Raw genomic sequence first — 144179 nt, forward strand, 5'->3', positions numbered from 1 at the left:
AAAATAATAAGCTTAGGATGAAACACCTTCTAGTTGTGTCTTCTTTAGGTTGGCGAGATCTATCGGGGAAATATATTCATGGATATTTATTATGATATGAGAAGTCATAACTAGTTGCATTGCTTGGTGAACATACATCTATCAACCCCTTTTACTTGATTTTATATGTGTTGTGTGTCTTATTTACTAGTTAACTTGTGTTAATGCACCTAAGTGAGACCCTACTGCTTTCATGAAATAGATTTTGAAAATTATAAATGTTGAACCAGTTTATAGTGAATATTGGACTTTCCTTATACATCTAAAAGAATCTTTATTGACATAAAGTTCCCATTAGTAACTTTGAAACACATGCTAAACTCAGTTTTAGAGAATATATAGAGTAACAAAACATTTCTTTTTGTTTGTTTCAGGCTATTTTGGCATTCTGCTGGATATATGTTCGTAAATATCAAAGTCAACGGGAAAGTGAAGTTGTTTCCACCATAACAGCAATTTTTTCTCTGGCAATTGCACTTATCACATCAGCACTTCTACCGGTGGATATATTTTTAGTTTCTTACATGAAAAATCAAAATGGTACATTTAAGGTAAGTGTTATCATATACTATGTGATTCAAATTCTTGACAATTGTGTTGAAGTTTAGTAGTTATTAAATGTTGTACTTTAGTTTTGTCTCTGGGAATTAACGACAATGGAAAAATAGCATAGAGCTTGAGAATGTGACATTGAACATGGAGACTAGAATTGTACTATTAGCTGTTATAAGAACTTTTTAACAGCCTTTCAAATATGAAAGATACCTTTTGTTAATCTCAATCGATATGACATAGTCATAGTTGGTTTTATTTTATGCCTCATCACACACTCTTGACGTTTGACTTGATATACAGTAATACAATAAATAAGTAACTTAGAAGGGCTTTTGTAATTGGCAGATCAGACTCTTAGTTTCTATTTATGTTGAGTAGTTTGAGTCAGTGTGGCATAGGGAAAAGACGCTAAGATGGAAATTTTAAGACCTGAGTTCTAGTGTTACTCTGAACTCTCATGGAGATTTGGCCAATCGGTAATTTTTCTGGACTTCAAGTTTCTTATCTTTAAATGAAGATTGTCGGACCTGAAGATTTCTGAGTTCCTGTTGAATTGTGTAAAATGCTTTCAAGTTTTTGTTAGCTTGAACTAATGTGTAAGGCAGGAAATATGTTGTCTCTCCAGTGTCCAGCACACAGTAGGTATTTAAATATTTGAATGATACACTATTTCAGTTGTCTCAGTAATGTGTGGTTCCAAAATAAGTTCCTGAATTGAGCTGTTTGGGCTTAAGTAATTTGAAGATATTTTTGTACTTAGGTTTACATATATTTGGCTGTTGTGAATGCTACAGTTTTTTTTTTTTTGAAGATTTATTTATTTTTTTTAATGCATACAAGAACTGGGGTGTAGGCCAGAGGTGTGGGGGGGAGGAGAGTGAGAGGATTCACCAGAGACAGAGTGGGGAGCAGAACGGCCTGACCTACTGAAATACACTGCTGAGGGGAGCAGTGGGTGAGATAGGAGAGGTCTGCTGTCCCATATGGGTTAGCTCCCTGGCCGGGGATCTAACTCACGCTGTAGTGGCTGCCTATAGCTTGATAGCACTGACTTTAACACCCTGCACCACCAGGGAGGCCCTACAGTTATTTACTCAGCAAGCTTTAATTGAAAATTTAGGGTTTGCTAAACTCTGTTTGAAGATAGCAACTATCACCCATTAACTACTACCTATCAGACCCTACCCTAAATGGTTTATATATATTAATTGTCTTTAATCTTCTAACAACCCATGAGGTATATAGTATTCTTGGCTTTTATGGGCAAGAAACAAAGATTCAGAGGGGTAAAGTAAGCTATCAAAGGTCACACAACTTGTAAATGTGGTAGCTGAGATTTGAAATTCTGTAGTCTGGCTTCAGACATCTTTATTCACTAGATTATATACTCAATGGTAGTATATAGAAAGAGATAGACATCTGATAAAAAAAGAGGTGGTGCTATGCCATGTTTAATTATTATTTAAATAGAACAGGTCTTAGTTTTGAATTTAGAATATTTGATTTGTTTAGATTTTGTGGAATGTATTTTCATCTTGAAATTTCTAAAGTAAGTATCATCATGAAGTTAAGAACTTTCTTTTAGATTATGCAGTTGTTCTGGCACCAACACGCACACAGTGAACTAATACTCTGCTATAAAAAGAAAGAGGAAATTTTATTATTGGGACAATGTAGATGAAACTGGAGGTGATTAAGTCAAATAAGTCAAAACAAGGAAGACAAATACCAGGTGGTTTCACTATGGGGAATATAAAGTAACAAAGTAAATGATCTAACAAACACAACAAAAGCATCTTTCAGACTTTGACCAAAACTGGTGATTACCAGAGGAAAAGGGGAAGGGAGATGGGAGGAAGTGGTAGAGGGGGTGATTTAAGTAATGGTGAATGATATAAATTTAAGGTTGGTGCAAAGATTTTATTAAGGAATTTTGCATCTATGTTCATTAGAGATATAGGTCTACAGTTTTCGTTTTTTGTGCTGGGTCTTGTCTGATTTTGGAATCAGGGAATGTTGGTCTCATAGTGAAATGAAAGATATTCTCTGCCTATGGATTGGAAGAATTACACTGTTAAAATGGCCATTTTACCTAATTCAATATGTACACTTAATGCAATCCCTAAAAAGTTCAATCCCCGGCCAGGGAGCTACCCACATGGCGCAGCAGACCTCTCCTGTCTCGCCTGCTGCTCCCCTCAGCAGTGTATTTCAGTTAATCTGCCTGTTCTGCTCCCCACTCTGTCTCTGGTGAATCCTCTCACACTGTGCACCACTGGCCTATACCCCAGTTCTTCTATGCTAAAATAAGTAAATAAATAAAATTTTTAAAAAAATGTTGACAAGGAGGTGAAGAAGCAGTGATAAGGGAATACTGGCAACTTTTCAAGTTTTGTCCTCCAGCAGAGTAGAAAGTGGGGTCAAGGGAGTTGTTTATATTTGTGGTGGTTGTGTGCCTTTGTTGATAAATGAAAGTTAACAAAATTTGTGTACTTTAAGTTTCAGTAGAGAGGGAGAGATGTGTTATTGCAAGTGCTATATCCTTGAGAAGGCAAAGAGGTTGGGAGTCTCAAAAGTAAAGAGGTTGGTTAGAAATAGGAGTATGGGCTGCCAGCAGTTAGGAAAGCCTAGAATTTGGATACAGATAAAAGTTTTAGATTTGGTAGTAAATTGAGTGAGCTATTTTTTGACTCAAATTATTTTAGAAACCTTTAGGTCAGTGTTTCCTAACCCATTGACATATTGTTCTGGATAATTCTTTGGGATGTTTGTGTGGGGGGTGGGGACTGGGAGTCTGTCCTGTGCATTTTAGATGTTCAGCAGATTCTTGCCTGTGTGTGTTAGATGACAACAGCATACCCATCCTCCCACCATATCCTGTATCTCCAGAAATTGCCAATTCCCAAGGGAACAAAATCACCCCTTGGTGAGAACCCCTGGTCTAAAAGGTGAGGCAATCAGGTTAAAGTGAGGTGAGTCATGTCTAGTTTTGGGTTGTATTGAGTTGTAAAAATTATTTTGCAGAATGGGAAAGGGAGTTTTATATATGTGATGAACTATGTCTCCGTCTATGGAATTTCTGTTCTTTCCCTTTTTTCTGACTTAGTATTCTTTTCTCAGCATTCGTTCTTGATTGTCTCACATTCCTTGGGGTCTGAAATGACTCCAAGGTTCTTTTTGGACTCTGCTTTGGGAGGCAATAGTTTATAAAACATGTCAAGGTCATTGTAGTTCTCAAAATGTAGAAGGGAAGTTTCATAAACTAAGCTTTCTTGACAGGACATCAGATAGCATGGAGGCAAGATAGTGTATAAAAGCCAAATATACTAATAGTACTTGAGTGATGTTGTATATTTTATACATATTTGTAGCTTTAAAATAGTAACAGTTATATTCTCTTATTGCCATAAGATTTGGTTAAACAAAAGAACCTTCCAGGAGAAAGGATACTGTTTCAATAAATATTTGGCTTTAATTATCGTCAGACTTTTACTTTTAATTTTTCCCAACTATTGAACTTTTGTTCAGTAATTTTAAAGGTTAACTTTTAGGTGATTGTCAATGGGAGCTTTAACACCTCCTGGGGATGACTTGGAAGTTGTTAGGCAGCTTGCATAGAGATAGTTATAAATTATCCTGTTTGAAATTTAAGTTTCTAAATTTTTTAAAAATTTGTTTTGATACCTAAACAATCATTAAAAAAAAAAACATTATTGTAAGGAGCTGAAACTTTAATTATGATCATATTCATTTGGATACTTGAATCATTGATGAAAAAAATTCCAATCATTGCATAGAATTCTCTCCAGTGTTTTCCTGTTCTCATGGGGTGAACACTTTTCTTTTTTCTATGAATGTTCACCTTTTATAATTTTTTAGACAAAGATTGTGTTAAAACTATTGTCTGCAACATTTTCTATTTTCTTCCACTAAAAAGTAGATATCCATCTGTACCAGTTTGTATAATTTGTTTGTTTTTTTTTTAAAGATTTATTTATGCATACAAGAACTGAGATGTAGGCCAGGGGTGGGGAGTGAGAGAATTCACCAGAGACAGAGTGGGGAGCAGAACAGGCAGATCCACTAAAATGCACTGCTGAGGGGAGCAGCCGGCAAGTCAGGAGAGGTCTGCTGCATCTTGTGGGTCAGCTCCCTGACTGGCTGGGGAATCAATTCGTGCTGCAGTGGCTGGTGATAGCTTAATAGCACTGTGTCTTAACCCCTGTGCCACCAGGCAGGCCCCCTGTTTCTTTATTTTTAATGTCTGTAGCATTCCATGTTATGAATGTATAATAACATCTTACTATTTTTCCCTGGGGGTTTAGATTATCGTTTTGGTTACTGTTTTCAAATATTTTAAATAACACTGTACCTGAGTATTGCTAGATAAAGGGCTCTTAGGTGAAAATCAGTAACCACTCCTTGGTATGGGCTGGAATTTATGGGAGTAATAAAATACACATGTTCTTACATATTTGACATTCTGCAAAAAGGTAAGCCTTCCAAAGTGCAAGTATCTCTACCTCCTTTTGTTCTCTCTTGTATAGGACAAGCATTTTATAGATGCTTATCAATGACTTGCAGGTTAAGGTAAACACAGTGGACTTGGCTGTTAAGTAGTATGACAGAGTTTAGGTCCAAAACTGTTCATCGGTCACTAGTACACTCCAGTTGCTAACAGCTGTAAACTTTGGGCCTCAGGGGTCCATTAATAACTGAGATTGAGGGCCTCCCTGATGGTACAAGGGGTTAAGTCTCAGCACTATCAAGCCATTGCCATTCACTTCTTCGTGAGTTCAATTCCAGGCCAGGGCGCTGACCCACATGGCACAGCAGACCTCTCCTGTCTAGCCCACTGCTCCTCTGAGCAGTGTATTTCAGTCAATCCACCTGTTCTGCTCCCCACTCTGTCTCTGGTGAATCCTCACACCCCCACACCTCTGTTCTACACCTCATCTTGTATGAATAAATAAATAAATGAAATCTTTAAAAAAAATAATTGAGATTGAATGCAATTGCTTTTTGTGGGGGAAGGAAGGCCCCTTTGGGCTAGATTGTAGCAGAGCAATCTGGTAAGAGGTTTTGAGGTCATTCAATGGAACTGCTTGTCTTTAAAACATGTATACATACTGTATACCTGTTCTGATTTATATGAATCTTTTTAGATAAACTCCAAGAAAGAAAGTGTAATCATGGACTATCTAAACTATTTCTATGTAGGAATGGTTTTAGCTCATATTTTGTTGCAAAGTAGAGACTAATATTTAAAATTTTGTATTTAAGTAAAAGTTTCTATAATAACAGATTTTTTCATGTTTTATTAAAGTTTGGTAATTGGGTAGATTTTATGATCTTTTTCAAAAAAATGCCCTTGCTCTTGCCTGTCTATTTTTCAGATAACTTAAAGTTGGCATGTAACAATCATCTACCTCCTAGATTTCTTTTTTGAAGTTTTATTTATTTATGCATACAAGAACTGGGGTATAGACCAGAGGTGTGGGGGGTCAGAGGATTCACCAGAGACAATGGGGAACAGAACAGGCAGATTGAAGTACACTGCTGAGGGGAGCAGCGGGCAAGTCAGGAGAGGTCTGCTGTGCTATATGGGTTGCTCCCTGGCCGGCCGGGGCTTGAACTTGTGCTGCAGTGGCTGCGGACAGCTTCATAGGTTGTGTCTTAATCCCTTGCACCACCTCGGAGGCCCTCCCTCTACCCCCTAGATTTTAAATTTGGAAGGATTTGGTACTTAGAATCTTTCCATGTGGAAACATGTAACTTTCTATTTATTTTAGATCTTTTTTATATCCTTTGTTTTCTGTATATTGACTTATTTTTTTATTTAGTTCATTTTAAGTATTTATACAGTCTTTATTGCTCTTGGAAAATATTATCTTTTTTTTGCATTGTATATCAAGGTTTTGCAATTGTGCAAAAAATTTTAGTTCTCCACATTTTTATTATTTTGGGCATTTGTAAGAAATTTATAGATGTTCACTTGTTTTTATAAGTGTTTATAAGTTTTGTAAGATGTGTTTATAAGTGAAACGGGGAAAAAAGAAGAGAAAAACTTAAATTATTAGAAGAATTATGTTGATAGCCTTCCTTAAGAACCCTTGTACTGGGATATAGATACTGACTTGAGCTCATAAACTGTTTATACAAAATAACTGACATAATTTAATTAGACCTTTACTTCATAATAGCAAATGATCAGTTACTTAGACTTTCCTTGGTTTAATTTTTCATGTGCATAAAATTTAGCTTATTCAACAAAAAGTCTTGCCTTTCTCTGTATCCTAGTTCTGATTCATTAGTGTGTAATGTTTTATTTGAAAAAATTAATGTGAATTATATATTCTAAGTTCAGTAAATTAATGAACATTAGGATGATGCAAAGGAATTTAGATCGACTATTCTTTCAGGTATTTTTAAAAATTAAATTATGTTCGAGCATCTTCTTTCTAAAATGCAAATCATATTTGTAATTTTGTGCATAAAAACTCATTATTTTCCGTTGCCCTTTGTACAACGTCCAGAATACTTAGCATGACTCACAAATTCCTCACTCTATCTGTTTTTTCTTACCTTTCTACAAGCCCTAGTGAGTCTATATTTAGCTTCTTGCAGTTTTTTCAAACCCTTCCTTTCTCTCTTCCCTCTTCCTACTATTTTTTCTCCTTTTTCCTTAAGATGACCTCTCTTTTTTCAGGCCTCAATTTAGGGTCTTTTGGGAAGCCATCCCTGATCTTAATTTTTAGTTATATGCCTCCTGGGTATGTGTTTTCCTCAAACTATGTTGTCATCTTATTTCAGTATCTCCCTATCAAAATCTGTTTACTTGTCCTCTCTGACTTCTTGAAGGCACAGACTGTACCCCTTAGAATTGATGATGCATTTGTAAGTAGTATTTAGTCATATTAAACTTTAATTATAATTGTTAAGCAAATAGCTATTTCATTAACATTTCTATTGTTTCCTTTTTATTATAGGACTGGGCTAATGCTAATGTCAGCAGACAGATTGAGGACACTGTGTTATATGGGTACTATAGTAAGTATTTCAGTTTTATTTCCTGTTTGAGCTGCTAATCAAAATGTAGAGTAAAGCTACGTTTAGTTTTGAGATCACTTTAGTTTTGATATCACTTTTGTGATAACTATTTTTGACACCTGGAATAATTAATATAGCATGCATTCTCATAATCCTATAAGTTTTTTAACCTACTTTGCTTCATTTCGGTCCACTTCTTTATGGAGGTTCATTCAAACTACTTTAAATCAGAGGTCTTGGGCCTCCCTGGTGGCTCAAGGAGTTAAGACGCAACCTATGAAGCTTTCCGCAGCTTCTGCAGCAAAGTTCGATCCCCGGCCTGCCAGGGAGCAACCCACATGGCGCAGCAGACTTCTCCTGACTTGCGCACTGCTCCCCTCAGCAGTGTATTTCAGTCAGTCTGCCTGTTCTGTTCCCCAGTCTGTCTCTGGTGAATCCTCTCACCTCTGACCTGTATGACAGTTCTTGTATGCATAAATAAATAAATCTTTAAAAAAAAAAAATCAGAGGACTTTTCCTTTGTTACCATTACCAATTTCCCACTTGCATCTTGATTTAAAAATCTCAATTTTTTAGGCATTTTTTCTGTTTTGACTATGTTCTCTGGGGAGATAATAGCCTTGTTTATTATACTGGACAGAGCCAGCTTAATTGAGGGGATTATGGTTGACTGGACCCTCTATCTCTTTCCTTCTCTCTGTTTTCTTTTGATGTTGGATTTATAATAGCCACATAAATGTTTCTAAAATTTCTCATTAAGTAAACATATGACGTCTTTTAAAAAACGTGTAAGTGCTGAGTTAGAAAAGGAACACCCTCTTTCAGCAATAAATCAGGATGTTGAATAAAATTTCAGTAAAACATTAAAATGGAAACTAAAAAAAAAATCTATAGAAATTTCTGTTGGTAGGACAATTTTCTCAAGGATTTTAATTTAGCTGCTTTGGCTCTCTTTTACCTTTTCTCCTTCTCTAAGATCTATAGGCCCTATGGAATTCTATCCCTTGTGTATAGATTTTAGAAATTTTTTATGGTGTTTTAATACAGAGTTTATTGTTTTTGATCAGTACATTAAGTAGATATTATAAAATAGATTTTGACTTATTCAGTTAAAACTTCTGCAATAGTGCTGTATTAAGCAGAATGTAGCCTTTTCAATACAACTTTATTCAATGGATATAAATCACTTCTTCCAAAGCAGTTTTGGGGGAAGTGCCTACCTCTCCTCTTGTGACACTGAATTGTGTTTATGCTGTAGAATACATGAGAGCCAACTTTTTTCTTAGTTCAGTCTAGGTCTAAGAATCATATCTTATCATTGAATCTAAAGATTACTAGATTAAACCATTACTGGACTAAGGCAATGTTAAGTCATGCAATTTTTCCAGTTGATTTCTTTGGGGAGAATTAAACAAGTAACACACATGACTTTAGCAAGTATTTTTCTCAATCGTTTCAAGGGTAGTGTGTCCCTAGTATCATTTTGAAGGCATGAGCGCGATAAGTTAATCATTACGAATAGTAGATGCCTTAGGGATCTATGGTTTGATTCTCAGTTGATTCCCATGCATTTGGAATTGCATGAATGTAGGGGTTGTAGAAAGGGGAAGAGCCATAAGCAAAATTATTCAAAACTATTTTGTTTGGCTTTTCTATAGTTGTTTTGTTCCTTTTCCCAGAGGTTCTTTTTTTTCCTCTTGACTAGATTCTTGGGCTGTCATTTTGTGTCGATATAAATTGATCAGACATATTCTTTTGTGTTTGACTTCATAAGTGCTCAGTATTTTATTTAAGATTCTTATATATAGTTGTGGGTTTATTGTAATTGCTGTATTGTTCCATAGTATTTCAGTATAGTATTGATGATCACTTGGGTTGCTTAGTTTTTAGCTATTTCAAATACTGTTGCTATAAGGATCTTGTATATGTGTATTTAAAAAGAAATTATTACATGTTTTCCATGGTGTGATGCTGCTCTAATTTAGTCAAACAATCCCAGATTATTAGGTATTAAGTTCTTACTTTTTGCTATTAAGTAACTATAGGGGAGAGCGCCTCAAAATATGTGTGTATTTACATAAGTTAAGATATGGAAAAATAAGTTGGACTAAGAAGCTTTCAAGCTCTTGTTTTTATGTCTGACTTTTTATAGCACCTGGAGAATTTTTAGAAAGTCTACTCACTCCCTGTTGGTTGATTGCTGAAAAATTGTACCTGGAGGGTACAGTGTAAACATAGGGTTTACAGTCTCTTAATGCCTAATTTGAATAGAATACCTTGCGACTTTTAAGTCATTGAACTTCTCTATAATTCTCCACTTGCCAAATGGCAATGAAGTGGTATCTGCTTCACATTATAAGGAGTGTGAGACCTGTGGTCAGTTCTAAATCAGTGTTACCTGATCTTGCTTTCATTCAAATCAGATAAGAGAGCTAGAGAAATACACCTAAGTGCAATGATACTGGGAATTATTGTTAAAAGAATTGATCTAGCATCTTATCAAATTTGCATCATTAGTATTTTGAAACCATTTCCAATATATTTCATCAGTTTTCAGGACAAAGATTTGGGGTAATTTTGGGGATTTGTCTTTTTGATTCAGGACTGCAAAATTCTTGTTGATGAAATATAGTTGTGTTTTATCGCCTGCTCTCTTTTCCACCTTCTAAAAGAATATGTTTTTAATCACTGGGAGAGTTTTTTGCTTGGTTGCTGGTTAGGTTTGCCGAAGAGATGCTCTGGATAAATGCTTCTGAGACTTAATAATATCATACTTAGCTTTTAAGTAGAAATATTAGAAAATAAATGCTTTTTTTTAAAGACTTGTACTTTCTATTTCTGCCTTGTACATTCTGTTGCTAAACAGACTGCTAATTTGTCACCTTAGTAACATAAACCTTTAATAGCATTACAGGAGTCAGAGAAATAGGTATACAAGCTCTTCATTTGCTTTCTTACATTCCTTGTGCCTTTTGTGTGACTTTGCTGGTTTTTTTCTTCTTGTTCCTGACCTCTTTAATGTTTATTTGCCCAAGGCTCAGTATTTGGACCTATTCTCTATCTAAGTTAATCCCTTACTTGACTCTAAATACCATAGCAGTGCCAAACTCCCAGATTCAAATCTTTGTGTAGATTTCTCTTGAACTGTGTCTAATTGTTAACATGATAATTTCTACTAAGATGTCAAAGGCATCTCAAATATAACATTTCTAAAACAAAACAACTGACCCTAAATATGAAGCCTCTAATTTTCCTTGTTTTAGTCAATAGTAACTGGCAGGATAGAGTTTCTCAGGCCAAAACCCTGTGTCATCCTTCACTCTAAATTTTTTCATTTTTTTTCTGTGAAACATTGCAAGGGATTCTCCTTCATTTGGTTTTTAAGTTTATAAAGAATCTGACTACTCACTACTCTCTTGATCAGTTTGGTGTCCTGTAACAAAAATGCATGGGTGTTTTAAACAACGGACAGTTTTTCTCACATTTCTGGTGACTGGGAAATTAAAGATCACTGTGCTGGTTCTTGGTGAGGGTCCTCTTCCTGGGGTGCAGAGGATCTCCTTCTTGCTGTGTCCTCACATAGAGGGGAGAGAATAAACACTGGTTTTTCTTCCTTCTATGGACCCTAATCACATCAAGTGGAACCCACTTATGACCTCCAAACCCAGTTACTTCCCAAAGACCTCACCTCCAAATACCATCATTTTGGCCATTAGGACTTAAACAAATTTGGGGAAGTGGGGACATAAGCATTTAGTTCATAACTGGCTATAGTATTTCGATATTGACACAGATATTGAGAAATTGAAATGTTCAAATCTGTTGTTGAGGTTGTAAGACTGCAGTTGCTTTTGAACATAGTTTGCAACTTCCTTAAAAAGTTAAAATTACTATTTGGTCCTTGCTTACTATAAGAATTCCATTTCAATACAAATATATGTCTGCAAATATTTATAACAGCTTTTTTTTTTTTTTTTTTTTGTAATAGCTTCAAACTGAAAGGAATCTAAATGTTCAGTACTGGTGAATGTTTAAATAAAATGTATGTTCATACAATGGATCACATATCCAGAGTCTAAATCAGGGATCAGCAAAAATTATGACATGTCCCAGGGCCTAATCTATATCTAGCCACACCTCTTTGTTTGCCTCTTGTCTATGACTAGTTTCATGCTATAACAGCAGAGTTAAGTAGTTGTGACAGAGACATATAGTCTGCAGAGCTAAAAATAGTTGTTATCTGACCCTTGGCAGAAAAAAATTTCCCAATTTCTGTGTTTAGTGAAAGGAACCAGAGGCAAAAGGCTGCATCTTGTTTAATTCTTTGTGTATGAAATGTCTAGAAAAGGCAACTGTGTGGAGACAGAAAGCAGATCAGTGGTTGCTTTTTATTGGGGACTGGGGAGGGGGGAATTAATTGCGTACTGGTATAAGGCAACTTATTAGGGTTATGGAAATGTTCTAAAACTGGATTATGGTAATAGCTACCAAATATATGGAATTGTCAGCCTACAATTTGTGCATTTCATGAAATGCTTGGAAAAATAGTGAATGAGCTAATTTAAGGAAGAGGTTTACACAGTGCTCCATATGTAGTAGTATGTGTAGTTGCTATTACTATGACATTTTAGGTGACTTGTGTTTTTATGATTTCTTTTTATTTTTTAGAGTTGGAATCTTACCTTGATTTATTGATTTAAAAAATGGGTGAGACTTTATGAAGTAGTAAGGTTTATAAATTGGAATGTGATTGTGCATCATATAACTTGACTTCCAAGAGTATTCAGTTTGTAATGTGATTTGGCTTATATCTTTTCTACTTACAGTTATTTCAACTAATGTTGCTTGTAGCATTGGAATCAATATTCTAGTCATCGCTGATAGCTACAGTTAGTGGGAATATGCCATAAATTGCTTAGCCTTTTCTCTGTGTAATTTAAAAATTTCTTATTACTAAATGGCATTGCAGTATAAACCTTGGGGTAATTAACATAGAAAGAGAAAACAACCATAGAAATCCTTAAGGGAAATGACTGTTTTCAGACTTCATATTCTAAGTTAAATAAAGCCTGTAAGTAGTTAATTTTCCAAGTTGTATATTGCCAGATCATGAACCAGAATGTTTGAATCATTTTTCTGTATTACCAGTGGTAGTAATTGTTGTATAACATATCACCCCAAATTTAAAAGTTTAAACATCAAGCGGGAATCTTGTGGGTGGGAAATACATGTGTAGCTTAACTGGGTCCTTAGCTCAGGTTTTCTTTAAGGCTGCAGTGGTAACTTTTGGGACTGCAGGTATCTCAACTCCACTATGGGAGAGTTGGCTCCCAAGCTCCCTCACATGACTTTTGGTGGAGGTGGGTCTCAGGTTGGTTGCCAGTTGGTTAGCTCTCGGTTGACAGTAAAGTCAGTTCCTTGGCAAAAGGATCTTCCCATAGCTCAGTTCACCACATGGATTGTGAAATGTCTCAGACCAAGCAAGGCAAAAACCAGAGTCATTTTGGTGACATCCCACCACTTTCTCATTTTTTTCATCAGGGATGAATCACTAGGGCTAGCACACACTCAAGTGAAGTGGATAACACAAGGGATGTAGGAGGCATGGGGATCATCAGGAACTATTTTGGGGCCTGGCCACCATTGCAGTCTTGAAAATATTTACAGCTTTGTGTTTATTCTCTCTCTCTATATATATATATAGTATTAAGCATACAAAATATGAATTTGTTACTGTGAAGTCCCTTTTGTATCTTTCCATCATGCCACTTCTTCCCGGCTCCTGGAAGTAACTGCTATTCTATATTTAGTCTGTGTTAATCCCTGCTTTGGTTTATAATTTTGCCATGCTGTAACCTTACTTAGTTTTACATTTTTGGGAGCTTTATATGAAATAACTTGCTTGTTTTCATTCATCCTTATGTTCCTGAGATTCATACATGTTATTGCATAAAATATAGTTTATTTTCATTGTCTATGAACAGTTTGGACACTGATATTTTTCACTATTAAAAATTGTTCAGTGAACATTTACACATTTCCCGTTGCAAATGTGCAAATACATACAGTTGATGGAGCATATGTTGTATCTATCTACAACATTTTAAATAGTGACAAATAATTTTTTATTAGAAGGATATAAATCTTCTCGATGTTCTGTATTTAAAATTTTTTGGTATTACCCTGTGTTTTTAGTTTTTGTCAGTCTGACAGTTCATTAATCTGTATTTCACTTATGAAAATGTAGTTGCAGATCTTTTTGAATTTATTGGCTTTTTCAGTTTTCTGCTTCAAGTGCTTTTTTTGGTGGGCTATTTCTCATTTTCTTACTGATAAAAGATTTTTTTTATGGACTCTGAGCAGGTCAAATAAAGATTCTAAATATTTTTTTCCCCACTAGAATTAAACCTAATAAGAGTTGGAACTTTACTTAGTTTTTTGGACTGCAGTTACGATCCCTAGAGGAAAACATGCTCACTAGATATTTGTAGAATTTACTTAACAGAAAGATTATCAAGTGAGTTTTTAATTTTTTTTTTTCCAAATGGTGTATATTACAAGGATAGTTTATTCTAAAACCAACTTTGTATTCTAGGGTAAACACAACTGGTCATGATGATGACTTTTTGGTTTAATTTTGTGATTAGATATGCTGCTATCTTGCTTAGGATCCTCAAAAATTGATTCAGAAGTGAAGAGTAGTCTGCATTTTTTAAAAAATTATTATTACCAGGTTTGAATATTAAGACTACCAGTTTCATAAACTGAATTGAGAAGTGCTATGTCTCTATTTTAGATTATGGACCAATAAACACTAGATAGTGTATTTCTCCCATAATCTGTATACATGTTAGTGGTAACTGGGGGATAGAAGTGAAGATGGCAGTTTGTACAATTATTCTTAATGAACTCCTCACAAAACTTTTGCCTCTTTCCTTTCAGCTGAGTTCTGTTGGTTTAGAATTGTTAATAGATAGAGAGTGCTTCCAGCAATGATAAAACGGTGATTTAATTGAATTAGAAGGTATGATTACTACATGGCAAATTTGGTCTCTCTATTCCTGAATAAACAGGCAATATAGTGACCATGTTAGCTTGAGTGATTGCTGCTGATTACTAGGGAAGTACAGTTGTTGCTGCACAGTGAAAGCAAAGAGAAGTGTATTATCAGTCCTGGGGATTCTTTGGTACCTCATAATGCTACCTTGTTCAGTGGCAAAAATTAATTGAAATCTGTTACACTCAGCCCTCACCATTAAGAATTCAGGATACTCAGGAATTAATGTTTGGGTTCCCCCATTTCTAGTACTAGGTTCTGTTTCTGGAATTATACCTGACTGCTATTAACAGATTGAAAATATACAACTTAAAATATCACAGTAGTTTTTCAGTCTCACTTGAATTCATTCTAGAGATAGGCTCCAAGGGGGGTGTGGCAGTGTTGGCATCGTTGTTTCTTTGCTTGCCATCCTTACATGTGATTTCCGTCCTAAGATCACTATAGAGTCCAAAGTGGTGACTAGGATTTCAACTGTCGTGTATCCGTTTCAGACTGGAAGCGGAAGGAAAGGGTTGAAAAGACCAAAAAAAAAAAAAAAAGAAAGAAAGAAAGAAAAGGTAAGGCGGTTGTCAGCTGAAAGGAAAATGGATATTGGATGAATAGCTAGCAATTTTGACCCCAGATTTCTTTTGTTGGGTAAATGGGATAATTTTATAGCAAAAGTTATAAAAGCTTTGTAATAACTAATCATGCTATCATAATTTTGACTACGTTTTTCTTTATCATAGTATTTCTACTTAAAAATGAGCTATTTTCCTTGGTAGTTAGAAGACTATCTAAAAATTCAAAAACCTGTTATATCCAAGTTAATTTTCATGTTATAATTTAATAAGTTATTTAAAAAGTAGATTTTTGTTTTTGCTTTGGATAAATTAAAGTCATAAAAATTACCTATTCTCTGCCGTAGTTGGTTTTTTATGCACTTGGTTTGCTTGTTCTCAATAGTTTGTTTAAAAAAAAACTTGCTTTGTAAGTTTAATTTTTGTGAACATAAAGTTTTTTTATTTTCCCCCTTTTTGGATGTTAGTGGGTCTTTTATGCTAAATAATCTGTGAAAAGATAGTATCAATCTTTTAATAAAACACAAGTGAAAACATACTTTGTAAAGATGTCAGAATATGAGTGTATCATCACTGTTGGAGTTAAAAATAATTTCTTTTGCAAATAGCATCAATTTGAAGTAGAACTTTAAAAAGAAGCTTTTTTTTCTGTTTCATGATAGTGGTAGCATTTTTTTATTTTTTTCATTTACAGATATATAAGCCCAACTTGATCTGAAACACATAAAAATGTTAATTCATCTTCACAGGTTAACATTTATGGGCTAAATAAAGAACTCTTTACTAAAGACACTGAGAAAGAACAGTCAGATTATGAGAGATGCCTTAGAATGTTGTAGAGTCAGGGAAACAGATTTAGAGCAGTTGTTCTAAACTGATTTTGAGTTACAGACTGGTGAGGCGATATTAGGGAATGTCTTCAAAATTGTGTCTGTTCCCTACTTCCTTCTAGGTATTGATTTCTTTTCTGGATATTCCTAGTAACTCTTCTTCTGGATATTCAGCAACCCAAGAGTTTGTGTTTCCATATGTCCTTGTATTTCTTTACAATTAGTAACAGTCCCGACCCCTCTTTTGAGTTGTCTCATAATGCATTAGTAGTGCCAGTTCTAGAATTTAAGTTCAGTCATAGAAAATGTCCTTTTGTGGGGCCTCCCCGGTGGCGCAGCGGTTGAGCGCTGGGTTGCAATGCTGCCCGTGGCCTCTGCGGCGCCAGTTCGATCCCCAGCTGCTCCCCGGCCACCGGAGGAGGATCCCACGTGGCGCGCAGACCTCTCCTGCCGCCCGCTGCTCCCCTCAGCAGTGTACTTCGGTCCTTCTGCCTGCTCTGCTCCCTGCTCTGGCTCTGGTGAATTCTCTCACCCTCCCGCGCTTCTGACTGTACCCAGTGCATGTATATAAACAAAAAACAAACAAAACAAATAAAAAAAAAAAAAAGAAAATGTCCTTTTGTGTCTGGGCTTATTTTATTCAGCATTAGGTGTGTGAGATTCATCTATGTCTCACAAACCATTGTTCGTTCTTTTTTATTGCTATCTTTTATATGAATTTATTGCTCAATTGGCTTATTTGTTCATCTGTTGAATATTTTGATCATTTCCAGGTTTTGATCTTTGTGAATAATGTTGCTGTGGACATTTTTATTGTGAAAGAGTTATGCAGCAGACCTGGTATTGTTTAACTCTCATATCTTGAGAGGGGCCTGCTTCTATGTCTGACTCTTGACCAGCTCCTGTGAACCTAGTTCTGGGGATGTTCACTAACAGATAAGAAGCTTTGCACAGCTAAGTGTAGAACCCTGCAGTACCAGCTTGCTGAGATTATGGAAACATATGATTTATGCTGAATACTTGCTTTTTTGGGGGGATAGATGTAGTTTTGGTAATCAAAGCTGGTCAGGCAGGCAAATGTATCAGTATTTCAAGTCTCCAGTAAAAATCCTGGATTCTGGAACTCAAGTAGGAACATTTGCATATGTTACTGTACTGTATTGCTAGAGTAATGGAATTGTCAAATGGTTCATATAAGTATAATGTGATAAACTACTAGCTTGCTTTCTACAATGTTATGTCGTTTGCATTCCTTCTTGGCAACATTTGGTATTACCATTTTCATTTTAGTCATTTTACTAAGCTATCTTAATTGTTTAGTTTGCATTTTCCTGATGATTAATGATAATCATCTTTTAAACTGTGCTCTTAGACATTTTGTGTTATCTCTTTGGTGAAGTTTCTGTTTAAGTCTTTTGTCCAATTTTATTATTATTTTTTAAAGATTTATTTATTTATTTATACAAGCACTGGGTGCAGTTAGAAACATGGGAGGGTGAGTGAATCCACCAGAGACAGAGCAGAGAGCAGAACAGGCAGAAAGACGAAGTACACTGCTGAGGGGAGTAGCGGGCGGCAGGAGAGGTCTGCGCGCCATGTGGGACCCTTGCTGGTGGCGGGGGATTGAACCAGCACTGCAGAGGCTGTGGGCAGCTTCGCAGCCAAGTACTCAACTGCTGCGCCACCGGGGAGGCCTCTTTTGTCCAATTTTAAAAACTGGGTTATTTGTATTTTATTAAGTTATAGGAATTAGTTTTATACCTTGTTGTGCTAATTGAACATGATTGTAATACAGGATCATTGATTGCACAATCTGGCTATCTCAAGGCCAAGACCACAAGAAGTACTATACGTAAGATACTGAGGTGGAAGCCAAAATTTATTGCATTTTCCAGTTTATCAAAGTTTTTGTCACATGACTCAGACTTAATAAACTTTGCTGTAGTAATTCAGGGTTTTTCCTATTCTATGCGAATTACTTAACTTTTTTAACCATAATATTGGTATGGTATTTGGAATGATTTACAGTCTTGTCCTTGTTATGTTTAATTTCTTCAAGCTTTTGTAGTTACTTTTTGAATATGAATTTATTTTCTTTAACTCTTAGATTTGTAGTGGAAATGTTAGTACTACTTATTCTCTGGTTTGTTATAGAAATGCCGAAATTCATTACCCCTAAAGATTTATTATTAGTTTCTCATAGTTTTAAAAGACTGCATGCATTTCATTAAATGTTTAAAGTGTCAAAAAAGTCAGTCATTTCCTGATTGCTCAATATAAGTTAACTCTGACCTTTCTGTTGGTTATATAGAACCCTGTTTGCCCAGAGGGTTTTTTTTTTTTTTTTTTTTTGAGCTATGTTGCATTTAGTGGGGCCTGTTTTACAAGTGGTCTCCAGATGAATGAAATAGTGCTAGCAATTATTTTTTTTTTTTAAGATTTATTTATTTATACAAGCACTGGGTACAGTCAGAAGAGTGGGAGGGTGAGAGAATTCACCAGAGCCAGAGCAGGGAACAGAACAGGCAGACTGACAAAATACACTGCTGAGGGGAGCAGCAGGCGTGGCAGGAGAGGTCTGCGCACCATGTGGGACCCTCGCCCGGTAGCCGGGGATCGAACCGGCACTTCAGAGGCTGTGGGCAGCTTCGCAGCCTAGCATTCAACCGCTGCGCCACCAGGGAAGGTCCAGTGCTAGCAGTTTTATTAAGATAATGTTTACAGATTCTATAACTCATAAATTGTTCCTTCCAACAGAATATGTAATCGAGGTTTTATTACGCATTACTAATGAATGCTTTCTTTTATAAGGGAGTATAAGGATTATCATTTGTGATTGTTTTATGTAATTATGTTGATATCATTTTCCATGCTTACGTATATGCAAATATAAATATACAGAAGATTTTAAAAGCACATTTCTTAGGTAGCTTTGTTAAGTCTCAGCAAGTTGTTTATGCTGTTTTTACTGTTGAATATACTTATCTTTTATTGTTCAAATTGTAATTTCTGTATTGAACTGAAGTATTTTAACTGACTACTATTTGATGGTATCTCAAATCTAACATTATGTTAAAGCAGTTCAATGGTAATTCCTATCACTTACCTTTCAGTCTAATTTTGTAGTTTTATTGTTCTTACCTTTATCTATCTTGATTTATAGATTAGTTTTATAACATTGCATATTCTAAACATAGACTGGGGAAGTTATTTGTGTGAAAAGGACAGTACAATTATAGCTTTTTTGTTTTTTTCTAACTTGCCAGGAAACTGTCAAGGATACTTGGTTTTAAGTTGGAATGAATACAAAAGTTAAAGTTCATTTAAATAAGATTGTTCACAGATATTTCTTAGTACTGTAGTGAGTATGTAAAAAGAGCTTAACCGATAACTGCCATAATCATCATGGGTGCAATTTTTTTCATTTTTATTACTAAAAATTGCCCATTGCTAACTTGAATTAAGATTTGTTATCTAATAGTACTGTTGGTTTTATTTGCAATGGAAAATAGGCTGATTTGGATACCACATATAAACATAGTTATTGGTATAAAGAATCAGATAGGGGAGCAAATTTGGTTTGTGGAATATGTATATCTAAATATCACTCCTCCATCTCACATGTATATATACACACATACACACACACACACATACATTTGAGATGTAGGTATACACGCATGTATATATATCTTAGTGATCAAGTTCATATATACTCAGAACTCACTCATGTATTTATTCCCACAGCTTTATATTCTGTTATATTATTCTGTGTTTTCTTCTGGATCCCTTTTGTCTACTTCTACTATGAAGAAAAAGATGATGATGATACTAGTAAATGCACTGTAAGTATCTTTACTTTAGAGGTCTCAAGGCAAAAAAATTTGGTTCTTCCTTTTTGACTCTGAATTTATTCTGAAGCAGTGTTGTTTAATGGAAAGAAATATAATGTGAGCCACATGTGAATTTTAAAACTTTCTACTAACCACATTAAAATAAGTAAAAAGAAACAGTTCAAACTACCATATTTCCAGTGCTCAATAGACACTTGTGAATTGTCATTATTGTTTTAGTGTAATTTTAGGGCAGGGATTAGCAAGCTAAAAGGCTAGAAGTAAATGTTTTAGTTTTTGTAGTGGTGTTATCTCTATTGCCAACTACTACACCCTGCTGTTATAGGGTGGAAGTAGCTAGAGACAAAACTTAAAGAGCAGGATGTGATCCACTAAAATAGGAAGTAGATCACAAGTAGCCCACAGGGCCTAGTTTGCTGACTTTTGTTCTAGAGAGTAAAGAAGGAACACTTGCAGATTGTTCTTATTAATCTAGGGTAACACTAATACAGAAACCTGATTAGCATACATGTATGTCCAAACTGTAGACAAATATTAGGTAAGTATTGGTATAAAAATTGTAACTAAATATTGGCAAATAGAATTTGCGGTATCTTAAAAATACATTAATATAGTATAACTGAGTTGGACCTATTTCTCGATTGTATGGGTAGTTTAGAATCAGCATATTTATTATATATAAATTTATATGTAAATTAATATATCAAAAGGAATATATTTTTTGTTTTTTATTGAGTTATAGGAGTTTGTTTTATACCTGTTGGTTTTTATTTTACTTAAATACAAAATTAAATATATCCACTCAAAAGCCAGCATTATGCTTTACCATGCAAACCTTAAAGCATTTAAATTAAAGTCAGGTGCTAGTACATCAACAATATTTTAAATGATTGCCAAAGTAGTAATATACATATTAATAATTTGCTAGAGAAGGGAAAAAAGGTATCTAAATATTAATAAAAATGTCAAAATTATTGTTTGCGAAAACCATATAACTTTGAAAATCCAAGATATGTAAGGAAAGGATGCTGATTACAAATTTGAAGTTAAAAAAACTCAGTGATATATATATGCTTGCTTTATCACTTCTTCTAAAGTGCATCTTCCCTCATCCTTTGGTTGAATTTAAGATTAACCTCCTTACCTTTACTTATAAGTTTTTTCCTAATGACTGTTTCACTCGTTTGTGAACAAATCTTTATCCTTGTGAAGCCTGGATTTTAAATTTTAAAAGGTGTTTTTCAGAGATTTTCTTTAGACTGAGAGGTCTACTTTTTTTTCTAAGTTTTTTTTTTTGAGATTAATTTTTTAATTTAAATTTAGAAATTCCAGCTTTGTGTTTTTCTTTACCCTTGGATTATGGCACCATGCAAAGCATGGATTTAAAGACCTGAATTCCTGGTTTCAAGTCCCTGTTTAATCTCTGAACACATTTCTCACTTAGGGCAAATTATTTAACCTCTTGGCCTCAGCTTCTTCATATGTGAAGTAGGAAAAGAGAATACCTATCTCAGGGTTGTTGAAAATGAAGTTAACATATGTAATATGTTTGAATACTTATATAAATATATGTTATATATAATGTAATAAAATTTTTGCAATTGTTATAACTCATTTTAGTGAATTGGGGTAGAGGACATTATTGTTCTCTGTTTTAGCGAATATTTTATTAAATAGTCTGATGATTTTACTAAAGATGTCAATGAGAATTAATTGTGCATTAGCTGTGCCACTTTTCACAAGGTCTTAACCATTGAAAAGACTTCAAAGTCTAGTGCAGTTTGCAGAATACCTAAGATGTGTCACATACATTTTTTTTTCTTAAGTTTTTTCAACAGTGAACCATCACACAGTTGAATATAAATGTATATTTGATGTGAAAGTGCTGTTACTTTGTAGCATGAGTATTTTATATTTTAAAGGACTTACTAAGTGGTATTTTTTCCCTTTGATATCCAGCAAATAAAAACGGCATTCAAGTATACTTTGGGATTTGCTGTGATTTGTGCACTACTTCTTTTAGTTGGGTAAGTCTTAATTTTTTTCCCCCTCTGAAAATGGAAACAGCATTATTTTAATAATCATAACAATAAAAACAGTCATTCATAAAGTTCTAGGAGAGAATAAAACAAAATGTAAAAGAAAGAAAAAATCAAGTCTCCTTTTGTAGCACCACAATTTACCTTCTTTTCTATGTCATTCTTTTGACTTTTTTTTATGCACACAAATATCTGCAGAATACCCCTCACCCTAAAAAAAAAAAAAAAAAAAAAACACTCTCCATGCTATAGTTTTTCACAAATTTGACTATATTTCATGCACTTTTTGCTAATCTACATGTTAACAAAATGTGGACATCTCTTCAGGATCGTAAACTGTATTGAAAAATGAATGAATGTTGTAGTTCAAAATGGCTGTTACTTTTTTTTTTTTTTTTTTTTTAAGATTTACTTATTTATGCATACAAGAATTGAGGTACAGGCCAGAGATGTGGGGGGGTAAGAGGATTCACCAAAGACAGAGAAGGAACAGAATAGGCAGATTTGAGTGAAATACACTGCTGAGGGAAGCAGTGGGTGAGACAGGAAAAGTCTGCTGTACCATGTGGGTAGCTCCCTGGCCCGAGGATTAAACTCGTGATGCAGTGGTTGCGGATAGCTTCATAGTTTGCATTGTAACCCCTTGCGCCACCAGGGAGGCCCTGTTACTTCTTGTTACTAGTGTATTTGCAACCAATGGTTTGTTTCACTTTTAATATACTTTTTTGTAAAGGAATGTCTGAACTACAACATTTATTCACTTTTCAAATATTTATTAAGTGTCTGTGCTGTTGGGTGATACATTCAGGAAAGGGGTTAGGAGGGTTAAGGCTGCCAAAATGAGTAGGGCATTGTAGACCATTCGTTGTAAGGACTTTGGCATTTATTCTGAGGGATATGGGAAGCCTTAAGCGGTGTTTTGATGTTGTTTTTAATTTAATCAGTGAGTGACAGGAGTGTTGGGCAACTATTGCAATAAACTGGGTTAAGACATTATGGTAACAGTAGTGATTTGATAGTGCCTATTTTTTGGAGAGAAAACCAGCAGGATTTTCTGATAGATCAGATACATAGAGTATGAGAGTATGGAAATTGAGGATGTACCTGGAGTTAATCAAACTGCAAAGTCTGAAGAATATCTCTCTCTCTTGGGATACCAACTGCAACTCTGGGAGGGTTCATAAGACCATCCTCAATTTGGAAATTCTTTAGATGGACTCACAGAACCCACTGGAAGCAATTATATTGATGGTTGCCATGATTATAAAGATACTTACTAAAGTCAAACAAAAAAAGAAATGCATAGGGTAGAATCTGAGAGGATTCCAAATGTGAAGCTTCAGTTGTTATCAAGACATGTTACTTTTCTGACATCAGTATTGGTGATATGCATGGAGTATTGCTGTGCAGGGGAGCTACGTCAACCTTAGTGCTCAGAGTTTTATTGAGACTCTGTTATGTAGGTGTGTCTGATTGATTACCCAATTGACTATTTAGCCTCCAAGTTACCTGACACTATATTAGTCAACTCGCCTCCCACCTACCCCTCTATACCCACCAAACACATGACTGGTCTTTCTGGTGTATCCAGCCCTGCCCTAAACAAAGATATTAATATCAGGTATGTAGATTACCTCCCAGAACCAGGGCAGAGTTCAGACCTCTTTTTGAACTAGGCCAATTTCTTTACCATATCAGAAGGGTGGAGTTGTCGTTGAGAGGAACAAATTGGAAGGAGAAATAGGTTTGGTAGGGGAATAGCAAAAGCTCACTTTGAGTCATGGTAACTTTACTAGGCACTCAGGAATTGAGTTAAGCAACTGGATCAGGCATTAGGAAATACAAGTATTAGTCTCTGTTCTTAATATAAGATAAGTTAAATGATTGCTAAATATTATTCCTTATGCTGCCTCCTGCCTTTCTCAGTATGAGAATTCTTTATAGTTGAATTAATGTCTGATACCAGGTGAGAAGGAATAGCACCTAAAGCACCCATGGAGGTGGATCACTTTGATTCAGGTAGAAGGGAATTGCCACAATTGCTATAAGAGGAATAAAAATAAAAAGAGGTGCAGGTAGGTTGATAGATTTGTTGGGCAAATGAAAGAGTTTCTTTGTTATTGCCTTCTATTTTTTCATTGATAAGGTGAAGTCATTAGCCAGGGTCACTAATACAGGGAAAATATGTGGACTCTTGGACTTCTCAAGTCTGGCTTTTTTGACTAAAAAAATGAGTATTGTTTTGATTGTCCTGGACAGTGTTCTTTTGTTACCTTGTGTAAATATTTGAACAAGCTGTATATTTAAATTATTGACTAAATTATTGAAATTTTCATGTAGATAACATGCTCTTAGTTTCTGTTAAAGTGATGTATTTTTGCTAATAAAATAGTAGATGATTTTGTGGCAGAAAAATGTGATCTAGGATTAACTAATCCATGCAACTTTGGAGCACACGTGTTGGGGTAGGTAGTGTACAAGGTCTTGGGGTTAGAGATATATAGAATCATGACCTCTGTCTTCAAAGTTCACATTGGGGATAGACACAAATAAATCATATGAACTACAATATTTAAGTGCTCTAATAAGTGGTATATGCCACATTTTAATGCTGGAGCAGCAAGTTCCTACTCTGTCTTATACAATCAGGAAGACCTAAGAGGAAGTAATATCTGAATTGAAATTTGAAGGATTGGAACTTGGTCATCAGAAGCTGAAGAAAAAAGACAAATAGCATGTATAGTCTGCTTAGGCCACCATAAACAACAGGTATTTAACTTTCTCACAGTTTTAGAGGTTAAAAGTTTGTCATCTAGCTGCTGGCAAGTTTGGTTTTTGATAAGAATGCTCTTCCTGACTTGTTGCCAATTGTCTTCTTGTAGTGTCCTCACATGATTTTCCTCTTTGCTCTTACTGGGGGAGAAAGTTGACTTCTAGTGTCTGTGCACAGCAATCCTGTTGGATAGGGTACCAACTTTATGAATTCATTTCACTTTAATTACCTCACTAAAGATCCCAAATGCAAATACTTTCACATTGGCAATTAGGGCTTCCATTTTGAGGTGACAAATTCTGTTCATAGCATCCTGCCCTCTGCACTCTCCCCAGATTCATGTCTTTCTCACAAACAAGATGAATTCACTCCATCTCAACAATCCCCATACTATTAACATAGCATCAGTTCTGAGTTCAATATCTGATCTAAATGTCATCTAAATCAGGCATGAGTAAGACCTGAAGTACAATTTATCTTGAGTCAAAATGTGTCTCTAGAGTGAACCTGGGACACCAGACAAGTTCTGAGTGTCCCATATCCAACGGAAGGACAGCCATGATAGACATTTCCATCCTAGAAGAGAGAAATCAGAAATAAATCAGTCCCAAGCAACCTTGAAACCTAGCAAGTAAGTTCCATTAGATCATGAGCTTCAGGAGTACTCATCTTTGGTTGGATGTTCTGCCTCCCAGGAGCACTGACGGGTAGATCACAGGGTCACCATTCTGGCCCCAGGAGCAGTCCTAGTTCTGACTAAAGGTCCTTCCCCTTTAGCTCTTTGCAGCATCTACTTGTCAGTTAAAACTGGGGAGAGGACTCCATCTTCTGAAACTGAGTTGGAAGCAGCCTTGTTAGATAGACCTGTGGTAGGAATGGCAGCCCATATGTTAACAATTATTTTTGGAGCTATTCTTCCATTTTTATAAAGGATAATGCCTACTTTCAGCTGAATAACTCTATCATTTGGTCCTGCAGAATCCCAGAAGTCTCATAACTTTCCTGTGTTTTGTCCATCTTTCTTCCCTTTTGTTCAAATCGGCAGTGTCTCTGCTGTATAATTCTATCTATTCCTGGCTTCTGCTGAGATAGCCGATTAAAGTTCATGGTTCCAACCCATGCTAATTTTATCAAATGCTTGTTCAACCACACTCTTAGTCTTTCTTCTTTTTTGCAATACTGTTAGGCTGGTTGTTAATTGCTTAACAATTCCTTCACTTTCTCTCCTGCTCACACTTACTATAAGTGGTAAGAAGAAATCGAGCTGCTCCTCCAACATTTTGCTTAGGAATCTCAGCAAAATATCGAGTTTCGTATCTTGCAAATTCTACCATCTATTAAGCACTAGAAAACAGTTCAATGAAGTTTTTTGTCACTTTATAACAAGGATCTCCTTTCTTCCAATTTCTAAAAACTCATTCATTGCTGCCACCTCACAGAGCGGCAGCGCTGAGTGGCGCAAAATGAGGTAAAGTTTATTCAGAGTCCAAGTGTGTTGGAACAATGAGAAGCCTAGAGGGGCTGCACAAGGCAGTAATATGCAGTCCATCTGAAGGCAGTCTAGTATTTATTTGAATCTAGTATAAAGGTGGGGCATGTAGGTAGGGAGTGTACATGTGTAGGGGATGTGCTATAGGGGATGTTTCCCTAGGGTAGAGTACCAGGGACTATTGCCTGGAGGGCTCCATTGTTCCTGCTAGTCAAGGCATATTGTAATATCTGGCTGTTTTCAGCAGACACTGGTTTTCCAGTTAGTTCTTCATACCAGTACTTTTGTCCTTGGCGAAATGCTTCCTACCTGACTGTATGCCTAGCTGATAAGCAAGAACGCTGGGTACCAAGACAATAGCCCTGAGAACAAAGAGAGCCCGGGATCCCACTCATTTCCATCTGAGCTCTCACCAGAATGACTTTCAATGTCCACATTTTTTCCTAAGATAAAGATTTTCTCTATAACTCTCCACTTTGCTTCTTTCCATCTGAGCTCTCACCAGAATTACTGTTAGCATCCATATTTTGATCAATAGTCTCTTGAAGCCAATTTAGCATGCACCTCTAAACTCTCCTGATCTTACTAATCACCCAGTCCAACGCCACATTTATAGGTATTTGTTATAGCAGAAGCCTACTTCATGGTACGAAAATCTGTATTCATCTACGTGGACTGCCATAACAAAATAGCATAAACTGAGTAGCTTAAATAGTGGACATTTACTTTCTCATAATTCTGGAGAAAATTTGGTTTCTGGAGAAGGTTTTTGATTTTAGATGGTTGCTTTTGCAGTGTCATATCATGGCCTTTCTCCTCTATGCTAGCAGAGAGACAGATAACTCTAATGTTCCTTCTTTTCTTTATTAAGACATCAGTATCCTCAGATTAGAACCTCACCCTTACTGCTTCATTTCATCTTGATTGTCATCACATTGGGGGTTAAGTCTTTTTTTTTCTTTAGATTTTAGATTTAGATTTTAGATTTATTTATTTAGTTATTTATATAGTTATTTATTTATTTATACAAGCACTGGGTACAGTCAGAAGCGCGGGAGGGTGAGAGAATTCACCAGAGCCAGAGCGGGGAGCAGAGCAGGCAGAAGGACCGAAGTACACTGCTGAGGGGAGCAGCAGGCGGCAGGAGAGGTCTGCGTGCCATGTGGGACCCTCCTCTGCCGCGGACCAGCACAGCGGTAGACTTGCAGGACTGTCTCAGGATTTGAGAAACTGTGAGGATGCTCAAGGAATCGGCGCATAAATGACAGACAGACACACTTCAAGAGTGAAGATCTGAATGTAATTTGCTCAAAATCATCATACACTTTTATACCTATTTTAACAATGGATGATTTCATACAATTTAATTCTTTCTCAGCATAAAATACTTTGTAAGGCATAAGACATTTACTTTATTATTCACGTGCATGTGATCGCTGTTCCATGACATGGCACAGTAAACAATCTCCAGGTACTGAATCTACACAATCACTTTTGCCTACACCGAACAGCATTCTTTAAGCTAGCTTTTCTTGATTCGTATCCCAAAACCACAATGATCAAAAGGCATTAATATTTACCTACTGGCACCTCCTACTTTTAGTAATCACGAGCAATATGTTCTCTACGTAAGCATTTTGATTGGTGTTGTCTCATGTGAGAAGTATTATGATTATTATAAAACTACCATTGCCACACACTATTTTCTTTATCATGCATTTCCTGAAACTGATTGTACACATGTAAGGAAAAGGCAAAGTAAGTGAAAAAGTAGTATGATTATAGACAGGTTGCTAGGTTGCTACTTATTCTGAAACAATGGCTATCTGACTAATGGTAAAACTGCTTTGTCGGTAATTCCATTAGGCTTGTTTGCAGGTGACGTTCTTAGCAGCCTTGTTTCCATCAAAGGAGGGGTTAATTACTGCGGGCTTGTTGCCTAAATTAGGCTTATAGGCATGTGGACCTTGTTTGATCTGAACGCCAAAGTTTATCATAATAAAGCCCCTCGGGGACTGCGCCTGTCTTAGGTTGTCAGGAGTCACAGACATGAGGCTGGCCAGTGCCTTCTTTAGTCTGCCCCTGATCTTACCCGTCATTGACTGTCCAGTCCAGCGCACAGGGGAAGGGGGTCTTACTCACTCTGATGTGTCTGAGTGAAAGCCTCCCACTTTCCAGTAAATTCACTGGCGTTCAGCGGCAGAGGCTGCCGCACTCCTCCGGTGGCCAGGGAGCAGCTGGGGATTGAACCTGCGCTGCTGAGGCTGCGGGCAGCCTCGCAACCCAGCACTCAACCGCTGCGCCACCGGGGAGGCCCTGGGGTTTAAGTCTTTGACATTTGAACTTGGAGGGTGTGGGGAGGGACATAGGTGGACCAATAACATAAAGTCATTGAGCTGAACTTAGCATGCAGTATTCCAAGAGTGACGTAAAATTATCATGTAAATTTAAACACTCCTCCTTCTTCGTACCAAAATAAAAAAGTAAGAATGATCTTTCAGGTGTATGTGTGGGCAAGTGGCAAGCCGTGACATTAGCCAGCTAGGTATACTGGGTCTTATGTACAATATTCAAGAAATTTTGAGTTTCATCCTCAAAATCCTCAAAATCCTCAAAATGAAAAACAGTGAAGAATATGTATTTGTGTGTGTGTGAATGTATGAGAGCAAACATGTATCGATTTGTTTTAATTTAAGAGTTACAGCACTCCCGAGGGCTTCATTGAAATGGACATTTGAGTGTTGGATTGGAATAGTGAATTGTAAGTGGTAGAATAAAATAGGTTACCATTGCAATAGTTCAGTTAAGAAATAAGGATCCATGGGGCCTCCATGGTGGCACAAGGGATTAAGTGTCAGCACTATGACGCTATCCACAGCCACTGCAGCATGAGTTCTATCCCTGGCCAGGAAGGTGACCCACATGGTGCAGCAGACCTCTCCTGTCTTGCCCTCTGCTCCCCTCAGCAGTGTATTTCAGTCAGTCTGCCTATTCTGCTCCCCACCCTGTCTCTGGTGAATCCTCTCACCCCCTGCATCTCTGACCTGTACCCCAGTTCTTGTGTGCATGAATCAATCTTTAAAAAAAAAAAAGAAATGAGGATCCGAACTAAAGCAGTTACATAGAAAAAAGAGAAGAAACAATTAAGCTATTTGAAAGATAAGTATGACTTGATTTGGTGATTAAAATCTAGGAAGTGAAAATCTAATTTTCAGTTCTGCTGATTTATTTCAATTTTGTATCTGTTGAAATTTGTTTGCCTTTCCTTTAATACATGGATAATCTGTATTAAGCTAATTCAGTGAGTCAGATTGGGTATAAGATGTCTTTACTAAACAATTTTACAGTTTTAATATTTTCAGAAGTGTTGAGGGAAAAATAATCTTACTGGACTCTCCCGTGCAGTTTTGTGTTTCTTTGGAGGCTGAGTTTCTCCTATTCAGGTTTTTTGTTTTTTTTTTTTAAGATTTATTTATTTTTGCATACAAGAGCTGGGGTACAGGCCAGAGGTGTGGGGGGTGAGAAGATTTACCAGAGATAGAGTGGGGAACAGAACAGGTGGACTGACTGAAATACACTGCTGAGGGGAGCAGTGGGCGAAGACAGGAGAGGCCTGCCGCCCCATGTGGGTTGCTCTCTGGCGGGCCGGGGATCGAACTCATGATGCAGAGACTGCAGATGGCTTCATAGTGTGGTGTTTACCCCTTTGCAGTGCTTAACCCTTTGCGCTACCAGGGAGGCCCCTGATTCAGTTTTTTGAGAGGAACTGAGATTAAGAAAATGTTAGTATCTTTCCATTACACATACCTCATTATCCATAACTCTTGGTTACTTTAGTGTCATCACCATGTAGTAAATGCTTAATAATTTTATTAACTGCTGCCTCCTCATAAAAACTGATTTATCTGTATTCTCAACTATAATTTCATTTATAGATCTTTGTCTACAAGCCTGATGGTTGGCCAGTGCATGTCGTTTCCTCCTTTTGGCTATTAAAAAGTTACAGTGCTTCTATGCCTGTCAGCTGCTGCTCTGCTTTTGAGTCTTCTTCCCTCATACCAGGTTCATTTGAAGGGTAACCCCTAGTTCACCAGGTCCCTCCAGAATTACAGCCAGGGGCTGTGCCAATTGATTTGTGCCTTTGCACATTGACTGCTATGAATATTACTGCTCAGGATCTGTAGATATATTAGTTATAGCTCTTGTGAGTTCTGTTTTTTATGGATGTTCCTCTTAGTTCATATAAAAATATTTTAGGTCTAATTCTTAGATTATAAAATCCCAGTGACAAAGGAGCTGTGGAATCTGCTTTTGTTATTAGTTCCTACCTAAAATAATAGTGCTAAAATGTTAACTCTGTTGTATAGCTTTAATATAAATATTTTCTTAAAGTCATTTTGACAATAGTTTGGGCTACTCAACCTTTAACAAATATTTTTGTTTTTCTTTGGACTTACAAAATTTCCTTTGGTGTTATTCTCATTAAATTTGAACTGCTAAGTAGTAACCCTGCTTTGAACATGAATATGTCATGAAGAGAAAGAGTTACTTATCTTCTACCACTGGGCAGTCCTCTGACTACCTAAAACTGATGTTGATATTGATATATTTTCAGATAGTTATAATCTGTATTTCTATTTAATTGATCATCTGCTCTATAGATGAAATTTTGTATAACAGTTTTTTTTCATTATTCACAGAGTTGCTGATTCCCAGCTGAGTACAAAAAATACTTTCTAGAAAATATTTTTGTTCAATTGCTAATTAGTTAATGTCGTTACAGAAGTCTAATATGCAAGTTTTTTATTCCATCATACTACTTTCATTATTTTTTATTACAAATGGAGCAACAAATGAGTTTTTTACATTTATTGCTCTATTTTTTCTTTTAAAATAGTGAGAATTTGCCAAGATACAGAAGAATGTAGTCAGCTGATGTGTGGAGATAGTTTGAAACTTAAATGACCTTATGACATGATTGGCCCATCTTTTTATATAAATGAAAAGCGTCAGTAATGCCAAGGAGTAAATGCTTTTAAAATTAAAAATAAGTAGAATTACTCTATTTTACTTACATGCATTATCAGAGCAGATACCCTGATATATTGCCAAACTTATTCAGTATTTCCTTTTTTTAAGAGGAAAGATCTTATTGATTTACTAACAGTTAATAGGGTAGAATGGAAATAGAATAAGCTGTTTCTGGCATTCATATTTGGTTCCCCATATATACAATTTAAGGGATACCCAGCCCATTACCTTAATCTCTTCATTGTCTTCTTTGTTTATTTGGGCTAGATAATAAAGTAACTATCTTATCTCTTGATATATCCATCATTCAACCCATCTGTCTTTCTATTTGTTTCTGTCTATCATCAATTCTGTCCTTTATTTTCTCCACTTTAAGCTCTTGGAGCAAGTTGTAGCAAGCTAGCTATCTCTGTTATTTCTAAGGTATGCCCTTCAACTGTGGATTGAAAAAAATAGAAACTACTTTTATTATGTCTGCTGCTTAGAACCTTGAAAGACAGAAAAATACTAAGAAGAATGTAAAAAACCATTTCTAATCGTAAACCAGATAGTAATTGTTTATTCTGATATATTTTCTTTCTGTTATTTCGTATGCATATTGAAATCATTCTTTCTGGTCTTTTCTATGCATATTGAAATCATTTTATAAATATTATGTATATGTACTTTATATGTATATTTTTACTCTGTTCTGATTTTATAGAGAGATTATTGATCTTTTTTTGTACAGTGGACCTTTTTCACCATCTCTGGCCTATGATTCCTCAAAACATTTTTTAAAGCAAAACCAAATAGGATTACAAAGCAAATTGATTACACTTAATAAAACTATTAAATCATATTTGTGTTTAGTGAACCCATAGGTGAGAAACTTCTCACATCCCTGCATACATGGTGCAGCTTTTATTTATTAATTCTTTATTTTCTCCTTTTTAGTGCTTTTGTTCCATTGAATGTTCCCAATAACAAAAATTCTACTGAGTGGGAAAAAGTGAAATTCCTCTTTGAAGAACTTGGAAGTAGTCGTAAGTGTTAAAACAGATCTATCCATAATAGTTCATATTTCATGAACCTTCCTTTGTAATTTTTCAAGGAGTCTTTTTTACTCTTAATAATTTAATCTCACAGTTGTTTAGGTTATGATTGAAAGTATGCTAGACAAATTAGGAATTGTGTTACATCTAGCAATATAACTACTATATAGCAAGTTTCTTGGTTTTCAGCATAAAATTATGTTGAAAGAAAAATTGATCTTCAAACTATTTTAACAGCAAAGACTTATAATTTCTGTGTATACTTTGATTCACTTAGAATAATGTAGAGTAATATGTTAAATATGCTAGATACATTGATTTTAATTTTTAACTAATGAGAGAACCTTACACTGGTGTTTGATTATGATTAGTCTTTGTGTGGAATATATAAATTGCAGTGTTCTCATGTGAATATAATCATTATTATTAACTTACTTACCTCACCAAAATATTTTGGAATTGCTTTTCCAGAAGTTATCTTTAATATAATCAAGGTTTAACTAAATCTAGGAAAAAATAATAGGCAATTTTAGGAGTTTAGGTTAAGAAAGTTGCTTATTAAAAAATGCCATTGACATTAGAAACTGATACCAAGTAAGAATTTGTACCTTACTACTCAGAATTTCATCAGAACATAGTAACTTTACTTTCAAAGAACCTATAACACTTCCTTATAAATATTATGCTAGACTTCTTAAAGCTTTTGTATTTATTCTTTTTAATAGTTACTGTACATTCTTTGATCAGCACTTTTTCTTTACTCAGATACAGTATTAAATGATGATAAATTAAATATTGGCCTCTTTGCTGTATAACTTCTTAATTTTCTTGCTTCCCACTTAAGATTTCATCTTGTAAATTGAGGCCCATTAATATCTTGCTGATACTATCAAGAATAAGGATAGTAGGTCTGGCATCTACAAACACTGGACTGGCAGGATTTATGTACCTGATCTTATTGCTGAGAAATAAATTGCTTCTTTTCTTGTAGTTATCTCCTTCCGGTCTATTAAGTATTCTATCCTAAACATGATTTTATAAATTATATTTATCTTTCAGTATTAGTAAACTTGAGTCAGTGCTTATATTGGTAGCATTTTTCTAATATCTGTAATCTTGTTCTCTTTGGTCTTAAAATTACTATTTTTTAAATCTCAAATCTTAAATACCATAACCTAGAGTACATTTCACTTATCACTATTAGTAATACTGACTTTTTGATTGGCCAAATAAATTAGCATAATACTCCATTTTATCAGTTCTAAGATGCAGCTTTTTAACAATTATTTTCTCATTTTGGATTGTATTTTATAAGAGGTAATACCTTAAAATTGCTGCCAGCCAAAGCCAGATCTTTCCTAGTTATATAAATATCTTCTGTTGATACTTCTAATAAGATCAAGCAAGAAACATCAAAATGTTTTTATTGATAAAATATAGTGATAATACTATATATTGATAAAATATAGTATAGTAGTTAAAACAAATTCAAGTTTAAAAATTTGTCGTGTGTGATTTGTGAATTTGCTAATGATAGTCTCTATGTGTTATATAAAACAGACGTGTGTTTTAAGTATATCATTCTTACTATTATTCATGAAAAGATTAATATTGATAGATTAATAAAAAAAATTTGGTCATATAGGACCTGCATTTAAGCTAAATTAGGTAGTAAATCCTATTGGTCCCATATTAAAAACTAGAAAAATTTGTATTACATTTAAGAATGTTTAGATTTTATGTAGTATTGCATGGCATAATCTGGCATATTTATTTGAAAGTTATTCCTGCCCTTCACTAATTGGCCTGCCATTAAGTAGTTTTCTAAATCTAGCTTGTTTATATATGGTATTATTGTTATTTTCTGCCAACTGGGCAAGAAATCCCACTGATTTTAATTTCAGACCATGTATTAAAAGATTATTTGAGGGCCTCCCCTGGTGGCTTAGCGGTTGAGTGCTGGGCTACGAGGCCAGTTCGTTCCCCGGCTGCTGGGGATGGTCCCACCAAAAAATAAATAAATAAATAAAAATAAATAAAAAGATTATTTGAAAATTAAGAACAGAGAAACTGGGAGTATCAAGATAGAGGAGAGAGGAAGAAAGAGTTAAACTCAGTGGCTTTCCTATGTAATATTATTTCTCAAGGTTTGACAATGAGAAAGTCTAGGAATTTTTTTGGTCACCTTTTAAACATCTGATATTTTGCTGATTTCTTTTTCGACTCAATAGTGAGGTAGTATATTCTGCTTTGATTTTAAGAGGTGAAGAGAAGAAATCTTAATCGAAAAGATCTTTTATAAATCAGTTTGTGAAGAGCCCTTTAAAAACTTTTCTCCATTTGGAGTTAGCATTTCATGGATGACTTAATACATGTTGAGTTTATTTTTTTGGAATGTATAAGAAGCCCAAATTTTATATTTTTAAATTGATTTGTTGAATATAAACATTGGGATAATACATGTATAATATACATATACCCTTTTACAGCATTTTTCTTCCTTTGCAGATGGTTTAGCTGCATTATCATTTTCCATTAGTTCTTTGACCTTGATTGGAATGTTGGCAGCTATAACTTACACAGTAAGTGTAATGGTGATAATTGACCTAAAATTAAAGATTTACTCTATGAAGCATTTTAATATTTAAATCTTAGATATTCAATTTAATTCTGTTTTCCTCTTTAGTATTTTGGTGTTTTCTTCATTTTTCTTGAGTTTTGTTTACTTAAAAGGAGAGTTAAATTTCAAGTACTTAGTAACATTTTATCTATATTTGTGAAGTTTAGTATTTAGAAACAAAAATTGTAACTTGTGAATCTTGAAGGTGGTTCTTCACTATGCAGTAGTAGATTTAATGATTTATAAGAATAGTAGAACTTGGAACCATAGATAAATATTTGTTAATGATTGAGCAGATTTATCTTACTTGGGGATGTATGGTTTTTAAAATCAGTTATTTTACATAACTTAGTATTTCTCTATTATCTGTAATCTAATATTATACTGTATATAATCCAGTTTCATACTTTCAGAGACTGATTTATTTTTAATCTTTCTGGAAATGGTAAGATAGGAATTGTAATAAAACTTGTGTACAAACTGCCCTTGTGCTTAAATTATAGAAGAGAAACCAGTAATAAATGTTTCTTGCCTCCCTCCTAAAAGAGAGTTAATACAGGAAACTTTAAATTATCTGGAACCTTTGAAATTAATGTAGTTTAAATTAAAGCATCTTGATTCTTGCAAAGATGGATTATCATGAAAACCTCTTTGAATATTGCTCCAATATATCTTCAATATAAAAGAAATTGGCTATTAGTGTGGTAGCAGAGTCTAATTTTGTTACATAATTATTCAAGGATCATAATATATAATAAAAGAAGTCTAAATTGTTTGCATTTTGATAGCTTTCAGGTGCTTCCTTGGATACTCTTTTATTCATTGCCATTTTGGTTTTTTTCATGTATTAGTATAGAAGGACTTTGTTATGTGATATCAATATTACTGGGTAAGTATCCTTCCATATGTGTATTATATATAAGTTGTTTGTTTTTTAAGAGGCCATCACAAGTTAACAAAGTAAGAGTTAGACCTAAATTCTAATTGCTATTTTGGGGTCTGATTTGTTATGTTAATCTTGGGTTTGTCTTTTAACTTTCCTGTATCAGTGTTTTCCCATTAAATTAGAATTAAAAAATGCCTTTTAGGGATTTTTGAGGTCGTGCTTTCAAGATTATAAGGAAATGAGACTACAGAAGTTGATGAAAGATCAGTCAGGAGAAAGACATGAAAAGGAGAAAGCCAATATGTAAAGGCAACGTCAAGAAACTCAAAGGGTCTGAGGAATTAGCCTACTTGCAATCTGCTATAGTTTCATGGATGTTGGCTGAAGATGCAAGACTTCTTGGTCAGAAACAAGGAACTTTTTTATTATTTATAGCAATGCTAGTAGCTATCGGATCAGCATTTTCTCCGAGTTCCAATTTCCAGTGGCAATGTGAAGAGTACCAGATAAGACTTTCATATAAAAGAGGAACCTTGCACTTAGGGAAGCTGAATCTTTTATAATGGACAGTAAACATGCCTGCTTTTTGCTTCTAATTTTTGTCCTTCAAAGTTATTTTATACAGATGTCCTTGAAAAAATTGCACAAAAATGGGCAGTCAGTGCTTGACTTTGCAAAATATACAGAAATGAGGGACTCATAGAGAATTGTTTTTCAATGGTCAAATAGTAGATGCTATGAAGAAAAATAAGGCAAGTAAGGCAATAGAGGAAATTGATTTTTTTCTTAAAGCTCAGGAGTGGATTCTTTCACATTTGCAAAAAGATTTGAGTGAAGTGAAAGCCAGTCTTGAGAGAAGAAGTAAAATTCCTGAGATAGGGACCCACAGGCTGTATTCAAAGAGGCAAAGTCATTGTAACTTCAGCACAGTTAATAAGGGGAGAGAATGGCAGACGTTTAGAAATAGTTAGAGGCCATGTTATGTGGAGCCTTATACATCATTATTTGGATTTTAGATTTTATTCTAATTGAGTTTGGAGGTCATTGAAGGGTTTTAAGTGGAAACAGGGACTAACATTTTAACAGTATTACTCTGATGACTGAATTAAATAAGCTGTGTGGGTGTGGAATAAAGGGGATGGGAAAAAGAAAAATCTGAAATTATGAAACTCTTTGAAGAAGACAGAGTTTCCCTATTGGAACGGTATTTACAATATGTAAAAAATATTTTGAATGATTACCATATCTTCTATTTTTCAAATTGAAACTGAAAATTATTTTGCAATCAGTTAAACGAAATATCATAATTATGCCTGTGATTGTTGTGTTTGGTTTTATAGTGAAGCTCTTTTACTTTAAATCAAACACAATAATCATTCTAGAATGCAGAGGGCTGGGTTGAAGAGAGGATCTTCTGATTGTGGTCAGGCTGTGAACCAGAAACGTGAAGACATGGTGACTAGATAGAGGGGTACCACTTCCGCTAGGACCAGCGGAGAGTGTCTAATATAACAATATGTTAAGAGTAGAGTATTAACACTAACTTTATGTATTTTCTTATCACCTTACTGGAGGGGCTTAAATGTGAATCTCTTATGAGTCTAAGGGTTCTTTGAACTACTTAACTAAGTTTCGTTATCTCTAAAATTAGAATAATACTTAATGAAGTTGTGAGAATTTAATTAAACAATTCAAATTGTTTTAGCATCTATCAGCTACTCAACAAATAGTTACTAGTAGCTCAAGTCATTTGAATAGTCATGGTTTCATATGGTTTGGACTATAGTTCCCACCTCTTTTCTCCAGCTGTTAAAGTAAACCAGATGCTGAAGGTAGTTGTATCATGATCAGTGAGAATGTGGATTATGAAAAGATGAGTGAGTCAGAAGCATTCACAGTACATGGTGATTACTTTTAGGGTGTGTGAATAGACAAATAGCATTTAAATAGTATTACAGACAAATCAAATCTCATTGGTTAATAGTACTGATTATCTGTTTGCAGATGCAAGCTTTCTATATTATTACTAAAAAGCTTAAGAATTGAATTTTTCATCTATTGAGGGCATGGAAGGGCTATAGTATATATTCTTGGGACATAGAAGAGGTTTAATTTAAACTAAAGTTATGGAAAGTTGATACTTTATATAGTACTTTAAAGATAATATCATGTCTGTTACAGAATCTGTAACTGTTCGTATTGACAGTTTTTACAATGTATGTGTCCATCAATTGTGAATTTCTTGGATATGCATTATTTAGTTTAGAAACTAGATGATTATTTAAACTTTATCAAGATTATCTACTGAATCATATACAAAGAAATAGCCAAATAATCAGTTAGTCAATTTTAGGAGAAAGCTGTCAAACAGTTTATTAATTTGCCTTTCATTTTCAATTTAAAATGAAAAGAAATCTGATGCTTTTTAAGTTTAAAATAATGAAGCCTCTACAGACAAATATTTATGTAGATGTTTTAATTTTTTGGTGCCACCAAGTGGGGGAATGTTGAATAATTATGTTTTCATATAAAATGTTTCATATGCACCACTGAAGCACCTATAGAAAGCAGTGACTAGTCACTTTTATTATATATACTCATTGTTGAAAAACTGAATGTCTTCTAGTATGTTTATGAATTTTATGTGCATGCTGTTATGCTAATCTATATGTATATTTGAGATTATGAAAGAAAATAAAATTGAAAAAGATTCAAAATTTATTAAAAATCAGTTTTAATAATCTTTGAGAATAGAAGTCACCTTCAAAGATCAACTTTCTTGGCCTTCAATGTGATGCTATATTTCTTTGAATTTGTGTCACTGATTTTAAGATGCACTGTTATTTTATATACCACTGTAAGAAAAATATTCATGCCCATGCTCTCTTACAATTTTTATTTCATATTTAGTGAGAGAAATTTCTTAGATTTATGTAAATACTTCAAAAATTATATCCGTGGCTATGTGCATAATAAGGAAAATATGAGTAAAATAAGTTGGAGAGGTGTTCCTGAACTCAACATTTTGAGTATGACTCTTCTGAATTAGTTTTTGAATTGGTTATTCATGACCATGTTTTACTATACAGTATCTTTTATGCTGTGAGAGAATTGATTGATGGTGCAGCTTTTCCTGAGTGCTCTTCTCTTTAAGTTGTGCTAACATATCCATTGTGTACAAATTTAAGCTGTTGTTTTGTTCTTGTTTTTTATCTTGCCATGTAAAAGACAATCTTTTTGTGTTTATCTCAGTGAAAATGGTTTCTATTTTGACTAACTTCCTTTCTTAAGCTCAGAAAGTACTTCACTGTTGCTTTGCAAGAAAATAACAATAATGCTTATTATTCCAATGAACCTTTTTTCTTTTTCTCCTTACATGTTTTTGTTTCATAATCAAATCATAATGCTATCTTATAAGACATTTTAAATTATAGTTAAACTCATTCATTGTGCCTAGAATGCATGTACCTAAGTGAAGAAGTAACTATACTGTATCCAGCTATGACCAAATCAGTTAATAGGCTGGTAATGACAACTATGTCGTGATTTATACCTAGCCAGTGATTTATAAGATGTATTCAAATATCACTGATGTTAAATGTGAGAAAATACTGTATGTGTTTCAGAATCAGTGAATACTTAAGAGATATCTTAATTGAACACGTTATAAATTATTTCACTAGTTATAGCAGCATATTTGTGTTTGAGTAATAGGTGTCACAGATATGTACAGCACATGTATTCATTCTAGGCAGTTCTTGGTATTGACTCTTTGCTGTAATCCAAGGTTCATATGATGCAAATCATCATGCTAGTTAAAGGTGATATGTAGGGAAAAGGGCAGCATAAAAAGGAATTAGAAATGTTTGTAGTTTATGTGTACTCTTTCAAAACATTTTGTGAATATAGATGGTAACTTATAATTGGAAATAAAATTAGAGTCAATTATGACTGACCTAGAAGGAAGTAACCTCTTTAGTCTTGTTGATTTTCTGCTAATTCACTAGAGGGCAGTAGTAAGCAATAAAAGTTTTGTATTTCTGAAAATGGATAGTCTTTTACAATGTTTCCGAACAAGTCAGATGAGTGTATAAAGATCATAAAGTTGTAATGATTAATTTTTGGTATAATGTGTCACATCAGGTTTATTATAATCTAAGTATTACAGTTCAATATTCTGATAAACAATGAAACTTAAAAATGCAATCCCAAAATTAAATAAATAAATAAATAAAAATGCAATCCAAATATAAGCTAAAAGCTAGGTAACCAGACAGTGCACTTGTTTCTGTGCTTCCTTCAAAATTAAAAATTCACAAAAAAGTTGTTGTAGTCTTTTTTTAAAAAAAAGATTTATTTATTTATGTAAGAACCAGGGTACAGGCCAAATGTGGAGGAGGATGAGAAGATTCACCAGAGACAGAGCAGGGAACAGAACAGGCAGATTGACCGAGGTACACTGCTGAGGGGAGCAGCATGCAAGATAGGATTGGTCTGCTGTGCCATGTGGGCTCCTCCCCAGCTGGCCAGGATCAAACCCGCGCTGCGGAGGCTGCAGACAGCCTCACAGAGCTGCGCTCAACCGCCTGCTCCAACAGGGAGGCCAAAGTTGTTACATTCTTGTCCCATTTTACCATGAAATGTTCTCAGGATCCAGGCCACATATTTTTATTTTCTAAAATGTTTTAAGCCATTTAGGAATTCTAATAAATACATGAATTTTAAATAAGGAGTAAGTTCATATGAATAAAGAGCTCTTTCTTTGATTAAATATTATCTTAGAGGAATTTTCTTATCAATTTTAATAAGTGTTTGTACTTGCAATAAAGATAGGAGGAAAACGAATTAAGACCTAGTTCAAGGTCAGTATCAAGTAGTCTACCACAGTGGCTGATGAATCTGTTATTTTCTGGGTGAATCTGATTAGCCAAGTTCAGCAGATCTAGTGATAAAACAATTATGTGCAGACCAGTAGTGTTAATGTACAATGTTCCGTTCTATAATTGACTTATTAGTAAGGTACATTTACAGGTCAAGAAAGGCTTCTCAGATGTGGTGTAATTAAGCTGAGACCTGAAAGGCACTGAAATTTGCTAATGAAGTCCAGTAAGATGATAGGCATTCTAGATGAGGGCACTGCGTGTACCAAGGTACATCCATAGTATGGATGCTTAGAAAGCTTGAAGTAGTGTAAAAGTGGAGTGTTTCAAGAACAGCAAACAATTCAAAGGCATGAGATATGATTGGTAGGGATCAGGTTGTGAAAGCTGTGTATGCCAGGATTAGATAATTAGAGTCTGCTTATAAGACAGTAATTTTGGGACTGACTCTGCTCAATTCTGCTTTCTTCCTTACCTAGTGCTTCCTGGTCAGCCAACATGGCTAATGTGGCCTAACCCAAGCTATTCAGTGTCCTAAGTCCTGCCTGCATCAGCATGAATGAGCTGAAGAAAGCATATAGAAAGTTAGTCAAGGAATATCATCCTGATATGATAAATTCAACGAAATAAGCTTTGCCTATTAAGTACTATCAAATCCTGAGAAGTGTGAGTTATGACAAATATGGAGATGAAGGGCTTCAGGAAGGCAGTGGTGGAGGTGGTGGCATGGATGATGTGTTCACACATTTTTGGTGTAAGATTGTTTGACTTCATGGGCATTCAGCGTAGAAGTCAAAATGGCAGAAGAGATTAAACAATTTATAGAAATTAATGGGACAAGAATATAACAAGTCATGAAGCATGGACAGAGATTGTATTCACTGGGGAGGAGACCAGGCCCAAGGAATGGAAACCGTATGCATTGTTCTTCTGCAATAAGAGAAAGAACAGGAGGTGTTACAGAGAAATGGGAATGATTTGTACATGGGGTATAACATAGGACTTGTTGAAACTCTTTGTGGACTTCGGTTCACATTTTAATGTTTTGAGGATGTAAAAATTAATGTTAAATACATAAAAATTTTTAAACCTGATTATCTTCTTTTTATATTACAAATGCAAATTTGACAAGAACTGAGTTAATTAAAGGAAAATCATTAGTCAAAATTACATTTTCTTCTACTATAAAGAGAACTTTCCCTACCTCTTTTTTTCAGATAGGGAATTTATGATAACAATAACGTACACTTTAGAAGTATTTAAAATGCAAGTTTTTAGGTATATCTTCTTCAGTAAATACAAGGATTTGCCTACTGGGTAATAATTTCAGGTCATAATCACCTAAACATAACATGCGATAGGACTAATTGATTTATATGTTTCCTTTTACTCATCTTCTCTATTCATATTCTCCCTAATTTTTTTTTAAAACTTCATTTATCAGAATTTATGCTTTGCTTTTGATTTGTGAATTAATCAGTTTATTTTATCATTATTTGTGGTACTCACAGAAGAATATTAAATTAATTTAAATTGACACGAAAGATATTTGAGGTCATCCTGGGATTTGATATCAAGATAACAGAAAACATGAAAGTAAACATACAGGATCACCCAGAATATATTTGAGTATGGAGTTAAGCCCAAGAAATAACATTTATCACTTCTTTCTATGGTCATTGTCCTGAACTCAATCCTGTGATCATACCTAACTTAAGGGAAACCTGACATAGTTTGGCTGTATACTCAGGAGGAAAATGAAAACAATTCACATAATAATATTTATCTGCTTTAGCACATGTTGCTGCAAGCAAGAAGTGGTAGTTGTGAATTTTGCTTCTAATGTTTTCAGGTAATGATGATTTTGAACAATGGTCACATGCAATTGCCATTGAGTGTTTTTAATGGTTATAATAAATGTCATCACTTGTGACTGGCTAATGCAGAATTGTGTAACATGAAATAGTATGTTTATTTTTAATGCTGATTAATTTACTTTTAGGAAAATATTTAAAAAAATACTTAGTAAGGGGCCTCTCTGGTGGCACAGGGAGCTAGCCCACATAGCACAGCAGACCTCTTCTGTCTCGCCCACTGCTCCCCTCAGCAGTGTATTTCAGTAGATCCAACTGTTCTGCTCTCCACTCTGTGATGAATCCTCTCATTCCCTGCACCTCTGGCCTAGACTCCAGTTCCTGTATAAATAAAATAAATCTTTCAAATAAAATAAAACATTTAGTAAAAAAAATTATTGAGAACTTGTATGAACTGTATAGATAATAGGTATGCTAATTAAATAATGTGTATTACAATACTTATGTTTTACTAAGGGTTTATTATATATACTTGGAGAAAATTGTTTTTTTCCCCATAGAAAATAATTTTGTAAATTGATTTTACTTATTCATGTATCTTCTTAACCACTGATTAGCCTGAAGTTGTCACTTATTACTTTGGTAAGATATTATATTTACATTAATTTTGCAACTTGCCCTTTGAGGAATTGCTATTTTCTATTCTGGGAATAGTTAGTATTGCAAATATAAAGAAGTATGAAACAGTATTATCATAATTTATTCATATGTACCACCCTTTCACAACTACTTACTCTTTTTGTAGTTACTTCAGAGGATAGTTTTACCTGAAAGTTGTATATAAGATGTTTAAAGTAGTATTACTAAAGCAAAGTTTTGTTTCTTTTAGGCATATGGCATGTCAGCATTACCTTTAAATCTAATAAAAGGCACTAGAAGTGCTGCTTATGAACGTTTAGAAAACACTGAAGACATTGAAGAAGTGGAGCAACATATTCAAGCAATCAAGTCAAAAGTGAGTTGGTGTTTTCTTTAATTTGGAAGCATAAAAGTGCTTTGTCTTTAAGCTACTTTCTTTTTTTTTTTTAATTAATTTATTTATATTTATACAAGCACTGGGTACAGTCAGAAGCATGGAAAGATGAGAGAATTCACCAGAGCCAGAGCGGGAAAAGTAAAGGCAGACTGACAATACACTGCTGAGGGTAGCAGCAGGCGGCAGGAGAGTTCTGTGCACCATGTGGGACCCTCACCCAGCGGCTAGGGATTGAACCAGCACTGCAGAGGCTGCAGGCAGCTTCGCAACCCAGCTCTCAACCGCTGCGCCACTGGGGAGGCCCTAAGCTATTTTCTAATGTGACTTACACATTGTTGGCAAACCTATTGTCTTGTGTGAAATGTAGGACACAGGTAGTTTGAGAAGTCCTATTGTGTTCTGACTACTAAAAACAAAAGTTCTGCTTATGTATGATCAAAAACTGGATAGTTCCCAGGTATGCTGATTCTATGTGTAATGTCGGATTTTACTTTACCGCTGATGTTCACATCTATGGACTTTGAATAAACTAAAGATTATATGTGGGCCTCCCCAGTGGCACAGCGGTTGAGTGCTGGGTTGCGAAGCTGCCTGCGGCCTCTGCAGTGCCAGTTCAATCCCCGGCTACTCCCGGGCCACCGGAGGAGGGTCCCATATGGCGCGCAGACCTCTCCTGCCGCCACTGCTCCCCTCAGCAGTGTACTTCGGTCCTTCTGCCTGCTCTGCTCCCCACTCTGGCTCTGGTGAATTCTCTCACCCTCCTGCGCTTCTGACTGTACCCAGTGCTTGTATAAATAAATAAATAAATAAATATTTTAAAAAAAATTATATAAAGAAAAGATTATATGTAACCCCTTACCAATTAAATGTACTTTTAAGAAATATGATAATAGTATTTATTATTTCATTACCTTCAAATAACAGATACATCTTATCTATAGAAAATGGAGAAAAATGTAAAGTTCTCTAAATTCTATTAAACTAGTGTAATTCTGATATGAAACCAGGAAATAATAACACACAAAAAGAAAGCAGTATAGTCTTCCTCATGAAAATATAGGCAAATATTTTAATATAAATAAAAGCATTAGCAATTGAAAGCCTCTGCTGTAAGAGAATATTTAATAATTATCAGATTAGGTTTATCACTGAAATGCAAAGATGATACTTTACAAGATATATTGAATAGCTCAATATATTGAGAATAAACGATGTGCTACTTTTGGAGAGTGGGGATTTGAGATATAATGGACATATAACATTTTCTTAATTTCAGGTGATAAACATCTCAATAGATGCCAAAGGGTATTTGGCAAAAATTAACTTGTAGTTAACGGGTTTTTCTAAAAAAAAAAAGTCATCAAATTAGAAGAAGAGAAGAAAATTCTTAACAGAGGAAGTCTATAAAGAACATCATACTTACTGGTGGAAGAATAGAAACCTTTGCAGTAAAGTCAGGTATAGGATAGTGAGATCAGGACCTCTCCGGTGGCGCAGCGGGTTGAGCACAGCGCTGTGAAGCTGTCTGCAGCTTCTGCAGTGCGAGTTCTATCCCGGCCGGCCAACGAGAATCCTACATGGCGTGGCAGACCTCCGGCAGACATCTCCTGTCTCGCCTGCAGCAGTGTATTTCAGTCGTCTGCTTATTCTGGTCCCTACTCTGTCTCTGGTGAATCCTCGCACCCTCCTGCACCTCTGGCCTGTACCCCAGCTCTTGTATAAAAATAAATAAATCTTTTTTTTTTTTTTTTGTGGGACCCTCGACAGCGGCCAGGGAATGAACTGGGCTGCAGCCCAGCGCTCAACCACTGCGCCCCCAGGGGAGGCCCATAAATAAATCTTTTTAAAAAAATATTTATAGGGCCTCCCCTAGTGGCGCAGGTGGTTGAGCGCCACGCTGTGAAGCAGTCTGCAGCCTCTGCAGCGTGGGTTCAGTCCCGGCCAGCCGGCTGGTGAGGGTCCCACATGGCGAGGGCAGACCTCTCCTGTCTCGCTCGCTGCTCCCCTCAGCAGTGTATTTCGTCAGTCTGCCTGTTCTGCTCCCTGCTCTGTCTCTGGTGAATCCTCTCACCCTCCCTCGCATCTGGCCTGTACCCCAGTTCTTGTATAAAATAAATAAATGTCTTTTAAAATAATTATTTATAAAAAATAAATTAAAAATTTTTAAAAAAGCATAGTGATATCAGTATCATTGTTGCTCTTTAGCATATTACTGGGTTTCCTAGTCAGATAAGAAAGAACTTAAGTGTGAATGTTGGAGGGGAATATGAAAAAAGGAAAATAACTTTTATTATTTACATATGTCTATCAAGAAAATCCAAAAGAATTGACAAACTAATAGTATGAGTTATAGTTCATCAAGGGGCCTGGATACAAACATAAAATATTAGCCAGTTGGATCACTGATGTCATAGACAATGATCTTGTTCACAATAGCTACATACTATAAAATTGTAAGAAATGTCAGAATCTTCCTGGCAGAAATTATATAATTTACTGAAATACTTAGTAGAACTCTGAAGTAAATGGAAAATTCCATCAGTTTCTAATTGGGAAGATTCAGTATTGTGGAGATGACAGTTTTGTTTAAATTTAGGTGGAAATTCAGTTAATATATACCAAAAAAATGAAATTTGCATAAGCTTCCTGTCATCTATCAAAATGGATCCTGAATTTGAGTGAAACATAACATTTGTTTGGAGTTGGTTGATGAAGTAGCCCAGTTTGTGTTCTATAAAATTTACAAGTTTTATAGAAAAAGAGACTTTCTGTAGGATACCTAGCTGTAGTGCCACCAAGGCAGAGCAGGTTCTCTATGGATCTGGGTAGATGGCTAAAGGAGGAGTCCTGGAGCCCTCAGTGGCTTTTTCAGGCTTTTAATGATCATTCTACACCATTTGTAGTGAGGAAACTAGGTGCAGGGCAGGCAGGGAGGCCTGGGCCAGGAGGCTGGCAGGCCTCTCAACCTCTGGAGAATCTTTACTCTCTTTGGCATTCTCTCTGGTCTCTTTGCTGGTCTCTCTTGCACCCTGCTGCTTGGTCCTCTTGCCTCCTGCTGTCATCTGCTGCTGCACACCTCTGTTCTCTGCTGCATGCTCCTCTGTTTCGCTGCGCTTATATATGCTTCATCTCTCAGCTCAGCTGTGCCCACTCATGCATGCCCACAACACACTGCAGGTGCCGCAGTCAGGCACATGTGTAAGACCACAGGTATCGATCTTCGATGTTCATAGTAGGAGGGAGAAAAAACCTGATAACTTCTTTTACCCTATACCAGCCCTCCTTATTCTCCCTGATATTGACTTGGTGACCAGAGTCTGCTTGTCAGCTAGGTGTAGGGTCATGCAGGGGGCCTCTCACCAGGGCAGAAAAAGTCCTGGTATGAGGAACATACTGGTTAAACCAGTATCTACTGAAAACAGCAGGTTGATATTAGAATAGAGATAATATGCTTCACTGGTAGGACTAATAGAGCCCCCAGGCATTAGCCCCTGGTCACTCCACCCTAGCTTACCTTCATCACCAGTACCATCCCCCATGCATTTATACTCCCTACATACTTGCCCCATCTTTGTATCTGATTCCAGTAGATCCAAGACTGCCTTTGCATGGGGGTGACACATTACTTCTGGTATAGCTTCTCATTGCTTCACATGGACTTTGAATAATTTCTCTCATCCCACACCACTCCCAACACCGCCATCCTTTCAAGGCGATAGCCTTCAATGCTAGAATCAGAATGGTTGGTCATGTTTGTAATCAGAGATGTAATAATTCGAACAACTCAGTATTATTAATTATTTATAAATCTTTAAAAATTTTACTTTTGTCAGGTGTTGATGAGAATTTGGTGGGTAGGTGTACTCTGGGAATTATATAATATATAATTTTTAAAGAAAATTGAATCTTGTGACATGTACCTATAACACAAATACATACCTTTTAATAATTAAAGCTTAATCCATTAATTTATATGTAGGAATGTGAATTATATACACACTTATACCCAAGTGAACAAGGATATATTACACATTGTTAATGCTTCCCATCCCCGGAAAAAATAAATGTTCAAAAATAAGGTATTTGTTAAATTAAGACATCATGATATCAGTGTGCTTTGCCGTTTTGAAAAGGAATGAAGTAAATTTACTGAGCTTGAGGGATATATCTTAGAAAGTCAGATTTTCTCAATTCAAAATCTAGCTTTACTAAATATATACTTGCTATCTGAATACCTTATTTTGATTATCTAATAAATGGGTTTTATATGGCTACCCACTTCAAAGTTATTCTGAAGATTTCAGGAGATTACATATAAAACAGCGGTTCAGCTTTAGGTATAAAAATATGCTCAGAAATGTTAGCTATTATGTATTGCATATAAGCACATGTAAGCACATGTGTAAATATATGAGACATATACAGAAGGAATATTGGTTTGCTTAACAGTTATAACCATAGAAAAGAGAAGTGTGTTTGGGGACACTGTAAAGGGAAGCTTTCACATTTTACTTTATTTTTTAAAAAAATTAACATGTATTTAACTACTTTATGAAATTTTCCCCCCAAAAGAGATAGTTTGTCAACAACCGCTTTTCTCTCTAGTGTTGAGTTTCTGTGACTAAAATTATTCTTGTTTGTTTAGTCAGTTGGCAAAGCAGAGTGGACATCCATTCCTTACTGCACTGAAGCACTCACCAGATAGACAGATAACTTGAGTTTGATTTTTGTGGACCCTTAAATGAGTCTACTATTTTTTTTCCCTGAAATAGTAAAAGCCAGCAGTGAAATAAAATTACCTCTTTGTTGTTACCCTTTTATTGTTAGAATGGCAGTTTTGAGAAGTGCTCAAGAATTATAAAGTGCTGAACCCTTCTCATAACACATACTTGAAATGTTATTGCCTAAATTTATCTTTTATAAGTGTTTGTTTGTTTATTCCTCTGCCCTTCAGAAATACCTCTCTGAAAGTTGCCTTTTTGGGAATACAAATTGATAACACCCAATGTACTTGACTTTCAGGAAAGGAAAGTAATTAACTACAACCTACTGTAAATGGTCTCCTGACCAATAGCATCAGCTTCTCCTGGGAATTTGGTAGAATTGCCACTGAAGACCAACTAAATCATATTCTTTTGGGGTAGGGTCTAGAAATCCATTTTTAACAAACCTCCCTGGTTGTTATGGATAATAAAATCCGAGGAGCATGTTAGACAAGATCTGGAAGAGGATGGTGACTCCTCTTAGAGGACTATGATAGTGCCAGTATGTAAAGGGATTAGTATAAGTGTTAACTCTTATTAAAGGGTATTTGAGTATTTTCTTCATTATAGCTATCATTTCAATTTGAGACTGCACAAGGTTAAGCAATATATTGTTTATCTGCTGAGGACATATTTAAACCTTAATGGGGATATTAACATTATAATATCTAATGTCTTTACAGTAAACTTTCAAAATATAGTTCCTACTAAATAATTTTCTTGTTACTTTCAGTAATAAATTAATAGCAGTTTACATTTCACCTTTTTATATTTAATGCTTGTCATCTTATTGGAGTTTATTATTGTACCCAATTGAAGACATTTAGGGGAAGGGGAGTTCTTGAGAAACTTAATGTGTGAGACATCATAAGAAAGGTGTAATACTTAGGGTTCAATAAGCAGCATATAAAAATAGAAGGGAAGGGGGGGAATAAAAAAAAGGGAATTTTTGCCAGTAACATTGGCCAAAGAAAACATGACTTATTTGCAAACATTCTTGGAGAATAAAAAAGTAGCAGTTCTTAGCAATTATAAAAACCTCTGTATAGCATACACTGGTATTATATCACTTTGCTAGTGTTTGAATTAGGTGATGAAAAATAAAAGTTCAAATATACTTTATCATAGTTGCTTGACCAAAGGGAAAGTTATAGGGTCAAATATATTAAGATAAGGGCTAGAAGGGGGATTTGGAGGTAAGGAAGAATAATTGGCAAAATGCATAAATTACTCCACAAAAAGATGTTTTTAAAAATATGTGGCTCTAGGGTCCTCCCTGGTAGTGTACGGGTTAAGTCTCAGCGCTATCACTCCGTGGCCTGAGTTCTGTCCAGGCCAGGGAGCTAACTCACATGGCATTGCAGACTTCTCCTGTCTCACCCGCTGCTCCCCTCAGCAGTGTATTTCAGTAGATCTGGCTGTTATGCTGCCTACTCTGTCTCTGATAAATCCTCTTCCCCGCACCTCTGACCTAAACCCCAGTTCTTGTATGCATAAATAAATAAATAAATCTTTAAAAAAGTGTGTATATCTTTCCACATACCTTTTACACATACTTGGAAAACAGAATAAGAGAACCTACAGTATTAATGGATACACATCCACATTTTGATGCTGACCTTAGGTCTGAGATGTGCATTGACACATAAAAGTTGTCATTTTTTTTTTTTTCAATTTGTAAATTTGACTGAAGAGTGGCCACCTAAAAGTTTTTGTTGTCTGTCTTAAATCTGATAGGTACTTATTTAAGACCTTCTTGGTTAAATTAAAAAAAAAAATCTTTTATTTTGTCTCATTATTTGCAGAGCAAAGATGGTCGACCTTTGCCAGCAAGGGATAAACGAGCCTTAAAACAATTTGAGGAAAGGTTACGAACACTTAGGAAAAGAGAGAGGCATTTAGAATTCATTGAGAACAGCTGTTGGACAAAATTTTGTGGCGCTCTGCGTCCTCTGAAGGTAAGTGGAGTTTTAAAAAATTACAATGTCATGGTTCTCCCAAGTATGTATTAGTACCTCTCAGAGATTAAGTTTTCCTTTTGAGCATGACAGCATATTTAAGAGCATCAATTTTGGAGTTAGAATATTCTGATTTTGAATCATAGCTCTGTCATTTCATACTTTGGGCAACAAATATAACCTTTTTGAGCTTTATTTATTCATGCAAGTTGGGAAATTTAAATAAAAACATAGATAAGTGAAATAGTATGCTGTAAGCATATTTTGCAACTTTGTGCTTTTGTACAAATAGGAGATCTGGGACCCATATTAGAACTCAGGAGCCCTCACTGAAAGTAATAGAATTTGTTCTTTTGTTAGATGTTTCTGGGAATATGAATAAAAGTACTATTTGATATGGAAAACCATTACTTTTTTTTTATCTTTTTTGGGAAATCATTGCTGCCAACCTTTTATTGGCCCTGTGTTACTTAAACAGTACCTAGATTAAATTATTGCCGTTATAATATGATGCTGAGACTAAAAAAGCAATTCATATTGTTGGCTACAGACTTCCATATTGTACCCATCCTGTATCTGCCAATTTAAATACCCGATCTTTGTATATAATAGTAATCAAATTGTAATTCAGAAAGTGCAGTGAATAGACCTGGGAAAGTTAGGCAAGATGAATCTTGAAAAGTGGGGGATTTGGCTTAATTTAAAATAAGTGTCATAGAGAGTCCTATCAAAGATCTGTCAAATTAGGCTCATCTTCATTTAATTAGATAGGAAATCAGGAAATACATTAAATATTCACACTCAAAACTCTTCTTTTGAAAGAGTTAAAAAATATACCATAATCATTTCTCCTAGGTATTAATTTTTGAACTTGTGTTGTAATAAAGTTTTTGTATAGCCCCAGTTCTTTTTTTCCAAGTGGTTTGTTTTTATAGCCCTAAATGTCTGATGAAAAAACCCTCCTCAAACTTCTCTTACTTCTTTTATAGCTTTTTATAACTTGACCTCTAATGTTAACTACCTTGTTTTCAACCTGTTCTGCCCCATTTCATTGAACATATGTTTGGAGAGATTCTTAAGTCAACTTCCTTAAGCATACGGGTTGATTTTGCCAATGACAGATACATTAGATATAGAACATCCTCATCACCTCAATTAACTATGTTATGTCTTTTTTTCTGCCTTCTTGCACTTAGATGCCACACAATCACTAGTGTCCTTCTGTCCTTATAGTTTAATTGTATGTATTCTGTAATTTCATAGGAATGTAGTCATAGAGTAATTACATAGATGGCTTCAAGTCAGCAAAATGTTTTTGAGACCCAACAGTAATGCAGTTATTTTCATGGGTTAATTCTGTTTTGTTGTAAGAAGTATTCCAGTGTGTATCTATATCACAATTCGTTTATCCAGTTACCTTTTAGTGGACATGTTTCCAGTTTGAGGCTCTTATACTGATGTGAACTGAAGCGATCTTAATACTGATGGGAGCATTTGTGTATAAATCTTTGAAGTTGTTTTCATTTCATTTATTTCTCCTGGGTAAATACCGAGAAGTAAACTTGCTAGATATGATGTTTACTATACATTCAACTTTATAAGAAACTATCAAAGTATCTTCCAAAGTGGTTGCACCATTTTGTATTCCCACGGCAATACGAGATTTCCAATTGATTGCTTCATGTCCTTGTCAGTTTTTATATTGTGTTTGTAATATTTTTTCTCATAGATATATAATTGTACCTCATCATAGTTTTTATTTACGTTTCCCTGGTGACTAATGGCATTGAACATCCGTCTGTTACTGGCCATTTGTATAGATTCTCTAAAATGTGTATTTATAATTTTTTAAATTAGGTTTTTGTTTCATAAGTGAATTGCAAGAAATTTTTAGTATGTTCTGGGTAAAGTACTTTGTCAAATATATGTACTGTGAATGTTGTCTTTTAGTTTATGGCTGGCTTTTGTTATTTTTTAACAAATTATCTTTCGAAAATGTTTCTTAATTTTCTACAGCAAATGTTTTCTTCTATAAGTTTTTATGGTTTAAGCTCTTAAATTTAGGTTTGTGGTCCATCTTAAGTTAATTTTGTAAGGTGATATGACTTAAGGATCAAGGTTTATTTTATTTTCCATATGGATGTTCAGTTGTTTAAGTATGATTTTTTTTTTTTTTTTTGTCAACACTGTCCTTTGCTCATTGAATTTCCTTGCACTTTGCCTAATCAATTGATTATATATGTGTGTGGGTCTCTTTCCAGATTTTCTCTTCTGTTCCATTGATCTATTTGTCTTTATGCTAATAATTACTGGAACTTTGTATTCAGTCATGAAATCAAGTAGTATAAGTTCTTCAGTTTTGTTTTCCTCTTACAAAGTTGTTTTGGCATTGAATTTCCATGCAAATTTTAAAATCAGTTCACAGTTCCATAAAATACCCACTGAAATTTCTATTGGTATTACTTTGAATCTACCGGTAAATTTAGGGGCAGTTAACATTGAATAGTTAATCTTTCAATCCACAAGTAAAGGGTTATTTTAAATTTCTGTCAGCTGTGTTTTATAGTATTCAGGATAGCAGTCTTACAGATATCTTGAATGATTTATCTGTAAGTATTTATTATTGCAAGTAATTTTTTTTAATTTCAGTTCTCAATTTTTTTCTTGCTAGTATGTAGAAATTTCTTCGGTACATTCACCTTGCCTTAAGCACCTGGATAAATTATTAGCTTTAAAGTAAATTACTAGCTTATTGTATAGATTTCTAAGGAATTTTTATGTTCACGGGCATTTTTAGTTTATTTCTAAGGAATTTATTTAGTTTGTTTATTTAGTTTAGTTTATTTTAGTTTATTGTTTAGTTTATTTCTAAAGAATTTTTATGTTAAAGAACAGTTTTACTTCTTCCTTTCAAATAGAAGATTTCTAATTGCTTTTTTCTTCCCTATTCATTAACTAAAACCTCCAGTATGATCAGTTTACCATTTATTTCCTTTGGTATATAAATATGTCATTCCTAAATAATGTTCTGATTTTTTACCTATCTTCCCATTGTCTGGTCCTAAGTTAGGGGAATAATATTAGTAATAGGCCTGCCAGAAGGAAAGCTTGTGGATACAAATTTATTATTAGGTAATTTACAATTTAGTAGGAATGAGAAGGCTAACCACTTTTTGTGCTCAAATGAAATGTGAAAATTTTTATTCATCAGGTTTTTCCAAGTAGTTATAATTTAGAAATAGGAAATCGCATGCTATTAATGCTTCTTAAACACTTGTATCACAGTTGTCCTAGTGTAAGAAACCAAGTCCGCTTATACTCTCTGCACTTCTCAAGTCTGTGCTAAAAGTGAATTTCTTTGAGGTGATATTCTGTCTCAAAATTTTGTGATAGTATTGCCTTTTACTTTATGCTATAATCCATGCTTTTTTTAATTATAAAGAAAAGTAAACAAAGTTTTACAAATATAAAAGTTTAAGATTCTACAGTTTTTTACAAGAAAATTCTACAATTTTTCTTCATAAAAGTAGGTCACCATGAAGATGACTATTGATTTTGTGATTTCACACGGCTCTGCATAGTCTAGGATATGCACACCTCATTTCAGAAGCGTGAGGGTTCAGATTGTTAACTTAATTCTTACATACACATATATATATATATGGTTTTTGAGTAATCCTATGGTTTTTAAGTAATCTTTACCAGCTATATAATGTTTTGTTACCTTACCTTTCTAAACCTCAATTTTCTAATCCTTTCAATGGAGTTACATACTTATTTTTTATGGGAATTAAATGATTTAATGAAGAACAGTACCTTTTGATATAAACATCTGCTATTGGTATAGATCTATATGTAGGAGTTTTCAACTTTTTAAATACCATTATGAAACTCAAGGGAGAATATCAGTTTTGTGTTGAAGACACTTATAAAAATAAGCATCTAATTAGAATAAGTTAATGACGTCTTCAAATAGCATTTATATAGAACAAAGGACAAAGTCCTAAACATACCATGTAATGTTCATTAAATACTTGATTAAACTCTCCCTTGATGGAAGGCGAGTTTGAGCTTGTGCAACCAATTGACCTGGGTAACCTCTGTCCATTAGGTTTTAGTTATAACTTGAAATTTTAGTATATATCCACCTCATATTGTGTATAACTCCTGTGTTTACATAAAAGTTACAAGTTTATGTCTGTAATTATATCAAATATTTTTTCAGACTTTTTTTTATTGTGAAAACACATAACTTAAAATTTGCCATTTTAACTATTTGAAAGGGCATATTCAGTGGTATTAGGCACAATCACAATGTTGTGTAATGATTGTGCAATCATCACCACTATCTATTTGAGACCTTTTTCATCATTCCAAACAGAAAATATTGCCCCTATTAAAAAATATCTCTCAGGGCCTCCCCGGTGGCACAGCGGGTTGAGTGCAGCAATGTGAAGCTGTGCGCAGCCTCTGCAATGTGGGTTTGATTCCTTGCCAGCCAGGGAGATTCCCACATGGCACGGCAGACCTCTCCTGTCTCTCCCGCTGCTCCTCTCAGCAGTGTATTTTGTTCCATCTGTCTGTTCTACTTCCCACTCTGTCTCTGGTGAATCCATTCTCACCCTCCCATGCCTCAGACCTGTACCCCAGTTTTTTTTTTTTTGGTGGGACCCTCGCCGGCGGCTAGGGAATGAACCGGCTCTGCAGAGGCTGCGGGCATTCTCACAGCCCAGTGCTCATCTGCTGCGCCACCAGGGGAGCCACCCCCCCCAGTTCTTGTATAAAAATTTAAAAAATAATAAAATAAATATCTCCCTATTCTCACATACTTAGAACTTATATAAACGGTATAGTTGGTATGCTAATCAAATAGCAAAAGGCACAGAATTTCAGTTATGAAAATGAGTAAGTTCCATGAATAGAAAACCCAGAAATAAACCCACAGATTTATGGTCAACTAATCTTTGACAAAGGAGCAAAGAATATGCACTGGAGCAAAGAAAGTTTGTTCAATAAATGGTGCTGGGAAAACTGGGTCGCTACATGCAAAAGAATGAAACTTGACTACTACCTTACACCATGCACAAAAACCAACTCAAAATGGATTAAAAAACTAGACATAAGACCTGAAAATATATAGAAAGAAATATAGGTGAAACACTATATGACATGCACCTCAAAGACATCTTTACAGACACATCACCCAAAGCAGTGATAGTGAAGGCAAAGATAAACATCTGGGACTACATCAAATTAAAGAGCTTCTGCACAGCAAAAGAGACAATAACCAAAAACAAAGAGAAACCCCACTGACTGGGAGAACATTTTTGCACCCAACACTAATGATAAAGGACTGATCACAAAAATCTACAAAGAACTGATGAGACTCAACAAAAACAAAGAAAATAATCCAGTCAAAAAATGGGCACAAGAGCTAAAAAGAAACTTCTCCAAAGAGGAAATACAAGTGGCCAATAGGAATATGAAAAAAATGCTCAACATCACTTGCAATCAGGGAAATGCAATCAAAACTACAATGAGATAACATCTCACACCAGTGAGAATGGCACATATTAAAAATCTAGCAACAACAAATGTTGGCGAGGATGTGGAGAAAAAGGAACTCTCCTGCACTGCTGGTGGGAGTGCAAACTGGTCCAACCACTATGGAAAGCTGTGTGGAGATTCCTCAACCTACTAAAGATAGAGCTTCCATATGATCCAGCAATTCCACTCCTAGTATTTACCCAACGGACACAGAAACATCAATTCCAAGAGCACCTGCACCCCTATGTTTATAGCAGCACTATTTACAATAGCTAAGCTTTGGAAACAACCCAAATGCCCAAAAATAATGACTGGATCAAGAAGATGTGGTGCATATATACCATGGAATATTACTCAGCATTCAAAAAAAGATAAACACATGCAATTTGCAGCAACATGGATGGAGCTGGAAGGGATCATGCTCAGCGAAATAAGCCAGAAAGAAAAAGAAAAATACTGGATGGTCTCACTCATAGCAGGAATCTAGAAAACTTAAATAAGGGACCAGGAAAAAGAATAACTATAAGAAAGAAAGAATCAAAATCAAGAAAGAACTATGAACCAGAGACACACTATGGGGGGTGGGGGGTGGGGAAAGGAGGGCTTGGGGTCAAAATAAGGGGGTTGCAATTGTATGGGGAATATAAAAATAAAATAAAAAAAAATAATAATAAAAAAGTGGGGAAAAAAAAAAAAGAAAATGAGTAAGGTCCAGAAAGCTAAGGTACAACAATTTGACAATAGCTTATGTATATAAAGCATATTTACTTTATATATGTATACCTGTGTATATTTGAAACCTGTTTTGAGTCTGTATCTTAAGTGTTCTAGCACATACACACACACACAGAAAGAAAAAACTGTGTGAGGTGATGGATATGTTAATTATCTTGGTTGTAATGATTATGTCACAGTTTATATGTGCATCAAAGTATCAAGTTGTACACCTTGAACATAGAGTTTTTATTTTTTTATTTTATGCTTAATTTTTGTCAATTATACCTTAGTAAAACTGGAAAAATAAAAACTAAAATAAGGGGCTAATTTAAAGACCCTTAATTCAAACACTCCCCCTCCAAAAAAAATTAATAACAAGCATTAAAGAAAGATAGGAATGCAACTAAGAGAAAGAAAACAAGATGTAGTAAAAAGGATCAAAAGTGTTGAAATGGAAGAAAAAGAAAAATTACTTATGTGTAATTGATATCCATATAATATTTACAGCCTTGATTTCCCCCAAATCACTGAGAAATAAATAAATGTGACTATTAATTCTTATAGTTAATGAATTTAAATGAATAAAAATAGTATTTATGAAACATCCTCCTTAACATCTACACTATATTTTGTTAAGTCTAACTTTGGGTCATTAATATCAACAGACTGGGAAGATAGTAATGGATTTTTTTTTCTTTTTCCTTCCCCAAATTGGAAATAAGGAAAGGGAACCTGCAATTTCTATTTCTATGTCATGTTCCTCTACTACTTACTAATTTATATCTGACAGTTTTACTGCCTGTTGCAACAAGCTATTTCTTATTAACAGGCTATTGCAAAATAAAGTTTTACTTGTGAATCTTTGGTTATAAGGATGTTGTCTTCCACTTGACCTAGGTATCAAACCTAGGTGCTCAAATCTGGTAGAAAAACAATTGTATAAGCTCCTTATACCCTGTACTTATGAATATTTATGACTTTAAAGGAGTCATTTCAAACAAACTTAGCACAAAACCTTTGTTTAATAATTGAATTCTCCTGTGAATGCTCAGTATGCAAAATGGATACATGCAGTGTTTTCTATTTCAAGTAAATGACTATGGCCTTTTTGGTCTTTTTGGACTATTTGCCTTTTGGAACCATCTCCTTCCAGGTGTGTTGCAAAGATATTTTCTCAAAGCTGAAAAATTCCGTAGAACACATTTATTTTAAAATTGATCTACCATATGACCCAGCAATTCCACTCCTAGGAATTTACCCGAAGAACACAAAATGTAATTCAAAATGATGTAAAATAAAAAATAAATAAAATTCATTCTAAATTTTATTTTAAAATTCATTTCATTATCTGAGTAAGATAATGTACTTATTTTACTTCTTTTATCCTCAGAATTCTTAAATATACTTTGGCAATCATTTGATTTTTCCATAACATTTTTGGCATTATCCATTTCTATTCATCCTGGTCAAAGGAGAAGCTGAAAACACTTAACTTTGCCTAACAGGAATCTTCTTTTTGGACTTTGTAGACTCTTCACCTTGATTGTCCCTGGAACTTAGGCAAGAAAAAAGGAGCCTATGTTATTGCTAACATAAATTTCACCCTTTTCTTATTCTAAAATTTTATTTTTTAGCAACCCAGTTTCAGTAATAATTTTTTGCTCATTTTCTATCATCTGTGATAGAGTTTATACAGTATAAGGAAATATTTTCCACCAGTTAAAATGCTTAACATGTTTCGCCACAGAATTGTTTTACATGACAGTTTCTTAAGTGCTTTTAGTACTCTATTGTAGGAATATTATCAGTTATATAAACTTTTCTATACTGTGATGTAATTTTTATATGTTTACGTATATAATGCTGAAATTCATCAAGCTACTTTAGTCTATTCTACATTGTGCATTAACACTTCTATAGGAAAATGTTCCAAGTTCCCTATTTTAACAATAGATTGATGTAACCTGGTAAGGTTTTTCATTTTGATTTCTCTGTGTGCATTTATGTTAAGTATTTTTCAGATAACTTTGAAGCTTATATTGAGGGTAACTGAATATAAATCTTTTATTTGACATTACTATTTGAAAAGAGGTTCATTTGTTTACTTACTATTGGAGACTTTCAAATGCTTTGTCTTTTTCTGTTTATGTTCTTAATTAAGTAAGTCTCATAATGAGAATTTAGATGACAAATGTCTAGGATTATATATTAAATTAAAATGTATGTTGGATTGTTTTAATTAGATCATTGTTGCATGCTCCAACTTATAATAAGCATGATGATTTTATGCCTTTAGCATCAACTTTTAGAACTATATTTAATTTTTTTTTTTTTTTTTTTTTGCTTTTAGATCATTTGGGGAATATTTTTCATCTTAGTTGCATTGTTGTTTGTAATTTCTCTCTTCCTGTCAAAGTAAGTATAGTATAATAGACATATTTTCTGAAGCACTTATACAAATCCTGTGATGTTACACATTTCCATGCTGAATACTATTAATGTACCCTGTTTATCTTCAGTTGCTGTTTTATTTCAAGTGAAGTATTAACTCAAAGAATGACTCTAAAGATCCAGAAATAGAAAGTATATATTTATTCTATATTCATTGAACAATATCTATAAGCTATTTCAGTGCAGTGTAAATTGTTAGCCATGGTTTTCTTTGAATTGAATTTGTATGCTTATGTTATCGTAACATTCTTTAAGTTAATTGAAAATGTGTTAGTGTAATACATAAATTCACTCTATAATTTTTTTTCTTTTAGTTTGGATAAAGCTCTTCATTCAGCTGGAATAGATTCTGGTTTCATAATTTTTGGAGCTAACCTGACTAATCCACTGAATATGCTTTTACCTCTACTACAGACAGTAAGTAAAACATCAGTCATTTTAGACTTTTAGCTATTTCAGACTCTAACAAACATTTTCACACTTTTAAATCATGATGTTGATAAACTATTAATACTTGGCAATATATGCTGTGTCCTCCACTGATTTGATTTGTCAGTTATATATAACATCTATATTGAACTGTTATTTTAAAGATTATTGATATATTACTGAACTACATTATATACTTAAATTGATTCGGCATACATTATAAAACTGTAAGTGACATTTTCTAAGAAGTCCTGTGTATTATTTTTAATGAATTTTTTAAGTCCACATGTAAATGTAATTTTTAGTTGTTATAGAATTTTTCTTAGAATAATAGTAGTAAGCAATTTGGTAAATTTGGTAATCATTTTTTGGAGGGTTTTTTTTTTTTTTTTTTTTGGTATCATAATAACCTGATCCCCATTGGGGTTTGTATTTTAACATTTGCCAAATGTGAGAAATAAAATTTCTCTTAATGTTATGATTTCTAGAACTCTCATGGTTGTGTATTAAATTAAATTTTATCTTTTTTTAGGTTTTTCCTCTTGATTATATTCTTATAACAATTATTATTATGTACTTTATTTTTACTTCAATGGCGGGCATTCGAAATATTGGCATATGGTTCTTTTGGATTAGAGTGAGTATATATTACAATTTTTTATCAGTTTGTGCATATTCTCTGTTATTATAAATTATCTTGGATTTACAATACAGAAGTTGTAAGTACTAAAGTGATGAAAATGTTAACTTTTCCATTTCATGTTGATATAAAAGTTCTTACTGTCTAGGTAAAGGTTCTTAAGGGCAACATTGCCCACAGCTACTTTGGAACGTATGGAGACATTTTCATTTGTTCCAAGTAGCAGGTACTACTGTCATCATAGATTCTGAGGGTTCAGATAAATATCCTACTTCACAGGGTACCTACCTATAACAAAGATTTAATCCAGCCCAAATGTCAGTGGTGCCAGTGTTTTTGAGAAACCCTGGTGTAAAAGTTATATTATTTCTCTTAGTGTTTGGCTGCATGGAAGCACATTGAAGCACAAATGGATAACTGCAGCTGAAAATATGGCTGTTGTTAGTAGGAGTTAAATATTACTCATTGAAGAAACAGGTTTATTTTCCTTCTTTTTTAAAAATTGAGCTGTAATTGACATACAAGATACTGTTTGCTTATACTTATTTTGAGATAAATTTAGAATTTTAAAATGAGGCTGCATCAGGTAGAGACTACTTTTAGCTGTGAGTAAAAGGAAATCCGATTAAATTCTGGCTTGATCTAATGAAAGACTTCTTGCTATGGTCAATTTTTAAGTGTAGCCTTGCTTCAATAGCTCAAAATGTCAAACCAATATCTTTATAATCCTCTTAGCTTTTCCTTCATGATTGTAATATGACTGTTAAAGTTCCTTTTATCCTGTACATGTTCCATAAGGATATAGGTAGATAGGAGGAATGGATGACACCTATATCAATAAAACAAGACTTTCCCAGCAATCTCTAGCAGACTTCGGATTTCCTTTCAGTGTTTAAAATTATATCACAGTTACCTTCTATTAGTGGTAAGGGAAGCTGAGAAATGCCATATGGAATTAGTTCTGTTACTCTATACTATACTAAATAATCTAGTAATAAAACAGGAAGGTGATATGTTAGTTGCTAAAATAAAAGTGTGCTCTGCCATTGATATAAAATAGCAAGTCACCTGGTTCCTTGTAGTTGTAACCATATTTTTGAGTTTCTTCCTAGTGTGGATAAGACAGGAAATATCTATCTTATAGATAAGATAGGAAATTATCTGTAGTCATATTATCACACATTATTACAAACTAAATTTTATATCAGTGTCTATAAAGATGTCATGAGTTTTTAATAGAAATGACTTTGGTTTTTTTTTTTTTTCCCCCAAAGATTTATTTATATATTTATACAAGCACTGGGTACGGTCAGAAGCACGGGGCGGGGGTGAGAGAATTCACCAGAGACAGAGCGGGGAACAGAACAGGCAGACTGACAAAGAAATACACTGCTGAGGGGAGCAGTGGACACAGCAGGAGAGGTCTGTCGCACCAGGTGGGACCCTCGCCCATGGCCGGGGATCAAACCGGCGCTGCATAGGCTGCGGGCAGCTTTGCAGTCCAGCGCTCAACCGCTGCGCCACCAAGGGAGGCCCAGAAATGAGTTTTTATAAGCATGTGCCATGTCTGTTCTTGTGCTGTAATTTTATAGAAACCCACCAATATATTACTAATACTACAGTTTAATAACTCATTCTCCTCATCTTTAGATAGAATCAAAAGTAGTTCATAGTTCTAAGCTTTGTGAACTTCTAAGAGATGCTGTTACTTGTTAAGTTTAGAAAATCTGCCTGGGTACAGACCATGTGAATGCTAATATGTTCTCTAAGTTCTGTGATTTTAGTGGATCATTTATCACATCCTTTGGAAATAGATGCTTTACCTTGATGTTCAAGTAAATATAATTCTAAATCTAAAAGCTTTATGGGGAAATTACTATGTTTATTGCTCAATTATTTGAGATGATAAAAAATTTTTAGTATTTATTTTGTAATAAAGAAATGGTTGATGGAATAGTGATTCCCCTAGTACATAAGCAGGATTTAGACTCTTACAAATAAAACATATCTGAAATATTCTTACTCTTTTTCTTTTTTTTCCAGTTATATAAAATCAGAAGAGGTAGAACCAGGCCACAGGCACTCTTATTTCTCTGCATGATACTTCTGCTTATTGTCCTTCATACTAGCTATATGATCTATAGCCTTGCTCCCCAATATGTTATGTATGGAAGCCAAAATTACTTAATAGAGGTAAGTCTGAAATTTAAAATTTGATTTTTCTGATATTTTAAAGATAGTGATATTTTAAATAAATAATTTGTGAAGACTGACATAGGTATTAATTCTCAGAGCCATACCTCTTGTCTTGTAACAATTCTTTTTGTAAGAGAAAGCCTCTTTCTTCAAAGAACTTTTATGAAGCTTTTATGAAGAAAAGTTTGATGCACCCATTCAACTACATTTTTTTTCTTCTAGTATATTTCTATATTAGGAAGTAGGTAGAAACCATAAGGTGGAAACTAAATGTCTTACATGGTAGCATAAGTGTTTCATTCAATTACTATTAATACTTTTAGAACCCAAGACTAGGACCATTTGTGAAGACAAATGGTTATTTCACAAAAATGTCTGAGATAGTTTCTCTGATGGTTGGCAGTGGACCTTAGATGGAATAAAATTGTTTCTGTTCACCCATATTGAGACCAAGTCCACTTCCTGAAAGGCAAAAGCAAAAGAATATTTCATTCCACCCTATAATTTTTCTTACGTAGAATACGAGAGCAATAAGTAGTAATGACTCATGAAGAGGATAAGAGAGGAAGTAGACTGAGATCTCTTATTTTATATCCTGCTATTTATTAACCATTAGAAAGATTGTTTTTAAGTCTACAGTTTTGAATTTAGCATGCAACGTCATGTTTTGGAAACTAAAGAGAGTTCCCTAATGGCTGTGGTGACCTTCAGGGCAATTTTGGTATTATCGATCTAATTTATTGATGAGAATTTGTGAAAACAAGGCAAGATTTTAAATTTGATTTCTGTACTTTTCTTTAAAAATTCCCTAATGTTATCCACAATACTTTTCTGCATTTCTGTTCTTACATTTCCATTACAAATTCATTTTTTTCCCATTAAGAAACTTAGTTTGAGAACTCTGAATCTTTCAATAAGCAATCATAGAGTTTTCCAGTTCAGTAGAGAGTTGGACAGTCAATAAGCATTCTTTATAGACTACTGGAAAATCCAAAGTGGTTTTCTGTACTAATACAATGAAGAAAAGACTCAATACACATTAGTAGTTTTCAGCTAAGTCTTGGATCTCTTGAAGCCAGAATTCTAGGAGGGATAGGCCATAGCCTTTGAGGTTTGTTTTGTTACAGTGTATCTTTCAATATGTACTGACATTTTCTAACAATTGGTGGATGTTCAGTCTACCCTAGTGCATCACCATCTTATATCTTACATGGTAGACTATTTTTGAGGTGGTGTTAGTGTGAAAACTGAGGGGCACCCCCAAACCCCCAAATTTACACATAGGGGTTCTGCCACCAGCCACATAAAGACAAAGCATATTCTTAATGTGTAAGAACTTTATAGAACTAGTGTGCATAGAAAGAAAGAGAAGAAAGAATAATACTTTCCAAGTGAAATACCCAAAATTACCTATCCCCTCATAAGTAAATACCCAGCCAAACAGGGTCAGCCCAAAATGGGCCCACTGAGTTCCAAAAGCTTGCCACACGTTTCAACATTGGAACCATAGGAAAGGGGCAGAAGGAGCCAGGTAAATCTGTAGGAAAGGAACAAAATCAAGTCCAAGTCAAAATAATAGTTGCCGTTGTCAGCTTCCCCACAGGTCTCTCACCCATGTCTCTTTCAGGTGTTTCCTTCCATGTTCCCCATTACCCTGGGGCAAGTCCAAGGCTAAAAAGAATGGGTGGCTTCTTTAGATGTGTCTCTGCTCCATATGCGTCCTCTAAATTTTCTCCCAAGTCCTTTTTAAGTTCCTCTAGCTACTCAGCTCCACCCTTCATTAGGTGGGGCAAGGAACATGGAACCTCCCTTTTGAGATTACGCTGTTAGAATTCTGCATCTTAGCAATTCAAATCAAGCCCATGTTTCAGGGCCTCTTAAATGTATAAAGCCTTGCTTTATTTAATGGAATCTTTCATTATTAATTTAGTCTGCCCAGATCACCCTGTTTTTATCATTTACTGCCTCCATTCTTTCTTTACCCTAACGTGTAATTAGGAACAAAAGAAAATCTAACAAGCACATCAAATACATTGAAAGATATTAATAAGGCACAATCCTTATCATAATGGAGGTACACAGATGACTTGAGTATGGGAAACATAGTATTAAAAGAATACCTGAATCATATTTCTTACTTCTTGTATCTTTTTGTTCTCTTCTTGCTCCTCCCTTGTATTTAATTCAGTAGGTCAGACTTATAAACATTCTTTTGTAAATGAATAAAGATCATGCTTTTGTGCAGACAGATTATCCTTTCTTGTTCCAAAGTGGAAAAATAGTAGACTACTTCTATGGGAAGAAGCTCTTCAATAGAGGACGTTGATATTGTAAAAAGTGCTAATGTTAAATTTACCATAAATCTTTTTCTTCTAATTGCAATTCTGCACAAATTTCACCTTTTAGTATATTAGTTAGGTAGAGTTTAATGGGAAACAAAATGTAAAGTTCAAATATGACTTTTTAATCTAAATATATTTATTAATATAATATTGACATTTTAACTGAATTCTCATCTTTTAGAGCAATATAACTGTTGACCATAAAGGCAATTCAACCCTTCCCATGCCAAAGAGATGTGATGCAGATGCCCCTGAAGGTAAAGCTGTTTTTTTCAACTATTTTAGAATTTATAGCTCTATAAGAAAAAATATCCTTGATTTTGCTTTGTTAATCACTTGATGATTTATTTTTGATATGTGGTAACAAAAGAACTTCTAGCAATAAGAAATTGCTAAGTCTCTTCAATAGAATTTCTTGATGATATGATTTCCACTAGGGTACAGACAATTATATAAATTAGTTACTAACATGATAGTTATTATTTCCCAAGTTTAACCTAATAAGAATTAACTTTTAAATGACTTTTTTTTAATTCTTGAAAAAGACAGGAGTTTTGATGGAATCTGTATTTCTTAGGATTGAAAACAAAAGTACCTATGACCTAGACTAACTTTTAATCCACCCAAGTCTAGTGACTTCAGTTAATAATAGTCGCAGTTGTGTTCCTGACTCTGTACTAAATAAGCATTTTATGTGTATTCTAACAAAAACTGTGACTCTTGCTTTCAATCTCTGTGTTATTTTACAAAGTCATTTTTTTTTTTTTAATTTTCTGTACACTTATCCTTTGGATATTACAGCATTTTATCCTTTGGATATTACAGCATTCTGCCCTGAGCAAGGATTTCAGATTCATTCTTCCATAATTTGCAATTTTACCCTACTTTTGCCTTCATTAAGTGCTTTTATTTTCAGGGTAATGTTCTATGTCAGATATAGTATCTTTCTTCATAAATCATGCCTGAGTACCATTATGAAGATGATAAAATTCTGAGTTTTTGAAGCAGGATCAACTGTATAATGTAATTACATTATAGAAATAGGTACAGTATAATCTGGAGAAAGGAGAAATTAACTTTATCTGGAGGAGATGATGGTGGAGTGGTAATCAAAAGAAGTGTTTGTCAGGTTACACTTCAAAGTAACAGAAAAATTTAACTAGTATGCGCATCAGAGAAAGTCTGTTCTAGACAGGGGAACCAAATGCATTAGAAAAATTATCTTAAGCCACATGGGTATACATTTAATGAACTTAAAGCTTTATTAATGTTACTGTTTTTTGTTTGTTTTTTTATGAGGTCAAGGATTTGGAGGGAGGGAAGAAATGAGATTGTAAAGTTAGGAGTTGGATCACAAAAGGTCTTAGAAGGTGACTGAAAAGTTATTGAAAAGTTTAAATAAGAAAGTAGAAGTGTTGGGCCTCCCTGGTGGCGCAGGCAGTTGAATGCCACACTGTGAAGCTGTCCGCAGCCTCTGCAGCATAGGTTTCATCCTGGCCGGCCAGGGAGAAACCCACATGGCGCAGCAGACCTCTCCTGTATTGCCTGCTGCTCCCCTCAGCAGTGTATTTTGTCAGTCTGCCTGTTCTGTTCCCCGCTCTGTCTCTGGTGAATCCTCTCACCCCCTTACATCTGGCCTGTACCCTGGTTCTTATATAAATAAAACTTTAAAAAAAAAATCATTAAAAAAAAAAAAGTGTGATCTGTCATTTTCAATAAATTTATTATGATAGCTATATAGACAATAGATTTGAGAAATTGAGACCAGAGCGTGGAAATCAGTTTGGAGGATTTAGCAGGGGACCTATTTATAGTAGTCCAAGGCAGATGGTAAAAGTTTGAACTAACTGGTTACGAGTACATGAAGAAAAAGATTTAGGGGTGAATGGAGAGGATTTTTGATTGATTGGCTTTAGAGCTGTGGTGAAAGGAACAGCAGTTTCTAGAATGATCCTCCAGTTAATTTGGTAAATTTTGTTATCTACAAGGTGAGATTAAAATTTATATTAAGGTGAGAGAAAATTATAATATGATTATTTGACATGTCTCAGTGGTACTCACATCGAGATTTCATGGCAGCTGGAAATATATACAAGGAACTCAGGGTAGAGATAAGAAGAACATGGAGACTAGAACTCTGCCATTAACTAAGGGCAAACAGGTAAGGAAGGTACAGAGGAGACAGAAAAGAAGTGTGAAAAATATTAATGATGGAGATAAAATTGAATTTCATGAATCAAAAGGAATATAAAGCAGTGACTTAATTTACATTAGTCATCATGGACGTTCTTAATAGTGATTGAGAGAAATTGCATAGAAACTAGAGAAAGTGTGTAGCTTCAAAGAATTTTTTCCCATTGAGTGGGAGAAACTTCAGGGATGATGGGACTATGGGAGCAGAAGAGGCTGAGAGAAAATACCAGAAAATATGAATAATGGGCCAATGTCATTTAGTTTTGGATAAGATGGTGTTAAGAACATCACAGATAGAATATTTATATTTAGAAAGGGAGATACTATTTCTTCTAGTAGGGAAGAACGCGTAATATGGACCCAGATCATAATTTCTTGGTGAGGGTGAGCACGCAGTTTGCATGTCTGTATAATTGTCTATTTCCTGTGAAGTATAAGTTCAGATCATCTGCTAATAATTTAGTGTGCCATGGGGCATAAAATTGAAGAAAGTGGTAACAGTTTTCAATAGGACATGAAAGTAAATAGAAGAGGGATTTCACTGAAAAAGATAGTGACGATAACAAAAAATGTATTGGGTAGAGGCAAAATTATCAGTTTGCATTTTTGTTGAACAAATTTGTGCAGTTGGTATGATAACTCTCCAACAGGTCTTGGGTGGTCTGGTTAAGGTGCATTGAAGGATTGAAACAGGATGGAAAGTAAAAGTCAAGCTGAGAATTAGAAGATAAAGGATCAACCACGTCCATGATACATAGGGAAACAAGGGAGGAAACTTAAACTGGGAGAAAAGAACAAAATCAAGAGATAAGTTGAGAAAACAAATATGATAATGATAACTATTTTTTACTGAGGAAATAATAGTAAAATGATGTTATTATAAATAAATGTAATTTTCCAGTTCTACTTTTGTAATGATTTTAGTCTCAGAATTCTTACTTTGAAATGTACACACACACACACACCATAAATAGGTTGATAGTTGAAATGCTTTGGATTATCATTTTTAGGTAGGTGAAAATAGAATAAAAAATTGCTGTTGAATTCGTTTGTGACTTACTCTTAAGCTAAGTGGGCAGTTACTCCATTTCTCAGAGTAGTATTATTCCGTTTATTAGAGTAGTATTAAAACCTGAGCAGAAAACCAAAACACAGCAAGATTTCAGAATTATGTTGCATTGGTAAAGGAAGTTTTAAAATGCATTCCTAGAAGTTCTTGTCCCAAGATTGTCTGCCTGTGTCTGAGCAGGCATCCCTTTCAATAAACCTGCCCCTTTCAAAAGCTGTTCTCTGCCCACCTGTGTCTATGCAGGTGCCTCTTTTGTTTTCGTTTCTCATTTTCCTAGTATACCTCCCTCTTTAAAATGCAAAAATAAAATGACAGTAGATTTTTTTAAAGAGAAATGCTTTAAATAAAAATAATGCCAGCAAAAGATGGAACAGAATAGGGCTTGGGATTCAACACACAGGGGTAGAGATGGGGTGGGATGTTTGATGACAGGTTGATATAGCAGTATCCATTTAAACACAAACTAGGAAGTCTTAGCATGCAGAGGAAAAAAAATCACCACATTGTGACATTTTAGTGGGAACACTTGACTAGAATAGATGGTCCTGTACTAGAAGTACCTCACAAGGTACTTGGTGGCACCTTTGTCATATGTTTGTTGCAAGTGACAGTATTTTGAGATTAGGGTACAAAATTAATTTGCAGTGTTACTTATAAAATTGTTTCCGAGGAAATATAAACTCCCTGGAAAGATGTTGAAGCAGCAGTTTATAGAAATACATAATTCTCTTATCAATAATAACTACATTGTAGAGATTTATTTTCTTAAAGTTTTGTTTATATATGGTCTGGTCTGGCATTTATTAAACATATAAAAATATTACTAGCTTAAGTGTTATAATGTTTAGGATTCAGAAGAGTCATTCATCTAAAAATAGCTTAGATACATTGTTTTTAAAATTGTCTCTTATAGAATGATTTAGCTCTAATTTTGTAAGAATGTCTCTCATACTATTTATGTTCTCTTAAAATCACAATATTACTTAATTTATCCTGACAGGCCATGCCTAGTTTATGTGTTTATTGTAACATTGTGAGAAGAGTACTAGGATACCTTAAAAAGCAAACAGCCTACTGGAACTAGATATGAAAATAAGTAATTATAATAGAAGGAAAAATTAATAGCAAGCAATAGCAAAATGCTATGGGAAGGTAAAAGGGAATAATGATTTTATTCTGCCCAGGGGACAATGTAACATTTCAGCTGGGTTCTACAGCAGAAATTAAATCTAGATTCATAAACAAACAAAAAAAAACTAGGATATTTCAAGCAAAGAAAGGAATGTGCATTAACAGTGTATAAAGACATATTTAATTGACATGTTATAGTAACAAATTTTGGCAGGAGCATTAACTGTTTGGAGAATACAGTAGACATGAAATAAGATGTTTCCAAAGTATCATTTTTAAAAATTCATGAGCCAAAAGTCTTACTTCTGTTGTCGTATTTAATTCTTTCATATTGGACATAATGAAAATGGAAATGATCTGAATAAATAAAAATTGACTTTTGGGGGCTATTCTTACAAATTATATTTGTTAACATAACTTATAGCTTTAAATTTTAGCTTGAGTTTATAATTTTACCAGGACAAATGGTTAAGATGACTCAAGTTAACAGATGATGCTAAAATAGAAACTGATGTGTTAAACTACACGAATTACAAAATACTTAGCAGACTTAAAATTGAAAACTGAAGAAGAGTTATAAAATATATAGGAAGTACAAAGGGGAAAAGAGAATTATTTTGAATAATGAAAGATTTTAGAGAAAATTAATGAAATTCAAATGTGTATGATGCTTTAGAAGGGAGTTGAACGTTAAGTTCTGGAGTAAACTATCCCATCATCAAGAAATGAATCCAAATGCATTGTCTGTAAATAAAACTTGTTTACCAAGCTGTTTTGTTTTTACCATTAAATAAACAGATTGGCCTATTTTTACAGAACCATAGGTACCTATTCTTGTGAAAACATTTCCCTAACATGTTTGGGATAACATGTTGGTTAGGATAAAGAATCTGTTTCACTCCTCATTTTGTGTTAATTATAGGAATGGAAATAAAAGCCAGAAGGACACAAAGTTGTAAATAATTTTTAAAATTATAAACTGGAATGTTAAAGGAAAACATTAAAAATATAACAGGACCATCTAACTAGTTTAAACCCACCTTTCCCCCCACACTTTTTTTGTAGAAGCAGGAACTAAGTACACAAAAGACAAGTTTAAAGATAAACTGTTCAAAACTTGTGAATTTAATTCAAATGTCTGGATTCCACATCTCTCTTTTTCTATAGTTAGCATTTTTGTGTTTTGCCTGTATCATCTGTCCTTTAAATTAAAAAAAGATTGGCATTACTACTTTTAAAAAATATAATCTAGAATCTTTGAGAATGCAGTTTAGTAGGGTAGTATGGGCTGAAGTACTAAAGACCTAGTTGAAAAAAATTCACAGTGGAAAAAAGTACTCATCTTTATAGGCTTGGTTTGGGATTTTTACCATACTTTCTAAATAGCCTTTAAAAAAAATCCCACCTATTGAATGATGTATGAACTAATAAGACCATGTGGATATTTCTGAAAGTTATATATAAATATAATTTTTAATATGAGATCATACTAAAATATATTAAGAGTTTACTGTTTGTCTGATTTTTGAGTTTTATGTAAAATGAATGTATTCTTGATATCTTGGTGCCTTCATTCATTAATTGAGGGAGAGCAGGTGTTTCTGTGCATAAACAAAATCTAAAAGTCTAGCTGTACTCAGAAAATTGAAATTTGGAATAAACTCTAGAAGTAAATACTACTCTTATTGTCTAATACAACTCTTATTCTGTAATTAAAGTGAAAGCCTTTTTAAGGGTGAAGACAATGAGAAACAAGGTAGTGGCATGCAGCTAAGTAGACATCAATTTTAGAGAGCCTTTATTGCCTTCTTATTTGTTAAAAAGTGAAAAGGATAGTTATTGAGATTTTGAAAAACTTAAGTTCTTAAATTCTTGGTATCATCTTTTTCTTAGAATATGGAGTGTTTTTTAATACTTGAACTTCTGAGGTTCCAGGAAATTTATTTAGAAGTCTAGGTAACTAAGCAGTATTTCTGAAGCATTTACGTCATCATTAACAATGGATTCAGGAGGTTGTGTTTTTTTGTTATTTTTTTTAATCCACTAACTCATAATTTGGCCTAAAAGGAAAATGAGTTTTGAGTCAAGGTTTACTTCTGCTTCAAAGCAATGTTATTAAAGGAGTTACTAGTTGATGGTTGGTGTTTGACTTGATTTATATAGTCAGAGATAAAATGCTCATTTTAAGGCATACCAGTTTTAATAGACTGAAAATGTAATTGGTTAAGGGGTTTCGTTAGAAACTAAACCTTGGGGGCCTCCCCGGTGGTGCAGCGGTTGAGCACTGGGTTGCGAAGCTGCCTGCAGCCTCGGATCCCCGGCTGCTCCCCAGCCACCGGAGGAGGGTCCCACATGGCGCACAGACCTCTCCTGCCGCCCGCTGCTCCCCTCAGCAGTGTACTTCGGTCCTTCTGCCTGCTCTGCTCCCTGCTCTGGCTCTGGTGTATTCTCTCACCCTCCCGTGCTTCTGACTGTACCCAGTGCGTGTATAAATAAATAAATAAATCTTTAAAAAAAGAAAAGAAAAGAAAAGAAACTAAACCTTGAGGGCTGGAGTTGAAATAGGACACTGATACTTTGTGTGATGGCATATTTGTTGTCTTCCTGTAGTGCTGTGTGTCCAATTGGATGATCCATAAATATAATTTGAAATGAAAATGGTATCAGACTCTTATTATTTTGATGGAAAAGGCAGGTTTGAATGTGGACTACCAATTTAATACCTCCTACTCCATAGTAAGTGAAACTAATTTAGCTTAACTTTCTGGAATTTTGTAACAAGTAATTCTCATTTAGGAGAATATTTTGTCATTCTGTTTCTCAGACGCCTCAAATACACAAGGCAGTGGCCTTTAAAAAAAATTGTATGGCCTTCTTGTTTTATGGTCTATAAATCTGAAACCAAACAACTTTAAGGATGGGAGGAACAAACAACTATCTGGACAAGGGCATTCCACACTATAGTAAAAGCAAGTCCCGTGTTGGGATTATGCTGGCGGAGATAGAATAACAGCAAGCAAACAAGTTTTAGGACTTTGACTAACTTTCACATGAAAGTATCTGGAAGATTGTAAGCAAAATGGCATCATTGATGTTCTCAGATAATCACACTGACCACTGTGTTGCACACAGACTAGGATTTGGCAAAATTTTTTATAAAGTACCAGACAGCAAGTATTTTCATCTTCATGGGATTTACAGTAGTCTTTTACATTGTTCAGCTCTGCCATTGCAGCAGAAAAGCTGCACAGACAATACATTGAAAGTGTAGCCCTGATCTAGTACAAATACAAGTGGTAAGCTAAATTTGTCCTCTGGTTTATAGTTTGCTAGCTCCTAACATAGACCCTAGTGAACCAAGGTAAAAAGCATGTCGTCAACTACGAGGTCTCTGCAGTCATTCAAGGGAGAGTTTAGGGTGGTGGTGGAAATAGCAAGAAGTGATATGATTCTGGATATATTTGACTATAGTACCATATGATTTGCTGAGCAGCTTCTCTAGAGTATGAGAGAGAATAGTCAGGTGTGTTGCCTATGATTTTTTAGAATTTAAATTAGAAAATATTTGCTTAATATTTCATATTCTACTTTTAATGTAAGAATATTTATCATTAAAATCTATTTGCACCTATTAAGATTATGCTGCTTGAGTTTGCTTGGGCCTGTGTAACTGTTTTGTTCTTGGTTTTCCTTCTTAAGTCGAGTTCTAATAGGATAATTTAACTTCTGAGTTCCACAGTTGATCATTGCACATTTTCTTACTAGGTTTCTCTGTGGCTGAAAGCATATATGTAGTGGTAATGTGGTTTAGGGCATTAATTCACCGTCAAGGGAGAAAGCAAAAGATGTTATCCTGTTAATTTCCACTCCATCCTCCCTGTTGCATTTGCTTGTTTAGAAGCACTTACCAACTTCCTTTACTTATATGGAGACTTGTTTTCTAATTCTGCTGCTAAGGTAGACTCATATTGGACTTCTCATGAATTGTAAATCATATCCTCTTTTTTTCTGGATTTCCTTTCCCAAACTCCTGGTTTTGCAAGGATTAAAAAAAAAGTAGAGGACCTCCCCTGGTGGCGCAGCGGTTGAGCGCTGGGCCGCGAGACTGCGCGCAGCCTCTGCAGCGCCGGTTCGATGACCGGCCACCGAGGAGGGTCCCACATGGCGCGACAGACCTCTCCTGCCCTCACCTGCTGCTCCCCTCAACAGTGTATTTCGTCCGTCTGCCTGTTCTGTTCCCCACTCTGGCTCTGGTGAATTCTCTCACCCTCCCGTGCTTCTGACTGTACCCAGTGCTTGCATAAATAAATAAATCTTTCAAAAAAAAAAAAAAGTGGAAAATAAACACATGTAAAAAGTCTTTGTATATCTGAAGTGTTTTGTCCTCACAGTTAATACAATTGATAGCTAGTTTAATTGTGCATAGAAATCTACATTAAAAAAACATTTCTTTTAGAATTTTAAAGGCATGTGTCATCTATTGTTCATTTATAACTGATGAGAAATCTAATGTCTGAATTTCTTTTGAAGCTAACTTGATAGTTCTCTTTTCGCCATTTTCACTTTTGAGAGCTCTTGTTCATCAGTTGCTGGATATCTTCATTTGGCCATCTGTCTCATATTTCATATTTTCTGTTACTGTTTTGATCTAAATTCTTGGTTATGTATTCAGTTTTAACTTCAAACTTTATCCTGAATTTTGTTACAGATAACAAATTCTTTCTTTCCTCAAGTACCTTATTGTTCTGATTGTTCTTTTTCACCTGTCCTTGTTTTATGGATTTATTTTCTTCTTGAATTTCTAAAGATACTAAACATTTTTCTTGAAGGTTTCCTTTAAGTAAAATTACAGTTCTGGTTTCCTTTAAGTAAAATTACAGTTATTGTGATCTTTTTTCTTTATGTTGATAGTTTTCTGTGTATATCTTATGGTCCATTCATGTTTATGTTAATTTGTAGTTAAATTTCAAAAGCTAAGAAACCTCATTATTGGGAACTCTTGTGACTGGAATTTCTTTGTCTGCAAATTATATTTTAAAATAAATGAGAGATAAATCATATGTTTTATTAAAAACATTTTATTTTATCTCAATTTTTTAATGTTTCTTCTGGCATTTACACAGAACATGCTCACTCCTACTGGATAACTTATTCTTTGCACGGTTGCTATGGTGGAGGGAGCCATAAATAGGATAAAGATAACAGATTTCCTGAACCAAGATTTGCTTTATTTTTTAAATATTATCTTGGTCATTCTGTCTTATTTCATTTATTGAAGCTATTTTGCATTATAAATTATGTGTCCAGGTGTGTATCATTAACAGGCATCGTGTGTATATACTACATCAAGTTTACTGCAAAAGTCCAGTTTCATCCCTAAGGATCTTTTATATATGGCTTTCCAGCTTCCAGATTATGTTGCATTATCACATACTTGAATTCCTTTCTCCCATTCATCTTGCTGTTAAAAGGTTTCTCCTCTCTTTATTCCTTTACTATACTATACCTTAGGAAGGATATAAAGTTTTAGAAAGAATAAGAAACAAATATGCCTAGACTATCATCTTGAACCAGGAACCTTTTTTTTTCCCCAATAAATTGTTGTTCATGATTAAGTACTACAAATGTATATTCTTTTAGTTGACAAATAAGTTTGTGTTGATAGCTTTATTTAACTTAATTCTATCCAACAGCTAATTATCTAAGAGTGCTTATATACCTTTCTCTCCAGCATCTGTTTTTGGCTTCATAAGAGAAAAGAGACTAATATATTAGCTAATTGGAAGCTGTTAAAACACTACATTTATTTGTTTTTATTGAGTTTAATTGATATATAACATTTAAGTTTCAGGTATAGAATGTAATAATTCAGTATTTGTATATATTGTGAAATGGTTACCACAATAAGTCTAGTTAACACCTATCGCCGTACATGGTTCTAAAAAAATTTCCTTTTTTTTTTTGTGGTGAGAACTTTTATGATCTACTCTTAGTAACTTATATACAGTACAGTATTAACTTACTCACCATGCTGTACATTATATCCCCTGACATTTCATAATGGAAAGCTTGTACCTTTTCACCTCCTTTACCATTTTGCCTGCCATCACTCCCTAGCACAACTACTAGTATGTTCTCTGTTTCTGTGAGTTTATGTTTAAGACTCTTCATAAGTGATATAGAACAATTTCTCTTTTTCTGACTTTTTTAACTTAGTATAATGTCTCTAGAGTCAGTTTGTTAATTTATCATACAAAGTATAACTATTAAACACTAGAGGTCAAAGTTAGTGAATTCTCATCAGAGAGAAGAAATATGTATAGAAAACCAAATTTATAGTCACACATTTTTTAGGTAGGCATAGAGCTAAAAAGAGGGCTGCATTGATCTTATTGGTTGGTATCATCTGGCTGAGATAACCTGATATATTGTGTCTATCGTCAAGTGAGGTTTCCATGCAGACCAGAAAATTAAGTATTGATTAGGACATTATTTTTCTTGGGTTTAACTTGAGATCCAGAAAATCTTTCTTGATGTTGAAGTTCTTTTTGTAGGTGACATTTTGATTGTGTTGATAAAAGTTCAAGTAAGATAGTATAGTGAATTAATTAGTTACGAGTTTTCTAAGTTCTCTGGAGTCCCACCAAAGCCAACCTAAATAATTTTGTGAAACTTTTCAGCCACTTGTTGACAGATTCTCAAGTTTGCTAATACTACACTGCACATCAGTCTTCTCTCATTTTTAATCACATCTAGATTTCTTTCTAAATTTAATCCTCAAAACTACCACATCGCTACCATCACAAGCAGATATTATCTTAGCATCACTTTCAAGAAACTGATACTTAGAAGCTAATTGACACATCCCACAGTATATAAGTAGCAAACTCTAAAGCTAAGTTTTGATTTTTAGTCTCTAATATTTTAACATATACCTAAAACAACTTTTGTTGTATGAAAAGATAAAGAAGTACTAAACTCTTGTTTCTTATTTGACTGTCCTTGAACAAATTAAGACTAATGAACAGTAAATATGTTAATTTAGGTTTCTCTGGTATACTTTGATTTTTTTTTTCTCCCGCTTATATGCTAATGTCTAATTTTTAAATCCCTTTAATAAGTTTTATTTGGCCAATTAGTAGTACAAGTGAAATTAGGAAAATTCTTTCTGAAAGGAACAATACACATGTTAGCACCTTGGAAATGCCTTAAACGTAATTGTAATCAGAGCTGAATACAAATTATAATGATTATTTTTAAAAGTCTGTAAAATTCATATTTTAGTACAAAGCATCACCTCAGTACTCTCTTTATTGGCCTGGTACAGTTTTTTTATTCATAAAATATAATAAAACTATTTCCTTTAGAAATTCTAAGATTTTTGATGTTCACAGTATTTTTTTCTCTTCAATTCAGCTCATGCTATAAAATTTAACAAAACATTGATTTAGCTGTATTCCATTTGTTAAATTTTATTATAAATACATAGATTTGGTTGTTACTACACATTTTAATGCCCTCCTTTTCTTATTTGAATGTATGTTGCTAATTTCTCAAATCTTTGTGTGTGTGTGTATTATTTTGTATGATATAAATCCATTTAACAGTAAAATAGTGGTTAACTGGAATTTTATTTCTAAAACTTATGTCATATCATCCAGACTTCTTTTCCATCATCACAACTTGTTTTCTCTTGGATGGTCTCCTGACTTGGTGAACCTTTCTCCCCTCTGCCAATCTATACTCCACTCATGTTATCCCCTTTCTTAAAACCATTTGATAAATAATTCCTAATAATGTCACAATAAACTTAAAGCTCCTTAGCGTGTATACAGTTAATATTTATATGTCTATTATAAATATTCCATATAGTAGACGCTAATCAGAAACCAAAGTAGTGGGCCTCCCCGGAGGCACAGTGGGTCGAACGCAGCACTGTGAAGCTGTCCGCAGCCTCTGCAGCGCAGGTTCCATCCTGGACAGCGAGAATCCCACATGGCTCAGCAGATTTCTCCTATCTTGCCCACTGCTCTCCTCCCCAGTGTATTTGGTCCATCTGCCTGTTCTACTCCCCGCTCTGTCTCTAGTGAATCCTCACACCCATTTGCGCCTCTGGCCTGCAGCCCAGCTATTGTATAAATAAAATAAATCTTTAAAAAAAAAGAAACCAAAGTTGCATAATCGGGCAATCATGAGCTATGAAGTGGCATTTTAAATAGTACAATCTTCTGCCAGATTTTTACCCCTAGTCAAACAAAATATTTGCTCTAAAATTTTTTCTTTATAGTATGTGAATTTTTTAAAATGGCTCTTTATATATGCCATTTTATAAATACAGAGTATAATTAATTGTAAGTGGATTTCAAGTGTGAAGCTGTAGCATGATGATGGTTAATTGTGATTTAAGCCAACACTAGATTTTTAAAATACATATATAAAGGATAAGGTGCTATTTACTATAGTCAATAAGTAACTAAAGTTATTGTAGTGGTAATAAACATGGATTAAATATAACATACTATGCAGTGTAAAAGAAAACAAAAAATGTATGTAATTTATAAGGTTATATGTTTGTTATTACATGAAGGCAACAATTTATTTATACATTCTGTTATTTTCTTGTTTGATGATAAGTGAGAAGAGATGGAGGAATGGTGGTGGTAGCAAGATTTAAAAGTCTTGATTTTATTCATATATTCCAGATTCCCTTTCTTGGCTTCTTAAATTTTGATTTTTTTGGATATAACTAGTATGTCATCAGGAAAATAAAATTATCTGAATAATTTTTACTTTTTGATTGTTAACATGTAATCTTTAATTTAATTGAAACTTTTACATGTCCTTTTGAGGAACAACAGAAGTCTCTTGACCCCTTCAGATTTTCAGACACAATTCCTAAGCAAACTATCCAGTAATTTAAATTTCTTGAAGACCAAACTAACCTTAAAATACTTATAAATTTTAAGTTAGATAGTTTTAGAAAGATATCTATAGAGCTTCTAAATATCTGTGATTCAAATGAGCAGCTGGAAAACTGCGGATGGTGAGGAGAGAAGCCTCCCTCCCTTTATTCAGTGTGGAATCATCACTTAAGTATGAAATATATCCATAAGGTTTATTAACCAGAATTCTCCTGTGGACTATGCCACTTTATATAACTATAATAATGTATGCATATAAGGAACTATTACTTATTCAGTATATGTGTGCATTTGCAGGCTGATGTCATTTTTCAAACAAAGCACTGCCTTTTGTTTGATTTTTACTTTTATTTTAGAAGACTTGTGTCAAAGTCTAGAAACTTTGAAAATAGTGATCATGTAAAATAATGTGATAGGAAAAATATTTAAAATATTTTTATATCTTAAACCAATTTAGACTACCTCTGAATGCATTGTTCAACCTCTAGGGGAAATTGTTTGATTTAACTTGCTTTTGTCAATTTATCCTCAGTCTTATGATCTGTTCGGGCCCTGAATTGTCTAATTCAGTCAAGTTCTGACTCTTAAAATATCTTTAGGTATGGGAATAAGTAGTAGAACTTTTTTTTTTTTTAAGTTGAGAACATTAATAATATTGGAGTTTGAGTGATATTTTTCAAACAGCTAAGTACTTGTATATGTTCATGTAATACACTATGGAAGATACTGTTCATGTTTGTGAAATAATTGTAAAGAGGCATTTTTTGCTTAAATCCTGGTGTTTCTGTCTCTGAATTTTTTAAAGATTCAAGTTGGCTTTTTTTAAAAAAAAAATATATTACTATTTAGCAATATGTGCTGTTATTGAATTATCTGTTTTGACTATAGAAACGGAAGTATAATGAATATGTACTGAGTAGTCATGATACTAATGCTTAAGCTTTTCTTACTACTTTTGGACTTAAGCTTCTAAAACCTTAGGATTAATTGCTTTTCTTGCCACCATTTAAGAGACCCTTGAAAACTGTTTTGTTTTGTTTTTTGTCACGGATGCAGTTATACTTTGAAGAGGGAAAAAGAAGAAAATTAATGCTAATTTTCATATAATTTGTTTGGTCTTTTGAACAACTCTGTGAAGAAATATAGTGATATATCCCCATTTTACAAACACAGACTCTCCAGGTTCAGATTTGCATGGCAAGGAAGTAGTCAAATGATAATTTGACAATTGTTTATTAGAGTCCAGAGTATGGTCTCTTTCTTCACCATGCTGAAGATTTTAAATACACTGTTATTTTCAAATATTTTGTTTGGCCATCCTTAGAATCTTGTCATGCTTTAGAGGAAAAAAAAAATTTAGAAAATGTGTTATTGAACAATATGATTTTTAAATAAAGTACCTCTTCTAAAAATTTTTAGTTTATTTTAGCAATCATATTGAATATGAATGCCAAGTAATATGATGGTACTTTGGAATACTCAGATTTACCTAATGGAAAAAGTAACAGATTGAATATTTTTGTTATTGTGAAGCAAGTTCTATAAGGAGAGCAAGAATAAATATGGGAGCACAAAGTAAATGACTTAGAAATTTCCTGACTTGGAGTCTTCCTCTGCAAGACTGTAACTCCCAGTACCTAGTGTAAAGCTGTAATCTTGGGTGCTAGTAACTGCAGGAGGGAAGAGAAACCTTTGTTAGACCTTCCCTGCTTGAACTCTGTTTGGTTTTCTTAGGAAACTTTGAATATTCCTTCTAGATTTTTCTAAAAGCAAGCAAGAGGAGGTCTTTGGGGATCAGTAGATCACCATTAGATTAGTGATCCTTGCTTGTGAAAGGAGGAGGTTGCTTCTCTGTAAAACTGCATGTTTGTAGACTGAAGAGGAGACTGCTTTGTTCAGTTTGATATGAGCAATTGAAAAGTTAATGTTGAAGTGCAATGAAAGGGATTAGAATAGATAAGATTTGGGATATCTGAATACTTTTATCTAAATCTTTATATAATAGGTCTTGGGTTCAGATAAAATATAATTGACAGACAAAAAAAAGTATATTAGATCCCTTATATAATAAACTGGACTATAGAATTCCCTGCTTTATTTTATGTTTTAAGGAAATATAGCACTTGATTTATTAAAGCTAAGAAGAGAGTTCATAAAATTAGAAATCAGCAGTGTATATTCCTAATCAACAATAGGAGGTGATGTTGGTCACCTAATTGCCTGTAGATTTTTTTCCCATTGTACATTTTTTGGTAAAAATATAGAGATTATTATTTCCTTTGTGATTAATAGACTGAAAAATTGCCTTGTAAGATATTTTTCTTCTGTAACAAGTAAATATATAATGCATTTATTATTAACTAGTCATCATGCTATATCTCCATTTCTTATCTATTTAATAACTAGAAGTTTGTACCTTTTAAATCCCTTCTCCCATTTTACCTACTTTCCAACCCAGCCCCTGGCTGTTGTTTATATTTGTTCTTTGTATTTGTGAGTTTGTTTTCTTTAGGGCCCTTTTGAATTTCTTTTTAATATTCCACATGTAAGTGAGATTATTGATTTTTTTTCTCTGATTTACTTCATTTAGCATGATGCATTCGAGGTCCACCTATGTTATCACAATCGCAAGATATCATTCTTTTTTTTCCAGTGGCTGAATAATATTCCATTATATACATATACCACATTTTCTTTATCCATTCATCTATCAACAATTTAATTTGCTTCCATATCTTTGTTAATGTAAATAATGCTGCAGTGAACATGAGGATGTATTTTTCTTTTTCAAGTTTGTGTTTTGTTTCCTTGGATAAATACCCAAAAATAACAATTACTGGATCATATAATTCTATTTTTGATTTTTTTTTTAATATTTATTTATGAACTGGGGTTCTTCTACATCATGAGGAGGGGTGAGAGAGTGTTGAGAGGATTCACCAGAGACAGAGTGGAGCAGAACAGGCAGATGTGCTGACATACACTGCTGAGGAGAGCAGGGGTGAGTCAGGCCCGGGATTGAATTCAAGTCAAGCAGTGACAGTGCTGAGACTTAATCCCCCAAGGCCACCGGGGAGACCTCTATTTTTAATTTCTTGAGTAATCTCCACACTGTTTTCCATAGTGACTGCACCAGTTTACATAGCCAACTATGGTGCAGTGCATTAGAGTTCCCTTTTCTCCACATCTTCACCAACACTTATTATTTCTGAGCTTATTGATAGTAGCCATTCTATCAAATGAGGTGATTTATCATTTATCATTGATTTGCATTTCCCTGATAATTTGTGATGTTGAGTGCCTTTTCGTGTACCTGTTGGCCATCTCTGTGTCTTTGGAAAAATACTATTCATCTGCCCAATATTTAATGGGTATATTTATTTATTTATTTATTTTTAAGAGATTTATTTATTTATGCATACGAGAGCCAGTGTACAGGCCAGAGGTGCAGGGGGTGAGAGGATTCACCAGAGACTGAGTGGGGAACAGAACAGGCAGATTGACCGAAGTACACTGCTTGAGGGGAGCAGTGGGAGAGTTAGGAGGGGTCTGCTGTGCCATGGGGGTTGCTCTCTGGCCGGCTGGGGGATCAAACTGGAGCTACAGTGGCTGCAGACAGCTTCATAGGTAGCGTTTTAACCCCTTGAGCCACCAGGGAGGCCCTAATGGGTTTATTTATCTGTTTGCTATTGAGTTGCATGAATTCCTTGTGGTTTTTTTTTGGTTTATTTTTTAATATTAACCCCATGTCAGAGACATGACTTGCAAAAATTTTCTCTCATTCCATATGCTTCCTTTTTATTTGTTAATGATTTCTTTTGCAGTAGCTTTTTAGTTTGACGTAGTTTCCTACTTGTCTATTTTTGCTTTTGTTGCAGTTGCTTTTAGTGTCAAATCCCAAAATCATCACCAAGAAGCACTTGACACTTATGTTTTCCTGTGGAAGTTTTATGCTTTCAGAATGAGGTCTTTAGTCCTTTTCAGTTAAGGTTTTTTTGGGGGGAAGGGTAGTAAGGAAATAGTTTAGTTTTATTCTTGTGCATGTGGCTGCCCAGTTTATCTCAGCACCATTTATTCAAGAGTCTGTCGTTTTTCTGTGATTTAGTTTTAATTCAAACCATAGTGCTATCTGATGTTCAAACAGGAAGTTTGTAAATAATGATTTTTGCATTATTTTCAGTAGCATTCTTAAAATGAAAAATACCTCTCAGGTTGTTGCTATCCTGAAAATTGTATTCTTAGAAAAGTACAGCTTAATTCTCACCACGTGATGACTTTTTTTTTAAATGTTCGTCAGCAAACTTTATCCTTGTTTTAGGACATATTTGGCACTATGGATTCAAATTCAACTTTTAATAACTTGAATTAACCTTGTGATTTTTTTTTTATGCTTAAGAGCCAAGATTATGTTGCTGGCATCCATTTTTTAAATGAATATGTCATATTTTGTTGGTTATGAAGGTGATTAAAAGAGTGGACTTTAGTGATAGAACCAGATTTCAATCTCATCTCCAATACTAGCTCCATGACCTTGGCCACTAGTTTTGGTTCAATTCCTTTTAGATAAAGTATTTGTGGTCCATTTTAAGAGAGAAACTATCTCACCATAATCCTTAATTTGCTTTTATAGATCAATGCACTGTTACCCGGACATACCTGTTTCTTCACAAGTTCTGGTTCTTCAGTGCTGCATACTATTTTGGTAACTGGGCCTTTCTGGGGGTAAGTACAGGTGTCCCACCTTTGACTTGACTCTTAGTGGTCCATTTGTATTATAGCAATACCATTGAAATTTAAATGCATTGCAGATAATTTCAGATTTGAGAAGTGACATATGGCTTATTTAAATTTATAGGTATTCTTAATTGGATTGATTGTGTCCTGTTGTAAAGGGAAGAAATCAGTGATTGAAGGAGTGGATGAAGATGACTCAGACATCAGTGATGATGAGCCCTCTGTCTATGCTGTGTGACAGCCTCCCTGAAGGTTTTTAAAATATGACTGAATATCTGTTAGACATTTTTAAAGTGTTAAATTCGGACGAACCAACTAGCTTTCATCAGAAATGGGAGCATGGCTATTAAAAAAACTATATTTTTTATCTATGTTTTCTGAAGTAACATTATTGTATCATAGATTAACATTTAAAATTGCTAAAATAATACAATGTAAATATAAACTACCGGCTTTGTGAAGAAATGTTGGTGAATTTTTTTTTTCTCTAATGTATAATAGTGTTGAATTGATTAAAAATATTCTAGAATTAATATTCCATTTGTCACTTTTTAAAAACATAAATCACTTGTATCTGTGCCTTTGAGTCTCTAGAGTAATGTGGAATTCTACTGTGTCTGTATCTGATTATCTAAAAATAGCATTCACAATGTAGCTGATAAATAAATGTTATTCCCATATGCAACTTGTTTTCTATTTTCTACATAAAATCCTTAGTGCCATTCAAATAGATTTTATAAACATATGTCAAATTATTTGATGCCCTGAGACCATGGCATTTCAAGACGCATTATGTTGTTCCGAAATTAATCCATTGAGTAATCTTTAGCACCTCTGCAGTATTAAAGGCATAGGTATTATTGTAGGTGGCTAACCTCAAAATTTTTATTACAACATATATGGGGTTATTTTAAGAATAATTAATCCTAAAATATATTAGTTTGATACATGACTTCATATTTAGCTTTAGAGATCTTTTCATTCTAAAGATTTGGAATTTGCAAAATGCATATGCAAAGCTGTATAACATCAATAGGATATTTTGAATACATTCTGAATAGTGAGCAGTCATCATAAATGATACCCTAGTTTACTGACATAAGGAAATTAGAACTCATAAAAAGCATATCCTGTGATCCTTGAAATAAACTACCATTAAGTTTCTGAAAAAGAATTAGGAATTAACAACCATCTCCCACTTAATTCCTCTTTGATTTTTGTGCCACTCTACTCTCTTCTGATTCTCTGGCTCTATAGCTGTGCCTTCACAGCCTTTATGTTTGACTTCTGCATATACCTTTTAATGTTATTCATGAGGATTTCATTCCCTTTTGTTTTTATTTTACATTTTCTTTCTGGTCAATCTCACATACCCTTGACTTCCAGCTACTAAACTCCAAACTTTTACTTACCTACTAACTGGAAATTGCCTTGTCAGTTGCAACATGAAAATTGAATTTCTCATTTTACTGGGCATACCAAAATTTCTTCTGTATTTTTTTTTTTTCACAGATGGTACCAGCACATAGCTGGTTACCTAAACCAAAAATGTACCGACCTTGATTTTTCTCTGTGTATACTTGACTCAACGACTAATTAAGTCATATTTATTTCTGCTTCCTAACTATGCTTCATCTCTCCTTTCTTAAGGCCATTAACTATGCCCCCTCCAAATTCTTAGGTTGAAGCCCTAACCGCCCCCATATCTGAGAATATGACTGCATTTCGATATAGGGTCTTTAAAAAACTGATTAGGTAAAATGAGGCCATTAGGGGTGAGGCACCAATCCAATATAACTGGTATCTTTTTTTTTTTAAACATGTATTTATTCATACATACAAGAACCGGGATACAGGTCAGACGCGCAGGAGGGTGAGAGAATTCACCAGAGACAGAGCAGGGAACAGAACAGGCAGACTGATGAAATACACTGCTGAGGGGAGCAGTGACCAGATAGGAGAGGTCTGCTGGGCCATGTAGGTTGTTTCTCCCTGGCCAGCTGGGATTGAACCCGTGCTGCAGAGGCTGTGGACAACTTCACAGCGCTGCACTCAACCACCTGTGCCACCGGGGGAGGCCCTAAAACTGGTATCTTTACAAAAAGAGGAAAAGACTTGAAGAATATGTGCTCACAGAGAAAAAGGGTTTTTTAAGGACGCAATGAGAAGGAAATATCTGTTATCTGAGAAGGGCCTTTAGAAAAATCCAACCCTGCTGGTAGCTTGATTTTGAACTTCTAGCTCCAAAACTGAGAAAATAAATTTCTGTTGTTTAAACTACCCAGTCTATGTTATTTTGTTATGGCATTTTGTTTTATACTAATACACATGAATTTTGAACTTCCTAACTGAACTTTCTGCCAAGTTCCATCTTTCAACCTTTCCTGGGTAATTTAAATACAAGTCAAATTATTTCATTTCTTTGCTGTGAAAAGCTTTCAGTTATTTTAGAATGAGATCCATAAGCTGTCATATAACATTAAAATCTTCCTGGTGTGCTTCTTACCTGATTGTCTACGTTCCTCTGCCATCTTCATGCCATTTGTATGAGCCAAGTGAACAAATACTCGCCATTATCCAAATGGTTCTGATTTCTCACATCCTCAATCTGTTGAATTCTTGCTTCTATGACACCCCCCCTTTCCTTTTGTCTTCTAAGAAAATCCTTATCTTCCAAATCTCCGCTTTAACATTACCTCCTCTGCTTTCCCTCCCTAGGTTTCCCAGGGTAAGTTAAGTGCTGGTTTTTCCCTACTCACATAATATCCTCTACAGTATGTTATGATTTACTGATTTCATGCCTGACTCCTACAGACTGCAAGATCTTGAACATACATCTGGTTTTTCAGTTTTATCCCTATTTTCTAGAATAGTTCCTTGCATATGGAAGGCACTCAATAGACAGGTAAATTTGCTAGTTATTAAGTCTTTATGTGTGGTTTAAACCTATATAAACTGCGTTTTGATTAAGGGATATGCTTTATATTTAAATATGCACATACATAGTCTGTTTCTGAGTTTTGTTACTAAAAGTTTAGAAGCACTGTCCTATTTGTAGTGACTATAACCTGTATTTTATTACTTCTAAGGGTGGTGTATTTTGTTTTAGACCAACCTCAGTTTTTTATTTTACTAGTCATTTTTTAAACAATTTTTTTTCTTCTTAGATTCTAAAACTTTGCTTTTGCCTATTTAGAAATTTACTTTTATTCTAAGTTGTTGGTTTTCCTTCCCTCCAGGTCATGTGGAATGACTTTATATTTCTGAGGCTCTTTTAAGTGTTGTCATTTCCACTAATGAAGAACATGTTTCTTTTAATATTTCCTCAAAAATGCCTAATTCAGAAATCATCCAGAATGATGACTTTGTAAAAGGTGAACGCCCTCATTACATGCAGACTGCGTACAGGTGATTAATTTGTTCAGCATGTAGCAAAGTACTAGTAAAACAAGGGCCTGGAACTGACTTCTTTCTCAATGCTGCTATACCAAAGTAAAGGAAAACACATTGTATTTTTTTTAAAAAAAGGCGCTGCAGGAAAATAAATCTTAAAAATATACTACTAAGCTCCTCAGTGAATGCTTTGTACAGTAACACAGTTTTAGAATTAGACCAAAGAACAAAATAGATTTATTAAAGCACTGAATGTAAATATCAACCATAACAATGCAAAGCAACAATTGATTAAAAATGAAAGTTTGAGGAAGAGTGGTAGAAGAGCGACCTAAGGGAAAAAGGTACTGATATCCTTAATACTTCCTGCTTTATGGAGGATATGTGAGGGAGGATAGGAGAAGGAAAACAAGACTGTCTCTGTAGAGGGAACAAGGAAAAAATGTACGAGTGTATTAAAGTTAGTAAAAGTAACAAGTACATTACACTAGTAATATTGAAAAAAGGAGGGAGCTAGGAGGAAGTCAGTAGATATTTGAAATTTATATATTTTTTAAGTAGCAACATGTTTAAATGTAATAGACATTAATGATAAAAATAGATCAGGTATAATTTAAAGGAGAAATTCTGTAAAGTGAAAAGTCATGGCAATTATATATAAATACAACTTCTAATTTCCTGGCAGCTAAGAGAAAAAGGAGACTGATGGATGATGAAGTTTTTATATTTGATGAAAGGAAGCACTCTAATTTTCCCTGATACAATTTTTCTGGCACTAAAATTTAAATGGAAGTACATTGTGAATTTTTATATATAGAATGTTAACAATGAACAAATGTCTTTACTAAAATTTAAATAGAAAGATATATGCAATGAAAAAGAATATGGGATATTCAGGGAAAATCTGGTTGACTACTAAGAAGTCTCAAAGTTAATTAACTTTGTGTGTACATCATTTACTCATTCTACCCAGCAAATATCCACCTCCTGCATATTTCAGGCATTGACAACTACTGGTCGAGTTTTGAAGAAGTTAGGTCCCATCCTTTCAGAACTTTTGGTCTAGGAATTTGTAGCCTGTTGGCCCTTCACAATAACTGAATATTAACAACTCCATATTTCCCCCCTTAGTATTTTCTTGGGAAACACTTCTAAAACCACCGTAACGTTCAGCTGCAATTCACAGGGATTGTGACGACTTTATTTTTAGAATAAAGTCAATAATAAGTCACAGTTTAGAGAGAACACTTCGTTGGAGAACTAAACTGTTATGGTCAGGTATATAGCTTTCTGTGTGATTCTACATAGATTCATACCTGTTTCCCATCAACATTGAAGCTGTTGGATAGTATTCAAATCAAGGTTGAGCTCTGACAATGTGTATAAAGCAATGTTTTCTGTTCATAAAAGTACATTTTTGGTTGCAGGTGAGCAGGCAACGAAGTTAATACTGGAAAAAATAAAGAGGCACTTAGAGCTGCTTAATTTCTCCATCAATGAGCTTATATAAAGTATGTCAAGTGATTTTTTTTAATTTAGACAAAGTTCATTCCATGACTACCCAACTGTTGTCTCTACCATGCACCAGAAACTGTTCTTGATCCTATTCTAATACTATCAAATGTCCACATTAATGTCAGTTCCATTTTATATGTTTATTTTGAAGACTCCAAATATGTGTGTGTGTAAATATATGCACACATCAACAAGATCTCAGTTGATGAAAGGGAAGACCATTCTGCCCAGTAAAAGAATAAGGGAAAGGTAAGTTTATGCCTGATGTATTCAATAATTCAAATGGTGGCAAACTATAATTGTCTGAAAACCTGTAATGAGAGATTTAGTACTTTGTCAAATTGAACAAATATCTGTTTAGTATATATTAAAAACTGCTATGAATTAGAGATGCATAAATGAAAAATGGTGCTTATTCTCAAAAGGTATTTAGAAACCAGGAAGCAAGTAAATTAAAAAATATAACTTTTTTTTTTTTGCAACAAATGCAATAAAAGCTGTTAAAGAATGCAGTGAAGTTAAGAGTTACATTTTGTTAAGGTTTAGAAAGGCCTAAGACTCTTGTGATAAGCAAATACTAATCTAATTATGGGCAATAAATTGTCCAAGCAGAAAGAAATGGGTTTCCATTTAGTCCGTAACAACTTTAGTGGCAAGGAGGTAACTGTACGGAGATCCTGCCGTGGCTTTGTGACTGGGGAGCAGCACTGCAGGAGAAGTGAGTGGAGGGCCTCCCCTGGTGGTGCAGGCAATTGAGCGCCACGCTGTGAAGCTGTCCCCAGCCTCTGCAGCGCTGGCTCGATCCCGGCCCTTGAGCTAGCAAGGGTCCCACATGGCGTGGCAGACCTCTCCTGTTGCCCCCGCTGCTCCCCTCAGCAGTGTATTTCATGAGTCTGCCTGTTCCCCGCTCTGTCTCTGGTGAATCCTCTCACCCTCCCACGCATCTGACCTATACTCCGGTTCTTGTATAAATATATAAATAAATCTTTAAAAAAAAAAAAAAAGAGTGGAACTGGTAACCAGGAGCAGCCTTGCCAACATCTAGTTCTCTAACCCTAAATCCCACTCAAAATTAAGTTCAACCCTGGGATAAAGAAGGGAACCTCAAATTGACATCAACTTTCATTTCCCCAAGTAGAATGAGAAATTGTTATAAATTCTATTTCTTACAAACTTTAATTTGTAAAACATTTTCACTTGCCAAAGCTACACTTTGTTGCAACACCAGTAAACATTTTGATTAGACTTGCCACCTAATTGTTCTGTAAATAAGTTACTCCATTAGCAGAATGTGGAAAGCAATCTGATATTTACAAGTGAGACCTTGAAATTGTACCCTACATTTCAGAATGGTAACTATCCCAGAGGGCTGGTGGTAAATATTACAAAGGGCCAGATGGTAAATATTTTATGTTTCACAAGGCTGCATAAGGACTCTGTCATATACGAATATTTACTTTTTTACAGTCCTTAAAAATTAATTCACTTGCATTAAAATTAGCTTGGATGTGGCCTCCTAGCTACCAATCCCTGTATGACTCCACAATCATTTTGCTTAAAGTAGTTTACTAAACAAAGAAGTTAACTAATTTTATAGAAAACATAAAATCACAAGAAATTATATGAAAATCAATTTTTTCCAAATGCTTTTAGCATGCTTCGTAGTTTTTAATGATAAAACATAACTTTTATTCTAAGTTTGAAAGTGATATGACTTGTAAAGGAATTTAAACAATATAGACGTAGTAAGTCACCAAGAGAAATAATAGAATGTGCAGTGATCTCTAACTTTATTTGATCCATTTGCTCCATATCTTCTCATAAGAAGCCCAGTTGGAGAAATGACGGACAATGTGAACTCTAAGCAAACTTCTGCTGCTAATATTGTGTCGTATTTCTCTTTTTCGGTCAAAGAGAATTTTAAGTGACTCCGAGCTTGAAAATTGTAAGTACTAGTGATTTTTCTGTGTTACAGTTCCCTCATTGTAAAATTGGGATAATAGTACTGTTCTCTTTATGGAATTATTGGAGGCACTGAATTAGTATAAAGTGCAAAGTATAGTATAAAGTACAAAGTATAGGTGGTAGAACTCAATATTTGTAGCTATCATAGTTGTTTCTAAGATGCTTTCCTTTACTTCATGATGTTCTTTAGCCATCAGGACTCCAAGCACTCACTATATATAAGAAATGTTCCTGTTCCTTAACCTTTGGATTAAATAACAATTGATTCCAAAACAAGCATTTAACTGCATGAAGAGCATAAGACACTTTAAAGAGTAAATATTGTTTTTTAAGATTTATTTATTTATGCACACAAGAACTGGGGTATAGGCCAGAGATGCAGGGGGTGAGAGGACTCACCAGAGACAGAACAGGCAGACTTACTGAAATACACTGCTGAGGGGAGCAGCGGGTGAGTCAGGAGAGGTCTGCTGCGCCATGTGGGTTGCTCCCTGGCCAGCTGGGGATCAAACTCATATTGCAGAGTCTGTGGATTGCTTCACATTGTTGTTCTTAGCCACTTGTGCCACCAGGGAGGTCCCGAGAGTAAATAATTTTGAGACTTAAAAAAAAAAAAACTTTTGTAATGTAAATCATCACTATATATATTTTTTTTTTTTTTTGCTTCGAGATCTTATTTTCTTTGAATTGTACTTCATTAAACACTAAATCATGAAATTTAGGGGAAAAAATCCCAATTATTTCAAGTATAGAAGCAGTCGCTTGTATTTAGAACATTTAATTACAAAGCACAAGTCATTGTGTTCTACCTTTTTCATACTGCTTTCTTGCTGGGTCACTTTGAAAAAAAGTTAGTCTTTGTCTTGTAGGTTTTATTTTTCTGTTTACTTTAATGTACAGGGTAAAAGGTTTTTTTCTATGGTTCTTCATGGGAGCATTCGAGTTAAAAACACTTGTAAAGCTTTTCTTTAGGAGTGAATAAAAATTGTACATTACTGTCATTGCAGAGTACAAAAAGTAAAATTAAAATTAAATTTGCTGTCACTTTAGACTGGAATTTGCAGTTAAATTCATAAGCTTCTTTTTCCTCATACACTTCAAACAAGCTTGCTTCAATTTTTACTTGGTAAAAATAGAGAAGACAGACCTGGATCAAAAAAAAAGCAACGTAAATTTAGGAAATTTACTTCTATAAATCTATTTTTTCATCTGTAAATTGAAGAAATACATTTATATTAACCCAAATAACATTTGCTAACTCCCAACTTAACATTGAATTAATCTATTAATAGAGCAGCAGGACTTGTTTTCTTTTCATAAGCATAATCAAAATGAATGATCATTGAAAGTTAACAACAAAATAAACTCAATCTAATGATCAACATACTGTGTTATCATCCAAAGGATTTACAGCACCCAGAATGTAGTAATCACTCAGCCAACATCAACAAATAGCTTTCTTCAAATTAGAACCTTAAAAAGACACAGGGTTTTGAATATAAAGTGAATTTGAATCTTTGGTAAAATACATTTTCCCCAGTTAGATACCCTTCCAACCCAGTTGTGTCACACATTAGCAAATACCTGCTTCAAGAATCCTTTTGAGTTTGACCTCAGGCCCTTGGTTTGCTCTTTCAAGTTCTAATAGATAAGCTTCCCGAAGGAGTAGTTTAACTCAAAAATAGAGGTTTCTTTCCCCATTCATTTCATATTTCCTATGGACTTTCTGTGAACAGAAGTAGAGAGTTAAAAAGATGTATGAAGATAGCTAGCCCCTGCCTAAGGAAATTTTCCATTCAATGGTATTTTTTTCCCTGAAAGTTTTAATTAAAATTATACAGTATAATAGGAACAGGACAAGTAAGTGTGGCAAAATTTAAAGACTGGAAAATAGTAAAATCAATTGACTCCATTTTCTCTTACTGTTAACTCTTCTCATCCTTACTCCTTTCCTTTCTCCTAAAGCTTTAAAAACTGAAACACTAATTTTTCATCAATGCTGCTGCTGTGTAAAATTACAGTTTCACACTATCAATGATGAAAAACCCTCAGGAGCCTTTTTCAACATGGTAGCTGTCTGTTATCTCAAACTCTCCCCATTTAGTTGTTGAAGTAATTTCCTCAGAGGATTTTGTGATTCTCTCTTTCAAAACTATCTTTCTTTTACCTTTGGTTTGACAGAAAAAGAAGAAATTTCAACAATGGAGGCTCCACACTTCCCAGCATGTCTATTTTTCTACTCAATAAAAGCTATTTCTCACCTTTTCCGAGTCGTAATTGACTCTCTTTTTCTCCTGTATGTCTTTATGACTATATTACAAATTTTTGCCTTTAACTGAGCTGTTCTTAAGTGCAAAGGGCCATGGACTTTCCCTCCAATATATATAAAAACTATATTGAAAAAGTGCATCCGAACAACACATTTTACACCTGGATATGAATTAGTACCCCTATCCTAAGTTTTTAGGTGAAGAAATCAAAAATTTCCCCAAAATAGTTTCTTTTCATTACATAAAAATCACGGTAACTTCAAAGTTACACTTTCTGTTCTGACCGTTGTTTTGAAATAGAGATATAAATATATATAAGCACTTTTAGGATCATTAAAGAAAAGAAAAATAACTGAAATCTCCAGAAATTTCCAGAAAGGCTTGTTGGTACCAGATCATTACCTGACTTGTGCCAAAATAGCATATTGCTTATTTTGAGTTAAACAGTCATGAATGAATGATCTCCTAATCTCCCTCACAACTAAGAGCAGATATTTTCTTTGACCTTCCTCTTCTCTGTTCCGCCATGAAAGCAGGGGAAATATCTCCACGTGAAAAAAAGAAAAGTACTCTTTTTTCACAGAGATAGAGAGATACCCTTGTCATAGGGACCTGAAGGTATGTAAACAAGTACTGCTTAGCTCATTAAATGAGTTGTCCAAACCAAAACTTTAATAATTTCTTTGTTTCCAGATTCTTCACAGATTTCCCAGTTGTCTAAAAACTAAACAAACTTGGCTGTTGTAGACATCCACGAGGTTCCATTTTTGTGGGCCTCCATGTGTGCAAAATTAAATTTGTCTTTTCTCGCTAATTTCTCTCATGGTCAACTTTTTTGGGGTCCAAAGGAAGTAAGGGGGAGATCCCCTCAAAATTTATTTAAACCACAAAGGAGTGATGGGAGCTCCTGAAAATTTCTTTATACCACAAAGGAGAGACTGGGACCATGGTGCATGCTTTGGCTATAAGGTCAGGTATTATACTGAGGCTTTTCAGTTCTAAGGTAGCCAGTTCTAAGGTAGCCAGTTCTAAGGTAGCTTGTCTAATTTTTGACAAGAATAAATAACCAAACCTTGTCAGTCTCACATCTCTCCATCTCAATTCCATTTTTCTCATTTCCCACCCATTCTCAGCATCTTACTCCCATCTTCTATTTGCTGCTTCTCTCAACTTTGCTTGATCCTCCTGGGCAGTCTCTGCAGAAACCCACTGACCTGGAAGCATGTGAACAGCATTTTGACAGACCCTGCATTTGTATTTGACTAAGTGGCTTATTAGCTCTGTGATGTGGGCAGATTACTCTGAGATTTGTCAATAGTATTTGTAAAGTACCTGACTTTCAGTAAAAGGTAGCTGCTATTATCTTACACCCTGGTGTTTCAACCATCTGTCTTAGTAGTTGAAATAATGGTCTGCTAATTGATTTCATCCATCCACATTCTCCCAACCCCCCTAAATAAGAATGATGACTGTTGAGAATACTTAAGCATTTAGGCATTGCAGATGTTTTCTGTAAAAAGAAACTTTTGCAGTTATTTCAAGAGTTCTACAATTTTTGAGACTTAGCCAGTCTTTCATTCAACCTTTGATTAACAAATACTGAGAAGGTAATTTAGCTGTGGCTATGTTAACATTTCAAGATAAATCTTTACATTTATAACAGTGCTCCTATGATATTATTTGCCTGAGAGCAGCAATTTTTATTATAAAGAGTTGTGATCACCTACCAATGCAAAGCTCTTTCAATTGGAAAAATGTTGATCTGAGACTGCAAGGACAAATACAACCGACAAGACAGAATCCTTTCACATCTTCGAGGAAGTCACACTTCATAACTGGGCTTACTCATGAGCTCTCAAAAAAGCACAGATTTGATGACTAAATGACAGAGTGTGTGATGCTGATAATATAAACAGAACCTCATCAGCAAGGCTCTTGTCCACTTTTGGCTGAAGTCTATAGACATTGTTTACAAAATCCTGTAGCATTTTTGTCACAAATAATTTGTGACCTATGCTATGAAGAATTTCTTCATCTGATTGTGAGCCTCTTGATCTGTTATGGCATTTTCCAGCAATCAACAGACATTCTAGAATCTACCTTGTGAAAGAAGTGCATAGCTCTGCTTAAATTCTTAACTGTACCCAAGAAGCTGGCAATCAGTTCTCCTGATCAATTTTTTCTGGCCTGAATACCAACTGTGACTGTTTATTCCACCTCACTGGTAATCAAGCATGAAAGACGTCAGGATTTTTACAAATAAAGGTGAGGATCCTTTTAAATACAAAAAAGCCTTAGGTAAACATCCTGTCAAAAGTTAAGGATTAGGGAATATTAACACTGGGCTTTGATTTATGATGTTGGAGTTTAAAAAAATACATATTAAATGACAAAAATAGATTTTTTTCACACCAGAGGGAGCATACTGCTCCATTCACATACTATAGAAATTATAAGCAACTATGTGACCTCTGTGTCCCCCTCTCCTGTTTCTCAAACCCTATGGCTTTGTGATTTAAGTTCTACGTAGTTTATACTTTATTATAAACAGTGCTAAAAATATTAATGGAATCTACTTTCAAACACGTACTTTGAAGTATTCAATCTTTTATTCTGTTTTTCTTATGCCTAGGAGTCAACATTTTTTTTCAAAACAAAAATAACCAGTATCAAATCATTTATGATAAATATACTTATTTTATACATGAGATCTTAGACCCCGTAACATGACAACATATTGTAAATCTTCAAGTGACACAGAGCTCTGTATGTGGTTGGTATGCAGCAAATGTGCTGAATGACCAAAGGAACCAAGGCTGTAATGTTTCATGAAATGCAGTGCAGGGATGTGCCTTTTTTATGTCAAGAAAGACATGATTTAAAAAAATAGTTTAATTTAATTTAATTTTTAAATATTAAAAAAATTGCCTACCACTATATGTTTCAGGTGTGCATCATTGAGAATCAACATGTGTATAAACTACATTAAGTTTACCACTAAAAATCCAGTTCTTTCATTCTACCAGATAGTATTTATTTACACTTCATCTATGTGAAGGATTTGTTGAGTGCCATGGTGAATACAAAAATTAATACCTGGGCTAAGTGAAGCACAGTCTTTGGGGAGGAAAAAGTACATACAGTGAAATAATGAATCATTGGTTCATGTTCACAGGCATTTGCACAATGGCTTCAGCTTTGGGGATAATGCTACTTTTATTTATTTTTAATTGAGGTATAATTGACATGTAGCATTATATTAGTTTCAGCTGTACAAGATAATAATTTGATATTTGTATATAGATTATATGCTTTCTATATAATATATGTAGCTGGTATTTATGTTACAAAATCACAAATCTAGGAGGAATCAACATTTTAATTTATTTTTAATAATTGCTTATTGAAATAACATTGCATTATAACATTATATGTTTCAGCTGTGCATCAGTATAAATCAACATATGCATATTCTATCCATTTCTATCCTTAACCACATAATTGATTCTTCTTACTCAATTTAACTACCCTCTTTCTCTTTTTGTCTGATAACCAACTATCACTTTGGTCTTGCAATTTGAAAGTCAATTTGTTTTATTTAATTCAGTTGTTTGTTTGGTTTTTTAATGTATCACACGGGAGAGAAATCATACGGTGTTTCTCTTTTCCTCCTGACCTATTTCACTAAGCCAAATCCCTCTGGGTCCATTCATGTTATTACATGTATACTGTGTATATATAAATACATATTCACACCTAACTAGTGTTTTATTTTATGTTTGTATTGATCATTGTATGTACATTTCATTCATATATATTTTTTCATTATCCATTTGTCAGTTGGTGGGCACTCAGGTTGTTTTTAGTTCTGAACTATTAAAATTAATGCTTCATAGGAGTAATAAACATGGGTGTGCCTCAGCTCTTTAAATGACCAATTTTATATTTTTTTGTCTTAAAAACCCAGAAGTGTCTTAACAGGATGATGTGTGTTATGGAATTTCTATTTTTAATTTTTTGAGGAATCTCTTTACTGCTTTCCATAATGCCTGCACCAATCTGAATTCCCATCAACTGTGTACAAGTGTTCCCTTCTCTCGACATCCTCTCTGACGCTTGTTTCTTGCCTTTTGGATGATAGCCATTCTCACCGATGTGAGGTGATAACTATTTGTTGTTTTGATCCATATTTCCTTAATAATAAGAGATGATGATCATCTCTCTTGTGCCTGTTGTTAACCCGTATGTCCTCTTGGGAGAATTGTCTGGTGTACACTTCGGCTTCAGGTTTATACTATTGATTTTAAAAGTAATAGAATCTTGCCAGCTTGGATGATAGTATTTCATGTCAAATTTCTTATACTGTGTCCTCACTTTTGGAAAAAATATAAAGATTGGTTGGTATCGAGAAATCTGCTATTTCTATTTTTCTCACTTTAACTATCTTAAAATTTTTACTTTTGGTATGTGGAGGTTTTTTAATGAAGTTTCCATTAGTGAAAACTAAGTCCTAAAAGTCAATCTTGGTGTTAACTTTTCCAGTACTCTCTCTCCTCTTACTTTGATGTTTTCCAATGCTTGGTTCTTAGACTAGAAGTTTCAGCATAAATGTCAAGAAAACTGATGAGAGAAGGAAACTAAAGGAGAGGGCTTATCCAGATAGCATACTGAAGTGTCCCACATGTCCCAAATTTCCACAGCAGTTTTCCTCCAGTCCATTCTGCTCCCTTTAGCTCATTGTGTTTTTGCTTTGTTTTGGGGGCTATTTTACAGTTTCAAGATGTTAAACCTGTTCTCAACTGTGACATCTTATTTTTCAGTTTGTCTATTAAAATGTTTATTACATGTTATATAATAGTTATATGTTTTAATGTAATGATTATAAAAATTTAATGACCTTATGGTAAATATTTTACATTTAATTAACTTACCAGTAGATATTTTTTCTGAAAGTCTATTTTTGTGCTCTAATGTCATCTCTTTAAAAACTTTTTAAATTCTTTTTTTGCTTACACTTCTTCCTCTAAGAGAATGCCTTGTTCTGTATGATCAGATTGACGTTTTATGGGGTTTACACGGTCCCCTTACGTATATTTTGATGTTGCTTTGGTGGCTTCCTTGCTCATGTTATGTTCCTTCAATATTCAGATTGTTTTCAACCTTTTATCGCTGCTAGCAATGAGTGTCTATTCTTTTGGGCCAGTGTGATGGAGATGTCACCCATTGCCACCTTGGGAAAAGAGGAATTCTCTGCCAATGGACAGGAAAAGGGACAAATTAGCCCACCGTGCATTTCCTGCCTTCAGTGTCCCCTCAATGAGGCTATTAAGATGTGCAAGTCCCCATAAAACCAAAGAAAGCAAGCAGGAAAGTTTAGCCCACACTGCATCCTATGTCCTTTCAGAGAAGCACAGGAAAAACAACATGCCTGAATCATAGGAAAAAAATAGGATTTCTGAGTCGCTTCTGGTATACTAGCTGCCCATGACAACAAATCCTTTACCTCCTCCCCTACTGGGGTCATGCCACCTTAGTTGTACCTGCTACGCTCTTACCAGTTTGCCCTGCTTGTTCAAACCCACCACAGAGGTAAAGGAAGGGAGATATGGTCAAGGCCCCAGAAAATATATATATATTAGTTGACTTGACTCATTCTAATAGTTCTTTTTAACAGATTGATTCATATTATGTATGCAAAATATAATCTACATGTAATCATGTAACAATATTTTTTCCTTTTTATGAAAAAAGCCTGAGTTATCATGTTATGACTTTTCTAAAATAACTTGTTATTGGTTCTGTATATTTTAAGTTGAACCCAATCTTGGATCCAACTTAACCATTATGAAGAAAATAGAGACACTGCATTGCACTTCTATATAGACACCAAATTTAGACCTAAGGATAAGAAAGGTTTAAGATATGTCCAATTCAGAGACAAATAAAATCTTAAATACCTCATTGTTAGGTAAGAAATAAGTACTTGCCACTAGGAGTCTCTCCCCACTAAGAATTGATTGGATTGCTTTATTATGGAAATAATAACCCTTATTTTATTTTTTTTCTAGTTGTCTTTAAAGTGTTATTTTTACAAATGCACAATCAGATGAAATACTGCTGTGTTATATAACCATTCGTGTGAAATATTCTTTCTTTGGGTTGTGCATTATAGCAGTCCCACCCAGTATAACATTACATAATCTATACATTTGACCATACACACATACTGATCACAATTCAGTGAGTTCTCTTTTTCTCTCTCTCTCTCTCTCTCTATATATATATATAATACACACACATATATATACATTATATATTTATGTATGTCCTTTATATGCTCTATATCTATCTATATAATATATATCCTTAATCCTATTTATTGTCTGCCTGTTATCTATCATCTCAGTTGAGTTTCCCCTCCCCCTTTATCTCCTTTTTTTAAAGTTTTCTGTACATCTGTAAACCATAATACATGCTGATCTACCAGTCACAAACCTGGGGATCCAGGTTTATATTTTTCTTTGTCTACTTAGCCCACGTTTATAACATATTTAAATAACTGTATGTAATCTATAGGTTTTTTAGATCTTTTGTTACAGGACATATTATGTATCTATTTCTGGGTCTTGCTTTCCCATTGCCTTACTTCACAAATCTTTTTTTTAAGATTTATTTATTTATTTATACAAACACTGGGTACAGTCAGAAGCACGGGAAGGTGAGAGAATTCACCAGAGCCAGAGCGGGGAGCAGAACAGACAGACGAAGTACACTGCTGAGGGGAGCAGCAGGCGGCAGGAGAGGTCTGTCGTGCCACGTGGGACCCTCACCAGGGGCGGTGGATCGAACTGGCACTGCAAAGGCCACGGGCAGCTTCGCAGCCCAGCGCTCAACCGCTGTGCCACCCGGGAGGCCCGGACTTATTTACTTTTTTAAAAAACTTATCCTAAGGTTTATGACCATTTTTAAAATAAAACTTTCTCTCTTTTTAAAGATTATTTATGCATATAAGAGCTGGGGTGCCGGCCAGAGGTGTGGGAGGGAGAAGGTGAGAGGATTCACCAGAGACAGAGTGGGGAACAGAAGAGGCAGGTTGACTGAAATACACTGCTGAGGGGAGCAGTGGGCAAGACAGGAGAGGTCTGCTGTGCCATGTGGGTGCTGTTGTGGCTGCTGAATACTTCAAAGTGCTGACACTTAACCCCTTGCACCATCCGTGAGGCCCTAAAATAAAACTTTAATTTATGAAATGCACAGATCTTTAGTGAATGATTTAATAAAGCTTTGATAAATATGTAACCAAGACCCCAACATGCCCATATCTTGGAAAGTTCCTGAATGATGCCTTCAAGTCCAGTTTTTGACTATCACTATGAAGATTCCTAGGAACATTTGTGTACAAGTCTTTGTGTGGGTAAATGCTTCATTTGTCTTCAAAAAATATATTCATTTCATTCAACTCCGTCTTGCAGCAGGATGGCAGGGACATGCGTTTACCTTTTATTTAAGAAGCAAATTGTTTGCTGAAGTGGTTGCACCATTTTCATTCCCATCAGTAGCACGTAAGAGTTCTGTGCTAATTCTCACCAATACTTGGTGTGGCCATTCTTTTACTTTTAATTGTCCTAATACTGGTGTGGTGCTTTTCCTAATACTGGTGTGGTTTCTTTCCTTAATAACTAATGGTGATGCAGTATTTCATATGTATATATATATATATATATATATATATATATATATATATATATACTTATATATATATATATATATATACTTACTATCTGAGAATATACAGTCCAGATACAAATTATGTAATTGCCAAATATATTCTACTAGTCTGTGACTCAAATTTTCTTATCAAATGTCCTTTTAAATAGCGATACTTAACTTTGATGAATCTCATTTACAGATGCTATTTTATGCTTTAAGTGTCATAGCTAAATTTTTATGTGCAAATATTTTTCAAAGATTCCCTGTGCTTTCTTATAAAATTTTACAAATTTAGATTTTTACATTCAGGTTTATGATCCATTTAAATTCATTTTTATATATAGTACAAAGTGTGAACTGAGGTACATTATATTGCATATCTATATTTTGTTGTTCCAGAACCATTTGTTGAAAATACTATTCTTTGGCCTTTGCACCTTAGCAGAAAATCAGTTGTCCTTTGCATTTCTGGGCTTCATTCTTTTCTAAGAGACTATCTTTATGCCAATACTGTACTGTCTAAATTAATTTATAATAATTCCTAAAGAAAGATATGCTAAATTTTCTACTCATCCTCTTTTTCAAGGTGTTATATACTTTGTTGTTTCATAAACATTTTAGAATCAGCCTGTCAATTTCTTTTTTCTTTTTTTTTTTTTTTAAAGATTTATATTTATTTATTTATTTATTTATACAAGCACTGGGTACAGTCAGAAGCACGGGAGGGTGAGAGAATTCACCAGAGCCAGAGCGGGGAGCAGAGCAGGCAGAAGGACCGAAGTACACTGCTGAGGGGAGCAGCGGGCGGCAGGAGAGGTCTGCGCGCCATGCGGGACCCTCCTCTGGTGGCCGGGGAGCAGCGGGCATCAAACCGGCACTGTAGAGGCTGCGGGCAGCTTCGCAACCCAGCGCTCAACCACTGCTCAACCACTGTGCCACTGGGGAGGCCCCTGGCCTGTCAATTTCTATAGAAATATTTGCTGGGATTTTGATGAGATTACACTGGATCTATAGATTAATTTGGAGACAACTGACATTTTAAAAATTTGAGTCTTGTAACCCCTGGAGACAGTACTCTCTCCATTTAAATCTTTAGTTTTTTTTTCAGCAATGTTTTGCAGTTTTCAGAATACAAGTATTCTACATCTTTTGACACATTTATCCTGAAGTATTTTGTATTTTTAATGCTATTGTAAGTGATAATTTTTGCTTCATTTCAGTTTTTGACTTCATTACGTATCACTGATATTTTATACTGACCTTGGGTTGTTCAACCTTATTTAACCCAGTTAATTGTTTCAACATATTTTTATGTAGATTCCACCTGCAAAGACAGTTTTATTTCTTCTTTTCCAATCTGATGCCTTTAATTTCTTTTTATTGCCTTTGGAGTCTCTCCTTTAAACTGCAATTTAAAGGTCAACCAATGATTTTAAGGCTTTTTCCCCTCACAGATTTTGGGGGGTTTCTCAATGAATGACTCCTTACTTTTCAAGATTTTCTTTCTTAGTTTCCAAACACTCTGGCAGCCCTAAATTCTGTCTATTGTCACCTCAAGCCAATAATATGTTTATGCTTGATTTTTAGAGGCTCTGTTCCAGTGAAATGAAGAGGGCCCATGTACTTCATTCTTTCAAGGCTTGACTCATTCCAATTTTTGCTTGTGGTCACTTTCCATTGCCTTTAAATGGTGCATATTAGTGTTCACATTTTGTACAGAATTTATAATTACTACATATGGCAAGGGGTGGAGGGCAGTCTCCACTGTGTCTCCTCACAACTAAGACAGCATTTGTCATAATCTCTAGAGGGATGTTTGATTAGAAAAATCCTTAAAAAAATGGAAGTGTGGTGCCATAAGTAAAAGTCCTATGTTTTTAAACTCAGTCTTTTTCTTCTGCCCAAATCTATAAAATTGTTAGCTTGCAAGCAGAGTAAAACCTCAGATTCCCCACAATCCTTGATAGAAGACTAGTCCAGTACCTATGACTCCTCTATGCTCAGAAACTAAACCAGTTTCATATTTATACACTGCATGATATTTCAGGATTTGTAAATATTTTATTCAATCATTCTCATGTTGATGTGAACAATTTTTTCCTCTCTAGCCCTCTGCTACTACAAATAATGTAACAATAAAATATACTCTTGTTAAAAAATCCATTCTGTTCTGGCATGTTTTTTTTTTTTTCAATTGAATAGATTGCCAAGAATATGACTTTGTCCTTATTCCACTTTTGTTGTTTGTCTATTGACTATGTTTATAATCTCTTTAGCCACACAAAGCATTTAAAGTTTCTGTAGTCAATTAAATCTATCTGTGCCAGTTGTTAAAACAATTTTTTTAGCTCTAAAGTCATTCCAAATGCTAGAGCTCAGACTTTGTAAAGGACTTTTCTCCTTCTTGCTGGTTTTATGTTGGATTTGAAACCCAGGCTAATAGGACCCCTAGATTTTGTTAACTTTGATGTCTTTCTGTCTTTCCAAACCTGCAGAGGTAGTGATGGTCTGGGGAGGAGGTTGCACAGAACTGTGTTCTGTAATTATTCACTCTAAGTTACTTCAGTGTCTTTTTGCTCGCTGAGCCCTCCAACACCTACCAAATTGTGTATATCAAAATTCTTTTTTTGCATTTCTTTTTTTCTGAAAAGGACCCACACTAATAAAAAATTTTGTAAAAAATCTAGACCTTGATTTTTTTTCATATATTATCTAAACACTAGTTTGTACATATCTTCTCTTAAAATATTTTTATAATATCAATATTTTTTACAGAGAAAGTGAGATGTTGGCCAAGTGAAGATGCTCTGCTGCTGGCTTTGATGATAGAGAAGGGGTCCCAACCCACAGAGTGCTGGGGACTCTAAGAGCTGGAAAGTCATGATCTGCATCCTCCCACCCCTGCAGAGAACCACCAGAAGGAACTTGGCTCTGTAGATCCGTCTCAGACTTCTGACTTCCAGAACTTAAGATAAGAATTTGTGTGGTTTTGAGCCCCAGGTCTATGTCTTTGGTACAGTAGTAGTAGAAAACAAATTCATCATTTTTATGTATTTAAACTGTAGTTTGAGGGTCTCCCCTGGTGGCGCAGGTGGTTGAGTGCAGCGCTGTGAAGCTGTCCCCAGCCTCGACAGCGCAGGTTCAATCCCGGCCAGCCGGCGAGGGTCCCACATGGCACAGCAGATCTCTCCTGTCGTGCCCGCTGTTCCCCTCAGCAGTGTATTTCGTCAGTCTGCCTGTTCCGTTCCCCACTGTCTCTGGTGAATCCCCTCACCCTCCCACACATCTGGCCTGTACCCCGGTTCTTGTATAAAAATCTTTAAAAAAATGATAATTAAAAAAACTGTAGTTTGAGTGTAGTGGGTCTGTTGCCTATACATCAAATATCAAAAATGTGTCTCTCTTCTACTTATCTTACTAAAATGTTTAATTGAAAATCTTTTTTATTTTGTAACTCCAGAAACTCTTTCTGTGCACTCTTGAGTCCCCTTAAGTGTGCTTATGATTGTTTTATTCATGATGTTGTTTGCCTCCTTTAGTGTTGTATTCTCTCCCGATATATTTTTCTTTCAGGTGGCTAGGTCTTATGTGATGTGTTAATTTATTTTCTTTGCCATTCACTGGGAATTTTGCAGGTGCTGGCAAGGATAGCTGTTTTTGCCTCTAGTCCAACACTGCGGACTTAGGTAAGCTGTCTCCTAACCAAGACGCTGGAAGAAAATGTCCTGGTTTTTGGTCTCCCTCTGCTACCTTAGCTTCCAGACCAAGAAGGACCGAGTTCATTATTTTAGCTCTATCTAGGTCTCCTGAGGTCGGGATCAGATCCACATGCTTACTCTGTGTTGCTGGGGCCTTTCCACTTTGGATTCATTTTGTAATCAGGGCCCTGCTGTGTAGACTACAGGGCAAAAACCAGCTCTTTTTTCATTCTTTTTTCTTTTTTTTTTCTTTTTATATTCCCCATATAATTGCAACCCCCTGATTATGACCTCAACCACTCCTTTCCCCGCCACCCCCAAAGTGTGTCTCTGGTTCACAGTTGTTTGTTGATTTTGATTTTTTTCTTATTGCAGCTTATGAAAACATGGTAGGTTTACAGCCAGGGCCAAAAGCTGTTGCCTGAGGGCAGCCCCTCCCTTGGGCGCCTGCCAGGTTGAATGGCCCAGTTGTGAGTTATCTAGGGTGGGGGTCCCTGGAAGTGGTTATAAGGCAGTGTTCAAAGGAGTAAGTGCTGATCTCAAGATGCGCATCCTCTACCTATGCTGGTCACACTCTATATCTGACCCTGGAAAGAAAAAGGAAGAAGGCTTAGTAGCTGACCTCTGAAGAGAGAGAAGATGAAGAGTTTTGTGGAGACAGAGGCTGGGCCTGCCTCTGGTCTTGCTACTGCAGTTGTCTAGAGGAGCATCGAGGGCCCGAGGCCTTGTGTCTCAGACAGCTGTCTGTGGATCCTGCGGCATTACCTTTTGGTGCTGCTGCCTTTGCTGTTGTCTGTTCGAGCGTCTGATGCTGTTCACCTGCACCTTCAGACTGTTGATGAGGGCTGCTGTGCCTTCCTCTCAGCAGCCCCGCCTGGGGTGCTCCAGCTGCCATGCCCTCCAGGTCCTTGTTAGAGAGTCAGCGCCATCTTGGAGGAGCCGCCTTTTGTTTGGGACCTCTGAACACTGTGGACTCTGTCTAGGGTAAGAGAGCCGCCACTTGTGGGCTTAGGAGCGCTTTGCTTTCCTGCTTCTTAAATAAACCCCATTATTGTTCCCTGAACCTGAGTGGTCTTGCAATTGTGCTCAGGTGAAGAACTCACATGGTGACCTGTTATCTACTGGGCACTGTCCTTGATGTGGACACTATCCTTTTAGCCCTGCTGCAATGTGGTTATGGTCCTTACCTGGTGGTTTTCTGGTTCTGGTCTCCAGGCGTTATCCTAGTGATACCGGAATTGTCAGGCCTAGTCTCCCAGCCAGGAATGGATCCCAGGCTGCAGGGCAGCGCTGAGTCCCAGCCACTAGACCCCCACGGGTTGGTGTCTCACGAAGCCGCAGCAGGAACTTCACAGACGCTCAGGCAAGCAAGCGAGAAGAGGCAGGTTTGTTTAGAAAAAGAAAAAGTTTATTGAGGAGAAAAAGAGCAGAAATAAAGTGGGACTCCCAGGCCGGGGAACCAGGCCTGGGAGGGGCAAGGAAGCCAAAGTGGAGTTGTGTCTTAGGGAATATATACCTTTTTTTTTTTTTTTTTATAGAGGCATGCTTTATTTATTTGTTTGCTGGTTTGTTTGTTTGTTTTGTTTATACAAGCACTGGGTACAGTCAGAAGCGCGGGAGGGTGAGAGAATTCACCAGAGCCAGAGCGGGGAGCAGAGCAGGCAGAAGGACCGAAGTACACTGCTGAGGGGAGCAGCGGGCGGCAGGAGAGGTCTGCGCGCCATGTGGGACCCTCCTCCGGTGGCCGGGGAGCAGCCGGGGATCAAACTGGCGCCGCAGAGGCTGCGTGCAGCTTCGCAACCCAGCGCTCAACCGCTGCGCCACCGGGGAGGCCCGGGAATATATACCTTTTTTCCCTCATTATTCTAAAGCTCCACCAGTCCCTTTGTGATTGGTTAGTTTTTGGCTGTCTCACTTAATTTGCTACTGAGTGGGGGATCTTCACATTCCTTATCTAACAGCTTTGTCTTTCCCCATTTGTTGCATCTTTATCTTTATGGCCCAGTCCTCTGGATGGGCATCCCTGCATTGAAGTTAAACAGCTGCCCTTCTAAATTGTCCATAAATTAAACCACTCTCCATTTCTCCAATCTCTGCCTCCCTTTACAACTTAAAGGAAACCAGGACCAGCTTTAACAATGTTGTCCTTGGTCCTGAGATGTTTGTTTTTCCTAGTGGAATTGGTTACTTTTCCTTGGTTGTCCTTATCTCTGAAGCCTCCCTAAATTCTTCAGAGATCCCCTCCTGCATTGTCCCTAAAACTGCCTAATTTCTAGCTTGCCTTGTGTCTCACTAGTCCCAGGAGTTAACTTCATGCTGTTCCTTTTACCTACTTTGCTCACTGAACCTAAGGTTTTATTTGGATTTGGTAGCTTGTTAGCAACAGCAATCATTTGAGTCAAGTGGATGAACAATTGATATTGGTGCTGAAAGAGACACATTCAGGTTATTATCCTCCTGGAATCTCAGGGGCCTGAATTTTTTTTGTCCTTTTGCATAATTATTCTTCATATGTCCCCCTTTCTCCATAAATTTAATGTGTATCAATGCTAATTGTAAGTTATTTAATAGTGTCACATTCATTCAAAAATTTATCTTTCTATCTAGTATTCTGGAGTATGCCTTCACCTGGCTCCTCAAAAAATGCTGAGGCATGCTCAGATGCTTAGTGTACCTGGGAATGTCAGCTTGGTAGTTTTCCACACATGCCATTCTTTGATTCATCCTATTTGACTACACGTGAGATTTCTTTAGATGTAACTTCTTTGTTCTGGCCTTGATTGAACCAGGGGAGAAAAAAATGTCTCTCTGAATTTTCTATCCCCTTAATTAATTAATTATAAGCTTGCAAGATCATTTTTATTTTAGCCAATGGATTTTAAAAACTGAAACATGATGATAACTATTTCTGAACTTAGTATTTTACCCATGTTTGGAAATTTTTCTTTTTTTTTAAAGATTTATTTATACAAGAACTGGGGTACAGTCAGAGGCATGGGAGGGTGAGAGAATTCACCAGAGACAGAGCAGGGAGCAGAAAAGGCAGATGGACCGATGACACTGCTGAGGGGAGCAGCGGGCGAGTCAGGACAGGTATGCCACACCATATGGGTTTCTCCCTGCTGGCCAGGAATCGAACCAGTGCTGCAGAGGCTGCGGACAGCTTCACAGCACGGTGCTCAACCTGATGCACCACCAGGAGACCCTGGAAATCTTTCTTTGTTTACACCTTTTTATCAGTGATGCCAAGGTCTATTTAGCTTTTGTTCTTTGGGAAATGTGTTTGTAGGTAAAATTCCTGTGCTTTATTCTCCTTGATTATTATCTTTTAGCAATTTTTTAATATTTATATTTATTCTTTAATTGGCTAGCATATGGTTGCCACTTTTATTTTCTGCTTTGCTGAGGCAGCATTTTATCATGAGAACTACTTTTTTAATGATTTCAGGAGATATTAACATGTTCAAAGTATCCATTATGTGCTAGAAACTGGTAAAATAACATTTTTTTCACAAAAGAATTTTAGCATATTCTGTTATACAATTCATGGCACCCCATGTAAAACCCCTTTAACCCCAGGGTTTTACAATGGGGTATTTCTGACTGACCTAGAACATACCATTTGTCTCATTTCATATATGAGGAAACTCAAGGAGCCATTTTATCATAGTTACAAATAAATAACCAAATTAGCTTTAATCCCATATCTTCAGACTCCAACTTTTGCATTCTCTGTACTCCATCATTCAACAGTTTCCCTTCTAATAACCAGCTCTTGAATGCTTCCAACAGTGATTTTATTTGGTCTATTGCAGATTTCATTTTGTTTTCATTTTGTCCTGGACTGCTCTTGTTTAATAGATGTCCTGTCCCTTTTTATCTCTTTGAAAATAGATTTTATCCCTTTTCTAAAATCTTCTTGCAGCAAGTCTATTTTGGGGTTGTGTTTATCTCTGAGCTCTCACAGTTTTGTTCTACTTTTGTATTACAAAAGTTTTACTATATTTATTTATGGTTACAGATTTTTTTTTTCTGTTTAGTTTCACTATCTTGAATCTAACCTGTGGAGTTTTGTGTTCCTGCTGAAACTGTTCCTTGTGTGAAATATATGCTTATCAATATATATAAGATTGGAAATGAGACATAGCTATGTGTACTTTTTTCTTCCTTGCATGCTTATTTGCTTTTGAGAAATCTATACCTGTGTAACTTGACAAATTTACAAGATTTTGTTAATATTCCAATATTTTTGATAAGGATGGTTGACCCTTTAAGACACAATGTTCATTTTTTTGCCTATCCCTCAAATTGCCCAACTCCATATAAGGTAGGACCACTTTCCCACATTACATTTATCCTGTGATTTCTGGCAAGTCCCTCACATTATTTTTAATTATACATTCTAAAACTCTGCTTCAAAGAAATGGACGTTGACTTATTTCGGAAACTAGAGTAATCTCAATAGGTATTCTCAAGTTACTCAGAATAAAATACTGCTCAGTACCTGACCTCTCTTCAAAATGGATACTGGTTTATTTTATTGAATTTCATGCTTGTCTGATAAAACCTGAGGTATATTCCATTTGTTCATTTAAACTACTTTGTTTTGAAGTGTTTAGCTTAGAGCAAAAAAGAAACTAATCAGTGTTGTATGTTCCTGTCCAGTGACTTATGTGAAATGAAATTGATGTTCTGGTATTACATTGTACAGATGGTTCTTGCTATAAAAATAAAATTCACATGTAAAATTTCACTTTAACCAAATATATAAGGAAAGGAAAAAACTTGTCTATTGTTCCCAAATATGGTTGGTTTTTATGGTGGCTTTGCCCTACCTCTCCCTTCTGACTTCTGCTATCAAATTTTTCTAACTAAAAATAGTTCAGAATAGTTTGAAATGACATCTTTGCTATTCCCACTTATAATCTGTTAGATTTACTTTTGATGAATAAAGGGATATAATCTAGGAATGGATAGTTTTCAACAAAATATTCAAGGCTATCAACTAACCTTCAATGATTCACTTAAATAAATTTTTTAACCAAGTTCCCATTTTGGTATTTAGAGGATTCCTCTCTCCTTCTTTCCAGGAACATTATCTAAGCAGTGAGATGCAGGCTCACAAAATCTAAAATTAAGCTACCTTACCTGATAAATACATGAAACAGATCATCCAGAAATGTCAACCAGTTGGTCAGGCATGACAGGGACATTAAGTTGATCTATTAAAAGATATCATGGGAAGTAAAGAAAAAAATAGAAAAGATATCATGGGAAGTAAAGAAAAAAATAGAAGAACTGAGAGATAAGGAGCTACAAATCTCAGACTGGGAAGAAAGTAATTGATAATCCACTCATTAGTAACAGTGTCTATAAAGTCTGCTTCTATCTCAGCCTCAGTGAGCTTGCCTTGTGAATCACTGTGTTAGACCCCAGCAGATAGGTTCTTTGGAAACTGATGTGCACAGTAGCAAAGACGTCAAGATTTTTAAACATATCATTAAATTTTTAAACATATCAATAGAACAGTTTAAATGGGATGGGAAGACTATACAACTTTGAGGAATTCTTAAACATGGAATTCATGAGAACAAAGAATTGTTATCGGAAGTTTGGTTTATTAATTTATAAGGTGCTAAAAATTACCTATCTACAGCACTGAGTTTCCCTATATAAAATTCCAGTGTGTGCAGCTTCATTAAATTATGCCTTTTCAGTACTTCTATTCATTGCTGTTTGTCACTCTTTGGGGATGAATTGAAGAAAATGAAAATTTGTTAATAAGCAAATGGCAGAGAGGAAAAAATATTCCTATCACAAAGTCTTGGCAAGATGAAGGAAACTGAAGGTTCTGGAACTGAGTCGAGATTTCGCAGCACTGCAGATGTTACCATGCAGACAGCTACATTGTGTCTATGTTGTTTAGAAAGGATCTTTGAGAAATACTTTCTAAAATATTCCAAATGTCTAAAATGTTACCCCAGTCATTCATGTGTCCATTCCCCAAGGATGTCATATATTTGATCATAGGCACAAATCCTTTCTACCCCTGTGCATGTCAGTAAATGAATAAATATCAGTGAAGACAGCAGAACTTCCATAAGGTTTTTTGACCCTTAGCTACTTTTGCTGTTATTTTGCTTTAAAATTGCTTTTACTCACTTCTGTACTCATTAGGATCTGATCAACCATTTTTAGGTTTGGCAATAATCCTCATTCCTTTATACCACAATTTTGGCTGGTATGTGTGGAGTATTATATCCTTACCCTTTCAGGTCAGTATGCAGATTACTCTGCACTTCTGCATCTTGGATGCTAAATTGGGGTACAGGAAAAGAAACTTCACAACTGACACACCAAATCAGAAAGGCATCACTCATTTAGTGTTGAACCAGACATAGAAAAGATCTTTCAGGATGCAAATTATCTAAACTTTGGATTCCCACCTATCTTGGATTCCTAAAGTGAAAAAATAAAAAATGGAAAACATGAGCTATAGAGCTTTCTCTGTCTCCCAGATGGTCAAAATCAAATATAAAATTCTCAGGACCATGGGATGATAGTCTTAGGGGAGACCATTGTTCTTGTACATTATGAGCTTTATAAGAAGTTAGAAACAAAATTTCTTGCTTCCTTTGCCTTTGAAAAAATGTTGGTTCTTTCTGCCTAGAGTCTTAAGCCTTTCCCTTGGATCACTCCTATTAGATGGGCTGTTTTCAGGCAGAGTTATTCCAAATACCTCCCATTTATAAATAAATACCTACCATTTATGGTAGAGGACCTCAAATTTTCCTTAGAACCAGACAATAATTACAGTGAATTAGCCCTAGATGATTTTAATCTTCCCTACTTCTCACTTAATCACTAACCATGTTTGAACCACATTTACCTTCTTTCCTTTCCTTATAAGTCATGCTCTTTGGTCTTTGTAGTTGTTATCCTGTTTACTTGGAATATTCCCCATTTCTAGTTCTTCATGCAACTATGTTCTTCCTACCATGTTGATTTCAAAGGTCACCTTTCAAGGAGGCCTATTCTGACCACCCTATTAAAAGTAGCATCCCCATACCCCAGCATTGTTTTCTTTTTCTTTTTAAAAGATTTTTCATGCACACAAGAGCTGGGGAGTAGGCCAGAGGTACGGGGTTGGGGGGCAGTGGTGAGAGGATTCACCAGAGACAGAGTGGGGAGAACAGGTAGATTTACTGGAAATACACCACTGAGGGGATGCAGCGGTGACAGAAGAGGTCTGCTGTGCCATGTGGGTTGTCTTCCTGGCAGGGAATCGAACTCATGCCACAGTGGCTGGCAAGAGCTTGATAGCACTGAGACTTTACCGCTGCACCACTAGGAAGGTACCCCTACCCAGCATTATTTTCTATACAAGTACAACTGATTTATTTTCCTCAAATTTGTATGATTTTTTTTTTCTCTTACTAAATTCTAAACTTCATTGGAACACAACCCTAATCAATCATGTTTATAATTGTGTCTCCAGCTCATAATACAGTGTCTGGCATAGTAATTGCTCAGTAAATATTTTTGAATGAATAAATGGAAATAGCGTCAACCTTTATGCAACTTATTTTGGGCATTGTCTTATATCTTGGGAGACTCAAATCACTATGACATCCTGGAGATACAGTCAAGAAAGATGCCCTTTGTTGAACACATATTTTAATCTTTAGTGCCATGACTCCTTATTGCTGGTCATAATTACTAAATACAAAGAAAATGAGTAGCTTGTAGTCTATCCAGTGAAAGACATCTCTCTCTGTCTGGGTTTCTATAGGAACCTGATGAGGATAGCTTAACAAAGGGACTCTACAAAAAATGATGGTAGCACATAAGAGAAGAAACAAGGGATGGTAGAGTACCTTGGGGACTGATAGCCACATGAGGTGGCATTTCCTCTCCTATGTGTGAAAGGACAAAGAAAGAAGTAGCCATTGGACTTTGACGGCCCCTGGGATCTTCAGTAGAGAGAAGCAGCCTCTAGTGACCTGGCATAGAAGAAATATGTGGGGAGAATGCTTGGTATTCTTCTCCCGATGCCTTCTGGATATTCTGCTGGTGCCTCTCACTGGCGAATTCAGGCTGAAGCAAGACAGAAGGGGAATCTGTTGAGGCATAAAGACAGGTGAAATAGATCTAGTGGAGCTAATGGCATATCTAGTATAGTACCCTTTACTCGTATTCTCATATTATCAGATTATTAGTAAAAACCAGGGACTCTGCTGAGCTGACAGGGTATCTATTGTATAGATGATTGATATGATAGATAGATAGATAGATAGATAGATAGATAGATAGATAGATAGATAGATAGATCTGGATATAGACATATAATTTTTTTCTGACATCTTTTCAGAGTTGAAGCTCACTTTTTGTTTTAAAATTCCAAAGCCCTACATCTTTTGCTTGAGGCCTAATAGAAAGGATATTTGTTACAGGGCAAATCCAAGGAAGTCCACTGTCTTGAGGATAGGATATTCAGGCTCTTTCCAAGGCCCTGATGAGGATGAGGATGTTATTTAAATTAAGTAGTATACACACAAGCTCATGTCCATGGTCTCTTTTTCCATCAGTAATTGGAAGGAGCAGGGCCCTCTAAATCTTTTGGAGCATTCTTTCGTATTCCCCACAAGGAAATGAAAACTGTCTTTTCTTTGTCTCCTCTGTTTAGGTATTTGCAACTGCGAAATTGCCAATTCTAGTGTCAAATCTATGAATTTTTTCCAGCATTCTAAGGAACATTATAGAAGTTATTCCAGAGATCTATGATGAACACAAACCTAGATTATACAATTTTTTTCTCAATTACAGTAAGAGCTCTTTATACATATTGATTTAAAAACCCAATAGATTCTGACATGTATGAATATATATGTTGATTTTTTTTTAAAGCCATGTGATCTCATCAAGATGCTTGACCACATGAGATAAGAGTGGGAGGAAGGATGAGGAATGAAGATTAAGCAAGTCTTGAAGTTAGAGAATGAAAAGACAGATCCAAATAATTAATGGAAATATTATCAATATTTAAATTCTCTTGAATTTCAAATATTAGAATCAAATATTCATCTAGCCAACATACTAATCATAATCTAAAGTGAATAGTTGGGGAAATCTTAGCAAACCAAAAACTGTGTAATACAAGTGAAACTTTGATATAAACAGTGCTCAGTATTTATTATATCTACAGAGTTGACAATGTGCATGGTATTTTTTAAATGACACACAAATACATTGCCTGGCCTAAATACAAAAGACCATAGCTCAATAAATACAAAAGTACATGTTATTCTACTTGCAATTTGTATATAATACATATTTTAAAATGTCAGCCTACAATTTGACTCAGTTTTCTTTCTAAAATTCACAATTATGCAAACAGTAAGTACATTTAATTCTATATAATTACAGTGCAAAAATACCTCCAGAAAATATAAAATTCATTTTTGTTATATGGGACAAATATATTACTTTGATTTAAAATATGACCATAGTTCCCTAATAAAAAATCAGATTCCAATTTTAAAATTTATTCTGTCTTCTAGAAATTGAAGTTCTCCATACAACGAGCTGCTTGACACCAAATTTTAATATTCTTAAATTGTCAAGGATCTACTTTTTTATAATGGAAAACAAAGTTTTGTTTTGTTATATTCTGAACAAATAAGAGGACAGAGATTAAAAGCTGAATGCCACATTGTTTTTTCTATGCCCAGGTTTTATTGTTTGCTGAGTAGCTCTTCTCAAGTATTGAAAACAATTTTGAGGCAACTACATTTTCTGTATGTCTCTTTCATCATGAGGATCTTAGATGATTTATTTTGAATTGTTAACATTTTCTTTTTTGATCAGGAGCTTATTTTCTATTTTGCTATTAGCATATGCACTCACATCTACATGTTCCTCTGGAATAATTACAGAGTCATTTGCTAACTGAGAGTTTCATCTGGGCTTTGGAGTGATGACTTCAGATACATTTTATTGTTGTCTAATTACTCAGTTACAAATTAAAGTGTGGATTTGGTGCCTTGCTTGGACTTCCTATACTTGGCCTACATAGGACGACAATTCTTTAATTGCTTTCCTTGAACACAGGGTCTGGTTGTTACCAGCAGAAGCAATTCCTTTTATATGTGCAGTTTGTTAGAAAAATGCAAGTGTGGGTTCAGTTAATGTAACTTTTATTCTAATTACTAAACTGGGTTACATCCAAAGTGGTACACCTCTATAAAATTAGTCAGAAGTAGGCAAATTCAAATTGACATTTATATTACCTCTTGAGGGTTAGGGGTTTCAAGTTTTGAGTTGGTAGCAACTGCCTGTCATATGACTTTCCTAATACCCCCCCCACCACAAACAAATAAACAATCAAACAAACAAACAAAAACAAAGAAAAAGTTGGTGTTACCCCCTATTTGGAAGAGGGGAGTCAGTGCAGAGAAGTGAAATGAGTGACTTTGAGAGGAGAAAGCCAGTCCAGAGAGCTAGACAACATTTGCTAGTCTGCTTGTAAGTTCATTAGGGTTCAGAGAAAAAAGAAAAAAAAATTGTATCCATTTAATGGCCTAGAGACCTAGGCAATTTGGATGACTTCTCTAAATATTAATTTCCTGCTCTGTAAGATGGGAGATAATCATGTTACCTGTGACAATGGGTTTTCCTGAGGATCAGGTAAGATAACATAGGACTTAGCATGGATCTCACGAAGTTTAAATTTGAAAAATGGGAGTTTTCAGGAGACCATGCATTCCAAAGTGTGCTATGAACTTTCAATAGAGTGTTGTATAGTTTTCAATATCTCTTGACTGCATTTGACAGTAGCACCTTTTATTTTTCATTGGGCATCCATGGGATTATCATTTTGTGGAAATATTTTTAGAAAATATTCTCAAAGGACAGTGTTTTACATACAACATTATAAATATGTATTTAAAGATAATCAAAGATAAAGATTTCAGACAAATAAAATGAAAATTAAAAAATGAATAATAAAACATTTGACAGTAATCTCAACTTTCCCCCTTCGGCCAATTCCTAATTGTTTTAGATATTTAAAGCACAACCACTTAAATTTATTTATATTGCTTTGCCAAGTCATCAGATAACCTTCTTTCCTGCTTTGATTCCTTCTTGCTTCTCATAGCCACAGTCTCTTTCACATACTCCCTTTCATTCTTGGCTACTTTGTACAAATGCCTTGAGAGTTTCTTCTCCCACTACATGTTTATATTGCTTGACATTATATCCAGGGTCTTACAAATAGTCACTGTGAATTTGTGTCTTTATTAAATATATTAATTTGTTGTATATAATTTGACAAATATTCTATATATACTCTATTTGTTATTTTTCCATTTTGAAATACGCTAGAAGGTAGGGAGGAGAGAATGGAAATACTCAGGACTCGCTCCCTGGCAGTGGCTCTGTCCATGCTTCCCAGTGATTACATATGTCCTCAAGTGTGCCACTCCCTGACCTACCTCAGCACCTTCCCTTCTAGGTATAACCATCTTCTTTGTGGCCACTGGAGACTCCATCATCCTCCGAGTACTAGTAGCTGCAATTGTGGTCCTTACTCCACTCAGATTCACTTCGCCTCTAAGATTAAATCAATTGTGAAAATGTTGCAGAATCTTTCCTCATATCCCCTGAGCTAAACCATTGCTAAGAGCATCAGGCAAAGTTAAGATTCATTTTACCCCTTACCTGGAAATAATGTCCTACCTGTTTAACTTGCTTGTACTTTCTCCTCCTAGTCTTCCCTGCTATGGTGCGGCCAGATTAAGTTCTGAAAACAGAACTCTACCCTTGTTCCTTGACCAGCTTAAAAACCATCTATAGTTCTCCAAGCACTACAAGACAAAACATTTTTAAGTCAACACTAGTTCCCATTACTTTATCATAAATAATGTTTCTCCTATGTTTCCACAACTTAAATTCAACCCTCAATACCCCACTAAAAGATGTTTCCTCTATGAAAAGTTTTTGGATTCTTTTCTCCTCTCACCTACCCAACTAGAAAGAATGTTTTCTTCTGCCACAAGAAACTTTACCTTTACCTGATATTTTTGAATCTCAACCATAGGCATCTTTAAGGTGAGTATTTGTTTAAATCATTTTTTATCACTTGCACAGTGCATATAGTAGTGTTCACAGTATTTACTTATATAAGGAAGGAGGGAAAATAAACAGGCAAGGGAGAAAGCAATCTACAGTGCTATGTGACTTATCTTGTTACATATTAACATATTACTATTATGTTAACATGAAAGCATTTAATGTGATTTCTCCAATGTTGTCAGTTTAGACAGCCACAATGCAGAGAAAGTGCATTTTGCATCTTCCATTGTATGCTTTTTTTCTTTCACAAATCTTTCTTTAATAACTCCTTGTTATCTAGAGGTCCAAAATCTGATTGTGGGTATTGGGGGTAAAGTGTAGATGAAATGCTTCATATGTCAATCCGTGAAACAGTATTTCTGTTATAGGCCAAGATTCTGAAGATAAAAATTGTGTTGAGTCAGCTCCCTTCACTAAAGAGGATTTTAAACCTAGCAAAACTCATTTTATAGATGAGGAACTGAGGCAGAGAGAGCTAACAAGTAATCCAGGGTCACACAGCAATTTAATTATTATTAAATTTATCACTAATACCCCTGGCTAATCGTTCATATTTCAGTGATCCTTTTTAATGGGTGAAGACAAAAGAAATATCTGCTTTGTTTTTTTCATAATCTTTCTGTGGTCTGCAATATTAATTCTGGGTACAAGTACATCTGCTTTGGTGTATTATTGAACGTTACTGGAATGTTGTGTTACTAGTTTCAAAGGAAATCTCCTCTGTCTCTTGACTGGAAAAAGTTGTATTCCTTCTTATTTCTTTTAAATTGAAAATGATTTATATTCCAAGGGGCCGAAACCTGGTAAGAAACTGTAACAAGGCAGAAGAACATTAGAAATAATAAGTTCCAATCAAAATATCGAAGAATTAGAGAAACTAGACCAGACAGCTTTATTTCAGCTACATGAGGAAAAGAAAATTGTTCAGTGTATATGATAACTGGTCAGATCTGCCTTAATTATGAATTTTGAATCACCTTCTATGCTAGTTCAACCTCTGATTTATGAACTACATAGCACTGAAATAAATTTGCCCATATTGAACATGGCTTAATGAGATTTCTTTATAAGCAGTAGCCATCTCTGATTTTTGTTTATTAAAACATTGCTCTCATTTCTTTTTGATATGCCTTCATTTATAATTTATTGAGCACCTACTATACAGGTGCTTTTTTCTTTCTATAAGCAAGAAATACATCTCTCTTGGATTAGATAACTTAAATTTGTATGTGAGTTTATCCATTATAACAGGTATAATGTTACAAGAGTACACATCATCTTTTTCCTCAAGACTTTCACTGAAAAACTGATACTTGCATCTATGGACAAAGAACTGAAAACTGCCATGTCATTTCAGAAGTGGTTTTTCTTTCTTGTACCTCCACAGAAAATAAGTAAGCTTACATTTTCTTTTTTCATCCCAACTCATTTTTTATGGTCCACTATATTTTCTCTGTATCCCTTGCTTCCTTTGTTCTAGGAACTTCTTTTTTTTAATATGCAGTTCCTGATTCACTCCTATCAGCAGGGAGTCAGGCTGCATGCAGAATAGTCAGAAGTAGACTATTAGAATTACATGGCTTTTTAATTTAAAGGTTGACTAGATTACCCTGTAGCAGAGAAGTGTGTTTTTTGTCTGTTTTGTGTATTCCTTTTCATAGGTTCACAAAAGGAGGTGGACAAGGTGGTTCTTGGAAAGAAAAGAACAAAGAAATTGTAGCAATCATCAGCCCTGGGCACAGATAATAACCTTACCTTTAGATGTATATCTGACTTGAGCCACAGGAGTTAGGTTTTGCCTTACTTAGATGATTTAGCAAGTCTTTCCTCCAGTCCTCAAGGAACTTACGGGACCTGGGTTACCACGCTTCTCATTTCTGCTCTATTTTCCGCTCCCAGGAGCTCAGGCTAGGCTTAAATTTTTCCCGAGTAAAGACTCAATCAATCCTCTTTCTTCTAGTAGTATCTCATGGCAATGTAAAAAGAGGAGACCTTTCCATAGGGACTAATGGGGCATTGCCTTCAAGTGTTCTCTAGTCCAGTAGTTAGAGACTGAGTTGTAAAATGTAGGGGGAGTAAGAGGAAAAAGAGGGCAAGCATGAATAAAGCAGTGAATGAATAAGGAGTGAGGCTTTGTCTGACAGATATAGAAGATAAAAAACCTATTGCATTAGTTAGAATAATGCTGCCTGTTATAATGGATAAACTCACACAAATTTAAGTTATCTAATCCAAGAGAGATGTATTTCTTGCTTATAGATAGGTCAAAACAAGTGTTTCTTACTGGAAAGTAGCTGTTTTACTAAACTTTGATTCAGGGACCCAGATTCCTTTTATTCTGTGACTCGACCATCTTTTATGTATGATATCTAAGATCTACATCAAGCCAGAGGAGAAGACAAAAATCTGGGAGATCAAATATGAAGGTTTTTATGGCCTAGGACTACAAGAGTCATGTGTCTCTGTCTTTCATATTTCATTCCCCAAAACTCAGTCAAGTAACATGCTCACAGGTAAGGGAGACTGGGAAATGTAGTCTAGATGAATGCCCAGAAAGAAAAACATGAGCTAGGTGAACAGCTGGCCAGTTTAATGTCATCTGTTTAATTTTGTACAAGGACAACCCTGAGTATAACCTCAAAGACTAGGTCTGTAGGTTGGAACTTTCATATTCTTTCAATTAGAGGTCTTCACAAGGCTGGATAAAATGTACAGAACATTTAGTTGTATATGCTGCAATCCCTATCTATTGATTATCTTAATGGCTTATGCCAAAATATTTTGGCTGCAACTTCTAGTCATTAAAATATTGCAATAGCAAGGGTTGGAACTTATTATACTAACTGAACGTGCTTGTGTTCTTGTTAAGAGGGCCAAGCACTCTGTTTAATTATAAGCAACAATGCAACAAAAAACTATGAACCAGAGACACTTTTAGGGGGGCGGGGGCGGGAGCGGAGGGATTGGGGTCAGAATGGGGGGCTGCAATTGTATGGGGAATATAACAATAAAATTTATAAAAAAAAAAAAAAATAAAAAAAAAATATAAGCAACAATGGTTTTAAAATATTTTGCCTTCAAGACAAACCACCCCCATGCATCTCCACAAGATTTTAAATGATACCATTCCACTGTATCAACAGCAAGTCAAATACACGTTATCAATATCCTGATGAATATACATGTCTTATTAAAATCATTTTAAAGATAAAATGATAGTTATTCTGACCTTGGAAAACTAATTCATCAACAGTCTTAAAAATGCTAGGAAATATATTAACAGAAATATGTTTCTTTGGCATTCAGTATGTTTATTTTGTCCAGGAAGAACTAATAAGTTTCTTTCTTTCCTTTTTTTTAAGATGATTTTATTTATACAAGAACTGGGATACAGGCCAGATGCGCAGGAGGAGGAGAAAATTCACCAGAGACAGAGTGGGGAACAGAACAGGCAGACTGATGAGATACATTGCTGAGGGGAGCAGAATGTGAGACAGGAGAGGTCTGCTCGCCATGTGGGTTGCTCTGAGGCCGGCAGGGATCAAACCCGCACATGCAGAGGCTGCGGACAGCTTCACAGCGCTGTGCTCAACCACCTGCGCCACCAGGGAAGCCCCTAATAAGTTTCTTTCTAACTGGTCATTTTCACTGGGTATAAAGTATTGGGTTAAATATTTTTTGGGATTTGAGTATTTTGTCATTTCCTGTTATTTTTCATAGTTTCTGAAGTGAAATCTTATAATATTCATTTAAGTGTCTTTTCCCCTTCACATATCATTTTTTTACTTTCAAGACTTTTTTCCAGGGTTTTTTTTTTTTTTTGGTTTATTTGTTTGCTTAGTTTTGATGTATCTGAGTATGGGTTTCTTTGGGTTTATGCTGGCTTATGTCTCTCGTCAATTTGAGTTCTTCTTCAGCCCCAGGCTCTCTCTTTACTTCTTCCAGTACTCTGATGATATAACTGTTAGATCTGTCATTATAGTACTGTAGGTGCTTTTGTTTGTTTGCTTGTTTGTCTTCTTTTTGTTTTTAGATTGGATAATTTCTATTGCTCTTGTTTCTAGTTCACTGATTCTTTCCCTTTCCTTTCTGCTACTAAGTTCATGCTCTGAAATTTTAATTTGGGTTATTGTATTTTTCAGTTAAAATTTTTCCATTTGGTTATATGTCTTCTATTTCTTTGCCAAGGCTTCCTATTTTTTCATTTGTTTCAAGTGTATTTATAATCACTTACTCAAGAAATTTTATCAGAGCTATTTAAAATTTTTATTAGATAATCCTAATATCTGTCATCTTGGTATTGGCATCATTGTTTTATTTTCTTTCAGTTTGAGATCTTCCTGATTGCTATGATAAGTGATTTTTTAATTGAAACTGGAAATATTTTACATTAACTTATTAGAATCTCAATTTTATTTTATCTGACTTCCTCAGAAAATGCTCAGAGGGGATATGAGGGTGGTCACCAAGTAGATTTTTAAGTCCAGGTATCCTATTCAGCATCTTTGATACGATATGTGAAAATGAGAACTCCTCACAACTTTTAAGTAAGGGTGAGAGTTTCAACTTCATACATGGTTCACACTGACACCATTCTGGGGTTGGCTATTCTATATTGGGCAATGTTGAAAATCCTGACTCTCCATGGGAATGGAATTGTAGGCTGTTATGTGATCCTCACTGACACTGAGAGACCTGGGGTTATCAAATTTTGTGGGTAAAAGTCCTGGTTGTTTGCCCTTCTCTGAAAAGACCAAAGTAGGAATGTTGAGATGCCTTCCTATTGTCTGGACTCCCATTTAGTTCTTGTTTTGGGGGAGGTAGGACTACAGTCATTTTCTGTGGTGTCTGTCTCAAATGAAACAGTTATTGTCTAAAAGTTTTGTCTTTCTAGGTTGAACTTTATCTGGTTCTTTCACTAGAGAAAGTGGGCTTTTATTGGAAGATTTTATTTTTGCACCTGCTGAAATTTTTAAGTTACTAGCTTCTTTAATACCAAGTCTGGGATATATGTAGTAAGAGATACACTAGAGAACTTTCTATTATGTGATTTTTCATAACAAAGTTCCTAGCCATTCTACTATATTCCCTCCATTTTCACAGTCTTATGTTTGTTTACATAATATATACTGGGGTTTTGGTTGTATTTAGAAGGTGAACAGGGAAAAATATGTTTATTAAATCTTCCCAGATATAGGAGCCCAATCTTCATTCATTTTTTTAAAAAGCATGATCAGACTTTTGTTAAGAAGGATTATTCTGGGCCTCCCCTGGAGGTGCAGCAGTTGAGTGCTGGGCTGCGAAGCTGCCCGCAGCCTCTGCAGCACCAGTTAGATCCCTGGCCGCCAGCAAGGGTCCCACATGGTGGGCAGACCTCTCCTGCTGCCCGCTGCTCCCCTCAGCAGTGTACTTCGTCTGTCTGTCTGTTCTGTTCCCTGCTCTGGCTCTGGTGAATTCTCTCACCCTCCCGTGCTTCTGATTGAATCCAGTGTTTGTATAAATAAATAAATAAATCTTTTTTTTAAAAAAAGGATTATTCTGATTTATCTTATGCAGAACTGACCATGTGGTAAGTGAGGATGTGGTAGAGTAGTGGAAGCCACGACACTTGGAAAGAGGCTATCATAGGATTTTCATCTAGACACAATAGTGGCTCAGATTAGAGTCATTGTGGAGAAAGTGGAGAGAAGTGGTTAGATTAGAGATTCGTTTTAAATGTATAGAAAAGCAGATGTGCAAGGCCCCATACTTTTTGAGGCTTGCTTTTTTCATTTTCTTTTGATTAAATGAATGTTCTAAAATATATCCAGTAAATTCCCTTTCCACATAAGTGGTATAATGGGGTTTTCTTTCCTTTTCCTTCTTCATTTCATTTCTAGAGAATACTTTGTTATGATAGAAAATAGAGACGAAATTTTGTTTAACAGAATGATGCAACAATGATGCATTAAGGTCAATATTAGTGAAAGTTGATTTGTTGACTTGAGAAGACACAGGATTCCTCTTTGATTAACAGGATGGAAAAGTTCTATTGGCTACTTTTCCAATCTGGGTCTGAAACATGATAAAGATTTGGTGTATCTTTTTCAAAACTTAGTACTACATTGTGAGGAGGGGGGAGAGAATAAAAGGACAAAAAATGAGAGCAAGAGAAAAATTAAGAGGAAGATCCATGGCACCCATTTATTTGAGACAGGGTTTGGAATGTGTCTGAACTTGAGTATCCCCTCAACATTGAGGAGCTACTGGGGGCAATGGAAACATTCCTGAAAATGATGTTATAAAACCAAAACAAACAGTAGTCAATGGAAACTAAACAGTTTAAAAATAAACTTGCAGTACTATATTGAAAAGCAGTGGTGAGAGTGGACATCCTTGTCTTGTTCCAGATCTTAATGGAATTGCTTTCAGCTTTTCACCATTGAGAATGATACTGGCTGTTGGCTTGTCATAGATGGCCTTTATGATGTTGAGGTATGTTCCTTGTATCCCAAGAATTTCAAGGGCTTTTATCATGAATGGGTGTTGCACTTTGTCGAAAGCTTTCTCAGCATCTATTGATATTATCATATGGTTTTTATATTTCTTTTTGTTGATGTGTTGGATAACGTTGATTGATTTTCGGATGTTAAACCATCCTTGTGTCCCTGGAATGAATCCTACTTGGTCGTGGTGAATTATCTTATGGATACATTGTTGGATTCTGATAGCTAAAATTTTATTCAGGATTTTTGCATCAGTGTTCATTAGGGAGATTGGCCTGTAGTTTTCCTTTTTTGTGTTGTCCTTGTTCGGTTTTGGTATTAGTGTAATGTTGGCTTCATAGAACGTGTTTGGTATTGTCCCTTCCTTCTCAATTTTTTGGAAGAGTTTGTGAAGGATAGGCACTAATTGGTCTCTGAATGTTTGGTAGAATTCATTTGTGAATCCATCAGGTCCTGGGCTTTTGTTTTTGGGGAGGTTTTTGATTACCATTTCAATTTCGCTAATTGTAATTGGTCTGTTTAGGTGTTCTATTTCTTCTTTATCTAGCTTTGGGTGATTGCAGAGCAAAGACTATGCATTGGAGCAAAGAAAGTTTGTTCAATAAATGGTGCTGGGAAAACTGGGTGGCTACATGCAAAAGAATGAAGCTTGACCACTACCTCATACCATACACAAAAATCAACTCAAAATGGATTAAAGAACTAGACATAAGACCTGAAACCATAAAATATATAGAAGGAAATATAGGCGAAACACTACGTGATTTGCACATCAAAGACATCTTTACAGACACATCACCCAAAGCAGTGATAGTGAAGGCAAAGATAAACAGCTGGGACTACATCAAATTAAAGAGCTTCTGCACAGCAAAAGAGACAATAACAAAAACAAAGAGAAACCCCACCAACTGGGAGAACATTTTTGCACCCAACACTAATGATAAAGGACTGATCACAAAAATCTGCAAAGAGCTGACGAGACTCAACAACAACAAAGAAAATAATCCAGTCAAAAAATGGGCAGAAGAGCTAAAAAGAAACTTCTCTGAAGAGGAAATGCAAATGGCCAACAGGCATATGAAAAAATGTTCAACATCACTTGTCATCAGGGAAATGCAAATCAAAACTACCATGAGATACCATCTTACACCAGTGAGAATGGCACATATTAAAAAAACTAGCAACAACAAATGTTGGCGAGGGTGTGGAGAAAAAGGAACTCTTCTGCACTGTTGGTGGGAGTGCAAACTGGTCCAACCACTGTGGAAAGCTGTGTGGAGATTTCTGGACCTACTAAACATAGAACTTCCATATGATCCAGCAATTCCACTCCTAGGTATTTACCCAAAAGACACAGAAACATCAATTCCAAAGAGCACCTGCACCCCTATGTTTACAGCAGCACTGTTTACAATAGCTAAGCTTTGGAAACAACCCAAATGCCCAAAAATAGATGACTGGATCAAGAAGATGTGGCACATATATACCATGGAATATTACTCAGCATTCAAAAAAGATAAACACATGCAATTTGCAGCAACATGGATGGTGCTGGAAGGGATCATGCTCAGCGAAATAAGCCAAAAAGAAAAAGAAAAATACCGGATGGTCTCACTCATAACAGGAATCTAGAAAACTTAAATAAGGGACCAGGAAAATGAATAACTATAAGAAAGTGAAAATCAAAATCAACAAAAAACTATGAACCAGAGACACTTTTAGGGGGGCGGGGGCGGGAGGGGAGGGATTGGGGTCAGAATGGGGGGGCTGCAATTGTATGGGGAATATAACAATAAAATTTATTATCTAAAAAAAAAATTTAAAAAAAGGAGGACATTGACAGGAACCATAAAAAAAAAAATAAATAAACTTGCAAATTAGATATTCCCTGAATTGACTTTTCGTGAATTGATATAGGGCTGTTCCATTATACCGAACAATGAGATGTCATGGGTACAATGTTTAGGAAAAATCCAGAAACTGATTTCATGGATTTATTCTTATGTCAGTTGTCAGTACAAGCTGATAAATCAGCATTTGAAATTACTCTTGAAAAATAATGCTAAAAGCCATACAATAGCATTCAGCAATTGCTCAGAATGTTTAGTTACTGAGGTGTATTGCTTCCCGTTGTTGTGTGATAACAATCCCTTGACTGATGTGGTTGGGAAATTTTCAAGATCACTGATTCCTTTGAGAATCTGAAAAAAGTTATGGAAATTCTCTGGAGAAAAATATGTAAATGGAACTGATATTCTGCTGGGACACACCATGATTGCATACTGACTGGTATCTGTTTGACTGGTCAAGCATATATTCCTATTGAATTGTGCCTGCCATACTGTTGTTAAATACTTAAAAGTCAATCTTGTATTATTAGTATTGTTAGCATTTCATATAAAGTATCAGGAAATTCCGGAGCTCTCTCCAGATTCCTTATGGACTTACTATAAGTGATCGTGGACCTCTAGGCAACACCTCAGATCCAGAGCCTGTGTATGTAAATTACTTATTATTCAATCTATTTTCCATAAACATCAATTCTCTGGCCTAGGTTTCTAAAACTTATTTTTGTTACTTATCCCAGACAAAGATTATATACAATTAGAGATGGGTTTAGTATTTTCTCAATCACTATTTAATCAAATTTTGGCTTCATTCCCAGCTTTAACCTAATTCACCTATTTTGATGCTCAGGGACTTTCTGAGATGTGAGTCCTTGACATTCAGCATCTTCTCTTACTACCAAACTTTGCATAGAATCTCTAATGTAGATTGCTTTACTCTTAGTTCCTTGTTTTTCAAATAGTGGGATATGAACCAGCAGCTTTGGAATCACCAGGGATCTTGTTAGAAATGTAAAATTCATTCCTATTGAACTAGAATCTGCATTGTAACAACGTACTAGGAGATTTGCACATTCTTAAAGTTTGAGAAGCAATTCTCCAATAAAGTGATTTCTTTAGCAAAATTGTGGGTGCCCCCAAGTCACAGAGGAAAATTTGTTACACATTTTGTATAAGATGCCTAGTTTCCCAACAATGAATTTGACTCTCCAAGTGAATTCACCTGTAAAACCAACTAAACTTCCGTGATGATTTTGCTTCTCATGTGAAAATTTTGTCCCTGTGATTGATTTTGAAAGAATGTATGTAGTGTGATCTCAACACTGATTCCCTTGAGGCACTGGGCCCAAATATTGCAATTCTGCATTTCCAAGAATAGAACAAATGAAATGATATAAATTGGCTCTTCTTCCTTAGTAGTTTCAGAGGCTTTACTTCTAACTCTGTAGATGGGGAGGGTTAAGGTTGCCAGAAGAAAAACAGGACAGTTTGTTGAATTTGAATAGCAGATGACTAACAAAGTTTTTTTTTTTTTTTTTAAAGATTTATTTATTTATTTATACATGCACTGGGTACAGTCATAAGCGCGGGAGGGTGAGAGAATTCACCAGAGCCAGAGTTGGGAGCAGAACAGGCAGATCTACGAAATACACTGCTGAGGGGAGCAGCGGGCAGCAGGAGAGGTCTGCGCACCATATTGGACCCTCACCTGCAGCCAGGTATTGAACCAGTGCTGCAGAGGCTGTGGGCAGCTTCACAACCCAACGCTCAACCACTGCGCCACCAGGGAGGCCCAGCAAAGACCTTTCTAATGTAAATGTGTTCCAAATATTGCATGAGACATAAACTTATATTAAATATTCATGGGACATACTCATACTAAAAAGAAATAAATTCTTTACCTAAAGAACACATTTAACTGTGTCTTATATATTTTTAATTCTTTTATTTATACAAGAGCCAGGGTACAGGCCAGATGCGTGGGTGGGTGAGAGGATTCACCAGAGACAAAGAAGGGAACAGAACAGGCAAACTGATGAAACACACTGCTGAGGGGAGTGTAGGGTAAGGAAAAATGTCAGGCTTTTCTGCCCTCCCGCCATCAGGATAGATGATGGATCCTTGCGGTCCTGAATGCATGCCTGATGGCGGGCACCTGGAATAGGGTGTGGGCCTAGGTAGATGGGATTCACCTGGGCTGAGACTGTGCTTTTTAAGGGCGGCGTCACAGGGACGCCAGCAGAAGCCAAAGGAGAAGCTAAAAGAGAAGCCGAGAGAAGGCCGGGTAAGCCAGAGTGAAGACCTGCTGGGGGCTGGGAGGACTGCCAGCCTCCCAGCCCCCCAGCACCGCTGCCTGCTGTGTACCAGGTAAATCCCAATGAAAGACCTGCAAAAACCACTGAGGACTCTGACTCCTCCTTTACCTGGTCTGCATGGGATCAGAAAACCTGCACTGGTCCATTCCTGTCTCCATAGGGAGCAACGGGTGAGACAGGAGAGGTCCGCACGCCATGTGGGCCGCTCCAAGGCCAGCGGGGATCGAACCTGCACTGCAGAGGCCGTGGACAGCCTCACAGTGCTGCGCTCAACTGCCTGTGCCACCAGGGAGGCCCTGTCTTATATTTTTATTTGCTAAGTCTGTCAGCCATTGGAAAGGGGAAACTTAAATGAGGCAAAATTAATGAAAAATAAGAAGTACTTGAATATCAGTGTTTATATTTTGATATACAACATAAATGAAACCCTATGTCTTGTGAGATTACTTCTTGGTGTCAGGATAGTCAAATTTGTTTCTTACCAAGTTGATGAAGAAGCAATTTGAAAAAACTTTGATTTTGCTGTAATATGGGTCTCGTTTTTAAGAATGTGTATACTCTTGATGTAAGACATCAAGCACCAGTCCAAATTTCAAATCAATCACTCTGATGTGAAAAAAACAGGTATGCTAGTAGGCAATTAGCTGTTGACATCTGCTAAACTCAGAGATTTCTGCTGCTGTGTCTTTGAGATGTTAAATTCTCACAGCCTTGACTGCACAGCTGCAGAGAGTAGGGCTACTCCAACACATTACACTCAACAGTCCTATAGAATACACACCTGTGGCTCTTTAGGCACAAAAAATAGGCAAATGCTTGTTCATTCTGCCTTACAACTCAAGTTAAATTAAATTTGACAAGTATTCCAAAAATACATAATTTTCCAGGTAACCAGTTTCTTCAGCAGCTTAGATGATATGAAGAAGTAATAAATTGGATGGTAATTAATTCCTTGGGTAACTTATCCCTGTGAATTTAGACTAGCTTGGGCTATGAAGTGCTCCTGGGTAATTGTAAAGTGAATTATGTGATAGCAGTGTTTCACATCAGCAGGGTTTTTTAATATATAAAATTAAATGCTGCAAGCAAACTGTTAAAGAGTCTAGTACATTTCAGTTTACCTACCACGTTTTGTATCATCTAAAGATGGGGAAATTTTGTGGTAGATGGCAGAGTTGAACATTCAGTTGAAAATGCCATACTTCTATTGTATTTCTCAGAAATTCATAATTTTATTGAAAAAGTTTTCTCCTTTTCTAAACCCTTTTTAGTGTGGGAAATAAAGAACAATCATAAAAGTAGAAAATCATATAATAAACTCCTAGTTACCCACAGCCCATCATCACAATGTTCATTCTGTCTTTATTTTTTCTCCCCATGTTTGGTTTTATTTTTCTGGAATCCCAAGATGTCCCAATATCATTCTAATACATTTCTTGCCTCAGATCTGGAATAAGCCATTTCTTCAAGGAGCCTGCTTCCTTTTAGTAGGAAATGCTATTTAGAGGTAACAATCGGGGTGCTAGAGTTATTCTTTACTCTCAGGGCAGGATATAGTTTCTGGACATTTTAAAGAACTCATAAGGTCTGAGGCTATAATCTCTACTTGCAATCTACTAAACTAACCTTCCATGGTTTCTGGGTATTAGTGTGTAGGGTAAGGTAAAAAGTATCAGGCTTTTCTGCCCTCCCACCATTAGGATAGATGACGCAACCCTGCAGTCATGAATGCATGCCTGATGGCGGGCACCTGGAGTAGGCTGTGGGCCTATAAGGGGATTCACCTGGGCTAAGACTGGGCTTTTAAGGGTGGCGTCACGGGGATGCCAGCAGAAGCAGAATCACGAGGAGAGAGAATGAGAGCGAAAGAGAAGCAGAGACCACCAGAGAATGCTGGAGAGCCCAGACGGAGTGAAGACTTGCTGGGGGCTGGGAGGCCTGCCAGCCTCCCGGCCCCCCAGAACCCCTGCCTGCCGTGTACCCAGTAAAATCCCAATAAAAGCCTGAAAAGCCACGGAGGGCTTGTAGGGTAAAGAAAATGTCAGGCTTTTCTGCCCTCCCGCCATCAGGATAGATGATGGATCCTTGTCCTGAATGCATGCCTGATGGCGGGCACCTGGAATAGGGTGTGGGCATAGGTAGATGGGATTCAGCTGAGCTAAGACTGCTTTTTAAGGGCGGCATCACAGGGACGCCAGGAGAAGCTAAGAAGCTGAAGAGAAGCAGCAGAAGCCAAGGAGAAGCCGAGAGAGAAGCCGAGAAGGCCGGAGAGCCCAGATTGAGTGAAGACTTGCTGGGGGCTGGGAGGCCTGCCAGCCTCCCGGCCCCCCAGCACCTCTGCCTGCCATATGCCTGTTGAACCCCAATAAAAGGCCTGCAAAAACCCACTGAGGACTCTGACTCCTCCTTTACCTAGTCTGCATGGGATCAGAAAACCTGCACAGTGTCCATTCCTGCCCCTACAGGGCTCCAGGACTTATTTACCCATCTGCTCGGATCATAGGGATCCTGCCCTGTGCTCATTCCTGCTGCTACATAATTCAAGAGACAACTGGGTCACAGATGAAAAACAGTTTGTTACTTAATTCAGCAGAGGTAGCAAGAGTCTCAGCACTGACACACCCCGTTTCCCAGAAGATGATGTAAAGAGGGCCAAGGGATCACTGATACCAGGTAAATACTTGGGTATTTTCTTATGGAAATAAGTATATCTGACTTTTGCTGTGCAGTAAAACACTGTCTTCCAAAGCTGTTCTCTGTACAAACCTTTTTTTTAAGGATTTATTTATGCATACAAGAGCTGGGGTACAGGCCAGCAATATGAAGGGGGGTGAGAGGATTCACCAGAGATAGAGCAGGGAACAGAGCAGGCAGATTGACCAAAATACACTGCTGAGGGGAGCAGTGGGCGAGTTAGGAGAGGTCTGCTGCGCCATGTGGGTTGCTCCCTGTCCGGGGATCGAACTTGTGCTGCAGTGGCTGCGGATTGCTTCGTAGTGAGGTGCTTAACCCCTTGCGCCAGCAGGGAGGCCCTCTGTACAAACATTCTTGAAATGGTGGTTAGGCACACAGTGACAGTTTGCAGAACGGTGCAACCCCAGTGGATTATCATATCTCAATTGGTGTTTTCAATGCACATTTAAAATTAAACAATGAAAAAGGAAAAAGACTATAATAAAGTAAAAATCAAAATCAACAAGCAACTATAAACCAGAGACACACTACGGGGGCGAAGAGGGGAGAAGGGAGTAGGGTCAATATATGCATGGGGAATATAACCAAGATGAAAATTTATACATTGTGCAAAAATGAAAAATGATGTAAAAAATATATAAAATAAAAAAAAGTCAGTATAAGGAACAAAACAGTGGATATGCCAGAGATCAAGAAGACAACATGTTACATAAAAATCGATCAGTGGAGATTTTGAATCATTGAATAACTATGGAAAGACAAGGGTTTTCTTAATTTTGTTAATGTTACATTGCATTTTCTTTTTCTCATGCCTTAAATTCCAGTTCTCTTTGATGAAACATAATTATCCATTTTTCCTTATCCTATTCAAAGAAATAATGTTCAGAATAGAAATACCAATACTGTTGCTGAAAATATGATTAATAGGATAACTATAATAGTTAATTTTTTTGCATTTTTTTCCTTAACCATATTTAAAGTCATTTGAATTAGTTCCCCTTTGTATGATTATTCCATTAACTGGATACACAGGATATTTTTTGTGTTATGTTGTTTTTAGGTATTGTTCTTTTGAAATTTACTTTTAACTTTTAATACATAAAATAATTACATGGCTTAAAAATAAAATATGCATAAGAGAGTAACTTCAAAAATATCTAGCTTCTATTCCTGTTTACTCCATAACAAATAGTACTGAAATACAAAGCCCCATGGACTAATCTCTTCATATTTTTGCCAGACCAGCTTTGGGAAAGACTAAAATGTGATTGGTGAGTTACAGGGTAAATGCATAAAGAACCTGTCCCAGAAGACTGAATATGTTTTAAACTTTAATAATGACAAAAATGTTAAAAATTTGAAAAACATCATTTGACAGTTCAATTATTTATATCTAATTTCACTAATATATTTAATTTTGTGAGTTTTGAAAAATACCTTTGTGAGTTTAATTTTTAAAGCTGTTTACCTTGCTAAATCAGATTAAAAGTAAATAAAAATGATCTAAAATTCACAACACTAAATTGTATATAAGAAATATCAATAAACTTGCAAATCATTTCTTGTAACCTTAAAGCATTTATAGTTCTAATTAATACAGCTTCAACCTACTCTCAGACTTTTGGGACAACTTGCAATTTTGTTAGTGTATTAATTTGTTAGGGCTGACATTACAAAATGCCACAGACTGGGTGGGTTAAAGAACAGAAATGTATTTTCTTATAGTTCAGGAACCTGGAAGTTTCAACATATAAATTTTAGTAGGACACAATTTTGTTGAGCTAATCCATGATATTTTTCCCCTTATTTTGCTAATGTAGCTAAGTACATTCATTGATTTTATATTGAGAAAATTATATTCTTGGACTAAGTCCAACATGATCATGATATTTATATATTAGTAAATTTGATTTACTAAATTTTAGGTGTTTCAGATCATGTTGTAAGATAAATTTTACCACAATCTTCCTTGCTTGAGACAACTTCCTTACTTTGCCAAGTATTAATTTATAAAGGCTTTCCTGGCCTCCTAAAATAATTAGGGAATATCTCTTTTTTTTAATCTCTGGATTAAAATTAGCTCAATTTTGTGAATCATGATTGAAAATTGGACTGAGGAGGTAAAATGAGGTCAGATAATAGAATTCCTCTATTATCAGGTTATGGAGCTGCAGAAGGCTTTTGAGAAAGGGAGGTGAGAAGCCTGATGTGCAAACCTTGATTAGACATGAATCATTGTAGAGAAAAGTGAAAAGTGCTAAAGGGACAGAGTCCTGAGGAAACATGGCATAGCAGAGAGATCCTGGGCCATATATTCAATGCTCATCCTCCTTATTTTATAAACAAAGATAATAATTGGTGCAAATGTGCTGACTAGAGTCTATGGAACAGGGTAAGCATGCAATAACCATGAGCTGTTATTATTGTTTTTGTAGTCATGTCACTTGTCAGTGGTGATTTAGATTTATAAAATACACTGCATTCAGTATTAGAAAATTCAGAGCTTGGGCTGGCATGGGCCCAAGAAATGAATTATCTAATTGAGCATGAAGGGCTCTGTCCATCCAGGCCCTTCTCTCACACAGGTCTGGGTGAGACCCTGAGGCAGGAGCATGGGCCCGTTTTCTCTAGGCCATGGTGGTGGTTACCTGTTACATACTGACTAAGAACATCCTCAAATATATTTCTGTGAGAAGAAAATTCAGAAAATGTTCATGATAGTTTAGCTCTCTGTGAATGTTCTTTCCCCTGAAATACTAAAGAAACTTTACCTAATTTTGGTACCATTTAGATTAACTTCTCAAAAAAGGAGAGTGGACCTCATAAGTAATGTGCCTTGCCTACAATAAACTTTTACCTGCTGGCTTATGTTGATGATGATTTTACATGAAATTCAATCATCTCGTACAAATCTGGAGCTTGAAATATGAAAATGGAAAATGAAATTCAAATTTACAGAAGCATTTCTCGAAACTACCCTCCTGTTGAAATAAAGAGCACCTGTCCTCCTTCTGGCCATTTGCTGTTTCTGTCACTTGTTATTTGTTTCTGTTACTTGAATTTATTTTGAAAACTCAGTGTTAGACACCAAAAATTTGCGGCCCCCCTCCAAATCTATATGTTGAAAACTACACCCCAATATGATAATATTAAGAAGGCAGGGCTTTTGGGAGGTGACTAGAATCAGAAGAGATCATAAGGATGGAGCCCGCTTCTGGGGGAGTCATGAGAAACCTCCATCTTCCTGTTCTGCTCTCTGCCATGTGAGGACACAATGAGAAGCCAGCGGTGTACAATCTGGAAGAGCTTTCTCAGCAGAACCCACGATGCTGGCTCCGTGAACTCAGATTTTCAGCCTCCAGAACAATGAGGAATAAGTTTCTGTTGTTGATTAGCCTCCCATCATGCTGCCCTGCTGTGCAGTCTGAGCTGACTAAGACATCCAGGAGCGGTTCACTAAACAGCTTCCTGTGGGGTTGGTTGTGTGCATAAACAGGTGAGAGAGAGGCAGACCCATTTACCACTTCGGAATATATTTTTGAAAAGTTCATATAGCACACTAAAGGGGGGTACATTTTTAAAATATTGCTGGAGAAATAAATATGAGAATGTATACCAAAAGAATGTCCTTGCTCAGAAAAGGAAAATGGCAGCATCTCATCATGTTTATTAGAAAGTAGTAAGTGCAGGCAGAGGAAGGAGGGATTGGGGTCAAATTAAGGGGGTTGCAATTGTATGGGGAATATAAAAATAAAATAAAAAGAGTTGTAAGTGCAAAATCAAAATGAAAGCATTTTGAACTGTATGCACTTTTAAAATTTAGAAGGAAGCTACATTGTTCAACAGAGTGAATAAAACAAAACAAAAACCTGGTTCTCTTTGTTATATGAGGAGAAAAGTTTCCTTCCTTAAAACTCAGTTTAGAAAATCACAATGTCACCTCTAATCATGGTGTGTTTTGTGTGGGGCTAACTTGTTCACTTCAAATACTTTACTGAAATCAGTTTGACTATGTTTTGTCATTTATGCCTTTAGTAACTGCATTTCAAATCCTTTCTTGATATAAATTGTAAAAGTGATGGAAAGAAGATAGGAAACCATTTGGAAAAAACTTCCCTTTTTGTAAGAAAGGAAAAAATTTAGAGGCAAATTACTATATTTTGTTTTTCTATAAATAGGGATAATAGTAGTTTCAATATTATAGGGTTGTTATCAAGATGAGTTATTATGAGTTAATAAAGAATTTAGAACAGTGCCTTGTACACGATGCATGTTATATAAAAGCATGTTAAGGGCATAAATAAAAAAATTCTTAGTATGCAACCATTTAGAGCAGAAATAAATGTTAGAAAAAATGTGCCACGAGAGGTGATCAGAGGTATAATAGGAATGTAACTGTTCTCTGAACACTTATTTGTGTAATTATGTTTATTTCTTATCAAATTAAGCTGACCTAACCCCTTTAAATAGTTCTGCAAAGGTCTTCTAGGCACACAGTGGCACCAGATGGTTTTCTTAAGTGTTGAAAATGCTTTGGTCTTCTTTCCTCTGTCAGCTTAATCTCTAAATGCTTGGTTCTAGGAGAATGTTTTAGGTTTTTCTTTAGGTCTTGGTGTTAAATTTCTATCACCAGAATATTCTAACCCTATTATATTGCTCATTGAATCATTATAGTACAATTTTAACATGTTCATCTACCCAAAACACACATGTATGTTTTTTGCATGCATTGAAATAGTACAGGAATTTTCTTTAGCATCATGCTGGATACATTTCTAAATAAGCTTGGAGTTCTCAGAATCCATGTATTCTCTGTAGCAGTTATTCAGTTAAAGGAAAGAGTGGTTTGATTCTCTGCTTCTTTCTGAATTAGATTTAAACTTTCTATGATAATCTTAACAAGTCACATTTTGAGCTTCAGGCTCTACAGGTTACAAAACATTTTCCAGAAATTATCTCCTTTGATTCTAATAATAACCCTAGAAGAGAACTAACATTATTCACTTTTTATGTGATGTGGAAACAAATCTCCTACCTATCTTAAAATAGTTACCAATTGTAGAATTATAGTTTCCAGACTTGAATTCTTTTCCAAACTTACTTTCAGTCTATCATTCAAAGATTTATTTTTTTTTATTTTTTTTTTAAAAAGTGTACTCAGATTTTTCTTTTTCTTTTTTTTTTTTTAAAGATTTATTTATTTATTATTCATACAAGCACAGGGTACAGTCAGAAGTGGGATGGTGAGAGAATTCACCGGAGCCAGAGCGGTGAGCAGAGCAGGCAGAAGGACTGAAGTACACTGCTGAGGGGAGGAGCGGGCGGCAGGAGAGGTCTGCGCACCATGTGGGACCCTCCTCCGGTGGCCGGGAGCAGCCGGGGATCGAACCGGCGCTGCAGAGTCTGCGGGCAACTTCGCAACCCAGCGCTCAACCGCTGCGCTACCGGGGAGGCCCCAAAGATTTATTTTTAATAGCAGGATCAGGGCAAAAAATTCAATATGGCTAGCAAATTTTTGCTTTTTTTTTTAGATGACATGCCTCATTCTCATCATAGTTGCTTAAAATACCAAGTTTGAATATCACTTAGGTACATATTAATGCCTCTAGTCTGAGTTTTTTAAATCTTGTGGTAAGCAGAACTCTAAAGATATCCCCCATGATTCCATACCCTAGTTAGTCAATTAAATGCTAATCTAGTCACAGTCACAAAGGAACTTTGCAGATGTAATAAAGTTTCTAATCAGTTGATTTTAAAATGAAGAGATAATCTTGTATTTTCTGAGTAGGCCCAGTGTAATCACCTAAGTCCCTTAAAAGTCAAATAGGAAGTAGAAGACAACGCAAGAGGAATGCAAAGCATGGAGACCCCACATGCTGTAGCTGGCTTAGGGAAGTAGGAGACCATTTTGGAAGCCCAAGAGGACTTTTCCAGCAACCAGTAAGCTTGATAGGACCCTGGTTGACATCTTGGTTTTAGACAGGTGAGGCTCGGAGAAGATAATCTAATCTTACTGTGCAAGCCTTTGACTTACAAAACTGTGAGGTAGTAAATATGTGCTGTTTTAAACTGCTCAATATGTGGTAATTTGTTGTTCAGCAATAGAAAACTAAAACATCTGCATATTTAATTAAACCTTTGAAATTCAAAGAATATGTGATATTTACCCTCATTGCATTCTTGGCTCCACTGATGTGACCCTTTTCCTGGATACTGAGAAGAGAACATGTCATCAGACTCCATCTCCATTTATCATTGTCAAAAAGCACAGGGGATGCCAAATAGCTTCTTCACATCTTATCAAGGCACTTTTACTACTCTCGAAGAAACAATAACAGATATATCTTGTCAATAAAAGAAATCTGAACAACTTCAAGAGTTCATGCAGTTACATAATTTCAATAGTGATGATGTTATTTGCCAAATGGACTACATGATATTTTATTTCTCACTATAGAAACTCTGTGACCTCAGGTAGGTTTTTTAATGTCTGTGTGACTGTAGTTGACTCCAGGGCACAAAGCTTTCTACTTCCTTGTTGGGTTGGGAAAAAACAACCTTCCTCTAAGTCCCAACATTGGACTTTTCTATTCCTAGTTGCTATGAGTTGAACTGTGCCCCTCAAAACTTTGTGTGTTGATGTCCTAATACTCAGAACTTTAAAATATGACCTTACTTGGTATAGTGTCAACTCAGATGCAATTAGTTAAAATGAGTTCATACTGAGTAGGGTGTGTCCTTAAGTCCAGGTTAATGGATATTCTTATAAAAATGGAAAATTTAGACACAAATACAAAGGAGAATGTCATGTAAAAATTAAGGCAGTGATTAGGGTGATGCAGCAGAAGCTAAGGAATGCCAAGCATTGGCAGCAAATCACCAAAAGCTAGGAGAGCCCTGGAAAAATTCCTTTCCTCACTGATTGCCCTGAGAAGGAACCAATCTGCCGACAATGACCTTGAATTTTAGCTTCTGGAACTCTGAGATTATAAAATTGTTATGTAGCTGCTGGGTATGTGGTATTTTGTTATAGTAGGCCTAACAAATTAAGACATAATGTGACATGGAAATTACTTTCAGACTGGCCCTTATTGTAGCTCAAGAATGGCAGGGTAACCTCTCCTAAATACTTGTTTGAATTTTGTTGTAGTTTTGACCTTGATAGCATTTTTTTCCTGACATCTATAAGGTGTTCTGTTGTCTGATGTTATCTTTGTACCTTTTCCAGATCAGGTCTGCCTAACCAATCATATTGTCACCAGATACCTGAGTTTTACACTGAGGAGCATCAAGTGACAGAATCTAGGAAAGTGTATGATTCATTAATGTGAGATGGTGCAAATATCTGAATAACATTTTACTATTTCTCATAAAAAAATTGAGATCACAAAAAACATATTTTCAAATTGTTACTGTAGTTTCATGAAAAAGAAGGGAAATGAGTTTTCTGGAGTTAACACATCAATTCACTGGTCCTTTCCTTCAATGTACAAATTTAGAAAAGGGAAAATACTTGGGGCTAATGTTTTGCCAAATCTAATAGCTTCTTGTATCAAAAGCAAAAAAAAAAAAAAAAGGTATCTTTAACAACATTTGTCTGTTAAATAGAGCATGAATTTAGCAAACAGTGTTTTTCTTATATATGTGTTTGGAAGTTACTGCTTAATCACAGAGGGACCAAAGGAGAAAACTGTGATTTGCAGAATATGGATTCCCCACTAGTTTCTTGACATAGTGCATGATTTTAAATCATTGCTGGAACACTCCTCTGCCTGGTTCTTTGTGAGGTGGAGTGGACAGACTGCCACTACTATCTTCCCTAGGATATTATCATAGCCGTGAGAATTCTTTAAGTTCTTTGAAAAATATATCCAATATACATTTTCTCAACTAGGAAAAAATATTTCATATGTGTGTACAAAAACTCATGTGTCATTGGTTTCTGAGTCATCAGGTTATTGGAATCACATCCTATCAAGATTTGTTTGAAGAGCGAGGAAGCTAGAAACGATAGGAATAGAAATGGTGAAGGTTGTATCAAGACTGGAAGGAGACTAGGAGAGACAATTTGACTACCATGGGGTTCTACTAGTAGTAATCGTGTAGTCCTGCTTGATACTATCAATATCGTGACATTTTGCAAAAATATTGAAGTTGTAATTTTTATGTTTGTGTGTATTTATGCATGTATATGAAGATATATGAATATGTGGACATACATGCATACAAATGCTTTGAAGTTTCATAAAATGAGGCCAAATATGACACAAACATTTTATAAACACAGAACCAATATGGGAAAGACATACATAAGAATTCCCAGTGCAAAGATTTATCTAGCAATATTCACCCTTATATTGACTAAATTGTATTCATAGATTCAGAGCTTGAAGAAAGTCCCTAAACTAGAGTTGTGATGAGAAATTCAAGTAGGATAACTGGGGCAGATTTATCTAAAAAACTTATTATAAAATCTTACTTATTCTTCAAGGTTCAGTTATTTTTTTCTTTAAAGTGTTTCCGACCGCCCATTTTCCCTTACTGATGCCCCCTGCACAGAATTTATTCATTACACTACAATAAAACTTATGATATGGTATTAGCTCAGAAATTGCTTTCTCCCTTCTTTCACAGAAATACTTTGGTGCTGAGGCCACAGCAGGGAGTGATACAACAGACATTGGCAGGAATTGGATATTCATTTCTCCTCTACGCTAAGCAGAATGTCTGGAGTTTACAGGCACTTGATAAACATATTTGATTCCATTGAATGCCTTCTGTATGTGTGGAACATTGATTTGTATCTGTCTTCAGATCAAGTTCGCACTTCTGCCTCTCTCACATATCATGCTTGATTTCTCTGGCTTACTCTCTCCCTCCTCCCCAACCCCACTCTCTCCCTCCCTCCCTCCCTCCCTCCCTCCCTCCCTCCCTCCCTCCCTCCCTCCCTCCCTCCCTCCCTCCCTCTCTCCTATCTTTGTTTCTTTCTTACAGCTAACTTCAGGTGTACAGGCACAGGAATACAGCCCAAGGAAGCACTGGGACTCTTTGCCCAATTAACAGATTGGAGGGGTGAGCAATGAGAGCTTATATAGGCAAACAGTGTAGGACTCGTCACCACTTAGTTCTATTTCATGCAAATGAGGGGTCAGGCAGTATACTTCTTATTGGTAGAAAGTTCATTAAGTGGTGATTAGTCAAATTTCAATCCTGGGCAATCTTAGCTTTGCCAGTATGTGGTGGATGTGTCTGGGGATGCCCCAATAAGCTGGTCTGCCTGGATAAGCCTGGGACTGACCCTCCAACATACTGTGCTTCGTTCCTTCCCCGACTTAGGGTGGATCCAGTTTATTTGTATCATTTTATCATTTTCCCTCTTTTGAATGAAGTATTTCTTTTGGAAAGCATTGTTGATCAACTGGAGAAGTCCCAACTGGTGAAGATCTGGTAGCATGTGTCTGTCCCGGGAAGTCATGTACCCTGTCGGGAGGTGGTTTCTAATACTGATGCAGTGGAGCTGGGTCTTAGGGCTTTTATGCTGTATTTGAGAAACACAGAATTGTTTGGTGTCAATTCCCCAGGTAGGTCTCACTTCCAATTTTTGTAAGTTGAATTAGTGTCCAGATCTCTAGCATAAGACCTGGTTAGATCAGTGTCAATAATTGTTCACTGAATAAATGAATGAACTTCTACACATTTGTTGCAGTGTAGTATGTAGGAGCTCAGGCTCTGTGGTGAGATTTCTATTTAAACCCTGTCCTGGCACTGTAATAACTGTGATTTCAGGCAAGTCCCTTCATCTCCATAAGTTTCAGCTCTAATATGGAATTGACAATATTCACCTTATAGGATTAGTTCAAGACAAAATGAGATAAGGTAGGTGATATATAATTATCCTTGTGGTTTTTTTATATTTTTATATTTATGACTTAGAATTACAGGGATCATCTTTACTCACACTTACATCTTTAGAACTTAGCTTAAAAATGTTTAAAATATCAGGGAAGGGTAAGAGCTTGACTATGATGAGGGGATCTACAGAGCTGGTTACAGGTTATGAAAAAATAACATGAAAGTCTTAGACTGAAGCTACAAAAGACACAAAGCACAGCATTAGTTCCAATGCCTTTTTGAAGGGAAAAACAAAATGAAGTTTATTTCTGCATCTCAAGGTCTTTGAACATGGAAAATTGTGTATTTAGTGATTTAAGGTAAAAAGATAAATACAGGTGAGAATTAAAAAATGAAACAATTTTGATAACATGGGGCAAATGTTGACATTACTTATTTGTGGGCAAAATCATACAGGTGTCATATACTTTTCCACCTTCAGCATTAAGCCAGCATAATAGAAGTAACTTGAAATACTCTTTACAAAAGAGAGATTCTCTGACATTAAATAGAGGCCTTTATTAAAAGTTATTAATTATTTAACAATTCTGCCTATTGAATTATTTCATTCAAAAGAATTTGCTAAGTAAAATAGAATTGGTATTTAGTGAAATCAGATTATGTTGACAACATCAAAGAATAATAGACAAAACGAAATCAAATAAGAAAGCAATAGGCTTAACATTTTATTTATGAATTTAAAGATGAATCAGAAAACATGTTTAGAATCTATTTGTATCTATTTGTATGTATTACTTTGCTTCTTTTTGAAAACTATACTTTTTTGTATATCTTAGGTTTTCCTTTTGATCCCAAAGTCTGCTTTATAGTGTATTTTGTCTCATACTGTCCCTCCATCCTTCATTTTGGGGTTGAAGTTTATGTGATTGTGGCTGAGGGGAGGTGAGAGGAAAGTCTCCCAGTAATGACACAGCCTCGTCATCCATTACACTCCTTCCAACCCTTTGTGGATGATCCTTGATGCTAGAATTAGAAGTACAGGAATCTGATTGCCACCTGTGAATGCCAAACATGTTTCCACACCGTGTTTCACATTTTTATCTGCAGAGGCAGAGAACCCAGGAAACAGCCAGCTGAAAGAATGTGCAAATTCACACTCCCAAGCTGCTGAGAAAATCTTTAGCTCTAACTTAGTAACTGTCAGAGTGAGCTATATTTGCTCTCTCTGACTGACATGTAACAGGAGTTCAAGAAGTCACTTATTTTTCATTCCATTATTACAAATGTGACTAAAAATAGAAGTAGAATGCAAGGTTTTCCCTCGGAAGCTGGAGAAATCATAATGAGCAACGCCTGCCACACAGGACATGGTAATTCATTTGGAGACTCCAGCTGGCCTTTGCAAAGAAGAACTGGGGGTCCCCAGCAGCCCACAGGGGCTGGGTTATTCTCTGAGCAGGAATGCCACTGAGGAAATGCTTTCCTTTAGCTAAGAAGACTCACCAGACGTGGGTGTCTGGATAATTTCATTAAGACAGGCCACTGTACAGTTTTAATTCACAGTCTCCAAGATATTTCTTCTGGCAGTGACATTTCCTGGGAGTAATTTGAAAGAGTGGAGGCATAATCAAGGAAATGAAATATTTCTATTTCTCTCCCAACTTTAGAACTGCAGAGGGGATAAATGCCAAGGATGAAATTTTGCAGGAAAGCTGAGTGTTTCCAGAAGGGAGTGAGTTGTCACATGATGGGAACAAGGGAGGGAGACTGAGGAAAATGTCATCGAGCCACAGACAGATCGCAAAATTGAGCTAAGGGTTAAGTATATCATGAGCCTCATCATTTAACTTCAATGTTGAGTTTAGGTTTGTTTCACGGCAGACAATGTTTAACAGTTTAGGATCTAGGCATGTGTATATAGAAGAGCTGGAGCCCATAAAATTGTTCTTTTTAATTGTATGGCTCTAAGTGTGTTGATAGCTCACCTCAGACAACCAGACTCCAGACTAAGTAATGGTGGGGAAAGAAGTTTCTGAAGCAAAGTTTAAAAGGGCATGAGGGCTTGGTATTCATTCTGAAATAAATAACGAATTTTCAAGGCAGTTATATGAGTTCATGCTGCTGGATTACATGTTAAAGTAGCATTTAAAACATCTCACTACCCCTCCCCTGCTTCCTTGTCAGAAAAGCCATGGTTTGTACTGTGTCAGTACTAAATGTGATGTGTGGGGTTGATCTTTGGTATAGTATTAAATTAGGGTCATGCTGGTTTCTTTCTGCTGAGAAAGCATGTCTGTGCAACTTGATTTTCCATTCTTCCTGCCCGGTTTCCATCCAAATACAGAATGGTCCTCTATTTTATTTACTTTTTACCTTCATGAGTTATTTCACTTTACTTATCAACAGTGACACTGTTGTCTAAATCAATCTCTCTGAAGCAGCACTTTACAACTGTAGGTTCTGACCTATTAGAGGGTCTTGAAATCAGTATAGTGGGTTACAACTAACATTTAAAAAAGTGAAATAGAAGAGAACATATAATATTAGAAGTGCAATATGCATTAGAATCTGTCTTGTTTTAATGAGTTGGCTTTATCAGATGTGTGTGGATTAATAGAATAATGCAGAAAATATATTTCTAATCTGGGACACATAGATGAAACACTGAAAGCAATGCCAGAGGATCTTGGAGATTTATTGGTGGCTGTTGTGGGAGTCTCCCGGGGCAGTGGTCGCCGCACCCCACAGCCCTGCCATCTCGATTGGCCAAGATGCTATCTCTATGCTCTGCTTCCTGATCCCCTTGGAGTTGCATTGGTTTCTATTTTCCAAGTCTTGTTCTTTGCAGAGATTTATAAGCTCCTAATATCTTCCCAGTAAATTATTTTGCAGCCAAAGTGAACCGTAGTTGAACTGTAGTAGTTTGCAAAGGTTTCTGTTTTTTTTGTGCTACCAAAGAAGAATTAAATGTTAACCCACCTGATGTTAATACTGTAAGAGTTTTGAAATGGGAGAGGTCAGTCATAACTGGTGTCACAAATCTAAAATTAATGTTGCTTACACCCTTCCCCTTTTTCTCCCAGGAAATACAAAGAAAGTCAAGTAGAGTTCACTAATTAGGGTTAAAAGCACCCTCCTCCAATGAAGCAATATTCTGATTATTGGTAATGTCATTTCGAATTTAATGAAATTTAATATGCCACATCACTCTTAATTAATGTTCACGGAGAGCCTACTGTTATACTTGGCAATTAGAGTTGGAAAGCATTGTAAAGGGTAAAATCACCAGATGAATTGATTTCAAGTTTGCCTCAGTGCTAATATTTCAACTAATAATTATAGGGTTTTGTATTGAAGCCGAGTGCTATTCTAGAAGATTATGTATATATTACCCAGGTATGCATTCTCTGTATATAAGTATTACATATTGCTTTATATATAAGTAGCATATATTGCTTTATTTGTTTTTAATGATATAAGATGGAAAGCAATCTAAATACCCATCAGTAGGGAATTCTGACAATTATAATTGGATGGCTATAGAGCGGACAACTAGGCAATTCAAAAAAAGTTTTTCCACATGTACGGATATGAAAAATTAAGTGAACAAAGCAAGGTGTAGAATGATGCATATAGTAAATCATATTTGATTTAAAAAAGAGAAAATAACATATTTGCTAGCTTAGGCATACAAACATCCATGGAAAGAGCCACAAACAACCAATGCCTCTGGCAAAGAAAAGTGGAGGGAAGCTATTTTTCCTATTACCTTGTGGATATTTTGAATTTTGTAGTTAAAAAAAAATAAAATGTGATAAATTTAAAATGTGAACCACCTATTCATGAGCTGATCTCTAACCTGGTTATCTGCTTTTTAACTTCTTTTGCTCTTCTTACCTCAGTCCAAAATTATAGACTTCCCAAACTCTCTGTTGGTGAGAAAGAGACATTGAGGTGAGTAATTAGTCTTGATGAATCCTGAAATTCTCTGGACCCTGCAGCTTGTGACTTTCTAGTGTGAAATTTGGCCCTTGTTACTTGGATCAAGTGTGTTTTGGCATATTGTGAGCTAGCAGCAACATCTGTTTTATTATTTTGCATGAGTATGACCACTTGTAAGTGTTTCTACAAATGGGGGCTATTTAAAACATAACACCAAATGTTCACAAAAATCCCCAGTGATGAGGAATCAGCTGCTGTCATAACTCATTGGTGCTTCTGAAATTGACCATTTTGTGACATTCAGGACATCATTTGGTAAGATTAACTCTTCTCTGGTGTCCTCTTTATCAAGGCATTGCTGTGAACATTTATGATGAGCAAATATTGTATTTTATATTTATGAAACGAAGTTTGATGCAATATACCAATTTTTAAAAATACACTGACTCTTTGCTTTAACTTCTTTTGTGCTTTCCACCTAGACCTTAATGTGATGGAAATTATATCAGTCCTACAGCAAGAAGAACAGCACTCAGACTGTAATATTTTAAGGAACCCATGATGAAAAAACACACTTAGATAATTTTTAACAGCGTGCATATCTGTGCATTAGTTTAATAATTAAAGCACCTATGCTTCCCATAATTTCTATTTTTCCATTTTCTTTGAAGTTTTCTAGGACCCAGAATAAATAAATCCAACATGGTTCTCTGTTTTCTCATTTTTTGAGCTCCAATCCAGATAATATTAGCACATTTGACATAAATATGTGTGTGTGTATATATATATATATAGTCATTTAGTATATTTCAAGAACTTGAACTAAAGTTTTTAAAACATACTGGCTAAATTAATATCCTATATTCTGTAGAGTTTGGGGGTTTAAACATTCAAGTTCAATTCTACTAGATTTCATTCATTGTATGGATTTTAAAAGGTGTCATCATTTTCTCTGTTACAACTTACATACCATCTGTTTGGTGAGGGGAGATTTGAAATCATGCCAGTTGGCAGCAATAATTACTATTGAAGCTGAAATTTAGCACTTAATACTTTCCTCTTCCCTACCCCACCTCTTATACATTTATTTACCAATAAATATACAAGAGCTATAGTGCATAATGTTAGCTTGTTCAACTATGAAGTCTCGCATTCTCTCTCTCTCTCTCTCTCTCTCTCTCTCTCTCTCTCTTTCTCCCTCTACACACACACACACGTAGATTCTGGAATAGAGATGATTACCCCTCACACCACCTATGAATTTTGGAAGAGAGACTGTTAGATTACTATAGAGTGAGCTCTGAAAAGCAGTAAGAATAAAGCAATAAAGCAGTGGTATCAGAAATGATGAGAATTCCAATCTGCAGGAAACTGGTGACTCTGGAAAAGATGAGGGAAGAAGCAGGACGAGAGGCCATTTGCAGAGTAACAGATGTCTTCAAACTGAAATAGATCTTGGATCTGTCAAGAGTTTATAAAAGCTTCAGAGATAACCTCTGCTACCAAAATTGACATTATCTTCCTTGTCTAACAGTTGTTTGACTACAGCACTTTGGGCCAGCAATTTGGCCAGGAAGCCAATTTAACTCAGAATATATATATATTAACTTTTAAACAGAAACACCCTTAGGTTTTATCTGAATACAAAATTATTTTAAATAATGCAAACAAATGAAAAATTCAAATTAGATATTATGAATGTTATAATTTCATATTT

The 144179-nt window shown here is 35.4% G+C and overlaps 1 protein-coding gene across 1 annotated transcript; it reads left to right on the forward strand.

The window, feature by feature from the left end:
• Positions 1-548: 548 nt before the first annotated feature.
• Positions 549-82879, forward strand: LMBRD1 (LMBR1 domain containing 1; the record flags this gene model as incomplete). Its single annotated transcript, XM_084227960.1, has 15 exons — positions 549-590; positions 7584-7644; positions 19842-19939; positions 21908-21975; positions 32217-32305; positions 34823-34896; positions 43404-43529; positions 50119-50271; positions 58886-58950; positions 59301-59403; positions 59948-60052; positions 62099-62248; positions 64775-64850; positions 82538-82629; positions 82763-82879. Exons 1-15 carry the CDS (start codon positions 564-566, stop codon positions 82877-82879), a joined length of 1404 nt encoding a protein of 467 aa, XP_084084086.1. The 5' UTR covers positions 549-563.
• Between the last annotated feature and the right edge of the window lie 61300 nt (positions 82880-144179).

Source organism: Talpa europaea, assembly GCF_964194135.1.
Source record: "Talpa europaea genome assembly, chromosome: 2".
In the NCBI taxonomy this organism is placed as follows: domain Eukaryota; kingdom Metazoa; phylum Chordata; class Mammalia; order Eulipotyphla; family Talpidae; genus Talpa; species Talpa europaea.